The sequence below is a fragment of the Lygodium microphyllum genome, chromosome 13, assembly GCF_053477565.2.
Source record: "Lygodium microphyllum isolate KBCC chromosome 13, Lygodium_microphyllum_v1.1.10, whole genome shotgun sequence".
Taxonomy (NCBI): Eukaryota; Viridiplantae; Streptophyta; class Polypodiopsida; order Schizaeales; family Lygodiaceae; genus Lygodium; species Lygodium microphyllum.
The window spans coordinates 19,273,912-19,418,090 of NC_141147.1; the positions used below are offsets into that span (position 1 = coordinate 19,273,912).

Genomic DNA, 144,179 nt, shown 5'->3' on the forward strand with positions numbered 1-144,179 from the left:
TAGGTTCCGACATATAATGACTTCGTCTCATAAACACAATCTTGAGGGTCACAAAATGATGGTACCTTATTTGAAAATAGAGTCAACTACATGGTTATATTGCTTTTGGATGGTTGCACTCTTCCTCATTGTGCTTATGGGATTTAGGACATCTCTTCCTAGAGCATGCATCATTTTTTATCTCTCATACAAAGGCACTTATGGGCAAGTCTCTCTCCAGCCTCTATGGGCATTTATTCATTTGATTTTTCAACACCCCCCTCAAATGATGAGTCTCTACCCTTGCTAGCTTTTGCCCCGCCTACATGTGAACATGGACCAGAAGACTAGCTCTTTGGCAGCCTAGTGAAGTTAAGGCTTGAAACTTTACATCTTGGTAAGAGTTTTTTCTAGATCCACTAAGGGAGATATAAAATCCACTAAGGGAAATAAAGATCCACTAATGGAAAGTTCTTTTTCATCAACAGCAACAACAAATTCTTCATCTTCTTTTTTATGGTGCTCTTCTTCTTGATTTTTGGCTCCAATCTTTTATTTTTTTCTGACGTAAACCACATGGACAACAAAATTCAAATCATTGGGACTACCCTTTTTCTATGTCCAACTTAGATGAAGAGACCGTTTTCTTGAGTGATTCCACGTTTGCAACTTCTGAAAGAGATTCAATGCATATGTTGTTTGCATCCTCATTTGTGACTCCAAAAATCTGTTTCAACTATAGTGAGCCCTGTCTTACTTCTGAACAGAATTCATGCAACTCAGACAAGTAAAGGAACTTGCTCAAAAGTGCCTCAACTGCTGCTTTTTGTTTTACACCTTGAGAATAGAGTCCCATTGTATTCATCAGTACTACACCTTTGTCCTTGACAATGCATCTAGAAACTTCATTGAGTATGTCAGTAATTTGTATATCATCCAACTGTGAAAATTTTCTCAAATGAATAAAATTTGCCACCATATCTTAGTTAAAAGGCCTCTCATTCAATGCATAACGAATGTACTTTTGCAAAACTTCTTGGGTATCAAAGTTAGTGGTCTCGCACTCCAACCTCTTGAGCTTTGCTGAGTCAAATTCGAGACGCTGAGATGGAAAAAAAACTCATCCAATGATTTGCACAAATATGAATTCCTCCTTACCAGACATTTTCTTTTTGCCTTTGGTGAGTTACTTCAGTATGGTTCTGACAACACCAATCACAAATGTGATGCTTAAATACCCAATGGGGACTGCCAGCAGCCATGGCAAAGAGGTGCTCCTGACCATTGGACCTGGGAAGGCTTTAATAGCACCTCCAATCGTTTGGTAAAAATCCTCTACCTTCTCCTGGATCCAAGAAATTTCAACCTCCTCATATTCATCCTCAGGAGGAGAGGTAGTGGCCTTCTCATCTTTTGCTATAGCGGATGCCTCCTATGAAGAAGAAGAAGTTGTCTCACTGTTCCCTCTCTTAGACTTTGGCGCACTAGCACCATGAAAAGGGGAACTGAGTATGGTCCTTGATGGGATCAAAAAATGGGCCCGCACTGGCTATGGCACTAGCCGAACCTCATGCACATAACAGACACCTCCACCACCACACGCCCTCGTAGTCTAGGAGCATCTGTAATGTAATAATTAAATTCACATTAGATACATCTAATATTTCATTTATAGTTGGAAAAAATTCCAACAGTACCTTTCCCAAAACCCCTCAAAGGGGGTATCCCACACGTATTGGCAATAAGTGCCAAGGATCACAGACATAGGAGGCACCCCATCGGCTGATTGCCGTGCCCCCACTACAACTCTCCTACATCTTGGGGATTGGCCCCTCGATGCATTGCTTTTACATATAAACACATTCACACAAGTCTCCTTTTTTTGTCAGTGAGATCTAAGACATACCATGTTTCTTACCAATAATCTTCCCCAAGGAACGAAAGGCTAACCTACGGCAAGGGGAACCTCACCCTCTCAAGCATGGGTCAACTATAATTCAAAAAGTTGCTATGCATTTCCAAGAGTTGATACCATATGTATGATTAATGCAATAGTGGATGTCTCATCGTGCACAAACAATTATGTTTCGAAATCAGTCTATGTGCTAGTACGCAAACAATCTTTCCACGAATTCCAACTAATACATGTATATGCTTCGTTGCAAGAATCTAGCACCAAGACAAACCTTGTGCTACTAGATCCCTAACTTCCAAATAAATCGTTTCCTAAATGCTATGCATAGAAAAAAAAACAGAATTTGTATTATTTCAGCCCTCAAACTGTTGCACAACATCCTACTCACCCTCACCGTTTAAGTTTTGCTTCATTGCATAGGTGTATAGAGGTTGTTTTATCACGATTTAGTGTATAAATAGCAATAAATCACACACTACAACAAAAAGATAAGACAAACTAAGGCCAAACCTCATGCTTTGCCCCACCATACATCCACAACCACTTATTATATTTTTTCGTATTTTTCTAAGGCATATTCCTATTTTTCATCTTATTTTCCTCCATTTTTCTCTATTTTGCTCTATTTTTTCAATTAAAAATTGATATATTTTCAATTTTTTGGCTCTTCATTCTTAGAACAATAGAAATATAGATTCTATCAGCATTTTATCCCATGTGTATTGGTTTATCCCACCCGAAAACACCAAAAATCCCATTTTTCTCATAATAACCGTGTTTTACGGGTTTCTAAAAATTATTTGCAACATTTTGACTATATATTTTCTGCTTTTTTCATCATGGAAGCATAGATCAAATAGTGCACAACATTCTTACCAATTTTCACTCCATAAGAACAACATTGACTCAATCAATTGTCAAAAATAAGCAAATTTTCTTTGTAAAATAGAATTACCGATTCTTTTCCTTCTTTGTGGGTTTCAAAATCTGATGCGGGACTATGGATTAGTCCACCATTAATGCTCAGTCCATCTTCAATCATCCATCTTTAGCCCCACTCGAATTGGAAGCAATCGGGTACACCGTCGAACAAGCATTCTTCAATCGGTCTTCTTTCTTCTTCATGGGCATGAACTACCCCTTGTAGGAGAGAGAGGGAGGAGAGAGAAATACTGGTTTTTTATCTCTTTGCTCAGTGCATCAATTCTTAATCTGTTTCTGGCAATGGAGGGCGAAGAATAGAGGCATCTCAGGCCCAAGAGGATTCCTATCCACTTTATCTTATCAGAAATGATAAAAAAATGGGGATTTGGGAGGCATCGAAAAATTGATCTCCCCCAATGGCATTTCATTTCTTGAGGTTTTTTGCTTAACTAATCAAGCTTTAGGCTTAAAGCTCCAAAATAACTAGTTCATGACTTCCCGTTCACACTATTGGCAAGTGGGTTTTTCAGTTTTGAGGGGGCAAACAACGTCGGAATCAAAATCTGTCTAGACAGGCGTCTTTGGGGCATCGAAATTCATAAATTTGGCCTCCATCACACTCTTCTCGACTTCCAAATCTAGTAGCCGCTTCAGAACCCCGAACCTTGTGGGGATTAAATGGGGGATCAAACGACCTCGAAATGGAGATCCGAGACTTGCATTGGATTCCTGACGTTGTTTTGCATCTAGGAAAACTCCAGCTTGGCCATCCACCACTGTTTGATTTTTCATGAAAATAAGCATATTGGTTTAGGGACTTGCCGCTTAAAATCGTACTAACTGCAAGTGCCGCCTTCAACTAAGCCTATTTTTCCCTTGAAATTCGAAATTTTAGGCTATTTTTAAGCACTTCTTGGCATTAAAAATCATCTGTCATTAGCGACCACGAGATAGGGCAACTCAGTCCGTCAAATCCCACGAACAGATCTACACATAAACACAACCACAAAGAGCATCAAGATGATACAAAATAGATACACAACAAAATACATTACAGCTCTCACCCTACCCCTTGACAAAATCAAGGCATGAAATCCACAAGGAATAGGCCTAGCAGAATCTGATAAAAAGCCCAAATCTAGGCATTAACCAACTATTCCAACATAGCCAAGCAAAAAAAAGAAAACTGAGTTCATCCTAAGTGGTGGCCTGAACTACTTGCCTAACTAAGGACAACTCAACTAAGAGCTCCCTCTAGGCGAGGACTCCTATAGCCTGATCAACAAATCTTATCTTGTAGCACATTGGTCCTTTAGCCTCTTATTTTCCATACTCGGACGTATAAAAAGGAGGGAGTTGAGCATAGTGACCCAAGGAGACCAAGGCATCGGCCTTAGGTCTTGTCTCAGTACCCAAGAACCTACCAAGCCCTCGCGAGGCAACACTCAATCCTTTTCTAATGCTAGCTTTTATTTTCGCTCCAACCTTCTTTTATTCTTTGCTTTTTAGCTAGTTGTCACCCCTAGGAAGACAAGGCATCGGCCCTAGGTCTTATCTCATTCCCAAGAACCTACCAGGCCTTCGCGAGGCGATAAACAACTGCTCAAAGATTTTTCTTTCTTCTCTTTTTTATTGTTTAAATGGTTAGAACCCCTTTTTACACACCTTTGTATATTCATATATTTCCTTTCAGATATTTAGAGTTTTTTCCTTATGTGTATTTTTAGCATGCTTCTCTAACTGCCTCACACTAATAGGACCTAGAACAGCCACCTAGCAGGTCAGTAGAACAAGGTCACTAGAACTCCCATCTAAAACATTCATTTTAGTGCCTAAAAATGCCGTTGCAAGAGGCAATGACTACTCAGACCTCCCACAGACATACCAAACCTAAACCTAGGACTTCATGCCTCAATCATCGTTCCCCAACAAACAAAAGAAAGTAACCCTCACAGGTATATATATTATTAATTGCTTAAGGGGGGGGGAAACCTAAGAAAGGGTACGAAACCATCTGGAATGGCCACAAGAAGCTCCTTCATAGCAAAGGGTCCCTCCAGTGACTTCATCAACCTGTATGATGTAATCACTAAAACAAAAAACCATTAAACATACCTGCACCAAACAAACATAGGGCCCTCTTGGCCTAAAGAAATAGCACATTTATACTGCAAACTAAGTGGCCCTCTTGGCCTAAAGAAATCAAACATTAAACCCTTAAAACAACTTATCCTCTTGGCCTAAAGAAATTAATCAAACCATCTCATATAAATCCCTCCTTGGAAGAAGGCAGATATACAAAAATATGCTCTATTCCAAGGGGAAAAACATGGCTTGATTCCCCACAAGCGACCAGGTCCAGTCTCATTATCAATACCAACATCCGAACTAGGACCACAGTTGAAGAAGAGGTCCTCTTCATAAGCAAAATTGGCTAGTGAATCTGCAAACTGATTCCAAGAATGTGGAATCAGCTAAAGAGAGACGCTCTCAAATTCATCAAGTAGGGTTATAACAGTTTAATGATACATACGAAGAATAGGATTCCGGACTGTATAGGTCCTATTGAGTTGATTTAAGATTAGCTGGGAATCCCCTTTTACTAACAACTTCCGAATACCACCTTTCTTGGAAACATGCAATCCCATAATCAAGGCTTTATACTCTGCCATGTTGTTAGTGAATCCTACCCCGAGATAAGCAGCTAATTTCATTGTAACTCTACATCGAGGATCTCGGATAACTGCTCCAACACTCCCTTTTTTATTATGGCCCTTGGATGCCCCATCAAAATATAATGTGTATGTCCACAATGGGTTTACACAGCCAGCCATCCCCCCTATTCGTAATGATGATAGTCAAAATTTAACATTTTGAGAGGATGAATTGACGGCTCCATCCCACCTTCATCATTAAAAACTACAGGACGCTCATCAAAATCTGCAAACAGCGATGACAGAAGACCTTAATCTCCCAAACGAATGTCATGTCGTCTTGTTCAATCACTTTATAGCCTTTACTCCATCATATGAGTTTACTCTGATGATATCGCTGCTCTAAGTATGGGTGCTCCAAATAAGGGATCAGTCGACCCATCAAACTCTATCATTGTTTCCTTGCAAATGTTTGATCAATCGTGCATAGACCTGCAAGGCACTTATGTCATTAGCACAATCAAAAATAATAAGGTTTAATCTTATTAAGATTAACCTTATTCTTAAACTCCACACCCTCAAGATCTGCCAATAATGCTGTGGATTTGTTTTTCCCAATCCTGACAATCCTATAAGCACCGTTCCATTTGGGCTCTAACTTTCCTAGAAATAATTCTCTACATGCATCATAATACAACACTAGCTGTCCTTTCTTAAAAGTATATTTCTTTGATTTTAGGTCATGGAGCTACTTCATCTAACACTTGGTCACCTCCTGATGTAGCAAGCTCTGCAATTTAATCACATCGAGGTGTGCCAGAGTCGTAAAGTGCTCTAAGAGGGCATCCCCATCACCCAAAGAATGATTGATTGCGAATCTTATCGTCGACAACTCGATCTCTAGAGGTAGGATGCACTCCTCTCCATATACTAGCTTGAATGGGATGTGACCAATAGCTTGTTTGAACGTTGTATTATATGCCCATACTGCCACATATAATTTGGTATCCCAGTCCCGTTTCTTTTCAAAGACTATCTTGGATAGGATACCCACAAGCTGCTTATTGGTACTTTCAACTTGTCCATTTGCTTGCAAATTATAAGGGGTCATCTTATTATGCTTGATTTTCCACGCTTCAGTCAGTCTTTTAATCACGTTGTTCAAAAAATGGGTTCCACGATTTGATACTATTTCTTTTGGCAGACCAAATCGACATACAACTTACTCCAATAGGAAACTAGCGGTTTCCTTTGCATCTTCTTTCCATGCTGCACATGCTTCTGACCACTTAGTATACATTTTCTGTGCAGTGGACGATGGAGTAATAGGGCCCACAAAGTCGATCCCCCACTTCTCGAACGGAAGGATTGCCATAATAGGAGTGAGTGATCACTTCCTATTCTCTCGGCTATCATGTCATTGACAAATGTCGCATCTTTTAACGTACTCGAATGTATCCTGGAAAATGGCTAACCACCAATATCCCGCCCTCAAGGCTTTTTGTGCCATTATCCACCCAACAAAATGACCCCCGCAAGCAAAGTCATGGCATTCTTCTAAGATGAAAGGGACCTCGTCAGGCATTACACATCGACGGTAGATATCATCTACCCCTTTCCGATACAACATGCCTACAATTATTGTGAATTTTAAAGCCTGCTCCTTAATCTTTCATTTTTTTGACTTCAATAGACTAGCTCCAGTCTCTCTCATTGACAAATAATGAGTTATTGCCGTATACCAAGAATAGATGTCGTGTCAATCTTGAACAACGAGTCCCAGTCACTACCTTCAGCCAGAGCTTCTTTGGCTCCCTAAAGTCCACAAGGAAGTCTACGTTACCCTGCAACCTGGGTGGCTTGCTCTTAACCTCATAGTCAAACTCCTGCAAAGTGATTAACCACTATGCCAAATGGTTGGGTGGCTGTAGTTTATTCATCAGTAGTCGTAGCCCTTCCACCTTCATATAAAGGATAACCTTCTCATAAAGGATGTAGTGCTTGAACTTTTTAGTCGTAAAGACCATCGCAAGGCACAAATTTTCCATATAAGTATAATTAACTTCGGATACACCCAGCTTCTGACTAGCAAAAGCAATCGGGTCATACCACTTCTCTTCCAACATCTATGCTAAACAAAAACTAATGCTATGCATGGTAGTTGCTGAAAAGATATAAAAAAATTCACCCCTCTTTGATGCTTCCAGCACAGGTGCTCTTATGAGTTCTTGCTTGACATCCTCAAAAGCCACCTTACAAGGGTCACTCCACATAAATAAACAATTGAATGATAATAGATTTGTCAATGGCAACATTCTTTCTACCAAAGTGTTTATGAACCGTTGATAGTATCCAACTGATAACAGAAAGCTATGGACTTCTTTGGGAGTGCGTGGCAGACTCATGGTGACTATAGCTTTGATCTTTTCAGGATCCGTCGCAATCCATGTCGAGCTAACTACATGACCTAGCAGGAGCCCATAAGGTATGCCAAAAACACACTTCCTCCGATTGAGAGCTATGCAAAATTGTCTGCATCACTCAAAACATTTTTGTAAAATAATCAACTGACTTTCTCTCACGATGGTTGGCCCTAAATTGTCAATAAATACCTTCAGCTCCTTAGTGGAAATGTCACCAAATGTCTTATCGATCATTTATTGCCAAGAACCAAGCACATTGCATAGACCAAATGCCATCACATGATACGCAAAGGTCATGAAGACTGTTATGAACCTCGTTTTGAGCTTATCCTCTTCTGCAATTGCCATCTGATTATAGCTTGCAAAACAATCCATGAAGGAATATATCTCTCTATCCGCTAATTGATCAAGAACCTGGTCGATAAAGGGTAGTGGGTAATAATCCTTAAATGTTTGCTTATTCAACTCTCGAAAGTCCACACACACCCGGATTTGATTATTTTTCTTCTTCCTGATCACAACTGGTGAACACCATTCAGTGTGCTGCATAGGGAAGATCAAACCTGCTTTTCGTAATTTCTATAACTCCTCGAACAGCCCATCCTGCAACTCAAACAGCATACGCCTGACTTTTTGTCACATGGGATGGCTTCTTTCCTTCAACAAAATTGTATGGACAGTGAGGCTGGGAGGAATGCCCCTGAGTTCATCGTAACTCCAAGAAAAAATATCACGGAACTCTTGGATTATAGTGACATAATCCTCATGTTCCTCTGCACTAAGCATAGACCCTAGCTTTATTGGCTGCTCATCCTCTAGCGTACCAAGCTCTAGTTTGATAATATCTGCGTCCCTTATTCTATCTTGAGCTTCTCATGGCTCGTTTAGCATTACTTAATAGACATCTTCTGTGGTCGATCCCTCTTTGGATTCGTCTGTCGACGACGTCTCACTTGTAGACACATCTTCCATTGTCTCTAACTCTGTAGAAGACAGGGGAGCTCACTCACTTTGAGATGATTTAGGATATGCATCGACTACCACACATCTAGCACCTTTGCCAAATATCAATCTACTAGCGGGTATATCCATATGACAATCTTCTTGTAAAATCCAAGGTCGACCAAGCAATACTTGGTAACTCGCACGCCCTACAAACCCTAAAGTCCAACATGCATTCTATGTTCCCTCACATGGACTTTAGTAATGCAGCCCTCCGGCTATCTTAGACTATCATCAGCCATTCAAAGGATTGTGGAGGCATCTTTCTAGATCACAAGACCCAACCTCTCCATCAAATCGGAACTCATAATATTAATCGAGGATCCTGTGTTGACAATAGCACTATCCACTAGAATCCCATCAACATAGGTTGCAACCCTTGGGTAGTGCTTTTTGGCATGTTGAAACCAACCATCCCCTACCCATGCTATTCCTAAGGGTTCTATGATATAACTCGTATGCAAGATCTTTTTAAATTCTTTGCGTACTCCTGGCGACAGCTTGATTAGCTACAAGAGATTCAAATCTGGTTTAACATTGCAAAGGGAGCTAGCTAAATCAAATTCGTGATAATTCGCTAAAGCTCGCTTCTCATGCCAAACCATCCACTCTTTAGGATGCTACACCGGACTTATGGCCTCTTTTTTATCTCTCACCTTCTTTCTCAATACCTCTTTATCTCTCTGGGCATCAGCCTTGTTGAGATGGCAAGCTCAACATGTGCGGACATTGATGATGGACCGCCTGGCTAGATGGGTCCACACGTCTACACTTAGCACATTGGTGGCCATTATGATACTCACATGGCCACTGACTTATCACTTATTATATTTAGTTTGTTACACCTACCTACAGCTGGCAAAGACATAGCGCCAATCGATTAGTGTAGTCGATTATGCACTGTTTGACTTAGTAGGCCATTTTCCTTTATGATGTAACTTATCTATACTTTGTGTACATTATATAGTGTGTGGAAGAAGAAGAAGAAACCAGCAAGAAAATGTTTTGGCCTCCATCTCTCTTCTTGTGTTCTTGAGTGAGCTTCCTCTTGTGTATACAGTGTGTGTTTGGCGCAGCAAGTCAAGAAAATTTCCCCGTCACGTGATTCTTGACATGGTATCAGAGCAGCACCACTGAGAGAGGTTAATTTTAAAGATTGAATTAAAGGAGAAAAAGCAAGGGTCGAGCAAGCAAGCAACGGGTAAGAAGCTCTCCCATTCTTCCACTCTCTCTCTTGGATAGTGCCTGTGGAGGCACTAGAAGCAGGTCGAGCAAAAATCTCAGATTGATGTGAGATTTGGTGTGCGAGCAGATCACTATATATTCTACAGGTAAGCCTTTAAGGCTTAACCACAGTTATTTTGGGTGTCTGAGGCCTTTTCAGGCCCTGTTTTAGAGCCGCAAGGTTGCAGACAACAATTTCAGGGTACATTGTGATTTCCACTATATTGACCAAAAGTGGGTGGGCATGTTGTAAATTGCGAATACGTAATTTTTGAGGTGTTTGCAGGAAGCAAACATAAGGTTTACTTGCAAACAGGTTGTAGATTACATGTACTGTTGAGCAATCAGTGAAAAAGGTTGCTTGGTGTATTGCTATGCACCTGTTGTGAAAGATTGCAAAAGACTAGCTTGCTGTGTTGTATTCTTGTTTGTGATAATGGCAGAGAATAGTGGAAATCCCATTATTGAGAAGCTCGACAAGAACAACTACCCTTCATGGAAGTTTCGTGTGACGAACTTCCTCATTGGAAAGGGCCTTTATGAGTTTGTTTCAGGTGAAGAAAAGGAGCTAGAGCTGGGTATCCATCTGACTGCAGATGAGTTAAAAGCATGGAAAGAGTGGAATGCAAAAGACAAAAAGGTGATGTACTGGCTATCTGCAGTCATTGATAATACTATGCTGGGACATATAAGGAATGCAGAAACTTCACATGCAACTTGGACAATTTTTGAGAGCATGTTTTCAGTAAATACAAAGGCACGAAAAATTCAACTCAAGCAAGAGTTGAATGCCTTGAAGAAAGGAAAAATGTCTATCAATGAGTATGTGTCGAAGGTGAGGAGCATTGCAGATGCTTTAGTAGCGATTGATGCAATGCCGGATGATGATGATTTGGTTTCATCCACTCTGAGTGGCCTTAACAATGAGAAGGCATGGAAATCATTTGTTACTTCAATGTATGTATGAAAGCTATTTCCACATTTTGATGAGCTGATCTCTCTCATGATTACTGAAGAGATCAATATTCAGGGTGATTTGTCTGAAAGAAATGGTGAACAAGTCCAAGAATTTTACTCGAGTTCAAGAAGGGGACGTGGTAGATCCTCTTCGAGAGGCCGTGGTATGGGACGTGCTGGCGATAACTAATAAAACAGGTTCAATCAACAGTTTGGTGAAATGCAGGTTTCTAGAGGCAAAGGAAACTTCAGAGGCAGGGGGAGCTCTAGAGGAAGAGGTGGATGGTAGAACAATAGAGGATCTAGAAATTTTGCTATTGTTTGCCATTATTGTGGCAAAATATGACATATTGCAGCCAATTGTTATGCTAAGAAGGATGATATTCGCAATGGTAAACTACAGCAAGGAAACTATGCATCATCTTCACAATAAAATAAAGACAAAAATGAGCGTCTATTTGTTATGCAACATATGATGAATCCAATTACAGGAAAGGGGACACATGATGATGTATGGTATGTCGATTCAGGTGCATCTAATTATATGACTAGTCATGTTAAATGGTTTGAAGAGATGCAGGACTTACAAAACCCAGGTTATAGGTAGATGGGTGATGATTCATGCCACCCAATTTCACACATTGGAAAGATTCCCTTGTCCTTATATGATGGCCAGACAAAGAGTCTGACAGATGTATTACATGTGCCATCAATTACAAAGAATCTAGTGTCTGTTGGCCAAATGGTAAAGCAAGGATTGCACGTCCGATTCAATGCAAAAGTTTGTTTTGTAGAAGTTTTTAATTATAAGTGCAAGTTGGTCGCAAAAGGAAGTAGAGTTGGCCGAACGTTCACTTTAGATGATGGACCTCTTGTAATGGATGTTGTTATGTATGCAAAAGGAAAAGGAGTAGTTGCAGATATTGAAATATGGCATAAACGTATTGGACATGCAAATGTGCAAAGGCTAAAATTAATGCAATCCAAAGGATTGGTTACAATGTTGCCATCTTTTAAAATTGCAGAATTTCATAAAGTCTATGAAGCATGCCAGTTTGGTAAGCAGGCAAGACAACCCTTCTCGCATGATAGAGAAGTGAGTAGAAAGATACTTGATGTAGTGCATACAGATGTTAAAGGACCTACACAGAATGTATCTCTTGGTGGCAGCAAATACTTTGTCACATTTATTGATGACTGTTCAAGAAAGTTATGGGTATACTTCATGAAGGTAAAAAGTGATGTGTTTGAGCACTTCAAATCTTTTAAGACAGCTGTTGAAATAGATACAACCTTAAAAGTAAAGTGCTTGAGATCAGATGGAGGGGGAGAGTACCTCTCTAATGAGTTCAATGGCTTCTTGAGGACTCCTGGAATAAAGAGGCAATTTACTTGCAGGTATACCCCATAGCAAAAGGGTGTTGTAGATCGAAAAAATAAACATATTGCAGAAGTTACACGGGCATTAATGGCTGAAAAGAGTATGCCCAAACATTTTTGTTCTGAGGCTGTCCACATTGCTGTTTTACATTATGAACAAAACTCCCACAGCTGTAGTTCATGGGATGACTCCTGAAGAATGCTTTATTGGCAAGAAGCCTGATGTATCGCACTTGAAGGTAGTTGGCTGTGTTGCATACGTTCATATGCGAGATGAGCTACGAAAGAAGCTTGATCCAAAGGCAAAAAAATGTGTTTTTATTGGATACTCTTTAGAGCAGAAAGGGTATCGCTATTATAACCTTGTCACATGTGAGTTCAGAGTGAGCAGAGATGTTATCTTTGATGACATGGGAAGTTGGTATACACCTACTAGTGATGTTTTGGATGATGATAATAATCAGGATAGCTATGTGCAGAAAGATAAACAAGAATCACGGAGTCTTACTAGACCAGAAACATCATTTGGTACTACACCTATGTGAGCCCTTGGTCTGGGAGACTAAGGAGTAGCCCCACATCTTCAGGTGGATCTATAAGTGTTGCAGGGAAGGACAAAGGAAAGAAGAAAGTGTTGGATGGTAATGATGCATCTACCAGTCATTTGGGATTTGATGGAGATTCTAGTGGTTCGGAGAGTTTGGATTATGAGCTTGCCATTCCTTCAGTTAGAACGCCAAGTATACAGAGAGCTCATAGTAAAGTAAAGGCTCCATTGAGTGATCCAATGGTACGGAGATCTAGCAAGGTCAGATACCCTATTAAAAGATTTGGCTTTGAAGGTTATGCAGCTCACCATTATGCTTATATGGTGAAACTAGTTGAGGATGTTGAGCCCACTTGTTTTGAGGATGTTGTTGGTCTTGCTCATTGGGATGCAGCAATGGATGAGGAGATGGTTGCATTAGAAGCCAATAAGACTTGGGATTTGGTACTCTTACCTAAGGGTAAGAAAGCTGGCTGTAAGTGGGTTTACAAAGTCAAGCATAATGCAGACGGTTCAGTTAGCAGGTATAAGGCTAGGCTAGTTGCAAAAGGCTATGCTCAAACATATGGCATAGATTATGAAGAGACATTCAGTCCAGTTGCTAGGATGGCAACTGTTAGGTGTGTGATTGCCTTGGCAGCAGTCAAAGGTTGGAGTTTGCAGCAAATGGATGACCAAGAAGAAGTGTATATGGAGCAACCAGCAGGTTATGAGGATTTAGAGCATCCCACATATGTGTGCAAGTCAAAGAAGGTGCTCTATGGACTGAAGCAAGCACCTAGAGCATGTGATAACCAGGAAATTTGTGCAAATAAAGGCACCAAAATGTGCTCAACGTGGAAACATCCTTTGCAAATTGACACTTTGCTTTTGTACTCTCTTGTAAAATTTCAAATATGAAGCAATGTAAAATGTGTAGTCCAAAAGGCTCACATTAAATATGTTGAAAGGAAAGGGAAGGTCAAATACCTTTTGTCTCATTCCAAAAATTGAAGGGTCTTTAGACCTTAGCCAATGTATGCAACTTGATTTTATAATATCAAGAAAGGAAAAGGAGGAGGCTTGTCGGGTGATTTGAGGAGGTGGGAGGTTGAGGTGGTTACAACCTCTCTCTTCCTTTATCTTCTCCTCTCACACTTCATTTCTCCCTCTCACTCATTTGGCACAATACTTGCCTTCTTGTTCTTGTCTCTTTCTCTTATGCTTCATGCTCATTTTTATGGAGAGTGAGGAAGAAGAAGAGGGTGAGGATGGTTCAGGTTTCTCAATTTTTTGTGTGCCTTCCTCTTGTGTGTTTTGAGGGCATGGTTTCTTGGTGAGAATGAGAGTTTGTTTGTAGGTTTTCATGGCGAGCAATGTATTTGCAGTCTCTACCCAGCCGGTTCGTGGTGTTCATGGTGCCGTGGCAGGGTGCTCTTCATTTGGTGCACTGGCCGGGAAGGAGGTGGCTATGGAGCTTGCAAGGAAGAGGGGTTTTGAAGCCATTGCCATGACAAGGGAATGCTTGTGCTCAACATGAGGAAAGGAGTGAAGCTATGCTTGCAGAGATGGAAAGAAGATCAAGAACTAATGCTCCACATTGTTACACTTGATGAGTTATAGAAGAAGATGCAGTTTTGCTACAAAATCTCTAGGCGTGCTACCATTCGCTCAATGACGCCCAAACACATAGCATTGTGCACAACATCTGGCCAGCCTTGAAAGACCGCAACATCCGGACGAGGAGCTACACAATTAACAAGGATGCATCTACCAATCATGGAGCAGACAAAGTTTGGCAGCATGGGAAGCATAACGGGAGCCTAGACTCCACCATAATGTCCACTCCAACGTCGTTGTCCTGCATCGTTGATAGCATTACTGCATCGGAGTGTAATAATGAGGTGTGGTTCCACTATCAAAAGGCAAACAGCAGTATCCATGATGATAATGATGAAGACAATGATTGCCCAGCTAAGACCTTTGTCTCAGACAACGACGATGACAGGTCTGGCTCAGATGAAGACCTGGTGATGGGGTAGAATCTAGAAGCTTCACAACGGTTTTTGGTCGCTCAATAGTGTTCCATCCTCTGCGCAATGTCAGATTTACAGTCCTGGAATTCTTCTTGCAGCAGCAAAAACAACGGCCGTTATCTTTTTCTCCATGTTATGAAAATTCATTGGCTTCTATTTCTTTCCTTATCTTCCACGTGGGCCTAAAGCTTCAAAAGAAGAAACTAATGATAATAAGATTAATAATTTAAAGAAGAGACCCTTTGCAACATGTTCATGTGCCTCTTATCTCTATCTTCAAATTTCCTTTCCTCTTTGCCAAGACCATCCTCCATACACACAAAAGTTCCTATAGATCTCTCTTTTATCACTTTGCGTTCTTTCCTTCATAATAAAACCATTTTCCCTTTTCTTTCCAAATGAATCGGGTGGGAGAACTCCAATGCTTTATCTTTTGTAAGGGTGTGCTTCAATTTCCTATCTTTTTCAGGGTTTCTTTTATTGTGCTTTATGGATTGGTTGCATTTCGACTTATGCTAAGTGTGAAGTTGTTCTTGTATTCAAAATTGATGAAGAGCCCTATCTTTTGGGTATTTTCTTGTAGTTTTATTTGGCATGTGTTTAAACCTAGGCTTCAATGACCTAGTTGTGTGTGTATTTTTGTGATTATTTCCTCTCCCTATCCAATAATAATTCAAAGAAGATTGAAGAAAAGAAATGAAGATTGAAGACTAATGATGAAGATGAAGATTTTTGCAATATCTGATCATGGTTCTTCTTCAAGTTTGTTCGCGGGGACGCTTCACACTTAAGCATGGGAGGAATGATAACCAGGAAATTTGTGCAAATAAAGGCACCAAAATGTGCTGAACATGGAAACATCCTTTGCAAATTGACACTTTGCTTTTGTACTCTCTTGTAAAATTTCAAATATGAAGCAATGTAAAATGTGTAGTCCAAAAGGCTCACATTAAAAAATGTTGAAAGGAACGGGAAGGTCAAACACATTTTGTCTCGTTCCAAAAATTGAAGGGTCTTTAGACCTTGGCCAATGTATGCAACTTGATTTTATAATATCAAGAAAGGAAAAGGAGGAGGCTTGTCGGGTGATTTGAGGAGGTGGGAGGTTGAGGTGGTTACAACCTCTCTCTTCCTTTATCTTCTCCTCTCACGCTTCATTTCTCCCTCTCCCTCATTTAGCACAACACTTGCCTTCTTGTTCTTGTCTCTTTCTCTTATGCTTCATGCTCATTTTTATGGAGAGTGAGGAAGAAGAAGAGGGTGAGGATGGTTCAGGTTTCTCAATTTTTTGTGTGCCTTCCTCTTGTGTGTTTTGAGGGCATGGTTTCTTGGTGAGAAGGAGAGTTTGTTTGCAGGTTTTCATGGCCAGCAATGTATTTGCAGCCTCTACCTAGCCAGTTCGTGGTGTTCATGGTGCCGTGGCAGGGTGCTCTTCAGCATGGTCTGACAAGATTGGAGAGTATCTTGTCAATATTGGATTTTGTATTTCTGATGCAAAAATCTCACTTTATGTGAGAAAGGGAGATGCAGGTTTGGTCATCATAGTCATCTATGTGGATGACTTGATTATTACAGGTGACAGTGACAATGGGATTGCTGAAGTTGACTTCTTGAAAAAGAAGTTTGAGATGAAAGATTTGGGTGAGGTGAGATACTTTCTTGGTATTGAGGTGATCAGATGTGATGATGGTATATGGCTGTCCCAAAGGCAATATGGCTTGGATATGTTATCCGAGTATGGTATGACAGCATGTAAGCCTCTTTCAGTACCATTGGAGCAAAATGTGAAGTTGAGTGCTGATGTTGGCGATGAAATAGAAGACCCTACTATGTTCATGAGGATAGTAGGGAGTTTGATTTACATGACTATCACAAGGCCAAACTTGAGCTATGTTGTTGGCCTTGTAAGTCTGTTTATGCAGATGCCTAGAAAGTCTCATTTGGATGCAGTTAGACGTATATTGAGGTATGTGAAGTCCACTTTACATTATGGACTTTTTTATGAGGCAGATAAGGACGTACAGGTCTTTGGATACACAGATGCAAATTGGGATGGTAGCATGTTAGACAGAAGATCTACAAGTGGATTCATGTTTTCCCTTTGTAGTGCAGTAGTTACATGGAGCAACAAAAAGCAACCTACAATTGCTTTATCAAGTACAAAGGCTAAGTATATAGGTGCTGCTATGGCAGCATGTGAGGTGGTATGGCTACAAAATTTATTAGGTGATTTGGACGTGCAAGGAGATGGTCCAGTTGTCATTCAATGTGACAACATGAGCAACATACAGCTAGCTAGGAATCTAGTGTTCCAAACACATTGAGGTGCACTACCACTTTGTGAGAGAGAAGTTACTTGCAGGAGAGATTGACTTGGTATATGTCAGTAAACAGTATCAGATAGCTAACATTTTCACAAAGGCATTGGGTGCACAGAAGCTTCGAAAGTTCCGAAGCTTACTTGGAGTTGCAAAGATAGAGTTGAACTTGAGGGGAAGTGTTGATATGGCAAGTTCAACACGTACGGACATTGATGATGGACCGCCTGGCTAGAGGGGTTGGCATGTCTAGACTTAGCACGTTGGTGGTCATTATGATACTCACATGGCCACTGACTTATCACTTATTATATATAGTTTATTACACATACCTACAGCTGGCAAAGAGATAGCGCCAGTCGATTAGTGTAGTCGGTTATGCACTGTTTGACTTAGTAGCCTCCATCTCTCTTCTTGTGTTCTTGAGTGAGCTTCCTCTTGTGTATACAATGCGTGTTTGGCACAGTAGCTCAAGCAAATTCCTCCATCATGCGATTCTTAACAAGCCTTACTCTCTATGGGTTTAAGAGGTCCCCCTTCCTTGTCAAGATTTAGAACTTGTGTTCCTTTATCATCCTACCTAGGGTTTTCATTGACACGTTTTACATTATCTTTGTTGCCTTCTCTATGTTTTTGGCCTCTTGTTACGGCATGTAGGCTAGAAGCTTCAGTGCCATTAACCTACATAGCCTCAATGAGGCTCACCACACTGCCACCTAGTAGTTCCTCGATAGTAGCCTTACCCCTTTGGAGTATTTGTTTCGGCCCATCATCCTACTGAAAATTATTTCCTTACGCACGATGATTAACAGGTCCTGGTTGTCGACTACCTTGCTAGAGGGAACTAATCTTGTTCCAACAAGTGGCTGCTAAATGGCCAGACTTCCCACAAATGTCGCACTTTACATTTGGGCAATTACATGGATAATGTTGCCCACCACACCATTTGCAACTGAATCGAGAGGGTGCACCCTCTTCAGGGCATAGAATCCCTATCAAATTATGTTGTTTCTTTAAGAAATTAATGTCAACGGCTATTTGCCGATATTGTTCAAAGATCATATTCATGTAGTGCTTCATTATGTCCTTGACTTTGCTAAGGACATTTGACAAACTCATTGCCCTAATCATCTACCCATTGGTCACTTGGCTGCACAATTTGATTAGGCATTGGTTGCATTGGTTGCTAACCCATAGGAACGACATTAGGGTTCGTTGCTTGGCTTCCCACACTTGGCATCTGACTAGCCAAAGGCATAGTCACACTAGGCAGAGCTGGCAATAAAGGCACATTCGACACCACGTTCCCTCTCCCAGTAGGTTTGGCCATCCCCATCCCTTGGCTTCCACTGCCATTAATCAATTGCAAATTTTTTCTAACGCTAAACCCATATTTGGATTGATTCGCGAAGCATAGGCCCCTTACAAATGGGACTCTATTTCTTGTGCTCGTCTAATGGCTATATCCGCCAAGGTAACACTACTCAACAGCACCTGGATATTAAAATCAAGACCATGCAAGAATTATTGTAACTGGGAAGCGGGTGGAATAGGGATAGAGGCATCCAATTTGCGAAAAACCTCTTTGATCTTCTTGGCATACGCTCATATATCTTCATGCGGTTCTTGGCGTATCAAATTCAACACGTGCAGCCAATATTGGCCACCTCTCTTAGGGCGAACTCCCTTCAGAAGGCTTCATAAAATAAGTCCACAATTGTAATGGTTCTGACCTCAAGGCCGTGATACCATATAGCTTTTCTTCCCTTCAAGGTCATGTTGAAGAACATCATTAGATGCCCTTCCTCTTGGATACAGCAATTAAACATCAGCTTTTGGAACTCCCTTATATGAAGCTCCGCATTCTCTTCCACTAACCCATTAAAAATGGGTAGGGGAAAACCTAAGGCTAGCAAATCCATCGTTTGCGTAGGGATTGCGATAGGTTGCGCCATGGCAATGATCAGATTTGCTAATGGAATCAGAACAGGCAAAGCTGTCACACCACTCGAAGTGGGCAGATTAATTGGGAGGGGCAAAGTACTAGAACTTCCACCTCCTGACGGACTTTGATTCAGGCTAAGGTTACTAAGACCCCACCCTTGAATAGGTTTAGGACTACTCCTTTTAGGAGAATAATGCCTATTGATTTTGGCCCTCCGTCTAGCCCTCTCGGCTCTCTCCTGTTTTTGGAGTTCGGCTTGACGGATCTCTTCAAAGGACATCAACTAACAAAGAGGTCCCAAGAGACCCTAGATTTGGAAAACACCACTTTGAGGCAGCTCTCGGCAGATGCACCACTGATGGGACCAAAAAATGGGTCGGCACTAGCTATGGCATTAGCCAGACCTCATGCACATAACAGACACCTCCACCACCACACGGCCTCGCATGCACACTAGATATATCTAATATTGTGTTTGTAGTTGGATAAAAGTCCAACGATACCTTTCCCAAAACCCCTCAAAGGGGATATCCCATACATATTGGCAATAAGTGCCACATATCACAGACATAGGAGGCACCCCATCGGCTGATTGTCGTGGCCCCACTGCAGCTCTCCTACATCTTGGGGATTGGCCCCTCAATGCACTACTTTTATATATAAACACATTCACATAAAACTCCTCTCTTTGTCAGCGAGATCCAAGAGATACCGTATTTCTTACCAATAATCTTCCCCAAGGAACAAAAGGCTAACCTACGGCAAGGGGAACCTCACCCTCTCAAGCATGGGTCAACTATGATTCAAACAATTGCTATGCATTTCCAGGACTTGATACCACATGTATGATTAATGCAATAGTGGATGTCTCATCATGCACAAACAGTTATATTTCAAAATCAGCCTATGTGCTAGTACGCAAACAATCTTTTCATGAATTCCAACTAATACGTGTATATGCTTCCTTGCAAGAATCTAGCACCAAGACAAACCTTGTGCTACTAGATCCCTAATTTCCAAATAAACTGCTTTCTAAATGCTATGCATAGAAAAACAATCAAATTTTGTATTATTTTAGCCCTCAAACTATTGCACAACATCCTACTCCCCCTCGTTGTTTAAGTTTTGCTTCGTTGCATAGGTGCATAGAGGTTGTTTTGTCATGTTTTAGTGTATAAATAACAATAAAACATGCACTACAACAAAAAGATAGGGAAACCTGAGGCCAAACCTCATGGTTTGCCCCACCATACATGCACAACCACTTATTATATTTTTTCATATTTTTCTAAGGCATATTCTTATTTTTTCTCTTATTTTTCTCATTTTTCTCTATTTTTCTCTATTTTTCCAATTAAAAATTGATATATTTTCATAGCAATGGCTCTTGATTCTTAGAATAATAGAAATATAAATTTATCAGCATTTTATCCCATGTGTATTGGTTTATCCCACCCGAAAACACCAAGAATCCCATTTTTCTCATAAAAACAGTGTTTTATGGGTTTTTAAAAATTATTTCCAGCATTTTGACTTTATGTTTTTTGATTTTTCATCATGGACGCATCGAACAAACAGTGAACAGCATTCCTACCAATTTTCACTCCATAAGAACAACATTGACTCAATCAATTGTAAAAAATAAGCAATTTTCCTTTGTAAAATAGAATTATCAATTATTTTTCTTCTTTGCGGGTTTCAAAATCTCATGTGGGACTGCAGATTAGTCCACCATTAATGCTCAGTCCATCTTCAATCATCCATCTTCACCCCCACTCGAATTGGAAGCAATCTGGTATACCGCCGAACAAGCATTCTTAAATCAGTCTTCTTTCTTCTTCATGGGCATGAACTGCCCATGAACTGCCCATGCAGGAGAGAGAGGGAGGAGAGAGAAAGACCGGTTTTTTATCTCTTTGCTCAGTGCATCAATTCTTGATCTGTTTCTAGCAATGGAGAGCAAAGAATAGAGCCATCTCAGGCCCAAGAGGATTCCTCTCCACTCTATCTGATCAGAAATGATTTAAAAATGGGGATTTGGGAGGCGCTGAAAAACTAACGTCCCCTCCTCCCCACATGGCATTTCATTTCTTGAGGTTTTTTGCTTAACTAATCAAGCTTTAGGCTTAAAGCCGCAAAATAACTAGTTCATGACTTCCGATTCACACTACCAACAAGTGGGTTTTTCAATTTTGAGGGGGCAAACGACATCGGAATCAAAATCTGTCTAGACAAGCATCTTTGGGGCATCGAAATTCATAAACTTGGCCTTCATCATGCTCTTCCCGGTTTCTAGATCCAATAGCCACTTCACAACCCCGAACCTTGCGGGTATTAAATGGGAGATCAAATGACCTGGGAATGGACATGCGAGACTTGCGTTGGATTCCTGATGTCGTTTTGCATCTAGGAAAACTCCAGCTTGGCCATCCACCACTGTTTGATTTTTCATGAAAATAAGCACTAGTGCTTTAGGGACTTTCCGCTTAAAATCGTACTAATTGCAACTGCCGCCTTCAACAAAGCCTATTTTCCCCCTGAAATTCAGAATTTTTGGCTATTTTTAAGCACTTCTCGACATCAAAAATCATCTATCAATCCTTAAATAAGGGATTGGAGGCAAGAGGATTGGGTAGACAAGGGGCAAGAGAGTGGCAGAGATGTGAGTCCACCAGCAAGTGATGGGAACCCATTTGAGTGAAGTCCTTTACTGTCCTGCAAATTTCACCTAATGGAGACCTAACAACATACGATCATTGGATTTCTGTATTGGCCCTCCTTGTATTTAGCCCTCTTGGACTGTTATGAGCATCCCAGTACAGCCGATTCTCCTTCTCCTTCAAAGATAAACCACTATCATTACTCTGAGGACAAAAAATGAGGTAGTAGAAGTAGAAGAGAGAATGGGTGTGGCTAGACATAGCTCATCATGGCTCTGATAGCATGTTGAGAAACACAAATCTAGAACTATGCTAGCTATGGTGAACGGAGGTTATACACATAAAACATGACTCAAATAAAGGATTGTAACTCCAGTGAATTAGGCTCCAAGGTAGATTAACTTGGAGTCATAAACACAATCTTGAGGGTCACAAAATGATGGTACCTAATTTGAAAATAGAGTCAAGTACATGCTTATATAGCTTTTGGATGGTTCCACTTTTCCTCACGATGCTTATCAGATTTAGGACATCTCTTCCTAGAGCATACATCATTGTCTCTCTCTCTCATACAAAGCCACTTATGGGCAAGTCTCTCTCCAACCTCTATGGGCATACATTCATTTGATTTCTCAACACCCCCCTTAAATGATGAGTCTCAAATGATGAGTCTCTACCCTTCCTAGCTTTTGCCCCCCTGTGCCTGTGAACATGGACCAAGAGACTAGCTCCTTGGTAGCCTAGTCAAGTTAAGGCTTGAAAATGTACATCTTGGTAAGATTTTTTTCTAGATCCACTAAGGGAGATATTCAGTTCTTGGATTTCTCATTGATGCTTTGCTGCCTAGCGGGTTGCTTTCAACTCGAGTGCAGTTGAGGCTTCTCTTTCAATCTCTAGCTTGTTGTTGTTTCTCTCCTATCCTCCTTGGCCTTCTCTAGCTACATTAAGAGCTCTTTGACATAGTCATCATACATTGTGGCAGCATATATTGTAGGGGATGTTGTAGTCATGGAGGCCTCTAGCTTCTGCCTCTTGGGATCTTGGCTTGATTTATCATCAACCACCACGGCTAGTCTTTTGGCTCCTGCAAGAGGGGCCCCTACTTCCAAATTTAGAGCTATCTCCTGCATCTTTGTCACCAAAAATTGCATCATGGACATCAACTTGCTCGTGACCATGACGGCTGCACTTTCTTGGGTGGTCAAGGTGGTCAGAGCATGGGACTTGAAGATTGGGGGGAGGGGGTGCATTGGGGCCTTACCCTTCCCCGTTACTATTGGGACTGCTTCTATATTTTAGGCATTTGCACTACTGCTTGGCTCTCCTCCTTTCTTCTCAGCTTTTGTGCCTCTTGCTCTACTTTTCTCTTTCTCTCATCTTCGGTCCTCTTGGACTCTTTTTGGGCCCTCCTTAGCTCATTTCGTTCCTCCCTTGTCATTGTTTCTTTCGTCTCCTTCTGTAGCTTTGATGGGGTTCCCTTCTTTGGTGCCTTCAGCTCTCCTTGGCTAGGACTGTGTCTCCTGCTCTTCCCTATCACTTATAGTCCTTTCACTAGACTACTCCTATTTGTGGTGAGGCAATCGGCCAGGGGTTTCCCCTTCTCCCTCTTCACCTCCCTCTCCGTCCTTCAAGGCCCCCTTAGATGATGGCCGTTAGGATTCCATCGAACCTGATGGTGGATGCCTTGGAGGAAGACTTCTTTTGAGCTAATCTTTCTGTGGAGGCCAAGGATTCCCTTCCTACCATTGCTATGCTGGTGATCAAAGATTTCACTGAGCTTTCAATAGTTTTTTGCACAAAGGAGTTCCAATCTATTTCATCTAGGCATTGAGCTGTGATGTTCTCCAACAATGGCATCCCGATTCTATTCATAAGGGCATTGTACCTTTGACTGGAAAAGAGAGCATGGACCATCTTTGCCTATAGCTTGATCTCAGGATTTGGGATGTCTGCTAAGCTTATCCCATCTTGTGTGTGTGTACAATGGCCTTGTTCATCCCTAGCATGCTATACACATCCCTCTTTGGGCATTGCTCTATCCTGCTAGTCAAACCTAGGGCCTTTTCCACCATTGCAAGGCTCAATTTCACCTCTAGTTGGTGGGCTTCTTCCCCTTTCTTGATTGTCCCATACCATAGTTCCTTTTGGCATTGAAGCTCCTCAAAAATTATGCACACTTGTCGTAGTCGACCTTCTCTATGTACTTCTATAGGTTACACTGGTCCATGAGTTGTTTTATGGGCTGCTCTTCCATGATGTCATCTTCTAGGTTCATGGTGGGCTTCTCTATGTACTTCTATAGGTTGCACTGGCCCAGGAGTTGTTTTTATGGGTGGCTCTTCCATGATGGCGTCTTCTAGATTCATGGTGTGCTTGAATGTGAACTGGCTATAGCCCCTCATTTCTACCGTCAATCCATCCATTGCTTGCTCTTCCTCCATGAACAAAAGCTTGCTACCTATAACTTGCCCTGCCATTTTAGATTCATGCCATATATCATGGTTCACCATTAGTGTTCTTAAGACATTTTCTTGCTGGAAGATAAAGAGGAGTTGATCATGCTTTTATGGAAAGAAGAACATGCTTTAAGCATAAAAAGAGAATTTTCCTTCGAGAAGTTCTATTCATTTCCAAAATTTTATGACACTTTTCCTTGATTTCACCTTACCCCCCCTTGGGAATGAGAAGAATTCTTCCTAGGATTAGAGGTTGAGGGCATTTAGCACGTGTTCTTGGGGCTTTACTTTCGCATGAGCCAAGTATAGAAATTCAGATTGTATTCTAAATTGGTATAGTGGTCCATGTTGAAAGGGCGGATGCTTGCTTGAGTGATGTAGGTGAGACATCCATGAGGAAGTCACCGAAATTTACTCGATTGGCAATGTGTAACTCCTCCTCGATCAAAATTTGATCTAGATACGGGTGGGTTAGGAGGTGCTCTTCTAGGGGTTGGTCATAAACGGTGGTCAACACCCTATAGGAGGTTGGAGCTACATAAGTGGGGTCATACTTTGAGGTTTTAATGGCCTGTCATTGCTAAAAATTAGTCATGATTTGGTATCTCTCTAGCTCCCATTGAAGTCAAAAAGCATACCATTTCCTCAAGAAAGAGGAGTCAGTGTGATCGAGCTGTTTTAACTCCTCGATGTCTCCATTTGTGGCAAGTACAATGCTCTTGTGATATGATGTAATGAGGTGTCAGTTTCATGTTGCGTGTTCTTTGGAGACCTCAGTGGCAATTAGCTCCTTAGCTACATCGAAAGCCTTAATGAATACAAATTCCAGCTCTTCCCAAGAATAGGGGAGTGTACACACTTTTGTCACTACAAGCTCATCCAAAAGACCTAAATCTAGCTTGTCATAAGTTTTAGCAAGTGTCATAAAGGTAGCATCCAAGCATCTAAGGCAAGCAACCAAGTCATCCCCCATGTTCTCGGTGAAGTCCGTGGCCAAGGTTAGAATTCTCCTCTCATAAGAGGGTCTAAGGTCTACAGGTGGTTGGGGTTTGACTAAACTAGAGAGTTCAGTACTGATTGTTGCAGCTTGAGTTGCTTCTGAGGTTGTAGCTTGGTCTCTTGTTCAATAGGCTGGTCTACGACTGCTAATGGTGCTTTTGAGGCCTGAGGGGCACTACTAGGCGTAGGTTGAGACAGTTTGTTAGTATTGGGTTGCAATTTTGGCCTATAGATTGGTTTAGATTCTATGGGCCTAAAATTTTGAGATTCTAGGGATTTAGCAGCTTGAGTCTCTTGTGGTTTGAGTGTTTCAGCTGTCGTGATGTTTCATGTGGTCAAGCTTGAGGGCGGCATTTGAGTAGGGCCTTTGGCTATTTTTTCCTTAGGTACCCAGATCCAAGTGTTACCCTCATAGGAGCCTTGCGCTTGTAATAAGGTCTTGGGAACCCATCACAGCTTGTTGACCGTACATCGATGTCTATGGTCTCCTCTTGGCTTCCTAGGTTTTGAGTGTGGGTCCTTAGCCTTACTAGGTTGTGGATGTCTGCTCCTAGGTGGTAGGTTTTGATGTTTAGGCATCCATTGAAGTCTTGGTTTGCAAGCCTCAGCTTTGGCTCTAGTGGTTTGCTCGTCTTGGGGTTTTGGCAAGTGGTGACAAGTCACGACCTCCTCCCTAGACTTGACGATGGGGTTCTCTACTAGTGGCTTTGTAGACTTTGAAGGAGTCGCGCAACCCTTGCTGAAAGCGGTGATTATATGCACATTGCTATGGTGAGGTGAATGCATTGGGACTCATAGTTGATATTGCAATGAACTTTCTTTTTAAATGGGCATCCTAACAATGAGTCCATACCTGCATCCTTAGTGTTTGGCAGCACATAAAAGATCATTGGTATGCTCTCAGACTCGATAGAGATTGCAATTTTGCACTTTTCCAAGAGGGCATATGATCGGCCCCCAAATACACGTGAGATAGGACATAAAAGTCAGATCTCTCATCGAACAGTGCATTGAGGGTGGTCATGTGCTTGGCAGTGACTGTCATGCTTAGGTAAGCTGGTTCTATCGTTTCCTCATCCTCATCTTCCATCTCCATAATTGTGGCCACTCATACATTGATAGGGGGCTTTAGCATTGGAGGTTCATGTAATGGGTGCGTGGCAGGGTAATAATTCTTGATGCGACTACCATTAAACAAGGATATGCCCTCTCCTTCCAGGGTTTCGAGTTCCACATTATCCGTTCTCCCGATGGCGCAGACCCTGAAAGGCCCTAGCCCTCTAAACTTCATCTTCTATTTATGACCCTTGACATAATACAAGAGTACTAAGTCTCCCTATTAAAAATCTCACTGTTTGACGTGCTTGTCAAACCAGCCTTTGTGTCTTGACTTCTTGCATATTAGTGTGTGGGTGGCTAGAAGCTGAGTTTTTGATAGGCGTTCTAGCTCAACTAGGCACTCTGTCCATGCCTCCTTTCCATCCCATCTCTGTTGATGAGAATTTCTTAGGCTGGGAACAAAGAATTCTACAAGTAGAATTACTTCAGTTCTGTAGGTCAACATAAAGGAAGTCTTTCCCACAGCCGTTTTATAAGCTGTGTGGTAGGCCAATAAAGCTGCCATGAGCTTGATATCCCAGTTGCTATGCAAAGCAGAGACTATCTTGGTCAAGACATTTACTAGAATTTTATTCATAGACTCAGCCTCGCCATTAGCTTGAGGATAGTACGGTGAGGATTTTTTATGGATGATTAGAAAGCTGGATATGAGATGAGCAATCACTTCATTGATGAAGTGTGTGCCTTGGTCACTAACAAGTTCGATGGGGTAGCCAAATCATGAGATCACCTACTGCCAAAGGAACTTGGTAGTGGTCCTAGCGTCATTCTTTCTTATAGCTCGTGCTTACACCCACTTCGTCAGATAGTCTATGGCAACAATTATGTATTTTGCTTACGAGTATTGTGATGTGGGATTGATTGGGCCAATGAATTCAATTCCCCATTTCTCGAATGGTTGCCTTGCAATGATCGATGGACTTAACTCTATTTCGTCCTTGCAAACTGGTACCTTGGTCCTTTGGCACTCATCATAGTGCTTTACAAATCATGTTGTGTCTTGGAAAAGAGTAGGCCACCATAGCTCATATTGTAGCATCTTGCAAGCTATTGTGTCTCTGCTGAAATGCCCTCTTGCTATTGTGTCATGTGCTTCTACAAGTGCATCATACTTCCACACACATCTACGTAGCAATCCGTCTTGATCTAGCCATGATAGAGTTGGACTACTATCAATTTATAAGGTTGGACTTTGAGAATGAGTTGCCTAAGTCGGATACTTTCTCTATCAGTCGTTCTAGGGAGTCCATGCTCAAGCACTTGACTATGTTATCTGCCTAGTAAGGCATCAAATTAGCTCTAAACAAATCTCTTTCATTGGATAGACTAAATAGATGTGCATCAGGTAGTTCGTCTGCAATGCATTGCCCAATGGCTTCTTCTGTGGGGATACAAGACATGTGGTCGGCCATATAATGCTGCTTTCCTTTACGCACAACCATGAAGAAGTCAAATTCTAAAAGCAGAAGTAACCATCGAGCTATGCATCCTATGGTGTATGGTTTATTAACAAGGTAGAGCATGGCTTGATGGTCAACAAAGAAGGTAAAGGGCATAGCCAAAAGATAATGTCAAAACTTCCTATAGAAAATACCATGGCTAAACCCTCTCTCTTAGTTGTTGAATAATTCATTTCCATATCTATGAATTGTCTCCTAGCAAAGCTCACAGGATAGTCTAGGTTGTGTTCATTAGGCTAGCACAACACTGCTCCTATAGCAAATTTAGAAACGTCAATGTGAACATGAAAAGTTATTGTCCAGTCTGGGGCTCATAGAATTGGTGCAGTGGTTAGAGCCTTTTTCAGTTGCTTATACGTGTATTGGCATTCCTTGGTCCATTCGAATATGGTCAGCAGCTTGTATAGAGGTCTAGCAATCAATGCATAGTTCAACACAAATTGTCAATAATATCATCTATGGCCTAGGAAGCACTACAATCCCTTGTAATCAATCGGTGGTGGGAGATCAATGATAATCCTGACTTTCAAGAAGTCAGTGGCAATGCTATTCTTCGACACCACGTGCCCTAGGATGCATCCGTGCTTCACCCAAAAGTGGCACTTTATGGGATTCAATGAGAGACGATATAATCGACACTGTTCAAAGATAGCTTGATGGAGTTTATCTACGTGAACCTTCCAAGTGGAGTGAACACACAGATTGTTGATCAAAACCTCTAACTCGCTCCTAAGTATATCCTTGAATATACCACACATGAGTCTCTGGAAGGTAGTTGGCATGTCAGTCAATCCAAAGGGCATGACTATGTAGGCAAAGACTCCCCACTTAGTGGCAAACGTGCTATCGTTAGGGTGCACTTGCACCTGATTGTACCCCGAGAAGCCATCTAGGAAGTTGTAGGCCTCTTTACCAACTACTCTTTTGAGCATGTGCTCAGTATATGGAAATAGATAATTATCTCTCTTTGTAGCAGCATTTACCTTCTTGTAGTTGATGCACACTCTTATCTTCCCATTCTTCCTTGCTACGATGACTATGGGTGAGACCTAGTTTGTGTGCTCAATCTCGTAGATGAATCCTACTCTCATTAGCTTATCAATTTTTTCCTTGACAGTTTGGTCATGCTTTGGATTCATGGGATATGGTCGCTGCTTGATCAGTGTTGTGTCGGGTGTCATGGGTATATTGTGAGTCACTACACTCAGATCTACCCCTTTGAGTTCCTCCAGAGACCAAGCAAAGACGTCTATATGCTCATGCAAGAGAGCAATGAGACTTGCTTCCTTGAGGTCATCAGCTATAAAGACAGGTCGAGGTGTCTTCCCCTCCCTGGCTAATTTGACCTCCTTGACCTTGGTGGGTCCTACTATGGGTTTACTTGCTTGCCCCTGGTGCTTAGCCCCTAGCAAGATCACAACCCTATTGCCTTTCTTGAACTTGGTGAATCTCCTTGGCTAGCCTTGTGGTGTTCTTTGCTCCTTTTCTTGTGCATCCTTAGGCTTCTTCCTTCTTCCCTCCTTTAATCTACGGTGCCTGAGGTGGATGGGTAAGTCCCCCTTAGTGTGTCTTGTCTCATAAGGTCGTGGTATCTCGGGATCACTATCTAAGCTTACTTCCGACTCGAAATCAAACTCCCCATCTTTGCTAGAAGAGGATGTCTCTTCTAGTGGTCGTAGCTCCGATGGTGAATCCATCTTAAAAAATGCCATGGCACTTGGTTGGGCTAGGCTTGCTTGCTCAAAATCTATTTGTTAAGAGTGGAAAAAGACTAAATTTTTGACTGATTTTTGTTGTTTTTGAGGTCTGAATGATTGATTTTTGTTGTTTTTGAGGTCTGAATGATTGATTTTTGATGGATTTAGAGTGATGTATGGTTGTTAATGGAAGTGTTTGAGAGTGCTTTGGATGATATTGATTATGTTTTGGAATATCATGATGATTCTCGGTGGAGATATGAAGCCCTATGATGTTCTGTTGAGGTTCTGATTGGTTCTGTATAGCTTATGTTTTGTTCTAATTGTCTTCTGTATGAAGCATGGATTGATGATTGATGAAGATTGAGATCTTTTGGAAGCTTATTGAATAGTTTTTTATAGTTTGGAATGGTTTGAGTATGAGTTATGAGGTTCTGATGACCTTTTGTAACCCTCTGTAGACCTTCTGTAGAGCCTCTGTCTCTACTTTGTCTCTGTAATGTAACCGTACTGTAGCTGCTCTGATACTGTACTGTACTGTACTGTTCTGTAGACCTTCTGTAAGTATTCTACAGAATGTATGTGTGACTTTGGAAAATTTTTCTAACTTTTGGAAAGGATGAATCTAAGTTCAAAAGAGCTAAAACAAAAGGAAGAAGCAGCTGTTGAAGACTGAAGAGAAGACTGAGTGACAGTGATAGTAGTGAGCTGTGAAAAGACACTGTAGTGGCTCTGGTGACTCTTCATATCAGACATACCTCTTGGGAGGTGCATCCACGACCTAAGAAGGATTATTGAGAGCTATTATGAGAGTATTGTAGTGAGGAGATGATGTACTATTGATAGAGAGAGAGAGAGAGAGAAAGAGAGAGCCAAAGATAGTCAATTCTATCAAAACAGTGTAACTGTATATGAGATTGAGAGAGAAAACTATGAAGACATTGAAGATGAATACTATGTGATTGATTTCCATTCAAAGATGGTGTATTCTTTTTTTTTCTTTGTTATATTGATGGATTCTATGAAGATGTTGAAGATTATGGTTGATTCTATCAAATCCGTGGGAGATATCTACTATGATGCTGTGTGAAGAATTGTTGTTTCTTTGTTTTAATGAAAAAAAGAATGAAATGAAAGCTTATTGATGTTACAAGATAGATTTTCTTGCAAGAGAATCCCCTTTTCCTTGTTGTTCCTCTTGGGGCACCATGTTTTTGGTGCGCAGCCAAGGAAACTTGCCATCAACAAGCATCAGAAAAGGTTGAAAATGAAGGAAATGGCATTGTCAAGAAGAGAGAATTCAATGGAAGTTTGCAAAGTTCCTTATTGCACTAAAGAGTTGGAAATTCTCATTATCAAAGCCACTTTCCACAAGAAGTTCATCCCACAATGGCGGAAACATGTCACCATCATGATGCATGCTCCATGTGGTGGACCGTTTCCTCTTCCTGTTGAAGCAGCAGAAACTTGCATCCTGGTGGCAAACTGTTTGGGAACAAATTGAAGAGCAGAAACAGAGAGAATGACCATCCATTGAAGATTTGGCATTCATTGAGAAGTTTCCACACATCATCAAGTGGGAGATTGTGAAGAAGCTTCAGGAGTCATGATCTGTGGAGGTTCACAAAAACAAGAAGGAAAAGAGTTGGAATTTGTTTGTGGATGCTCAATAGCAAGATACGTGGGATGCTTGGTGCATTGATAATCTTCTGTTTGTCCAATTAGCAACCCATTGGAAGTTGGTAAACAGAGTGTTTTTCAGAACATACACTATTGAAACCCTCAGAAGCTGGCATTATTATAATGACACAACAATGATCCTAAGAAGAATGAGTTTTGATACTTTCAGAATGAACTATCTCCCCCTCTGTAATGGTTTGAAAGCTGAAATCAGGGATTTGAGAAGAAGGAAGTAGAGGGGATGTTGGCCAGAGAATCCTCCAGAGATTGAAGCCCCCTCTGATATTATCCTGTTGAGTACAGACCAATTGGTTGGAGCCAACCCCCTAATGAATGATGCAATAAAGAGGCAAGCGTTAGAACGAGTCCAAAGGTACGTGAGAAGAGTGAAGGCAAAAATTAAAGCTAAGAACAAGCTTGCAGTAGAAGCCTCCTTTGACGCCCTAAAAGTACTCCTTACAGAAGTCCCCATGGCGACTCAAGGTCCCCTTCCTAGTCAGATTCGTCCTGGAAATATTAATGACATCTTAACAGGAGCTCTGAATCAAAGCCAGAATAGAGGACCTTCTAGATCGACCCAACCAGTTTATGCATTACATATGCTTCCCAAAATCCCACTACAATCACTTCAAGAGGTGAAAATCTGAAGGACTACTTATCCAACTCAGTTGCAAGTATCAAGAAAGAGCTTCTGGATGTGATTACAGAGCAGCTACAGATGCTGAAGGTGAATACTGTCAATATATCCACTCTTGTAGGAGCTAGAAGAGATGTGATGTGCTCTAATACATGGTGCAAAAAGTGTCATCAAGCGGGACATTTAGCCACTGAATGTACCTGAAAACCAACCATTCTTGGAGCCTTCTATTCCTACTGTCTACGGAAGAACCATACAGAGGATATTTGCTCTCTAAAAGAGATGCACGAACGAAGATAGAAGGATGAAAATGCAAGATTCAACTTGTTGGAATCCAAAATGACAACCCAGGATATTGGACCAAATCCTAGAGAATTTGGTCCTAATTTTGGTCCAAGGAGGTTTCCCTCTCAAAGTTACAGAGACAGTCTGGCGGTGGTCAAAGATTAGAGGTGGAATGTTATAGGTGTGGAGAAAATGGACATATCTCCCCGAATTGTCCAAACCCTAGACGATCTGTAGATTACAAGCCCTTATGCATCCGATGCAAAGGAGAAGGCCACACTACAAAGGACTGTCCAAGCCCAGCCCCTGTAAAGGCCAATGGCACTGATAGCCAACAGAAGGTACAAGAGCCTGCCTCCAATTTGGTAGAGTTGGAAGTTGTTGCTGTCACACGCACCGAGAAGAAGGAACCAATAGTTCAGGAAGAAAATAACTCTCCTATCAAGACTGTGAAGTTCAACCTGCCAACAAAGGGACAAAGTAGCACAGAACAGAACAGTGCAATACAGAGCACTGTAGCACTACAGAGAGTTACAGAGACAGTCCCAGAGACAAGATCAGAGGCCTAGGAGATAGATGACACGAAAGCACTTCTAGAAACAGAAGAAGTGTTGATGCTGCAATTATTAGAAGAAAAAGGAAAGATGAAAATGGGTATAGCCCCATTCCCCAGCCGGTTGGAGAAGCCTGTGGATCATATCAAAGATTATGACTTGGTTAAAGACCTAGACACTTTTAAACCAAACTTAACATTCTGACAGTTATTGATGTTGTCTCCCAACTGTTGAAAGAAATTCAAAAGCATCTTGACAGGAAGACATGGACTAAGGATCGCTCCTTCAACAGTGACCAAGACCAATAAGGCCTCGGAGCCTGTAAAGGAACTCGATGTGGCTAATGCCTTCCTAGATCCTGGAACCCTAGAGATTAGTGTGTGGATAGAAGGATGCTTTATTTCAGATGCATTGATTGATGGAGGCTCACCAGTAAACATAATGATAGATGTGACAATGAAGGACTTAGGGTTGCAAGGAATTCAACCTACACAGTGGCTTATCAGATTGGCAGACTAGCTGTTGGGCATCCTCCCCTATGTAAAAACAACCCTTGCATGAAGAGACTATTGGCTGACATACTTGGTGGTCAAACCAAATTCTTATGGGACCTCATACCCTCTGCTATTGGGAAGACATTGGCTTTTTTGAAGCAAGAGCCAGGATGGACTGGTTCAAAGGAACCCTAACCCTACGCAGAGGACCCAACAAAGTGGTGTTAAAGGTGTATGGATCGCAAAAAGGCAATGGATCCACATCCATCAAAGTTATAACTGACTCCTCCAACAAGGTAACACATGGTACATCAAGAGATGAAGAGGCTGTTAAGCAGATCTTTCCTAAGAAAACAGAGGCACAGTCCCTAATACTGGACACTGTAATCCAACTGCCAAGGGAAGCAAAATCCTTGTCCATGGGAGAATACTTCCTGCCTCAACTAGAATTAACTTCTGAAATCACCTCTGACAGTGAAATAGAAGCATGAATGTATTGTTCTCCCTATTACATGACAATCGCAGAGACAGAGTAGAGGCAGTACAGTTACAGAGCAGATACACAGACAGAGCAGAGACAGTACAGATACAAGGCAGAGGCACGACAGTTACAGAGCGGATACAGAGACAGTAACAGACACAGAGCCAGAGCCAGAGCCAGAGCCAGAGGCAAAACTAGAGTTAGAAGCTATGACAGAAGCAGAAGCAGATGCAGAGGCAGGAGATCTGTTCTTCTCCTACAGAGCCTCTACAAAAGCAGAGACAGAGCCTCTAGAGGAAGAGAATGAAAATAATGAGGAAGAAAATAAAGCAGGTTATGAAAGTGCAGATGAAGAATTTCCTCTGATAGCGGATGATCTTATTGATGTCCCTAGAGAGACCTCAGAGGCCGAAGATCTTAGGGTGCTGAATGGAATGACCATGGTTCCATTTGGGTTGACCAATGGACCACAAAGTATACAGAATCTGTATAAGCAATGGATTAAAAGCATAAAAATTAAGTTCACCAGTGGCTCCTGTTGCCCTAAGTGTTCAGTCCAAAGAAAAGATGATGATGATGCCCCTTGCCAACAGAAGCCAAAACCCTTAGAGCCACGGCCTCTAGAAGGTCCGTGCTATGTGACATTCTTGGACACATCTTCGGAAGATGAATACCTAAGTCCAGAGGAAATCACCACTCAAACAGAAGCAAACAAAGCTCTGATACCCTTCCAGCAACCTAAACAGACAAATGAGTCATCTGTTCAGAAGGAGGACACTAGTTCTATTGGAACATCAGATGAGGATACGACTCTCTTGAAAGAGTCAGACCTCTATCCAGAAGCAATCCGTGGGACATTTATCCGTGAAGTGGAAGGTGAAAGACAAGTGACATTCCTGGATATTGATGGTACCAAATGTCACATGAAAGTGGGCCTCAATCTTCTAGAAGGAGAACTAGTAGTCGTGTGAGACTTACTAAAGGAGAACTTAGATGCATTTGCTTGGTCGTACAAAGATCTAAAGAGGATTGATCCCACATTATGTCAACATCACATTGACCTAGAGCCTGATGCCAAACCTGTAAGGCAAATACAAAGGTGTATGAATCCTAATTATTCTGCTCTGTTGAAGGCTGAATTACTGAAAGTTCTTGAAGCAGAGTTCATTTATCCCGTGGCTAACAGTGAATGGGTTTTGCCCATTGTGGTAGTACCCAAGAAAAAGGGGAAACTTCGAATATGTGTCAAATTTTGGAAGCTGAATTCGAAGACAAATAAGGATCATTTTCCTATCCCTTTTACCGACCAACTGTTGGACACAGTGGTAGGCCATGAGCTCTATTCCCTCTTTTGGATGGATTCAGCAGATATAACCAAGTCCAAATCGCAGAAGAGGACCAATCCAAAACAATCTTCACCATGGAATGGGGTACCTATGCCTATAGAGTGATGCCATTTGGGCTCTGTAATGCTCCTTCCACCTTTCAATGAGTAATGATGGCTGCCTTTTAGAATCGTCTTCATGATTTCATTGAGGTGTATCTTGATGACTTCTGTGTCTATAGCTTAATCCGCGAGCACTGGGGACACCTAGAGCAATGTTTTGACAGATGCCGAGAGTATGGGATTTCTCTCAACCCTGACAAATGTGTCTTTGGCGTCTCATCAGGAATTCTTTTGGGCCATATTGTCTCAGCACAAGGGATTGCAATAGACCCTGCAAAGATTGAGAAGATTTCCGCCTTAACAGAACCAACAAACCTCAAGTAATTGAGAGGATTCCTTGGTCATGTGGGCTACTACAGAAGATTTATTGCACATTTTGCAACCAAGGTAGCCCCTCTCCATTAGCTCCTAAGGAAAGAAGCTGATTTCTTTTGGACTGATGACTGTGAAGAAGCCTTTAATGCCCTCAAACAGTGTCTTATCCAAGCACCTTCTTACAGCCTCATGACTGGACGAAGGATTTCCATGTGCACACAGATGCATCAGCTGAAGGGCTAGGTGTTGTCTTATGTCAAAAAGGCCCCTCTAAATTAGATCAACCGATATATTGTGCAAGCCGAAAGGTCACTGATAGGGAACGGAACTATACAGTGACAAAGCTTGAGTGCTTGGCAATGGTGTTTGCATTGGAGAAGTTTCGACACTATCTACTGTCAACGCATTTCAAGTTCTATGTGGATCATGAAGCCTTGTCCTTCCTGATGAACAAAGAAGATGTTAAAGGACGACTGATGAGATGGTTACTCCTATTCCAAGAGTTTGATTTTGAAGTAGTCACTAAGCCTGGCTGTTCCCATGTCCTAGCTGATCATCTATCATGGATCCCTCAACCAGAAGAAGAGGAACAGGATGATCTAGACCTTCTTGATGATTGGGTTAATAAGATGGGTAGTTTAGTTAGTATGTTTATTAATATTTTATATAGTAAAAATAGTAAATAACATTTAGAATATATACATATACATTAGTAATAGGGAGAGAAATGGATAATAGAAGATGGGTAGTTTAGTTAGTATGTTCATTAAGGTTAGTTAACTGATGATTGGGTTAGTAAGATGGGTAGTTTATTTAGTATGTTCATTAATATTTTATTGTAAAAATAGTAAATAACATTTAGAATATATACATCTACATTAATAATAAGGAGAGAAATGGATAATAGAAGGTTGATAGTTTGATTTTGTCACTCCCTCCTTGCCCCCCTCGAGACATTATTATTCTCCTCCTCATCATTGACATGGACCCATAGGCTCTTCTTCTCCCCATGTTACATAGGGAAACTTCTTTCTTGTTTCTAATTCTCTTGTTGCATGGTGGTATGATAGCCAGCAGTGCACATTCTCACCTTTTGTAGTGAAGCCGTCATGATGGCCAACAAGTCAACACAAGCTTGCCAACTCAATACCTACACCCTCTCCCTATCCTCATACAAGCTATTACCCCACACTTTAGATGATCCTTTTTCCACTCTCATACAATCTATTAACCCCTCTCCCCAAACCCTCAAAACAAGTAAAGGGAATTTGTGAGAAGTTGTTTTTTCTTTTTGGGTGTAATCACTCAATTACACACTCGGCACGGCATGGCAAGGTAACACAATATGTGAGAGCAAGATATACTCTTGTATTATTCAATGAAAGAAATGGTACAACATAGGCACATCCAAGGACTACACCCTCGTGACATTGCACATGTGAGAGTTCACCTCTAGGTATAGGGAATCAAATGTAGAGTAGAAACCAAGCAAGGCTCAAAGTCACTACTACTCTTTATATAGGTGTTTCTTGTAGCAACACCATGTTATAGCTACAAAGCCCTTAAACTTACCCCCACATAATGAATTGCTATCCTCAACAATCTAAGGATAAGGGTTATTGACTCATTCTGGGGTCTTAACACTTCTTCTTCTAACAAGCTGGTCAGTGTTTGCTAGTCTAGGACTTGACGCATTAGTGGAATCTTAATGCAACCTTTCCTATCAAGTTGGTCAGTGAGTGACGTACTACAACTTGGGGGTCTTAACATAGCTTTTCCTATCAAGCTGGTTGGTGTTTGCCCATCTAGACTCCTTTTGCTTTTTATTCTTATTGTTAAACTACTCCACCCTCGACTCAATTACATTTGAGGAGTGGAGACATTGCTAGTCCTATGGTAAGTTAAGTGGTGACTCACGGTACATTGGAAGAATTGTTGGGATTTTCCTTGAGCTACATGGCGAAGGCCTCATTGCCACACTGTGGGAGCTTTCACTCAACCGCTAAGACCCATGGACCGCTTATTGTTCAAGCGTTCCAAGCCAGCTCTAATGGCTATCTCTCACCTAGCCGACGCGCCTTCAATCCTACGAGTATAGTGAGCTTACCTTGATGACCGATCGAGTACCCTCCTCTCTCTTGCACTCCAGTAGCTCCACGATTCTTGATGCTAGCTCAAGCATCCTCAAGCCTCCTCCATCTCCAAGCTCCATCCTCCATAGCCGTGCGCGCAAGAGAAGAGAAGAGAAGAGAAGAGAAGAAGAGAAGAGGAGATGGTGAAGAGCTTCACCCTCTTGATCCCTCACTCTCACACACACTCACTCCCTCACACTCTCACACTCCCTCTCTCAAGAGTACACACAAGCAAGAAGGAGAGAAGAAGAGAGGAAGAAGAAGACTCTTTTTGCCACCCACCAAAGAATGAGCTTCTCATTCACTTTCAACTTTATATACAAAGCCCTAAATCCTTTTTGGGCGGTCATCCCCTTTTCCCTCTTTTACATGGCCGGCCGTAGCCTAGGCCCTTTTTCCCATTTTCCACCATTCTAATTTATCCTATTCCCAACTAATACGTACACTTTGCACAGGAGCGAGCATGGCACTCTTTTACAAAGATTCGGGGGGGGCTTCCGCATTTTAATTCTTTTGTTGCCTCGGGCCGACAGCGAAGCTTCCTGACGGTCGTGCCCGAACATTTGAATTTTTCAGGGACTGGCTCCCAGTCAAGGTGCCTTTTTCTGCTTTTATCCTGCGCCTTTTTTGCTAATTCCATTTTTTCCATTTTCCGCTCCTCTGTGCTGCAGAAACACGGTAACATTACCCCCCTCCTAGCCAAGTGCCAGTCCTATGGCACTGCAGTGGGACGTAGTGGCTGGTTAGGACAGCTACTGGGCGGAACAAGTAGGTGGGTGGTTGGGGGAATGATAGGTGATGGAGGTTGGGGACAATGACCAGGAAAGATTCCAGCGTGCTTTAGGCTCCATGAAGATACTCGATATCTTTCACACTGTTGTGGCACCCCTTATGTAGTTGGTCGTCTTTTGAGTATCAGAAACGCTTGAAGTAATAAGCAATCCCTTAGAAGGATGGTATTGGAGGGATTTATTCTGAAGAAACCCCCCGAACGTTGTTTGTCTTAACACCCCGTGTTTTTGATTGAAGATCCTTGTCTTTGAGTTGAAAGTCTTCAGTTTTGAGTTGAAGGTCTTCAGGCTTGTGGAATCAATAAGCGATCCGTGGATCTTGAGGCGTTGGGCATGGATCTTTGGACGATGAGGTTCCAAGATCTATGCCAATGGCAGTTCTACCTTGACTTGGTTCGATCATGGTGTCCATCAGCAGAGCAAGCAGATGGTTGGAGGCCGGTGCATGAAAAGAAGTTTGGGTCATTAAAGGGTGTCGTGGGTGATCTTCTTCTGCGGGTAGCCATTTCTTGAGAGTCGAACATAACCTACAAGAAAAGTTGTGCACTCCCTAAGGGGTGTGTCTACTCACCATGTAGTGCATGGTGCTCGTGGCAGTGGAACTCGGAGGTGAATCTAACATTGGGTAAGCCCTTGGTAACATCCCACACTTGAGGACCCAGTTCATGCTTCGTTGGAGGTGCGCTATGAGTCTTAGGGTGAAAGGTCTGAAAGTCTTGCCCTTGATGTGCCCTAAGCGCGAATTGGGGGAGGGGGCTAGGGAGAACCTTAGGTGCAGTGACTGTGGTGCTTCTTCTTCTTCTTCTTCTTCTTCTTCTTTTTGAAATGATGCATAGGCCTAATTGTCTTGGTCGGAGTGAGGAGGAGAAGGGGGTTGGATAGACTTGCTCAAAAACTGGCGACTTTGCATGTAATCTTTCAGATTCATGCGTACATGAAGGGAGGTGGTGGAGAGGAAGGGGTGGTTGCATCTAGTGAATTGGCTGTCGTTCATGTCTTCTAGGAGGGCTAGGCAAAAAGAGGGAAGGAGACTAGCCCTCATCATGAGACGAGCCATGGCGCAATTATCTATAGTATTAGGGTCAAAGAATAGGGGAGGCAGGCCGCGCTCTTGTGGAGTCGGGTCGTGCTTAATAAGTAGCCTAAGTAACCTAAGATAATTACAAGTGGTTATAAAAGCGGGGTCAGGACATGAGGAGAAGTCCGCAAGGAAGTGCATCATAGACTTGTCTAGGCTTTCTGCGGCGGTAAAAAGAAGAGAGTGCTCAAAGGATACTACAGTGGAGTTATAAATAATGGGAAAGTCATACTGCCCGTGGAGGGTGGCATCAAAATATACCCCTACCCTTCGAGGGTACGCCATGTAGGTAGGGTCGTTTCGCTCAAATGGCAGGGTATTACAAAATGCCATCCAGGCGAGCATGCTTATGTCGCATACTCACCTCCTCCACAGGGGTTGGCTCTTGTAGTTTTGTACAGTGTGGGGGATTTCAAAAACCTTATCTTGCTAGTAGTCGGCCGCTTCTATGCCCCAAGAGGTTGGGGTCTTTTCCTGCTCTTCCAACAATTTTTTTTCCAACCAGCCACTGACCGCAATTACCTCGTCCATCACTTTGAGCGGTAGGACCCTTCATAGACTGTTGGGTATAGGAGGAAACTAAAGAGGAATGGATCCTTTCCTAGTTCCTGTATCTCCCACACCACCAGTGCTGCGTGGAATCCTGCGGGGAGATCATCTAGGCACGGAGGGAGAGGTGCGGACGGTAGCATGGCTAGCTTCACTCTCAATTTTTGTCTAGCCTCCTCCACCAGCTTTTTGCGTCTTTCTTTAGAGATGGCCTTTCTTTCTGTAGATGGGTCCCCTTGTGGCGAGTCTTGGAACTGCGGCGAGGGGGGTTGTGGGACTACCTCTTCCCTGAATCGATTCACATCGATTTCCAGCTCTGCTTCTTCCCCCTGCCGTTCTGCGTGTGCTGCTTCTTCCTCAAATCCGAGGGCATCTATCTCCTGGGAGGTTAGGCCGGCCAGCATTAGGTATTTTTTATGTTCATCCAAACTCAGTCTAACCTCTGCAGGCAATGGTGGCATCTGCAGTCCAGCGTGTAGGGCTCTTCTTGCCATGCCGAGCTTTCTTTGCATTGCCTCCAGTGGCTCTCCTTGCATTGCGTGCATGGCGTCTAGGATGGTGTCGAGGAAGGATTTCTGTTGAGTGCTGAAGGCCACTTGGGCTGCCTCCGCCTTGCTCTCCGCGATGATTTTCTTCTTTTCTGTCAGAGCAAGGCGTCACGCCAGTGTCTTCACCCTCTTTTCATTGTACGCAGCCCACTCCTCTACCCTTTTGTTCATTACTTCCAAGCCCTCTCCCTGTCTTAAGGTCAGCATCATGATTTTCTGCTCATAATCCTCTAGTTCCCTGACTAGCCTCTCTTGTTCTCCTCTTTCAGAGGTCAGCTGATCTATCAAGCACTTGAGTTTCTCCTACTGCTCCTCCATGCCTCGTTTTATTTCTTCATCCCTGGCATTCAGCTCTGTGAAACCCGAAACACGCAAATAAGCGATAATTCAAAATTTTCAAAGGAAATTTGAGATTTTATGGCTTTTGATTGATGAAATGTTGTTCATGTGGGCTAAAAATTGTTTATGTTGCTGTTTTCCATGATTTCTTGCTGGTCATAATCAGAAAATCAGAAAAATATGCATCTTATGGTTCAAAATAACATGCTAAAACACGTAAAATATGAAAAATCAAGGGGAAATGATGGTTTTTTGGCATAAAAATGGGAAAGTAAATAGGAACACCAACTAAACCTTCATTTTTCTGCAAGAAGGAACTAAGGGCCACAGCCCATAACATGTTTTGAATTTTCAGTAATTAAATAATGCAAAAAATAAGGGAAAATACAAGAAAAGGGTGAAAAAACCCTAAAAAATATGGGAAAAATATATTTTGGGTTTCGAAAAATAAGGATAAATAAGAGCAATGTTTGTGAATGTTTGTGGGGACTGAAGCATGAGGATTTGCCTCAGTTCAACCCCACCTTCTTGTTCTAGTGTGTCTTTTTCCGTTTTGTTCACATAAAATGATGGTAAAATACCCTATAAATCTATCCAACGATGCAATATTTAAACGGGGAAGGGTAGAGGACTTGAAATATGTCTAAATGCCGTGTGAAATGATGGGAAAGTTGCTGATTTCCATGCATAGCATTTAGGACGGATGATAATTAAAATTAAGAGCTTAGTAGCATGAGGATCACCTCGGTGCTAGGCCCATGCAACGAAGCACGAACGGTAGTTGGAAACCATTAAAAGAATGTTTTTGCACTTGTGCACGATACTGTTTTACTAAATGTTTGAGCACTAGGCATCCACCAAATGCATAGAGCATGAAAAGAATTTAGAAAATATCAGGGACCGGCTCCTAGACATGCATTGCAATTGGTTTATTGGAACCTGACCTACGATGAGAGGCAGTGAGGTACCCATGCTGTAGGCTAGTCATGGGGGCCAAGGGAAAGAGAAGTAAGGACAATGGTACATTCCTGGACACGCTTATTTGGTACCTTGAGCGACTTTTATGCGAAATGTTTAGATGTTGAGCGACGCATCGAGGGGCCAATCCCCAAGGTGTAGGAGAGTCGCAGAGGGTTGACGGCATTCAGCCGTAGGAGGAACCCCATGTGTATGTGATTCGAGCCTTTTGGCTATGTAAAAGGGACTCCCTCTGAGGAGTAATATTGGGTTAGGATCAGTTGGACTACAACGTATTACAAACGCAATGTTTAGGAAGGCAGAGAGATAGACGCTCCTGGCCGCGAGGCCGAGGGGTTGTCTTGTGCGTAGTGACGAGGCCCAGCTAGTGCATGAGCCAGTGCCGGCCCGTTTTTAGGTCCATCAGTGGTGCGTCTGCCGGGAGCTGCTTAAAAGTGGCGGTTCTCGAATCATGGTTGTTTAGGGACCAACTAGCAGTTTATGCCAAAGGATATTGAGATTGATCCATTATTTATTGATAAGCATCGTCTAGCAGAAATCCAAAAGCAAGAAAGAGGCGAAAGAGCTAGGCGACGTGCTGAAATTTTTAGGAGATATTCCCCTAAGTGTAGCGGTGCTGAACCCTTACGAGGGAGTGGATCTAGTGGTCTTGGGGCCACAAGCAGTAAGTTAGGAGAAGGTGGAAGCTCTAGTGCTTCCCTTCCTTCTATAAGCCAGTCCACGTCAAGTACGGGAGGTGTAACCCCACCGTCCCCTACTCCTAGTGCAAATCCAATCCTTGTCATGGCGTAGCCTATTGCAATTCCAGCAGGAACGACGGATTTGCCGGCTCTAGGTTACCCGCTACCCATTTTTAATGGGTTAGTTGAGGAAGATGCGGAACTCCACATTAGGGAGTTTCAAAAGCTGATGTTTAACTGTCACATTCAAGAGGAAGGACATTTAATTATGTTCTTCAATATGACTCTCAAAGGAAGAGCTGCTATATGGTATCATGGTTTAGAAGCCGGAACCATATTGAACATTGATGCATTTTATGGAGCTTTTCGAAGGGAGTTTGCCCCTGAAAGGGGTGGGCAATATTGGTTGCATGTACTTAACATGACCCGCCAAGAACCACACGAGGATATTCGTGCTTATGCGAAGAAGATAAAAGAGGTTTTCCGTAAGTTGGACACCTCTATTCCTATCCCCGCAGCTGCCCAGTTACAATATTTCCTACATGGTTTGGACTTTAATATCCGATTGCAGTTGAGTAGTGTCTCCTTGGGGGATATAGGTACTGCCATTACACGAGCCCAAGAGGTGGAATCCCGACTACAAGCGGCCTATGCTTCTCGAGGCAATTCGAACATGGGTTCAGTATTGGGAAATAACGTGGCAATGGCCAATGGCAGTAGTGGTCAAGGGATAGCGATGGCTAACCCTAATGGGAGAGGGAACATGATGCAGAATGTTCCTTTATTACCAGCTCCCCCTAGCATATCGATACCTATGGGCAGTCAAATGGCTCCAAGTGGTGGAGGCCAAGCGGTCAATTCTAATGCTATGCCTGTGGCTCAACAACCTGTGCCTAATCGAATTGTTAGGCCGATGGAACGACATGGTAATGACCAAGGCTACGAGTCGAGTGCTTCCAATGTTCTTGGCGAGGTTAAGGACATGATGAAGCATTATACCGACATGATTACAGAGCAGTATCGACAAATAGCCGTTGATGTCAACTTCCTTAAAAAACAACAAAATTTGATAGGAAGTAGATACCCAGAGGAGGGTGCACCTTCGAGGTTTAGTTGCAAATGGTGTGATGGGCAGCACTATCCAAGAAATTGCCCAAATGTTAAGTGTGACATCTGTGGAAAATCCGGCCATTTAACAGCTACTTGCTCGAGTAAGATCAGTTCCCTCCAGCGAGGAAGTCGGCATCCAGGGCCTGTTAATCATCGCGTCCAAGGAAATGATTCCCAGCGAGAGGACGGGCCTAAACAAATACTTCAACGACCAAAGACTACAGTGGAGGAGCTACCAAGTGGTAGTGGGGTTAGTTTGATTGAGGCTGTACGCATTAATGATGCTGAAACCTCTAATCTGCGAGCTGTCCTTACAAGAGGTCAAAAAGGTAGAGAGGCCGACAAGGATAAGCCTGTCGACGGAAACCCTAAACAAGGCGACAAAGGAACGCAAGTTTTGGATCCTTCCATGGAAGGGGGACCTTTGAAGCCCGTAGAAAGTAAAGCCGATAAGGAACCACCAAAGAAGAAGGTGAAAGTTAAGAAAGAGGCAATAAAGCCGGTTCAGCGACCTAAAGAGCGGATGGTTTGGCGTGAAAAGCGAGCTCTATCGAACTATTATGAATTCGATTTGACGAGCTCTCTTTGCGAAGTCAAGCCGGATGTGAATCTTTTACAACTTATTAAGCTTTCCCCAGGAGTACGCAAGGAATTTAGAAAGATCCTACGTACCGGGTATATCGTAGAACCTTTGGGTATTACGCGAGTTGGTAATAACTGGTTCGAGCATGCTGAGAAGCATTGCCCAAGGGTTGCAGCCTATGTCGATGGGATATTAGTAGATTATGCCATTGTCGACACGGGATCATCGGTTAACATTATGAGTTCTGAACTGATGGAAAGGTTGGGTCTTGCGATTCAGAAAGATACCTCCACAATTCTCAGAATGGCAGATGATAGTTTGAGACAGCCGGAAGGCTGCATTACTAAGGTCCATGTCACTGTTGCAAATGTAGAATGCCTGTTGGACTTTAGGGTGATTCGTTTTGCAGGCCGTCCAAGTTACCAAGTATTACTCGGACAACCTTGGATCTTGCAAGCGGACTGCCAAGTAGATATACCCGTCGATCGACTAATATTCGGCAGAGGTGCCCAGCGTGTGGTAGTTGATGCTTATCCTGAGTCCCCGCAGAGTGAGAGAGCTCCTCTATCTTCTACAGAATTGGAGACATTAGAAGATTTATCTGCCAGTGAGACATCATCGAGTGATGAGTCCAAAGAGGGATCCACCACGGAAGACATCTATCAGATTACTTTGAACGAGCCGATAGAGGGCCAAGATCGTATAAGAGATGCAGATGTTATCGAGCTAGACCTTGGTATGCCTGATGATTCACGGCCAATCAAATTAGGTTCTATACTCAGCACAACAGAAAGGGAGGACTATGTGGCCCTGATCCAGGAATTCCGTGATATCTTTGCCTGGAGTTATGATGAACTGAGAGGCATCCCTCCTAGTCTTGCTATTTATACAATTCCGTTGAAGGAGGGCAGTCGTCCTGTACGGCAGAAAGTAAGGCGTATACCTTTCGAATTGAGGGACGGCCTATTTGAAGAGTTACAGAAGCTTCGAAAAGCGGGTTTGATTTTTCCTGTGCAACACACGGAATGGTGTTCGCCAGTTGTGATTAGAAAGAAGAATAATAATCAAATCCGTTTATGTGTAGACTTTAGGGAGTTGAATAAGCAGACAGTTAAGGACTACTACCCGTTGCCATTTATTGACCAAATTTTGGATCAATTAGCGGGTAGGGAGATATATTCGTTTATGGATTGCTTTGCAGGATACAACCAAATGGCAATTGCAGAAGAGGATAAGTTGAAAACAACTTTTATCACTGTATTTGGTACTTTTTCGTACCATGTGATGGCCTTTGGTTTATGCAATGCGCCTGGCTCGTGGCAACGAACAGCAGATAAGACATTCGGTGACATATCCCCTGAAGAGTTGAAGGTGTTTATTGATGACTTAGGGGCCGCCACCGTGAGAGAAAGGCAGTTGAGCATTTTAAGAAAATGCTTTGAGCGCTGTAGACAATTTTGCATCGCCCTAAACCCACGGAAGTGTGTTTTTGGAGTACCTTATGGGCTGTTGCTGGGTCATGTGGTCAGTTCGGTGGGAATTGCGACAGACCCCGAGAAGGTTAAAGTTATAGTTGCCATGGGTCCACCACGCACTTCGAAAGAGGTTCATAGCTTTCTGTCTTCGGTTGGTTATTATCGTAGATTCATCAACGCCTTAGCAGAAAGAACGTTGCCGCTTACAAATTTATTGTCCTTTAGCTGTTCGTTTGGATGGGGTGACCCTTGTAAGGTAGCATTCGAGGATGTGAAACAAGAGCTAGCAAGAGCGCCCGTTTTAAAAGCACCTAAAAGAGGTGAGGTGTTCTATATATTTTCGGCAGCCACCATGTATAGTATCAGCTGCTGTTTAGCCCAAATTTGAGAAGAGAAGTGGTACCACCCGATTGCTTTTGCTAGCCGGAAGCTGGGGGTATCCGAAATCAACTATACTTACATGGAGAAATTGTGTCTAGCAATGGTCTTTGGGACCAAGAAATTCAGGCATTATATTCTCTATGAGAAAGTCGTGCTTTATACGAAGGCGGAGGGACTTCGATTATTGATGAATAAGCTACAGCCGTCTGATCATTTAGCGAAGTGGTTAATCACTTTGCAGGAATTTGATTATGAAATCATGAGTAAGCCACCAAGGTTGCAAGGGATCGTGGAATGTCTTGTGGACTTTGGGGAGCCGAAAGAATCTGTGGCTGAAGGTAGTGACATGGAGTTGTTATTTAAAATAGATATGGCATCTATTCCCTCCTGGTATGCTGCAATAACGCATTATTTATCGACGGGCGAGGTGGGATCCGAATTATCTAAGGCTGAGAAAAGAAAAATTAAGCAGCAAGCGTTAAAGTTTGCCTTGATCGCAGGTACATTATATCGGCAAGGGGTTGATGACATCTATCGTCGATGTGTGATGCCTGACGAGGTGCCATTCATTTTGGAAGAGTGCCATGATTCTGCTTGCGGTGGCCATTTTGCTAGACGGCTTACAGCACAAAAGGCTTTAAGAGCAGGTTATTGGTGGCCTGCCATCTTCCAGGATGCGTTTGCGTATGTTAAGCGATGCGATATTTGCCAACGACATGATAGTCGAGAGAATAGGAAACGACCACTCACCCCTATTATGGCGATACTTCCATTTGAGAAGTGGGGAATAGACTTTGTGGGTCCTATTACTCCGTCGTCGACTACGCAAAAGAGGTACATCATTGTCGCAACTGACTACTTCACAAAGTGGTCAGAAGCACGTGCAACAAGGAAAGATGATGCTAAAGAAACTGCTAGTTTCCTTTTAGAGCAGATAATATGCCGGTTTGGTCCACCGAAAGAATTAGTGTCGGACCGCGGAACCCATTTCCTAAATAAGGTGATCAAAGGTTTGACAGAGATGTGGCACATCAAGCATAACAAGACAACCCCCTATAACCCGCAAGCCAATGGGCAAGTTGAAAGCACCAACAAGCAGCTTGTGGGCATCCTATCCAAAATTGTGTCGGAAAAGAAACGGGATTGGGATAAAAAGTTATACGTGGCAGTGTGGGCTTATAATACGACCTTCAAACAAGCCACTGGCCATACCCCGTTCAAGTTAGTATATGGGGAGGAGTGTGTCTTGCCTTTAGAGATTGAGCTGCCGACCATTCGGTTTGCCATCAATCATTCTTTGAGCGGTGAAGATGCACTTTTTGAGTGCTTGACGACACTGGCACATTTAGATGAGCTTAAGTTGCAGAGCTTATTGCATCGAGAAGTGGCGAAGCGCCGAATGAAGCAGTTACACGACATCAAAGCCAAGAAATACATCTTCAAGAAAGGACAGCTTGTTCTGTATTATGACGCACGACGAGAATTATTTCCAGGCAAGTTAGAGCCCAAATGGGATGGGCCCTATAGGATCGTTAGAATAGGAAAGAATAAATCCACAGTTTTGTTAGCTGACCTTGAGGGGATAGAATTTAAAAATAAGGTTAATCTTAATAAGATTAAACCTTATTATTTCTGATTGCACTAATGCTATGACTGCCTTGCAGGTCTAGGAGAGATTGATCAAATACCTGCAAGGAAATCGTGATAAAGGTTGATGGGTTGTCTGATCCCTTATTTAGAACACCCATATTTAGAACAGAGGTATCATCAGGGAAAGCTCATTTGGTGGAGCAAAGGATACAAGGTGATTGAGCAAGAAGGTAGGGCATTTATTTGGGAGATCAAGGTCTTCTGCCATCACTGCCTACAAATTTTGACGAGCATCCCTGTTGAATTCAATGATGATGGAGAGATGGAGCCTACAGTCCACCCGTTGAATATGCTGAATTTCGATTACCATAATTACGAGTAGAGTTCCGGATGGTGGGATATGTAAACCCTTTATGGACATACACCTTGTACTTTGATGGGGCGTCTAGGGGTCCATGTAAAAAAGGAAGTGTAGGAGTTGTCATCCGAGACCCCCGACGATGCATTGTCATGAAGTTAGCTGCTTATCTCGGGGCAAATTTTACCAATAATATGGCAGAATACAAAGCCCTGATTATGGGTTTGAATATTGCAAAGAAGGGTGGTATCCGTCAGTATTGGTGAAAGGGGACTCTCAGTTGGTTTTAAATCAACTCAATGGGACATACATGGTACGAAACCCCATCCTTTGTATGTACCATCATACTGCCATAGCCCTACTAGACGAATTCGATAGAGTGTCTTTTCAGCTGATTCCACGGAATTGGAATCAGTTTGCCGATTCTTTGGCTAATTCTGCATATGAAGAAGACCTCTTCTTTAATTATGGCCCTTGTCCCGATATATCTGCTGAGGCAGGACCTGGTCGTTTGTGGGGTATGCTTTCTGAACATGCCCTCTTTGGCAGACGATGGTTGATTTGGGTGATGCAGAGGGTAAGCGAGACTCATCTGCCTTTATTATCTTGGACCCATAGACTGATTAGACGACATGTGATGCGAACACCTCTTGCAATATACGCAGGAGGGATAGGTCATAATCTAATGCACCTAGTCTAGGGGCTACGAGCCTTTGTTCCCCTGGGAATGGTATGCTTTGATGTCTATCATAGTTGTTTCCAGGAGGATATTATGTAGTATTGTTTTATTTCATTAGGCCAAGAGGGCCGATTCAGTTTTGTAGTGAAGTGTTTGATTTCATTAGGCCAAGAGGGCCATTTCCCTATCTAGTGCGGGTGCATTTAATGGGGGTTTTTTATTTAAGCGTTGTGCTGGACAGGTTTCACGGTTCATGGACTTTGGTGGAGCCTGGAGGAGCCTTTGCTGCGATGGGAGCTTCTTGTGGCCAATCCAGGTGATACCTCTCCTTTACAAGTACCTTTCTTTCCTGTTATATGTGTATTTGTACTTGTCGAGGGGACACATTTTTGTTGGGGACCGGCAACCAAGGCATGAAGTCCCAGGTTTAGGCTAAGTATGTTTGAGGGAGGTCGGAGTAGTCATTGCCTCCTGTAAAGACATTGTCAGGCATCGAAAGACCTGTTTTAGAAGGAAGTCTTAGTGGCCCTGCTCTGCTAGCCTGCTAGGCAACCATTCTAGGAGTTCTTGTTAGTAGTGAGGCAGTTAGAGAAGCCTGCCAGAAGATAATCATAATGATGCCAAGAAATCCTGAATATCCTAAAAGATGACTATAAATACGAAGGTGTGTAAAAAGGGGTTCTAACCCCTATCAAAGAAAAGAAAAGAAATGGAAATGAATAGGCAGTTGCTCATTACCTTGCGAAGGCCTGGGTCAGACCCGGGGCCGATACCTTGTCTTCCTAGGGTGGCTTCTTGCTGGAAAAAAAAAATGACAAAACAAGGAAGGTTGGAGCGAAAATAAAAGTGAGCGTTAGAAAAGGATTAAGTGTCGCCTTGCGAGGGCTTGGCAGGTTCTTGGGTGCCGAGACAGGTCCTGAAACCGATGCCCTGTTCTCCTTGGGTCACTACGCTCAGCTCCCTCCTTTTTACATGCCCAAGTATGTTCATCCAATACAAACCCTAAAAGAAGACATGTACTGAAAGAAGATACTCTTTGATCAGGCTATAGGAGTCCTCGCCTTGTAGGAGCTCCTAGTAGTGTTGTTTTTAGTTGGTAAGTAGCGCAGACTACCACTTAGGGCAACCTCTTTGATAGGTTTTTTTTTTTTTAAGTTTGGCTATGTTGGAACAGCTGGTTAGTGACTCACTTTGGATCTTCTATTAGATGATGCTAGGCCTACTCCTTGTGGATATCATGCTTTGGTTCTGTCCAGGGGTAGGGGGAGCATTGTGCTGAGTTTTATTATATAATTGTTTTGTATCAGCTTGATGCTTCTTTGGTTGTTTATGTGCAGATATGTTCGTGGATTCGATGGGCTGAGTCGCCCTATCCCGTGGTCGCCAATGAGAGTGGAATTTTGGTGTCGGAAAGTGCTTAAAAATAGCTAAAAATTATGAATATCAAGGGAAAAATATTCAATGTCAAAGGTGGCGGCTCGATCTAGGACGATTTTAAGCGTCAAAGTGCTTTAAAGGTGCCCGAGCGACATTTGTTGATTTTTCATAATTTTTCAGACAGTCGTGCAGTTGACACGAGCTACTGGCCAATGCGGGATGCTAAGCCGGACGCCCAGGATTTTTCAGAGCTCGATTCCGAGTCCGGACGGGGAAATGGCCAAGAAACCGGTCAAGATGCAAAGGGGTGGACAAAATTTGGCCCAGAAGAGTAAGTGACTGTTGGGAGCCTAAGATTAAAAGTCACATGAAATGAAACATGCAAAATCGTGGTGAGAGAAAGAAGAGGATGAAGGCGCCATCACGTCCGAAAAATGCGCCATCATGCTTCATGATCAAGCATGCAGCCTGCAAACAACCCCTGCCAATCATCATTGCCCCTCATTTCCTCCTGGATGCCCATAATTTCACCGCCCTTCGCCCGTCAAATGATGCTCTCTTTGAAGATCTCTGATTTCAATCTTTCTCTCTCCTCCCTCTCTCTCTTCTAAAGGCAAGTTCATGTGGGAAGAAGAAGGAAGAAGAAAGAATGATGGAGGCTTGTCCGGCATGGATCGGATTGCTCCACGGGCTGGAAATGGTGATTGGTGATTGTGCTGGACATGAAGTGCTGCTGATTTTCAGATTTGCAGCCATGGACATGAAACCCGAAACACGCAAATAAGCGATAATTCAAAATTTTCAAAGGAAATTTGAGATTTTATGGCTTTTGATTGATGAAATGTTGTTCATGTGGGCTAAAAATTGTTTATGTTGCTGTTTTCCATGAGTTCTTGCTGGTCATAATCAGAAAATCAGAAAAATATGCATCTTGTGGTTCAAAATAACATGCTAAAACACGTAAAATATGAAAAATCAAGGGGAAATGATGGTTTTTTGGCATAAAAATGGGAAAGTAAATAGGAACACCAACTAAACTTTCATTTTTCTGTAAGAAGGAACTAAGGGCCATAGCCCATAACCTGTTTTGAATTTTCAATGATTAAATAATGCAGAAAATAAGGGAAAATACAAGAAAAGGGTGAAAAAATCCTTAAAAATAGGGGAAAAATATATTTTGGGTTTCGAAAAATAAGGATAAATAAGAGCAATGTTTGTGAATGTTTGTGGGGACTGAAGCATGAGGATTTGCCTCAGTTCAACCCCACCTTCTTGTTCTAGTGTGTCTTTTTCCGTTTTGTTCACATAAAATGATGGTAAAATACCCTATAAATCTATCCAACGATGCAATATTTAAACGGGGAAGGGTAGAGGACTTGAAATATGTCTAAATGCCGTGTGAAATGATGGGAAAGTTGTTGTTTTCTATGCATAGCATTTAGGACGGATGATAATTAAAATTGAGAGCTTAGTAGCACGAGGATCACCTCGGTGCTAGGCCCATGCAACGAAGCACGAACGGTAGTTGGAAACCATTAAAAGAATGTTTTTACACTTGTGCACGATACTGTTTTGCTAAATGTTTGAGCACTAGGCATCCACCAAATGGATAGAGCATGAAAAGAATTTAGAAAATATCAGGGACCAGCTCCTAGACATGCATTGCAATTGGTTTATTGGAACCTGACCTACGATGAGAGGCAGTGAGGTACCCATGCTGTAGGCTAGTCATGGGGGCCAAGGGAAAGAGAAGTAAGGACAATGGTACATTCCTAGACACGCTTATTTGGTACCTTAAGCGACTTTTGTGCGAAATGTTTAGATGTTGAGCGACGCATCGAGTGGCCAATCCCCAAGTTGTAGGAGAGTCGCAGAGGGTTGACGGCATTCAGCCGTAGGAGGAACCCCATGTGTATGTGATTCGAGCCTTTTGGCTATGTAAAAGGGACTCCCTCTGAGGAGTAATATTGGGTTAGGATCAGTTGGACTACAACGTATTACAAACGCAATGTTTAGGAAGGCAGAGATTTTGATAGACGCTCCTGGCCGCGAGGCCGAGGGGTTGTCTTGTGCGTAGTGACGAGGCCTAGCTAGTGCATGAGCCAGTGCCGGCCCGTTTTTAGGTCCATCATGCATCAATCTGAGCAGATTGCGCAGCAAGCTCCTGGTACTGCACTATTAGGAGCTTGTGCTCTCTTGGCATGTTTACTAACTCTTGAGTCTCATTTTCGAGCAACTGCCTCCAGTGTTCCTCCCTCTCATCCCTAGCCTTCAGTTCTTGTCTCAAATCTGCAATCTCCCACTGCTGCAAGGCTATCATTCTTGTCTTATCCAGCTGGAAGGTGGCCACTGTTTCCTTCTCGACTGCCAATTCAGCCACGGCTATCTTTCATTCCTCCATCGCTCTCTCCAATTGGGAGAGCAGCTCGGTGATGTATTCTTCGTAATTAGCCGGTGACGTATTCTTCGTAATTAGCTGATGGCGTCATCATTGTGTGAATGGGCGAGGTTGAGGCTTCGACTTTTTGCTTTTTGGGCTCTTGCCTGGACTCCGCATCCATGGTTGGCCTCTTCTGTCCTGTGGCCGTAGTCTCCATTTTCTGCCCCTGGCCCATCTCCTTGTTGATGAAATACTGCATCCACGCCACAAAGTTTGACACATCTGCACTAGTCTGGATGCTGGGGGTGATGGTGGTGAGTTCCGCGGAAGGCACCAGGAGGGTAGGGATCGGATGGAGCGAGGCCTTGCCCTTGCCTTCAGGGACTGGAGGTGGCACAAACTTTAGCACCTATGTGCTAGACCCTGGCTCCTCTTCTCTGCGCGGGCTCAGGTTCCTTAGTTCATCTGCTCGGCACTGTTGTTCAATGGACCGACGGGTGGCCTCCGCCAGGTCCTCTTCCTCCTTTCTTCGTAGCTCCTCCTCTTCCTCATCCGCTTTTCTCTTCCTTTCCTCCTCCCTTTTTTTCTGCTCCTCCTTTTTTCCTTTCTATTCTTTTTCCCTCCTTTTCTCCTCTTCTGCTTCTTGTTTTGACACCTCCTTTGCTTTCTGTAACTTCTCTTTTTCCCTCTCCTCCTCCTATCTCTTTGTTCTCTCTCTCTCCTTTGCTTCTTTCAGGGATTCCTTCTTTGCCCTTTCCAAGTCTTCCCTTTCCTTCTTCCTGCCTTCGTCATTCTTCTTCTTCCTCTGCGTCGCCTTCTTCTTTGTTATCCTGATTGTCTTTTTGCTAGTCTGTCCCTCCCCTTCTTCTTCTGTTTCCGTTTTGTCGGTGGACCTTGTCTTTGTCCTGGTGAGGAGGCGACCTCTCCGGCGCTTCTCCTTCTCCCTCCTCCGCCTCCTGTGCTTCCTTTACTGCCTCATGGATGAGTGCAGTCAAGACTCCTCCGTACCCAATGAAGGAGTCCTTGGAGAAGGCTTTATTCCTTTCCGTAACTTTAGAAGCCAAAGATTCTCCTCCTGTTGGTGCACTTCCTAGGGCTAGCGTTTTGGCTGCTTGATCAATCATTTTCCACACGTAACCATTCCAATCTACCTCGTCTAGGGTGTGGGTTGCTTCATTCTCCAGCATTGGCATGCTAATTCGATGCATTAAGAAATTGTAACGTTGGCTGGAGAAGAGTACGTGCACCAACTTGGCCTGCAACCTGGCTTCTTTGTTAGGGATGTCCTAGATGCTTATGCCATTGTTCGTGAGCACCTCTTCCTTCTTCATTTTCAGCAAGGCATAAACATCCCTTTTTTGTCTCCTTTCTGTCCTTGGTACCAATCCCAAAGCCTTTTCCACCAAGGCTAGATCCAACCGGACTTGCACCTGCTTTGCACCCTCTCCTTGGCCCACTATTACAATGCCACCTTCTTGGTCCGGGTTGTATGTTCTGAGGAATTCTACACATTTTAGGTGATCTGGCTCTTGCGAGAATTTTTCAATATACTTTGTAAGATTGCATTGTTCCAGTACCCTCCTAGCTGCTTCCTCCTTGGCCACCACGACTTCGATGTTGTGGATGGTTCGGAACTTGAGCTGGTCGAAGGCGCGGTTCTCTAGATGGATGCGATACTGCTCCCTTTCCTCGTCTGTGAACGGGAGTCAATGGGCACGATCTTGCTGCGACATTTTCTGCTCCTGACATAATTCGTAACTTTCATTAGCATTTTCCACATATCACTTTGCTGTTTATGTGAGAATAAAAACTCTTGAATGAATTTTTTAGAAAGCCATTTTTTCATACTATATGCTTACGCTTTTCACTACCTTTACTTTACTGTACCCCCTTTTTATTCATTTCCTATCTGATTCCTTTCACCTTCACCATATACCCACATACCCCCTCCCCTTCCGGCTTAGAAAAGAAACCTTCCTAGGATTGGGGGTTAAAAGGTGAGGGACTTTGGGCCTGTTGGGGTAGGAGTTATGTGTGAAGAAGCCACGTGTAGAATTTTGGATTGTATTCCAGTTGAGCATGACAATCAAGAGCAGATGGTTGGATGGAGACTTGGGAGATGTAGGTCAGGACATCATGAAAGAGATCTCCAGTATTAAGGTGGCTGGCAACATGTAATTCCTCTTCCGTGAGGAATTGGTCAATGTAGGGGTGAGCGAGCACATGGTCGTCTAAATGCTGGTTGTGGGTGATGGCCAAAACCCTAAACGAGATAGTTGCCACATAAGTAGGGTCATATTCAATGGTTTTAACTGCCCTGCATTGCTCAGCATTGGTCATTATCTGGCAACCTTTTTCCTCCCATTGGATTCTCAGAGCAAACCACTGCTGCAAGAACGTGGAAGGTGAGCTTGCCATCTGCGTGAACTCTTGCAACACGTGTTCAGGAACAAAACTAGGAGGCTTACGATATGAAGTGATTGGTCTTCTAAGGGCAGCTTGCTCCTTTGAGATTTCGTCATTTGCTATTAGTTCGGCAGCAATTTTGGGGAATTTAGTGGTCATAAGTTCGTATTCTTCCCAAGTGCATGGTAATGCACGAACATCCGAAGCAAGTGTTTTGTCAAGAAGACCTAGGTCTAGCCTCTCATAACTTCTAGCGAATGTAGTGCAAGTTTTGTCCAACATCTTGATGCAGGTTATTAAGTCATCCCCAGAAGTCACGGCGAGGTCTTTAGCCAAGGAGAGGAAAGGTCATATCGCGTAGGAAGGTTCAAGACCTGCTGGTGGGTATGGTGCAACTTGACTGGATAGTGGTGACTCCATCACATTGGTGTCACAGGTTGGGCTTTGCACTGCGAAGCACTTTGAGGTGCTGTAGGAAGCTCTGGGGGCATGGGAGTTGTGCTGGGTTCTAAGTGAGTAGTCATAGGGGTTTTTAAGTTCTCTAGATTAGGTAAGTTTAAGGCTTGTGGCATTTGCTTTGGTCGATAGATGAGCTGGGACTTACTAGCCACAGCTAGCGATGGTTTGCTGAATATGCCCTGGGCACCACGTGTGCAAGTCTCCCTCACTAGGGTGAGATTGCTTGTAGATGAGCTTTTTAACTAGCCATTTTTAAGCACCCAAATCCAGGGGTTGCCCTCGTAGTATCCTTGTGCTCGCAAGAGATCTTTGGGGATCCATCGTAGGGTGGTTGTGTGTCTACGTCGATAGCGTCTAGACTGCCTCTTAGGCCGTGATGGCTGATTATTTTGGCATTTAGGATCACGTTTGGGTGGTCTACCCGGATGTGATCTTTGCCATTTTGGCACCCATATAAGCTTGGACTCCTTGGCCTTGTGAGCACACTTGGTGGGTTTGGGCCTAGGGTTGAGAGCCTGGCATGAGGCAGTAGTTTTCTTCTGTTTAGATTCAGGCTGGAGCATGGTCGTAGGGGTTTCTACTGGTGGCTTCGTAATGGTGGAGGAATCAGGACAGCCCTTGCTGAAAGTCGTCACTATACGCACATTGCCTATAGCAAGATGAATGCGGTTTAGGTTGTAATCCACATTACAGTTCATTTGCTTCTTGAAAGTACGACCCAATAGTGACACATTACCGGCTCCTTTAGTGTCAGGCAACACATGGAAGAAAGCTGGTAAACTTTCAGACTCGATGGAAACGACTACCTTGCACTTCCCTAGGAGTGAATAAGTAGTATCCCCAAACGAGGTGAGTTTGGCATTAGTGGGCTGTAGTTTCGGTTGACCAATGCATGTCCAATGGTCATGCGCCAAGATGTTGTAGTCGGCACCTTCATCAATCAAGGCATCGAAAGAATACGTCGCTCCTGCTGCGACTGTGATTCGTAGGTACGCCGATGCCACTGCTTCTTCGTCCTGATCTGTAAGGTCGGTTATAGTAGCCATGCAGACGTTCATTGGGGATTCTAGCATGGGTGGCTCATGTAATGGATGGGAAGGAGGATAGTACTTCTTTATGCGGCTGCCATTAAAAAAGCCTATTCCTTCACCTTCAAGTGTCTCTAACTCAACATTCCATGTTCTACCAATCATGCATACTCTGAAAGGCCCTAGTCCCCGAAACTTCATCTTCTGTTTATGTCCTTTTACAGAGTATAGCAGAACAAGGTCCCCTTGTTCAAAGTCTCGTTGTTTGACATGCTTGTCAAACCACATCTTTCTTCGAGCCTTCTCACAAATCAGAGAGTGAGTGGCGAGGAGTCGGGTCTCCGTTAGGCGCTCTAGCTCCACTAAGCGATTGGTCCAAGCCTCTCTTCCCTCCCAATGTTCCTAGACTGCTAGCCTTAAGCTAGGGATGAAGAATTCTAAGGGTAAAATGGCTTCAGTTCTGTACATCAGCCTAAAAGGCGTCTGTCCTACAGTCGTTTTATAAGCTGTGCGATAGGCCCACAAGGCCGCCATTAGCTTGTTGTCCCAGTCACTTCTTGAAGTAGACACGACCTTTGTAAGCACGTTGACTAAGATTTTATTCATGGATTCGGCTTGGCCATTAGCCTGAAGGTAATAGGGAGAGGACTTCCGATGAATTATTAGGAAGGTAGAGAGCAAGTGGAAAATCACTTTATTAATGAAGTGCCTGCCTTGGTCGCTTACAAGTTCGATTGGACAGCCAAACCATGAAATAGCCTGCTCCCACAAGAACTTTGCAATGGTTCTAGCATCATTCTTCCTCGTGGCTCGTGCCTCTGCCCACTTCGTTAGATAATCGATTGCCACTATGATGTAGCGAGCTTGGGAATATTGTGCCGCAGGACTGATAGGTCCAATAAAATCGATGCCCCATTTTTCAAAGGGTTGTCGGGCTATGACAGGGGTCAACTCCATCTTGTCTTTCCGCACCGGCACTTTGGTCCTTTGGCACTCATCACAGTGCTTTACGAATTTAGCTACATCGTGGAAAAGGGTGGGCCACCATAGTTGGGATTATAGCACCTTTCGGGCTGTTGTGTCCCCGCTAAAGTGTCCTCCAGCAATTCCGCCATGTGCTTCTTTCAATGCATCGTGCATCTCGTGCTCACATATGCATCTACGCAATAAACCGTCTTGTCCCAACCTGTAGAGTTGGCCGGCTATCAGTTGGTATGGTTGAATTTTCAGGATAAGTCTTCTCAGCCTGGCCTTCTCAATGGGTCGCTCAAGTAGTCCATTTCTAGCACTTGCACTATGTCATCGGCCCAATACGGCGTCAGATCAGCTTTAAATAATTCTCTCTTGCTAGACAGGTTAAAGAGATGAGCATCCGGTAAATCGTCAGGTATGCCTTGTCCAACAGCTTCTCCTATGGGTATGCGGGACATGTGGTCAGCCATGTAATGCTGCTTTCCTTTGCGTACAACCATAGAGAAGTCAAACTCCAGTAGAAGGAGTAACCATCTAGCTATGCATCCCGTAGCGCAAGGCTTATTCACAAGATATAGCAAGGCTTGATGGTCAGCAAAGAAGACAAAGGGAGTGGCCAACAGGTAATGCCTAAATTTCTTTACCGCAAATACCATGGCCAACCCCTCCCTTTCTGTCATGGAATAGTTCATCTCGATCTCTGTGAGCTGCCTGCTGGAAAAACTGATCGGGTAATCTAAGTTATGTTCGCTAGGCTGGCATAGCACGGCTCCAATAGCAAACTTATAGGCGTCTATGTGTACATGAAACGTTATGTTCTAGTCTGGGGCTCGTAAGATTGGTGCAGTCGTAAGAGCCTTTTTCAGTGCCTCATATGCGCGCTGGCATTTCTCAGTCCACTTGAACACTATCAACAGCTTGTACAATGGTCTAGCAATTAGTGTGTAATTTAGTACAACGTGTCGATAATATCCAGTGTGTCCTAAGAAGCATTGAACTCCCTTGTAGTTATCAGGTGGCGATGAGTCGACAATGACTCTAACTTTAGAAAAGTCAGTGGCAATGCCGTTCCTTGACACTACGTGCCCTAAGATGCATCCGTGTTTCACCCAAAACTGGCATTTTAAGGGGTTCAACGAGAGGTGGTACAACCTACACCTTTCAAAGACAGCTCTCAATTTCTCTAAGTGTTCGGCCCAACTAAAGTATAAGCATAAGTCATCTACAAACACTTCCAGTTCGCACCTAAGCATATCCTTAAAGATAGTGCAGATTAGGCATTGAAAAGTTGCAGGTGCGTTCATTAGCCCAAAAGGCATGACAATGTAGACGAATACACCCAATTCCGTGGCAAAGGCAGTCTTGTGCTTGTCGTCGGGGTGCACTTGCACTTGATTATAGCCCGAGAAACCATCCAGAAAACTGTAGGCTTCTTTACCTGCTACCCTCTCAAGCATGTGCTTGGTGTAAGGTAAAGGATAGTTATCCCTCTTCGTAGCAGCATTCACTTTCTTGTAGTTCACGCACACTCGGATTTTTCCATTTTTCTTCATAACAATCACGATAGGTGATACCTAGTCCATGTGCTCGATCTCATATATGAATCCTGCCCTCATGAGTTTATCAATCTCCTCTTTTACTGCATGGGCGTGTTTGGGATTCATGGGGTAAGGTCGTTGTTTCATTGGCACTGCATCAGGGACCGTTGGGATATTATGAGTCACAACCCTAGGGTTGACTCCCTTAAGTTCATCCAATGTCCAGGAAAATACGTCAATGTACTCTTGCAAGAGTGCAACAGTTTGGTCTCCTCATCCTCAGTCAAGTCATCTGCAATGAACACAGGTCTTGGCTTTTCACCTTCCCCAGCCAAGTTAACTTCCTTGACTTTGGCATGTCCCTCGATTGGTTCACTAGTTTGGCCTTGTCTTTTCGCACCTAGCAAAATCGCCACTCTGTCACCCTTTTTAAATTTTGTAAACCGTTTGGGTAGATCCTGCGGTTTCTTTTGCCTTTTTGCTTCTGAGTCTCTTGCTTGCTTCCTGGTCTCCTCTTTTAGCCTCCTGCGCCTCAGGTGGACTGGCAAGTCTCCCTTGGTGCATTTGACCTTAGAAGGTTGTGGTATCTCGGGATCACTCTCAGTGTTGACTTCTGACTCTGAGTTAAACTCGCATCCCTCACTTGAGGAAGGTGTTTCCCCAGGGGGTCGTAGTTCAGTAGGTGCATCTGTCTTGAGCACTGGGATTACCCATGGTCGTGCTACTCCGGCCTGCTCGTAATCCATGGCTCCTATGCGTTCTAGCCAGGATCTGTCACACTCCATTTGCATGACTCCGTTTTCGTTCTGACTGGTCCTTCCTCTCCTAGGCCTCGAGTCTGCCTTGATCTGTTCTATCGCTCTTCCTTCTATGTCGTACTCTATTGTATCTATCTCTTCTTCACTCTCCTCTCTCGTAGAGCAACAGTCCTCATACTCCTCATCATCAGAGTCCTGTCCTTCTGACTGCTCATCATCACCTAAGCTTTCCTCTCCAGTCTCCGTGTCATCAGTAACTAAAGCCCAGTTATATAACAAATTCAGGTCGTGGACCTTGGTCCATTTCCATTCTGGCTTAGCTAATAGATCACGTAGAGGTTTTAAGTTAGCAGCCAGGTTGCCTTTTAGTTTATTGGTCAGATACTTTACGATTTCCTGAAGCTCTAGTTTGTTGCTGGGGATATGGAACGAGGCTGGTTTGCCTGGGTTGAGTGAGCCTCCTGCCATCATGCAGAGTGGCACAAGTGGCTCCTCAATTGGCATGGTTGCGGCTTTAGTAGCCTGCCGATATAATTCTTCCTCGTCCGAGAATGGTAGGTCAATGGTTGCCAAAACGTGCATCCACTCCCTCTCATCCTCAGGGCAAGGAATATATTTAGTGAGTGATCCATAGGGTTTGGTCGGTTGAGTATTGCCTTTCAGCATAGCTGAGATGGCATCTAGGTCAACATGGGTCGTCTTCCAAGTGTCCATCTCTACCCTTATTGCACTAGTTTTGTTCCCTAGGAAAATCAAACCATTGCCCTAGTCCTCAATGACACGCGCATTCCTCATCCAAGGTCGGCCTAATAGTATGTCGTAATCCACTCCCTTCATGACAATGAAGTTTACTGAAAATTGCACACCGGCAATCTTTACTGGCCAATTCTTTAAGACCCCGAATGGTCTTACCTTCATTCCATTTGCTAACGTGATGTTAAACCTGGCAGTCTCTACAGGAGGGTTTCCCCATGCCTCTAAGATTGCATGGTTTAGTACGCTAACACCTGCGCCTGTGTCTACAATTCCTTTTCGCATCATATCTCCTAAGGCTAGGATGGGCAAAACTGCGTGCATTTCAGTGCCTTCCCAAAAAGCATTGATGTGCAAAGACTTAGGATTTGAGTGTAGAGTTAGACTTGGGATCTGTGTAACTGCATCATGACCTTGCGGATCAGCACCTGCAAGTCCTGTGTGTCCCTCCATCAAGTCTTTTAACTCCTGCCACAAGGAATGATTTTGCCTAAGCAGATCTTCCAAGCTTAGAGTTACTGGAGTAGGCAACAAGGTTGTGAGGAGGCTACTAGACTCTCGTCTTCCCCTGAGGCTAGCATTTCTAGGCCATGCGTTCTGTCTGCCCTAGCAAGTTTCCCCTTGGCCTTGCTGCTGAGTTGCTCCCAGTGGTGCAGGTATGCTCGCAGCTTGTGGTTTTGAAGGGGAGACTGGTGTGCTCACGATGGAGAAATCATCAATAGGATCTTCTAATATGGGTTCAGCATCCTTGAGGTGCTTTTGGGCGTCCTTGACCCACTCCTTGACCTTAGCTATAGCCTCGAGCTACCGTTTGTGGTGGGGATATTTCCCTACCTTGGCACTCCCTAGCTCGGCTGTCTTAGGAGCTAAGGTCTCTGCCTCTGCGTCTGTGACCTTCTTTCTCGTTACTAACGTAGTCACTTCCTCGGTTTTAAGAGTTATCTTTGCATCGGTCCTCTTTTTCCATTTCCTCTAGCTTTTCTTTCCTATTGAGGTTGCATCAAGGTTACTTGGCCCTGGCAAGGAGATGCCTGCCTATTTTGTTTGAGCTCGCGTCATAGCCTGTAGTGGGATGGGCGTATCCTCGCTACTAAAGGTTTCCACTCCAAAGAGCCCCAAAGGCACCGATGGCATGTTGGCAGAGCTGGTTGATGGATTCCACCTAGGACTGTCCGGAAACAGATGTGTGATTCCACACTCTGTGCATCGGAGATCCGCTTTGTCCTTGTTAGCTTGTTCTCATTCTAGGCAGCGTGATGAAATGTGGCCTAGGTGGCCGCAAGTCCAGCATGTGACTGGATCCTGGTTGGGCCCTCCAAAGCCTCTGCCTCTTCCTCTTCCTAAAGCCATCACCGGCACTGGGGCCGATAGTCCATCAGGACTGGGTTGCCCTCCTCGTCATAGGATATGTACGGGTTGACATATGTTTCTTCCTCATTAGGCTCCTCCACAAAGTGAACAGGAGCATCGCTAGATGGGTGGGTTACAAAAGGCCTTGGTGGACTGGGTATACCAGTTGGGTTCATCTCCAGCCTAGGCACGGCAGGTCTTGAGTCAGTGGGTGCTGGAAGAGCTAATTGGGCTCCCCTCCCAAAGAAATTAGGTGGCCTATTACCTAAGTATGGAGGGTTGTACTGCTGCACATATGGGAATCTCCTCAGCATTCTGCAATGCACTCCATCATGCCCGAATCTACCGCAATTTGAGCACGGCCGAGATCTAGGATCTTGGCACTCAACTGGGAGGTGATTTCCGCCGCTGTATATACATTGTACATGCGATCTCACTGGCTTCCTCACGAGCTCTTGCAACCATGCAATCTCCATTCTCATCTCTGCCATCCCCTAGTCGTGGTCTACACTCTTTTCCTTATCCTGCACACTAGCAGTTGCTTTTTCCCCCGAAGTAGTTGATCTCTCAGGGTCCCTCTGGCTTGCACTTTCTCGGTTGGTAGTCCTCATGCTGCGCTCCCTGAGTTGATCATCTATGCGTATTGCCTCCTCGAAAACTCTAGCTAGCACGTCTTGTTGCAAGGTGGAGTTACTGGCCAAAGCCTTGTAGAGCTCCTCACTCTGAATCCCATTCATGAACACTGTAGACACTGCCCTCTCGATAGGTCGCTCATTGGCAGGGATTCTCTTGCATAGGCTACGCACCTGAGTGACGTAATCCCTAACGTCCTACTTCTCCCTTTGACTGATATTCCTCAACCTAATGATGAGGGTATCCGAATACCCTGCCTCTGAAAACCTCTTGATGAAGAGGCCCTTAAAGCGAACAAAGTTCGTACGTTCTGCATCATCTAGACTAGAATACCAGGTCCTCCCCTTATCGCCTAAGCACAGGCCGAAAGCTTGAGCTCGCTGCGCAGGGTCAGTAAGACCGTTTGCCTCACATACTTGCTCGAACTACTCCATGAAGTTGTACGGGTCACTGCCAGGTTCATATCTAGCTAGTTGTTTTGCTACGATGGGGATTCTAGCCTGCCCTTTAGCCCCTTGTGTGACTCCCAATCCCAATAGTAGCACGGTGGCTAGGGCAGTAGCACTCTGTTCAATGGACGTGTGGTTCAAAATTCGCTTTGCTACCAGTTCACTCAATGTCATGTCAGCCTCTGCTGCCTGTTCCCTCTCTATATTCGATCCAGATTTGGCCATTCCAGCTAGGTCTAGCACTCGTCTAGCCTCGTACATATCCACATCTTGCTGTAGCCTTCTAGCCCTTTGCTCATTGTTGTAGGCAATTATGCCTTCTAGCGCTCTCTTGATTGCTCTTCTCTCTTCCTCCAGGTTTGCTACCACTTCCTCTATAGGTCTGCCCTGGATCACGGTCCTAGTGAGTAGATCGTAGTCGTGGATCAGTTCCTGGACTGAGGTTGGAAATTCTCCTAAGTCTAATTGGTCCTCTCCTCGTTTGCCTCTTGATCCCGACATTGTTTCTGCTTCCAGCTCCACGAGGTTGTCAATCAATCCAAGCAACTCCCGACATCGTCCAATCCTCTATATTGCTGCTTTCCGTGTCTTCGTGTCTTCTCCAAGTCCTACTAGTAGGGCACTCAGGCACCTGTCTAAGTCTTGGGGTCTTCTCCTACTAGTGGGTTCCTTCAGCGATTTATCTGAGTGAGTTCCTTTGATTATTGAATACAAACCTCAATTTATGGTCACTCGATGAGTGTGTTGTTTCTCGTGCACTTGTGCCCAATCAGGCTTTCAGCTTTCTTAAGTGTACTTCAAGTGCAAAAATTCAATGTGAATGCCGCAAGCAATTCCCCAGTGTCTTACTCACTTTCGCTCATTTCGAGCCTGATAGGCTTGTAGGTCCATTTTCTGGACGTTTAGTCGAGGTTTAGGGTTTCCTTGTATGTTGCCTTGTTCGCTTTCGGTCAATCAGGTTTTACGGTTCAGCGGCTCGCGTCCAAGTCCTTGGGTCCCTCAATTGTCTACTACTAGCCACTAAGCGGCTGTGTACTACAATTTCTCTTATCACGTGTGCCAGAATCAAGTTCTGAGCGCCCAAATGGTTTCGACAAGTTGCGCTAATGCGTATTTTTCGGGTCGGGTCAAATTTCTAACAAATTTGACAAAAAGTTGCACTCGGATCAACTGGTCCGAATTGCAAGGTCCGAGTCGGTCACTCGGACGGGCTGAGGCACGGGGTCGAGCGCCGAATTTTCAGATTTGACTCGGACGGGCCGAATGGCAGATTCGGACATGGTAATTCGAATGGACCGAACGGCGCTTGGTCGAGGGCTGAATCCCGGGTGTGGCCGAGTGCCGAATTTGAGACTCGAACGGGTCGCTCAGATGGGCCGAGGGCTAGATTTGCCACGTGGCAAAGAGCTTTGACTCGGACAACTGAGTGGGTTGACTCGGATAGTTGCCTCGGACGTTAGGTGGGTCGAGTGACAAGGGCCAAGGGCCGATTCTGGGACTCGGCCCAGGAGAGGCCACTCAGATGGGCCGAACACGGCGCACATAACCCGCGCGAATGCGAATTCGATCGTTTCACCCAATGTAGGCCGGTGCCATGGTCATGCACTTCCAGATCCTATCTAGGGGAGTAGAGGGAGAGGTTTGTATACCTGAATGGGTCGGTAAGTGCATCGGTGATGCGATCGGATCACACGGGCTGGGGCTCTCTCTCTCTCTCTCTCTCTCTCTCTCTCTCTCTCTCTCTCTCTCTCTCTCTCTCTCTCTCTCTCTCTCTCTCTCTCTCTCTCTCTCTCTCTCTCTCTCTCTCTCTCTCTCTTTGAAATGGCACAAATGAGCTCTCTTTTGGCCTCCTGGCCTTTCCAAATGCGACGTTGATGCCCCCAATCGCTCTCTTGTCGATCTTAGGCCTCATTAGAGAGCATTTTGTGCATTTTGCATGATTTTTTCCCTGTTTTGCCCTGTTTTGAAACAGTAAACCCAACGAAGATCGAAGGCAAAAAACTGAAATGGATCCTCCATGCTTTCCAATCATCAAACAACCAAAATATCCCAAAATATTTACTTGTCTTGAAGATTAAAAACACCCAACTTCCTACCTATCTCAAGCTCCATTTCGGGGATGAGTACCCTACTTCGATGCTTGATATGAGGCGCGCAAGTGCTCAAGCTCGAATCCGTTGGTCCCGGCAACGGAACCAAAATGTGGAAGCTTTCACTCAACCACCAAGACCCACGGACCACTTTTTGTTCAAGCGTTCTAAGCCAACTCTAATGGCTATCTCTCACCTAGCCAATGTGCCTTCGATCCGACAAGTGTAGTGAGCTTACCTTGATGCCCGATCGAGTACCCTCCTCTCTCTTGCACTCCGGTAGCTCCACGATTCTTGATGCTAGCTCAAGCATCCTCAAGCCTCCTCCATCTCCAAGCTCCATCCTCCGTAGCCATGCGCACAAGAGAATAGAAGAGAAGAGAAGAAGAGAAGAGGAGATGGTGAAGAGCTTCACCCTCTTGATCCCTCACTCTCACACAAACTCACTCCCTCACACTCTCACACTCCCTCTCTCAAGAGCACACACAAGCAAGAAGGAGATAAGAAGAGAGGAAGAAGAAGACTCTTTTTGCCACCCACCAAAGAATGAGCTTCTCATTCACTTTTCAACTTTATGTACAAAGCCCTAAATCATTTTTGGGCAGTCATCCCCTTTTCCCTCTTTTACATGGTCAGCCGTAGCCTAGGCCCTTTTTCCCATTTCCCACCATTTTAATTTATCCTATTTCCAACTAATGCGTACACTTTGCACATGAGTGAGCCTGGCACTCGTTTACAAAGATTCGGGGGGCGCTTTCGCATTTTAATTCTTTTGTTGCCTCTGGCCAACACCGAAGCTTCCTGAAGGTCGTGCCCGAACATTTGAATTTTTTAGGGACTGGCTCCCGGTCAAGGCGCCTTTTTCTTCTTTTATCCTGTGCCTTTTTTGCTATTTCCATTTTTTCCATTTTCCGCTCCTCTTTGCTGCGGAAACACGGTAACACACACTTGCGGACCTCTGCTTTCAAAATCCAAGTGGCCTCTTTGAGAGGGCACCCTTTCCACTTGGTGAGGTAGTCGGGATAACCTTCTTTGTGTTCTCAATGCTGAAGGATCGCTTTTAGTTTGAAGGGATTGTTGGAATGAAGCGATGGAACGGGCTGTTTCCATTGGGTGTTGGGGTAAAACTTGCACAGAAGGTGTGTATGGAATGCATTGTGGACACAGATGCTTTTTTAGCAAGTTGAGCTTTTATGTCACTTCATTCAAGACTTGAGTGATGCGGTATGGTCCATAGTATCAATGGTTGAACTTGGGGACTCACATTCTTTGAAAGGGACATATTCTTGGAGTTGACTATGCCTTATGTTTTCTGTTGACTTGTTTGGTCATGGTGATTTTGCTCTTTTTCGAACTCTACTTAGCTACTACATTTCTTTCTCTTCATTTTTTTAAGAAGTCTTCTACATCCTAATCTTTAGCTTTGGCAATTCTTGAGGGTAGGGCTAAGGGTGTGATGATTTCTTTCCCCATGTCAAACTCAAAGGGTGTGTACCTATTGTGGAGTGAATTGAGTTGTTATAGTGGAGCTTGAGGACATCAAGATACAAGGTTCAGTCTTCTTGGTCCACCTTGGCATAGCTTGTGAGATAGTCTTCAATGCCTTGGTTCACGCTTTTTGTTTGCCCATCTGTCTCGGGGTGGAAGGATGATGAGAATCTCAATTGTGTTTCTAGAGTCTTAAAGAGTTCCTTCCACATGTCACTCATGAATCGACCATCTCTATCTAATACAATGGCTAAGGGTAGTCCATGTAACTTGAAGATATGTACAAAGAAAATGCGGGCTACCTCCTTTGCATTCAATGGTGGATTGGCAAGTATAAAATGGGCTTGTTTGGAAAAACAGTCCACCACTACAAAGATGATGGTATAAATATGGGATTTTGAGAGTACCACAATAAAATCCATGCTAATGACGTCCCATGGCCGGCTAGGTATTGGCATTAGTTGAAGTAAGCCTACTGGCTTGGAACGTGGTGCCTTCACTAGTTGGCAAGCGAGACAAGTCTTGACATAGTCCCATGCTAATGATGTCCCATGGCCGGCTATGTATTGGCATTAGTTGAAGTAAGCCTACTGGCTTGGAACGTGGTGCCTTCACTGTCAAGATTATGGGAGAGAAGGAAGGAGTCTTACTTGTAGCTTTCTTGCTTGCACAATGGGGGAATACACACAAAGCTCGAGGTTGAAAACAGTTTTCCTCTTCTTAGTTGTGTAAACCAAAAGAACTCTAGTACATAGAAATAGAAGAACCCTATATATAGGTCTCAAACCAAATTCAACTAACTAAGGTGGCATACTAACTGAGCCACAAACTAGAGTAGATAAGGATAGCTGTCATGTAGCTATTATTCATGGGCGGTGTACCAACCGCATCAACTGACAAGTCGATGACATAAATGCACAACGGCCACCCTAGCATATTACGAGTGGAGCTCGATATCTCAACACTCCCCCTCGAGCTCAATCCCAATTCATGCACACCAAGCAGGTCTCTGAACTTGCGCAGCTTCTCTGCGCCCAATGCCTTCGTAAATATGTCAGCTACCTGATCCTCTATGCTGACATAAACTAGATCAATAAGACCTAGTAAAACCCTCTCTCGCACATAGTGATAATGCACCTCAATGTGCTTTGTTCTAGCATGATAGACTGGGTTATTTGCCAAGTGTATACTGCTCATGTTGTCACAATAAATAACAACTGGCCCATCTGTAGGTTGATGCATATCATAAAGTAGCTTATGCAACCAAGCTACCTCACATGCAGCCATTGCTGCACCCCTGTACTCAGCCTCTATGCTCGACAAGGCAACTGTAGGCTGTTTCTTGCTGCTCCAAGTGACTGCAGCACTCCTAAAAGAGAACACATATCCACTGGTAGATCGCCTATCAGAAATACTACCAGCCCAATCAGCATCATTATATCCATGCAACTGTATCTGAACCCCAGTCTCATAAAATAGTCCATACTACAATGTGGACTTCACATACCTGAGTATACGTCTAGCCGCATCCAAATGCGGTTTCCTTGGAGCCTACATAAACTAACTTACCAATCCAACAGCATAGCTCAAATTTGGCCTGGTAATGGTCATATAAATCAAACTTTCTACTATGCATCTGTACATAGTAGGGTCTTCCAAAAGTTCACATGCATCTGCGCTCAGCTTCACATTCTGCTCCAAAGGAACTCAAATAGGCTTACAGCTTGTCATCCCATATTTGGACAGCATGTCCAATCCATACTGCCTCTGCAAGAGCTGTATCCCACTTGGTGATCTAATCACCTCAATGCCCAAGAAATAACGTAGCTCTCCCAAATCCTTCATCTCAAACTTCTGCTTCAATACCATTTTTACATTAAGGATATCTTCATCACTGTCACCTGTCATAATCAAATCATCAACATAAATGACAAGTAGCATAATACCTTTCTCTGTTTTTCTCACATAAAGTGAGAAATCTGCCTTGGAAATCTGAAAGCCAATAGTGACAAGATACTGTCCTATCTTGTCAGACCATGCTCTAGGTGCTTGCTTCAAGCCATACAATGCTTTCTTCAACCTGTAAACAAACTCAGGATGAACAGCATGTACATAACCTGGTGGCTGCTCCATATATACCTCTTCTTGCAAATCACCATGCAAGAAGGCATTCTTTACATCCATCTAATGTAAAGACCATTCCTTTGATGCAGCCATAGCAATGACTGCTCTTACGGTTGCCATCCTTGCAACCGGACTGAATGTTTCTTCATAATCAATGCCATATGTTTGTGCATACCCCTTGACTACTAATCTTGCCTTATATCTGTTCACAAAACCATCTGCATTGTGCTTCACCTTATAAACCCACTTACAGCCAATTGCATTCTTACCTTTAGGCAGAGGTACCAATTCCCATGTAGCATTTGCTTCCAAGGCATCCATTTCTTCATCCATGGCTTTCTCCCATTTTTCTTTTCCCATGGCTTGCTCAAAAGAAGTGGGTTCTGGTTCCTGTATCACTTTGACCATATATGCATAGTGAATGGCTGTAAATCCATCATATTTCAACCTATCCACATGATACCTAGCTCTGGTAGACCTGCGCAAAGTAGGTTCACTCCCAGGTGCTCTCAAAACATCCTTGGTCTTCCTTACTCCAGGTGTAACAATAGAAGGAATACCCAACTCATCATCAATGCTCTGTTCTGAGCCACTGGATTCACCATCCATATAAGAGTGACCTGCATTCATATCAAACATGGGCTGATCTACCTTCTCTTTTCCTTTTCGTGATACCTGAATACCACTATCTGCATTGCTTTGAGAAGATTCTCCTAATCTCAATCTGCCTGTCCATGGTGAAAAATGTGAACCACTGCTAGAGGACGCTCCAGGTCCACTAATATCTTGTGACTGCTGCTCAGAATTCTGTGCAGCATTACTATTTTGTGCATCTACATCATCAATCACATTTACTGGTTTATACTAGCTACTCATCTCATCAAAAACAACATATCTGCTATGTAAACTTACGAGTAAAAGGGTTATAGCATCTATATCATTTTTGCTGCAGAGAGTAACCAATAAAGATGCACTTCTCAGCTTTTGGATCCAACTTGGATCTCAACTCATCTGGCACATGTACATAGGCAATGCAACCAAAAATTTTCAAATGAGAAATATCTGGTTTCCTACCAGTATACCTCTCCTCTAGAGTCATCCCATGTATTGCTGCAGTGGGAGTCATGTTCATTATATAGACTGCTGTAGCAACTGCTTCAGCCCAGTAAAAATTTGGAAAGTCTTTTTCGTTGAGCATAGCACAAGATACCTCTCCAATATGCCTGTTTTTCCTTTCTGCAATTCCATTTTGTTGTGGGGTTTGACTGCATGAATATTGCTACTTTATGCCATGCTCATGCAGGAACCTTGCAAACTCATTTGAGAGGTACTCTCCCCCTCCATCTGACCTTAGGCATTTTATTTGCAGGCCTGTTTCTTTTTCAACCATATCTTTAAGAGTTTTGAAATGCCCAAAAACTTCACTTTTCTTTCTTATAAAATACACCCAAAATTTTCTGCTATAGTCATCAATAAAAGTGACAAAATAATGACAGCCTCCAAGAGATGCAGCTTTAGTAGTCCACACATCAGAGTGGATTAATTCCAATGGCTTCTTACTCTCTTGAACATGTCTAGGAAATGGTTTCCTTGCCTGTTTTCCAAATTGGCAGGCTTCAATACCTTATGCATTTCTGCAACCTTGAATTTAGGCAATCCTACAACAATATTTTGGGCCTGCATTGATTTAAGTCATTGTACATTAACATGACCAATGTGTTTATGCAAAATATCAATATCTGCAACTACACCGGTCCCATGTGCAAACATTGTTGCACTCAATTCAGACATGTCTGCATCCAATGTAAACATTCTACCCTTCTTCTTTCCTTTTGCTATCAAGCGACCTTTATTTTTCATATCCTCAACAAAGCATCCATGAGGATTAAATCTGACGTGCAAGCCCTGTTCAACCATTTGACCAACAGAAACTAGATTCTTGGTGATATTCGGGACATGAAATACATCGGACAGATATTTCTTTTTCCCATCCTGCATAGACAAAGGAATTTTTCCAATTTGCACAATAGGATGTGCAGTATCATCACCAGTCTCCACAAATCCTGGGTTTTCCATTTTTCTTGCATCCTCCATCCATTCTGCATGACCTGTCATGTGGTTTGATGCACCTGAGTCAACATACCATACATCGTTGCTTTCTTCTGCACTTATCACAGAATTGTTCATGTGCTGCACCATAAACAAATGCTCATTTCTGTCATCACTCTGTCTACTAGAAGATGCATAATTCCCTTGTTGCAATTTACCATTCATGATGTCATTCTACTTTTTATAGCAGTCCTTAGCCATATGACCCATTTTACCACAGTAGTAGCATTCAACATTGTTGTTTGCATTTTGGCCTCTTTGCAATCCACCACGACCTCTTTGGCTCCCCCTGCCTCTAGAGTTACCATGTCCTCCTCCATAGGACTGGTTTTCTTGAGTTTGTTGCATATTCTGATTTTTACCATGGCCTCCTCTACCTCTGCCTCTACATCTTCCAGCATTTGAGTAGAAGACAGCTTCTTTTGAAGTTCCTCCTAAAGAAGATGCACCACCATTTCTCTGCTCCTCAGAAATTAGAAGAGCAATCAACTCCTCAAAATCAGGAAATCTTTCACGGACGGAAATGGATGTTCGGAACTATGCATAATCCTTTCCTAGACCATTCAAGGTCACAGAAACTAAATCATCATCTTCCACTGGCGACCCAATGGAAGCAAGTGCATCTGCAATCTTCTTCACCTTCATGTGGTAGTCATTGATGCTCATACTTTCTCTTTGCACATTATGCAACTCTTGCTTGAGCTGCATTTTCCTGGCTTGCGTATTTGTGGTATACATTTTTGACAAAGTATCCCATGCCTCCTTTGGCGTACTTGCATCCAAAATATGCACAATCATAGAGCCTGAAATACTGATAGACAACCAGTACATAACTTTCCTGGCTCTCTCATGCCATGCTTTAAATGCCTGCATTTGCTGTTGATTGGGAACATCAGGAAGAACTGGTTCTTCTTCATTTCCTGCAACAAATTCCCAATATCCTTTTCCCATAAGGAAATTCGTCATTCTAAACTTCCATGCTTGGAAGTTGTTCTTGTCAAGTTTTTCAGTGACAATCTGTGAAAGAGAATCAGACGCCATTACAGAACACTGCAAAAAATTCTGTCACTGTAAAGAACACAGCTTCAGCCTCACAAGGGCAAATCTGCAAAACTGACGAAAGTGGTATTTGACCACACAGTCACTTCCAAGTGACGATTTTGCATCAACAGGCAACAAGGATGATTCTATAACTCCCAATGTCTCTGCACACAAGCATACGATGCAATTTCTACAGTAACTTTTCACCGACCTGTAGAACAGTGGTCGCACACCATAAAATAGGGTCTTTTCCTGAGTGCGTGCAGAAAACTTCCGCCTCCAAAACAGGCCCCGAAATGGCCTCAAATCAAAAAAACAGGGTTACCAAGGGCTAAAGCCCTTACCCGCAGCATATACTTCCCTCTTGCTTCACCGCAAAGGGCGTCTCAACCTGAGACAATTCACTCTTGCAATTTCCGGCTGTGCTACCTGCAGAGATCTGCTCCCAAAACAGAGAATGAAAGCAACACTGGTCCTCTTACCAGAACACCGCAAACTTGGTTTGCTTTCTTGAGCTCCTTACCATGAACAAGGCTCTAATACCATGTCAAGATTATGGGAGAGAAGGAAGGAGTCTCACTTGTAGCTTTCTTGCTTGCACAATGGGGGAATACACACAAAGGTGGAGGCTGAAAACAATTTTCCTCTTCTTAGTTGTGTAAGCCAAAAGAAGTCTAGTACATAGAAATAAAAGAACCCTATATATGGGTCTCAAACCAAACTCAACTAACTAAGGTGGCATACTAACTGAGCCACGAACTAGAGTAGATAAGGATAGCTGTCATGTAGCTATTATTCATGGGCGGTGTACCAACCGCATCTGCAACTGATAAGTCGGTGACATAAATGCACAACGGTCACCCTGGCATATCACGAGTGGAGCTCGATATCTCAACATTCACTAGTTGGCAAGCAATACAAGTCTTGACATAGTCTATGACTTATTTCTTCATGTTCGGCCAGAAGAACCGTTTCTAGAGGCACTTACATGTCTTGTTTGGTCCCTTATGTCCCCCTAGCTTCTCATCATGCACCTCATGTGGAATGACTTTCTTCAACTCCAAATTGTTGGAAATGTTCAATCTCTTTCCTACAAATAATATTCCTCCTCCGGGGTATAGATGCCATGAGGCGTTCTTTCAAATCTCACTTCTTATATGATCTTGTGCATTTCTTGGTCATGTTCTAAAGCTGCTTTCACTACCGCAAGGAAGTTGCTATTGACCACACTCATTGCCTTCAGATTGGCCTTGAGACTTAGCACATCTGCTATTTTGTTTGTGGAGCTTGGCTTCTGTTTGATCTCCAAGTCGAACTTGGCTAGGAAGTCAAGCCATTTAGCTTGTTTGGTTGAAAACTCGAGTTGGGATTGGAGGCATTTGAATGATATGTTGTTTGTGAATACAACCGTGCATTTGTCTTGTACATAGTGCTTCCATTTTCTGTAATAAAGCTAAATTCCACATCAAGATTTTAAACTGAAAATATAAGAAATAGACATAAAATGTCAGGAAGCCATAGCCAAGGTGGCTTGGCAAGAAATGGCATTATCAATATTGGTTGAGAGTCAAATGATGAAAGGCTGCAGCAAGGTATGCACCCCAAGCTATAGTGGCCAAGAGTATTCAACTCCTTAGATGATGGGAGGTTGAGACCTCAAACAAGTAATGTTTGTAAAATGACAAAAAGATGCTACACATGTTACACCTCCATCTTTTATACTTACCCTAGACTAAGGCATTTATGCTAGGCATTTATACTTTATTACAAGCCATCCCAGCCTAGAAGAGCTTTGTCCTCAAAGCTTGAATTGGGACAATTGATGAAGAAAGATTACAAGAATAGCTTGTAAGTGATGAATCCATGTTGTAATGAAACTCCAAGCTAAAGAAGATCTCATATATCAATGAAGTATAGGTATGAAATTTGAATATACTATTGGAAACTGTCCAAAACAGGCTGCTGCACAAGAATGGCCATAACTTGAAGAAGGAATGTCCAATCATCATGTATAAGCTATAGAGCAATTATTTTTATGATAGAAATTTAATACAACAACTTGTCCTGTTCAGATATTACTTTGCTACCTACAAAAGCCATGGAAAATGTATAATGACGGTTTCCAAGTAGACTCCTCCATGGGCAAACCTTGCCATTTAATAAGATACTCGAGCAACGAATGGCTCCTTAAAACCTTTTCTCTTTTTCCAATAACCTTTTCAAGCTCATAAATGATAAGACCATCTTCTTCCATAGGAGGTAACTCTTCTAAAACCTTTATGGATGGACCCACATATTGTTAGAGTGCAGTGATGCAAAAGCGTAGGACAAAGACTGAGAGAGAGTGAACACAGAGAGAAGAGAGAGAGAGAAAAGGAGATAGTGTAAACACAAAAAATCTGCGGTGTAGTATGATGTATAAGAGTGCAAAAATACACAAGGGGACAAAGGAAATATATGTGTATGTCTCCGACTTGATGATCTTGATCTCTGTCAACCCGAGCATAGTTTGTCTCAAACAACCAACAGATCTCAAGATCAAAATCTGAATAATGAATGCTGGAGTGTGCCACGAACTGGCTATAAATAGCCAAAAATAGGAAATCCCCAACACCAGGTCGGCTACATTAAATGCAGCTGACTGCAATAAATATGGCCGACTGTACCAGTGCCACGTGGCATCCTACCGTACTACTGATGTGTCATGTCGTACTACTGGCGTGGAACCTGCTGTACTCTTCTGTCCACGAAGTGACTGTCTAGCACCCCCTCTCAGATCCTGGACGGGTCAAAAGACTGAGGGATCTAGAATGCTACTGAAGAAGAGCCGGGGGATAAGCGCCTTCGTAAACCGATTGTACTAGTGCCATGTGACATCCTATCGTACTGCTGACGTGTCTTGCCGTACTGCTGACATGGAACCTGTCGTACTCTGCTACCCACCAACTGTCTAGGAAATGACTATCTAACACATATTTCTTAAGTTGGGAAACATGGAAGGTAGAATGAATCTTTGTTGAAGAAGGCAAATCAAGCTTGTATGCAAGCTGACCAACTCTTTTGAGGATTTGATAAGGCCCATAGTAACGATGAGCCAACTTATTATGACTGCCTTTGAGAGAAGCATATCTAGATTTAGGCACTTTGAGGAATACCCAATCTCCTTCTTCAAACTCCAAAGGTCTCCCTATTTGATACATTTAGGAGACAACCCTGAGTGCAGTGTATGAAACAAGTGCAATGTAAAGTGCTCGTGAGCCCATAATCTCTATGATGTGTAAGTCTCGGCAAGAAAACAAACCTGTTCCAAAATGTTAGGGAGCTATTAACAAACTCCAACTCCAACCTGCCCAATAGAATACCAAACTCGACTAAGGCTATCAAATTTCCACACTCAAAAAATCCAAATGAAATGACACAAACAAATCCTAAACTAGACCAACACTACAATACTATCAGGTTGTAGCCTAATGATGTAGGCCCATCAAGACTTAGTTGCAAGTGGTGTGGCAACCAACATCTTCCATGCAATTGTCCACATGTGAAATGTGATATATATGAAAATTCAAGGCATATCTCACTCCCTCACACTCTCACACTCCCTCTCTCAAGCACAAACTCAAGCAAGCAAGAACAAGAAGAAGAAGAAGAAGAAAAAGAAAAAGAAGAGAGCTACTTTTGGCCATACACAAGAATGAGCTTCTCATTCACTTTTCAACTTTATATACAAAACCCTAAATCCCTTTTGGGTGGTTATCCCCTTATTCCCTTTTTTTACATGGCCGGCCATAGCCTAGACCCTTTTTCCCATTGTCCTCCTATCTTCCTAACTTCCTTTCTACTACCCATCTACCTTTACAACTTGCACGGTTGAGAGCCCGGCACTCTTAAAATAAATCGTGGTGTGCCTTGCACTCTTTTACACTTTTTCTTGGCACGCCTTCGTCTTCCGTTTCACTTTTTCCTTGGCCTTGTCTTCTACTTTAGATTTTCTAGATTTTCCACCTTGTTCGTTTGAGGGTTAATAGCAGGGTATTGTTGAGTGTCTAGTAGATTTTGGTGAGCCTAAGGAAGAATGAGCTGATATTAGTGATTGTGAGGATTTTTGCAAAATTGATATGGTCTCTATTCCGTCATGGTATGCACCATCACACATTATCTATCAACAGGAAACCTAACGAAAACTCTTTCTAATTCTAAGAAGAGAAAGATTAAGCATCAAGCACTTCGCTTTTCAATAATAGTGGGTGTTTTATATAGGAAAGGTGTGGATGAGATGTATTGTCGTTGTATGTTGCATGATGAGGTACTCTTTATTTTAGAAGAATGTCATGATTAAGCATGTGGAGGTCATTTTGGTAGACTTACCACTTAGAATGCTTTACGTGCTAGCTATTGGTGGTTGATAATTTTTCAAGATGCATTTGCATATGTTAAGTGTTGTGATGTCTGCCAGAGATATTATGCTAGGAAAAATTATAAGTAGCCACTTAATCCTATTATTGTGAAGTTTCCCTTTGAGAAGTGAAACATTAATTTTGTTGAACCTATGTATCCTTCGTCTACTACGTGAAAGTGTTATATCATTGTGGTGATAGTCTACCTTATAAAATGGTCTAAAGTTTGAGCTTTGATGAAGGACAAAGCCAAGGAAATAGTTAGTTTCATTATGGAGCAAATAGTTTGCTTTTTTGGTCCACCTAAAGAATGGATGTCTAATCATAGGACACATTTTTTGAACAAGGTTATAGAAGCCTTGACTCAAGCTTTGAAAATTAAACATAATAAAACCATCCCATATAATGCACAAGAGAATGGACAAGTAGAGAGTACCAACAAGTAGCTTGTAGGGATTTTATTCAAACCTATATTTGAGGGAAAATGAGATTGGGACAAGAAACTTCATGTGGTTGTTTGGGCTCATAATATGACGTTCAAGAGTGTAACATGCCACATCCCATTTAAATTGGTATATGGGGATGAGAGTGTCTTGCCCTTGGAAATTAAGTTACCTACTGTGAGATTTGCGTTGAACCATTCTTTGGGTAAAGGTGAAGCATCATAGGAAAGGTTTATTGTATTACTGAGTATCAATTTTTTTGCATCCCCTCAAATCCATCGATTCCTTGATTTTTTGGCTGTTAGAGATGAGAGGAATGGTTTGGAGATGAGATACATAATTTCTTCCCTCCGCATCACCACAAACCATACACAAAATAGTGGAATGACTCAAAATCTCTAATTTCAGTCTTTCTCTCTCTTCTCTACACCTTGCTTCTATGGCTCAATTTATGTGAGAGGAGGGGTGGGCTAAAGCGATGAATTTTGGATGTGTGATGATGCTAAAGTGTTATAAAGCATAAAAGGTTGGGGATGTGTCAGTGGCCATGGAAGAGTATCGAAAAATTCTTGACTTTGAAATATGTGCCGATTTATATTAAATTGAATGTGTAAGTGCTCGATTTTGTCATTTTATGAAAATCTTTTGCGCATATTATGAAAAATGATCTAAAATGTTTGAATATGATTTTTAGTGCTTAAAAAATCAAAATTCTCAATTGATTCTTTTTCTTCACATAATTAAAATGAAAATTGAGAAAACTCGCAATACAAGAATTATGATACTTTAAAAAATTTGAGGATTTTATGAGTTTTCATGGTTCTTTTGGTGTTTATATATGGAGTCATATGAAGTATAATTATGTATCTTAGTTCATGCAAGCTCTACATATCTAAAAATCAAAAAATAATTTATATAAATAAATAAATAAAAAGAAAAATAAATTTTACGTATAAAAAGTTATAAAATTTATGAATGTCCGTGAATATATAGTGGGATTAGGGCATGAATTTTAGGCTTAGTTTATCTCCATTTTTTATGATATAATGCGTATTTATCATTTTTTATATACAAAAAACACATGAAAAATACTCTTTATACATATCAACAAATACAAAACCATAAATGGTAGGGAAGAAAGGATTGTGGGAAGTTGAATATCATTGAAATGGTGATTTTATGCATATTGTGATATATAAGATTTGTTTGTTTTAAGTTTTTAAAGAAGGACACTAGCACGAATTACTTTGGTACTGCCTTAGCAACGACGTGTTACGTTAGGTTGAAGTCATGAAAAGACATGTTTGTGCACCATCCACATTGTTTGATCTATAAGTTTACTTGTTTATACACTTCATGGAATTCACTTTACATCCGCATTCTATATATATGGTATCATGAAAATTACTTCCTGGATGCATAGCACTTGTTTGCGAATATTTGACCCACATTGAGTGCGAGGTTCCTTAAGCCGTAGGTTTAGATAATAGTTACCTTTGGGGCTTGATTTGGTAAGGATTGAACTATCTCCTAGAATGAATATTGTAAAGAGATGACTATGCTTTGCATGGGCTTTATGTTGGAATGACACATCCTTGGGCTAATCCATGGGGTGTAGGAGAGCCGTAGTGGGGCCACAACAATCAACTGGCGGGTGTTCCCTGTGTATGTGATACGAGGTGCTAGACACCGTTATGTTTGGGTACTCCAATTTCTTGGAGTCGAGAAGGGCAACATGTTGGACCATGTTTTAGAAAGAGTATCTACAAATGCATTCTTTGGATAAATCCATCCATAGTGTCTATAGGCTCCTAGCCGCGAGGCCGTTGTTTGGGTGAGTTTAAGAGGCCCGCAGCTAGAGCCCTAGAGCCAGTGTCGGGCCCATTATTTATCCCGAAAAAAAATAAGCGTTGTTGCTCAACCTTGGTGAAGAATACTATCTTCTCGTATATAATATAATATCCGAACTTATTGGTGGTGAGCACCATGGCCAAGCATACATTTTCTAGATAGCTATAACAAAGCTTTGAAACACTTAATTTTTCGCTAGCAAATGTAATCAGATGATAAAGCTGTGCTTCCAAAATTTGGGATAGAGTAGTAACTCATACTATACATGGTCACGATCGTAAATATATAAAAAACTTCACCCCTTTAAGGAGTATTATGTACTAGTGTTTTGGAAAGTTCCTGAAAGGTGAGAAGGATCGAAGCTTGCATGCAAGAGCTAGGACGGGAGAGCAAGAGCAAGAAAGAGAGAGACAAGAAATGGAAACTCCAACAGTCACAATGTGTAACCGGGCCTTCCTTTATTCAAATTGTCACTAAAAGAATAAAGAATAAAGTGACGGTGACGAGCGCCCGCCACCTGCAGTGTGTAGTGGCGGTGACTGTCAGTGTAGTAATACATGGGCGGCTAGGCGGAGGCACCTTTACCCCCAACAACCTCCCTCTTAAAGGCGAATCTGCCCTAGTGAGGAGTGAAAACAAAAAGAAAAAGACAGTACAACATGTACACATGTACAACAGGATGAGGAAAGACGTCATCTCATCCCACACCCATCAATCTCCTGAGGAAGGCAAAGCGCTCTGTAGAGAGACTTTTCGTAAGCAGATCTGCAGGATTCTGGTCAGTCAAGATCCTGACAAGATCCACAAACTTGTCCTCAACGGCTCCACATATGAAGTGATACCTCACCTCAATGTGTTTCGTCTTCGCATGGAAGACTGGATTCTTGGCTAACTAAATAGTACTCATAGAATCCGAATGCAATGTAGGGATAGCATCAATACCAAGGTCAGCAACCAAACGACCCAACCAAATGGCATCCTTGCAAGCCTCAGAAGTGGCTACAACATACTCGACCTCTGTAGTAGAAAGGGCCATGCATTTCTGCACCCTGGACATCCAAGAAACAGCACCTCCAGCATATGTGAATACATAGCCGGAAGTGGACTTCCTACTATCTGCATGTCCTGCATAATCAGAGTCAGTGTACCCCACTACTCCTGTATCATGGCTGCCATAGCATATGCACATGTCTGCAGTGCCCTTCAGGTACCTCATGATACCCTTCACGCATCCAAATGCTTCTTGCCAGGTGTAGCCATATAGTGTGCCACAACACCAACTGCAAAGGTAATATCTGGACGAGTGGCTATCATGGCATACATAAGGCTGCCCAGTGCGAATGCATAGGGAATCTTGGCTATCTCGGCCCTTTGCTCATCTGTCTGCGGAGAATCAACCTATGATACCTTCACATAAGAAGGCAATGGACAGCCAATAGGCTTTACATCCAGCATGCGAATGCGCTCAAGGACTTTATGAATGTACTCCCTCTATGACAAGTAGAGGAGTCCTTGATGCATGTCACGTCTAATGCGCATACCAAATATGTGAGTAGCCTGTCCCAGATCTTTCATCTCAAAGCTCTTCTTGAGTTGAGCCTTAAGAGCATCTAGCTCATCATGAGCTTTCCGTGCTATCAACATATCATCCACATAGAGTACCAAAATCAATAAAGTACCATCACGGGCTTTCTTTGTGTAAAGACACGAATCCATAGCACTCCCGTTGTAGCCCTGTGACTGCGTAAAGGCATCAAACTTATGATACTACTCCCTAGATGCATGTTTCAAGCCATAAAGATTTTTCTTCAATTTGCATACTAGGTGCTCCCTGCCAGGTTCTGCAAAGCACTTAGGCTGCTCTATATAAATCTCATCATACAAGTCCCCATGTAATAAAGCCGTCTTGACATCCATCTCGTATAAATCCAAGTCAAGCTGAGCAACCAAACCCAAGACTAAGCGCATGGTAGTCATCTTAACCATAGGAGAAAAGACCTCATCAAAGTCCACACCATGCTCCTGCTTAAAACACTTTGTATGGCCGACTTGGGGTATCCAGGGGTACTTTTCAGCTTGTACACCCACTTGCATGGCAAAGCCTTCTTGCCCGTAGGCAAGGAAACTAAATCCCAAGTGTCATTCTTATGCAAGGAGTCTATCTTAGACTGCATAGCCCTCTCCCAGGAGTGACTATCACCCCTGCACATAGCCTCATCATAAGTGAAAGGCTCTCCTGTATCTGTAACCAAGACATAATGCATCAAGGGCTGAAATCTATTAGGTGGACGTCTGTCTCTAGTAGATCGTCTCACGGCAGGCTCTCCTGCTTGCCTAGCTGCCTGTCCAACACCCTAACCATGAGCATCTGCTGCAGTTGTAGGCTGTCCAACTGACTATGTGGGAGCTCTAGGCTCCTCCTAAAATATGACCCTGCGGATCTCAACAACTCTCTCAAACTGTCTATGCATCTTGTCTTCATGAAAGACTACATCATGACTGCGGATGACTTTCCGCGCCTGCGAATCCCAAAGACGATAACCCATCTCGCCTACATCCCCATAACCAAAGAAAATCCATCTGACACTCTTAGAATCCATCTTACTTCTCTTATCCCTGGGCACATGGCAAAATGCCTCACATCCAAAGACACAGAGATGTGCATAAGAGGGAGGTTTTACAGTCCATACCTCCTCTGTAACCTAGAAATCCAAACCACTAGAAGGTGATCTGTTTATGATATGCACAGCTATACTAACTACCTTAGCCCAAAAGCTCTGTGGTAGGCCTGCATGGCTAAGCATACTACGTACACACTCCTGGATGGTTCTATTCATCTGCTCAGCCAAACCATTCTAGGGGGGGTGTAGGGGACGGTCAACTGACGCTTAATACCCCTCTCATCACATAATTGCTCAAAAGCACGTGAGACATACTCACCCCCATTATCTATCCTTAAGCATTTTAGCCTATACCCAGACGGGTTCTCAACCAATGCAAGCATCTATGAAACACAACCAAGACATCGGATTTCAGCTTAATGGGAGAAGCCCAAACTTTCCGTGAAAAATCATCTATGAATGTAACAAAATACTTGGCACCACCCATAGATTGACAAGGCATGGGCCCACAGACATCTGAATGTACCAATGCGAAGGGCTCACTCATACATGGCCTACCAGACTTTTTATGCATAGACCTAGTCTGCTTGCCATAAAGACAATGCTCACATGAATCAAAACATGCATAATCAAGGGGTGGTAAGTACTACAAACCAGAAAGCATTTTTATTCCCTTCAAAGACATATGGCCCAAACAGGCATGCCAAAGAGATACATTTGGAATAGAACCCACAGACAAAACATGATCAAGGGAAGAAGCGGATACAATCAAGGGATAGAGGCTGCCAGCCTTGGCACCTCTCGCAATCACAAGTCTACCACAAGTGATCTTCCATGCAGAGCCTCCAAAAGATACATGATAACCTGCATCATCAAGTTGTCTAGCTGACATGAGATTACGTGTCAAAGCAAGTACATGACGTACATCCTGCATAACAAAACTGCTGCTAGAAGGAAACTGCAGCCTAACATCACCAATGCCCACAATATCAAGAGAGCTGTCATCACCCAAGCGCACAGAACCCGAAACATTACGGTATGAATGAAACCACTCTCGGCAAGGTGTCACATGAAAGGACGCACCTAAGTCCAAGAGCCAACACTGTGCATTCATTGAGTGTATCTCTGTTATCTGCAAAGCACTAGAAGAAGCTGTAAGGATATAATCATCATCAACATCCTCAAGCTGCATAACATTGATCTCTTCAATTTTAACACTGGAATTTGCAAGCACAATGCTGCGATCAGAAAACTTATCATGCACTTTGTCTTTCCCCTTATCTTTGCATCTTTCATTGCGTAGTTCATGGCATTGTGGCCTAATATGGCCCTTTTTCGCACAATGGTGACAAGTAAAATCTGCATTCCTGCCACGGGATTTGCTACGTGACTTCCCACGAGACTTGGACCGAGATTTTTGAGAATCCCATCCACGGCCACTACCACTGGTATGCTTTCCATATCCATCATTCCTGCCTCTAACTGTCATAGCATGTGACACACGAGAGGCATCCAAATTCTTACGATTAACCTCTTCCTGCAGAAGAGCACTCTCAACATTAGATAATTTCAAGGTAGCAGTAGAGGCACATAATGCAGTGCGGAATACATCCCATGACTCATTAAGAGTACCAAGCAAGAAAAGAGGAGTAACATCCTCTGCAAAAGTGATGGCCTGCGAAGTCAAGTTCTTGAGTATAGCATGAAATTGGCTCAAGTGAGCAGACATAGTCACATTCTCCTTCATGTGAAAATCCATAAGCTACTTTGACCAATACATCTGACTCGCTGGACTTTTCTTGTCATAGAGATTCTTGATTTTATCCCACAACTGCCATGTACTCTATTCTTCCTCAAATACATTGTAATGAACATGTTCTGTGAGAGATAATACAATAGTGGACTTATATAACTCATCAAGCTCAAGCCATTTCTCATCTGGCATAGTTGCAGGCAGATGCCCGCTCAACCTCAAAGATTTGATCTGCGATTTCTGCACCAACACTTGCTAAATCTGGCTCTTTCAATAAGAGTAATTCGTACCATCAATCTTAGTGATATTGAAAATAGTATGTTCAACGGACGAACTCGCCATAATGTAGGCTGGAAGACTGTAGACAGCTCAAAATTGCTTGCTGTTTACTATAGAAAATGATCAAAAAATCACCAAAATCGAGAGAAAAGTGTAACCAAAGCTGCTACCCACCAAGTACTAGTGAAAGTACATCATTTCAGAATATTTCAGTACAAATTTTAATAAATGAGAGCTAACAGTGCAAAAATCGAATCCCAGATCAATCAGATACTACCAAGACCAAAGTTGGCATCATGCGGACATAACATAGACATATGACAGTCAATAAGCATGAATCCAACACCCAGACATGTCATACAAGCATCTGTCAGTGAGTAGACACACCCCCGAGTCAACGGGACAAAGTATTCATGCCACTACCAAGACTTGACACAAGTAGGTGTCAGGTCACAAAGAGAGGGACCCAAAGCAAAGAGTTAGCTCATAAGCATCAGAGGAACCAAGACATATGAATCATGCATCATCCTAAAGGGTAAAAGATCCCAAATAGTCTCAAAAGCTCAAAGAACATATACCGCCTACTCAATGGGGCTGTCAAGCATCCAAAGAGGCTCCTACTGGCACAAAAGTCGTAAATATCAAGCAACAAAGCTCAAACAAAGTATGTACAAGCACCAGTAACAAGTGTCCAAGATCAAGCATCAATGGTACATCCTGGACATGTAGACGGTAGAGCATCCGTATGTAGCATCCATAAGCATGTAAGACATCAAGTACATCCCAAGATACAACGCTGACAAGCCAATAAATAGCTCAAGTAAGCTCCAGGAATCCAAGGTCAAGCCAAGACTGAGCTCCAGTAGCAATAGGCTCCAAACAATGTAACTAGCATATAGTAATGGCACAAGCTAAGCATGTCAAGACCGGTCAAACATAAACAACATACATGCCATAAGTACATCCAAATTTATTAGTTGAATGCTTAGCCATTTATATATCATTCTTTTGGAATTGCTATTCTAACATTTACAACATATATTAGTATTATCGACAAATGTCTTTTTTTTTGTTTAATTTCTAAAAAATATACTATCATGTCACTAACCTATTATTCTTACATTTTCAAAGTGACCACGTATATGGTACATTTATTAAGTATGCCCATCAAGTAGTGTGTGCAGAGGAGAAACAAAGAGAGAGAGAGAGAGAGAGAGAGAGAGTGTGTGTGTGTGTGTGTAAGGGAGATTGAGCTAAGAGTGAGAGGAAGTGAGAGAGTGAGTAAGTGAGAATAAGTGTTATAAATCAAATGAAAGTGAGAGGAATCAAAAGGAAGTGAGGAAGAGTGAATGAGTGAGAGTAAGTGAGAAATCAACGAAAGTGAGAATGAATAAGTGAGAGAAATCAAAAGAAAGTGAGGAAAAGTGGAAGTAAGAGACAAAGAAAGAGTGAACATGAGAGAGAGAGAGGGGGGCATAAAACATTTAAACAAGAATAGGCTAGCATCGCTTAAGCGATGTTTAAACAATAGATGTTGCTTGTTCAACACCTATCATTGCGTAAGTGGAACCGTCTTGATTGTATTGCATAAGTAATGCACGAGAGTGATGCCTATAGCGACACGTTTGGATGTCATTTATAAAAATAATTGTCACTTATAGCCCACATTTTGTACTGGTGATTGGAAATTTTAATTTTATGACAAATGGAGATAAATATTTCTTTAACAACTTTGCAATAGTAACAAGAAGAATCACAAAAGTAGTGTTCTCATTATGTATTAGTGTATGTAAGTAATGACATAAAACACATTATTTTTACCGCAACTTCTACATAGATTGGTTCCTCAATGTTGGAACATTAATTAGAAGGGTAAATCTACTTAACATTATATGGTAAGAATCCAAGGATATTAGGGATGCTACATTTGAGTATTAAAGAAATATAACTTTAGCATGCTAAGTGAATCACACTAACAATGACATTATATATAGAGATTTGAATATAAAAACTTTGTCAAGCCATCAAGAATGAAAAGGTCAAGGGATGAATTCACATAATTAGGAAGGTGGAAGGTGGTTATGGGTTGACTTTGGGGTTGTGAATGTTGGGGTAAAGGCTAATGGTACCCCTTGTACTAGTCTACACTATACATCCAATATAAGTGAAGATAATGAAGAATAAGGATAACCAAGTATCCATAAATTTTTATTTTATACTCTCTCTCTCTCTCTCTCTCTCTCTCTCTCTCTCTCTCTCTCTCTCTCTCTCTCTCACACACATTCATTGCATTGACTCCACATCCTAAACATTGCTTACTCTCAACAACTAGGATCAAAGAAGCATCTGTTGTGCAGCTTGTGGTTGGAGTGAGGAGTGCAAGGAGTAGAGCTCTATCGCAAGTTTAAGGAGTCAAGATTCATTTTGATGTTCATGCTTGCTATCTATGTTTGAGAAATATGTGTATCTTATCACTCAACTCTCCATTTAAGTCACATAGATACTTCAATTAAGGGATCCATTAACTCTTAATTTGGGGCTTTCCATAGCTTGATTTTACAATGTTTGGACAACCAATTGTGCCTAGAAATAAGGCAAAACTATTGGTTTTTTAATTGCTTAAGAAGACATCGATCCATGTATTTGTTGTGTGCAAGCATGGGGGCTCATTAAGCATAGGGGCAACTTATTTTTTGGAAGCAAGGGGTCAAGTTGTTGATAAACAAGGGGTTTAGATTAAGTTTGGGGCCTACTTGAGGATCAAGGTCTACATGAGTATATAACAAAGGCATGAAAGAGTAAATTGGAAATTCTGATTGTTGTGGCCTATAAGAGAGAGAGTCTTCAACATGCTCCCAATCTACTCATCTCTACTACCGAAGTATGTTATTGGACTGATCAACAGCATCAACAATACATTTTTGGTCTGTTCATTTGATTCACACCATCAAAAAATTTGGTGCTTATTTGACTTGGATAGGCTTAAAAAAGGTTCATTACCTTTTAAGATTAAATTCTCATTTTACTTTTGATGATGCATCCTTGTTGCTATACTAAGGGCTCTAGTGCAATTATATTTAGAGGAAGGTCAAAGGGGAAAATTGTGTGATATAGGAAGCAAAAGAGTAATGAAGATAGCCAAAAAGAGGAAAATCGAAGGCTAAAAAAGAAGTAAATATCATATATAGTAACAATGAGGGTGGTGGTGTATTATATATCTCTAATTCTAGTGATGCATTCCATATTGCTACAAATGGTGTTAAGTTATACGACATGATCCTTAATTCAAGGTTGTAGCATGGTTGAAGTGACAAATGTAACTTTATTACTTGCCAAGGGTTCCTCTTTTGTGCTTGACAATGTCCATCATGGCCTAAAGAAAGCTTGATTATCATTGGACAGCTAGAGTTATGGAGTTGTTTTTGGAAATCATGCTTAAGAAGCTATGCAAAGAGTAAACTTTTTAATAGAGGATCAAAGTCTCACATGTTTTAATCTTTGTATGAAGGATCACATTATCAATGTGACTAAATCATCATCGTATCATTGTTTGGGACATATGTCAACACAACTAGAATGAACGTTCTTTTTGGTTTGGATCATGTCAATGAATGAAAGTTCCTTTTTGTTTGCAATGTATTCTATCTTTCAAATATTTTAAACTTTGGGATATATGAGCACCACCTGCATGGAAAGCAAACAATGTAAAGTAATTTTTTCCCTAAGCTTTTGTAACACCTTTTTAATTACTTAGAACTAGGGATGACTATAAAAAGCAAGAACATGTCATTGTACCTATCTTTTTGTCACTATAAAAGGCAAGAATGTGCCATTGTAACTATCTTTGCCAATCAATTGTAAATCTCCTTGTGGATCCCAAAGATCTCCTTTGAGCTTTCATGAAGGTGTGTTTCCATGTATACCATCATGAGGTGTGTTTTGTGCAATCCATTGTAAGTCTCTCCTTGTTCTTGTCTATAGCTAGCTTATTGCCATCAGCATCTCAATAAGAAACGACTGTGAGTCTTTTAACTTTCTTGGATCTATCAATAGATTTTGTATATTTTCTTTGAGTTGTTTTATTTCTAGTAGTGGATTGAAGTTTTGGTTAATGTGTTGGACTAAGACAATGTTCTCTTTTGATTCTCTCGTCTAGCCTCACAACATCCACCAAAAAAAAATTGTGATGACCAAATGTTAAGCCAAAGGCTATGCTAAGAAAGAATATTCGATCTAGAAATAAAATCCAATCCAATGTTGAAGCGCCTACCACCATAAGCAAGAAGACAAGAACCAAGAGGTGAGTAACAATACGAAGATTAAAGAACTTGCAACTAATCAAATATCCTCTTGAATTTCCTAAGTCAATTACTTCAAAAATTTAAGAGTCCAATCCTTCCAACAAGGAAGCCACTCTTTTTCTAGTATCATTTGGACCCTACAAAATCTATTGAGTCATGAGTTTAGATATGTGGTTGTCAATGTAGAAATTACAAGGCATTGTTCAATCATGCCATGCGAAAAACTCACCTTAGCCTATCCATGAGGGTGTCCTTGATTATGCAAGGATATATTAGGGTTGCTATGTTTGATTATTAGATCAATAAAACCTTATTTTTTAGAGCATTGTAGCATGCTACTCCAATAATACCAAAATGAACTTCAATCTAAATAGGACTGTATCAAGATACCAATAGATGGAGAAACAGAGGACTGAATTTGCCTAATAAAGAGCTTGAAAAGTGATTGTGGGAAATGACCTTTGGGACCTTGATCCAATCCATAACATATATAGGAAATCATGTTTAAAGAAAGCCTCACTAATGGATAGAACAAGCAAGCACACATTGATCCATTCTCTATTTCTAAGGGCTTAATTTTCTCATGGTGTCCTCTTAAGTTAAGATTCTAATTGCATACTTATAAAATACACCCATGTCTGATTACAACAACGTAATTGTTAATGTAATTATTATGTACATAATAAATACTAACATTTTTCTGGTTTTGATGTACGAGTGTGTATAAGCGTTCAATAGCTAAATGGTAGCATAAGTGTAGTATTAGGAGCCCAAATGAAAAAGTAAAATTAAATGGAGTACCATGGGTGCTTGCAATGCATTTTTAAATCAATATCTATAGCTCTATAGGTCATAGAAACTATTCTTTTAAATTTAAGTTTCAAGCTCACTATTATGCAAATTGTAAAATCTTGTAGGCATACTACAAAGGTGTATGGCTAAGAGCCAAGCATTGTTTCACAAAAATAGAAAAAATGGAGCAATTGAAAGGGTGGAAATCCTAACCCTATCCATACTTGTAAGAAAAGTTTTTTAGATCTATGTGTGGCAAATTATAGAGCTCATTGTTACTATCCTCTTTTGTTCTCTAATCTCCATTGCATGAGGTTGAGTCAAGTTGCTTATTCATGAATGAGATCTTGGGAGTTGCTTATTCATGAGCAAGATTTCTTGAGAATAATAGAGAGAGAGTTTTAAACTCAACAAGAGCTCAACAATGGAACATGGATGGAGTCTCTTATTCTTTCATGAGGTCAGTTCACCTATAACTCAACTCTCTCTCACCTACTTAAATCATTTTCTAGCTTCAAACCATTGAAGCTTTCTCCCTGAATCCTCATGAACTTAAGAAAGAAAAGAGTTCAAGCTTTTGGTAAATAATCACTTACATTCATTATGTTGTAGTGCAAAATGTGAGTGGCTTGTTGGTACTCATATGATCCTAGTGTAGCTCCTTAAGCCTCAAGCTACCACTTGACCTTCTTAAAATCCACAACACTACCACTCCAATGTCAGATAAAAAGATAGAGAAAAGGAAGAAAAATAGGATGGAGAAATGCTTCTCCCAATCAATCCCTCGTTTTGTCTCATGCTCTCTCTCATTTGCCCTCACCCAACCTCTTACCCTTCAGGTTATATAAGGAAAAGGGGAAGAAAAGGTACAAGCAAAAAGTGATACTTGAGCTTCACCCTCACTAGTCAGTCACTAAACCTTGAAAAGAAACAACAGAAGAGAGAGATAAAGCAAGCACGAGCACATATACCACATAATGGAGACTTAAGTATACAAAGAAATAGGACTAAAATCTTCTTAAAACACAAGATTCTTTGCCAACATGATAGCACTTTCACTATCATTGTGCAACAATGGCATGTCTTCACCAAGAATCAAGTCTCCCACTAGACGAGTAAGCCACATGGCTTCTCTGTATACCTCTCTGGATGCAACATACTCAAATTCAATATTAGATAGAGCCACATATTTATGCAAACAAGACATCCTTGAGATTGTACCACCATACAAGGTAAAGATATATCATGCGCTTAACTTTCTATTGTCAACATTCTCGACATAGTCTACATCTACACATCCAAGTACATCACTACTACTTCTTCCAGGCATATGTACATATCCCTTGTACTACTCAAGTGCATTAAGGTGCCTTTCACTAATTTTAAATGCTTCTTGTCAAGATTTGACATGTGTCTACTCACAACTCCCACTGCAAAAGCAATATACAAGCAAGTGGCAACTATAGTATACATGAGACTGGCCACACATGATGGATACGAAACCTTCGTAGTTTCAACCCTCTCCTTATTAGATTTGGGACAATCATCAACACTAATTATGTGTGTGGATGAAATGGAGTACTAATTACCTTCCCCCCTCCACATTGAAACTCTGCAATACTTTATTAACATAACTCTTTTGGGACAATCAACACCATCAAGTTACCATCTTTAGCCTTCTTAGTGTACCAACAATGGTCTATCTCACTTCTCTTATAGGCATGAGCCTATCAAAGGCATTGAACTTATCTTGCCAGTCCTATGGATCCTACTTTAATCCATAAAGACTCTTTCTGCAAAGAATATTTTCTTTGCCATGTTCTACAAAACAATTTGGTTGTTGCATTTAGATCTCAAAAGTATCGTGAATATACCTCAACACACGCCTATGACTATTCCAATGAGATTGCAAATATTGACCAAAAATGGGAGACAGAACAAGAGAGATCAAGAGGTGTATGAATTAGCCAAGTAGTTTCTCAACTACTTGATGGTAGTTATGCTCATCAAAAGGTAAAGCATTCAAGTCTCCTAAATTGTGCCTTACAAGATGAGTCAGTGGAAGTGCCTGAGTCAATGATCAAGGAATCATCTATATACCAAAGCACATAACAAGTCTCCTCTGAAGAGAGATAGATGTAAAGATAAGAATGATAAGGGAGGAATGGAAACCATACTCCTTAAGGAACTTGTCCATCCTATGAAACCAAGAACAAGGCACTTGTTTAAGCCTATGATGAGCAATGTAAGCAAAAAATGACCCATTTTCCATCACCAACACATGATGTCTTCTATACAAGTCTTCTCACCTCTCCACAAGATTCTATCGCCTGGGAGAAGTTAGTCCCTAGGGTGCTTCAGCAAGATCCCGTCACAAGAAGATAAGACTCTCATGGAGCTAATTCATAGAGCATGCTTTTGTAACATCTTCATTGAAAATCCAAGCATAAGAAAGCAAAGAAAAAGCCAATGAAATAGGAGTCATCTTCCAATTCTGATACAAACACAAAGGGAAAGCATAAAGGATATTACAAGTGTCCACATTGTGGGAAGACCTCACATCTAGAGAACTATTGAAAGAAGTATCCTCATCTTCATCCCAGCACGAAGAAAGCCTGACTGAACCTACTACATCTACCTCTACTCCCACAATTATGACAGAGCCGACTTTTCTTCATATGCAGCATCAAATGGAGTCATCTCCTTTGGCTATCTCATCTCTCGAAAGGACCTTGCTCATCAATAGTGACACTACAGGTCACATGACTCATTGGGATGATTGGCTCTATGATCTCCATTCTCAAAAGGGTACAATCATCTCAAGTGACATTTCATTGATGCCTATTTGTGGTGTTGGGCACCCAACCATCGTTCTCTGATTGTCCATCTCTGTGCTCCACATCAAGAGTCCTCCATTATCGGACTTAAGACTTTCATCTTCTTTCTGTTCATGGCCCTACCCAACTTGGTACCCGAGTTGCCTTTACACACACAAACACATAATCCTTAGAAAATCAAAAGTGCCCAAAAATAAGTCTTGTCAAGACTAAAAATTAACATATCCAAGGAGTAGCTTCCAACACTTGAAGCTTTGTTTTCCCGATTTTGTGAATTCCTGTGAGAAAGTTAACAATTGTGATGACAATGCTAGAGGTCAAAAAGCACTCAAGGGGTCGACCAACACAATGGAGGTGGACAGGATTAAGCAGGGCACCCAATTGTGGTGAACAAAGTACAAGTTCATGCAGCTGTGATCAAGATGCGGATGCACAAATGACTCATGGAGATCCAATCATGCATAATCATGCTGATGGACACCCTAGATACCATCCAATCAAGTAGTCATGGGCATTTTTGGACCATCCATGGTGAAGCAAACTCAAGTTGCGCATTCATAGTGAATATGAAGAATCAATGAAAGCACAAGCAATGTATGCAACTCCAATTCTTCGCATGCATGCAATGCCCTGAAGTACAGTTTGTTCAATCCCTTCATCAAATACATCATGTAGAATAAAAATGCAAGATCAAGAGAGACACTTGTGAAGAGAGCAATCAAACTCAGCTCTGTTGTGCAGCAGCATGAATAGTAAATAAGCAGGTCTGTAACATCAGATTTACAGCAGCCAGCAATTGTTTGCTCTTGAGAGGATCACTAACAGGTTGAGATTGCAGCAGTAGTTATCTGTTACAGCAGGTGGTTGTAGTAGTAGTACTCCCATAATTCTCAGTTTGGCACAATTCCAGCCAGAGGCCTGAAATTGTTACAATAGAAAAAGAAGTCTGAAGCAATTGGAATAACAGTAGTGATGATTAAAGAAAGAGAATATTCTATCAGCAACTTGTCTGAAGCAGGTCCAGAAGTCACTGCAGCACCAGTTACAGCAGCTGCTCTAAGATAATATTTTATTTTGTATTGTGAGACCAGCAGGGCAGAGCTGAATCACTGTAGCAGCAGATCTGTAGAAGTGATAGGCAGGTCTAACATTTCTCTATTAACAGCCAATGACAACAGATTTGCAGTAGCAGTGCTCAATACTTAAACTACTTTTTAAGACCAGCAGATAACTGCCTGAAATTACTCAAGCATCAGGTCTGTAGTAGCAGAATTGCAACAATGGAAGAAAGAATATTTTATTCCAGGGGAGTCAGTTGATAGGATTGATCAACAGTGAATACCAGCAGGCAGTCTACAACTCTCTCTCTCTGAAAATCACATTGTTATGAACAGACTGTTTTTTTCCGTTGCCTTTAAAGTGAGGAATCTGATCTTTTGTTCACTGTTGCAAGCCCCATCTGCTATATGATTTGTAAAGACTTAAGATACAAAGTAAAAGATAAGAGTTACATGCCTCTTTGTTGCATATGAAGATCCCCATATTGATAATGGTCATTCCAGATTTGGCAAAAAGTTATATCTCCTTGATGCTATATACAAAATGGAACTGATTTTATTTGCAAAGCATTAAGTCTTGTGTGTCAAATTTATCTAGTGGATTAGGTCATCTGGCATCTGTTGCCTTGGTCTTCTGCTAGCTTTATCAGTGAAAGAACGTTGGTTGCACCTTGTCAACAGTGGAGCTCTCTTAGCAGCACTGTAGAACATTGCAAGGGCAGGGTTGGAGGTGGGTGTAAAAGCAGTACATTTGCAGTTTTATCAGGGACAGTCAAGAGGGTTCTACACAATCCCATTCCCTTTTACATTCTGTGTTGTGGTTGCTACATAGTGCTTTTCCTTTTCCCCGCACACTATGTCATATTGATCGCAGTTTGTTTCCTATGCTGAAGGGGAGTTGGTCAAGGTGAGATGGCATTGAATGACGTGCTCACATAAGAACTCAGAAAACTCTTGGGAGACTAACTCACCACCATTGTCACTTCTTGTTCTCCCTCTATGAACACCCATCCAATTGGTCACTAACCTCACCCAAGCAGCAAACTATGCAAAAGCTTCAAATGTTTCTTTAAGAAAGTAAATCCACATGTACCGAGAAATCATCCACTATAAGAAAGTAACATGAGAACCATTTTAAGGATGGAGTGGAAAATTTTCACCACAAAAGACAAGGTGAATCAATATCAATATCCCCTCAGCCCTAGGAGTAGTATGCAAAGAGTCACTCTCATAGATATGGACCAAGCTCCCATAATCATGAGTCTCCAAGCAGATAAGGTGGGCTTCTGAACTGAACTCCACTTAAGGCACAGCAGAACAATCAGACATCCCCCCGAAGTGGAGAATGGCACAAACTGTGATGTGACTGCATGACATTGGGGCTTCCATTGGTGTTGTTGGCCATCCAACTAGGGAGGGGGCATAGTGTTGCAACTACTTTGTGTCCACTAAGAGGGGTTATCTTCACCAGATGGGGCCAAGGACTGAGTGGGAGGGTTTTGGGCTCAGTGGCCTTTATGGATAAACAATAGGGTCTCCGAGGAGGAACATAGAGTATTTGCAACAAACACACAAACAAAGAGTAAACTTGAAAACTCAAAGAATGAAATTCATGAATGATGTACAATGATGTGGCATTAAAGAAATGCCCTAAATGCAGAAAATACAAAACCAATTGTGCGACAAAGCACAGACTAATAAACAAGGAACACAGTTAGGGTTAGGGTTAGGGTAACTCAAAGACAATGGACACAATGAATAATGAAGTGAATGAATATTGATTACGCAATACTCATGCAGCAAACACACTATGCAATGAATATTGAACCTCAAACTCTCGTATCTCTGGGACCAAGGAAGAGGTTATGAGTTGGAGTGTGTCATACTCCAAACGGATCCCAAAACGTAGCAAGGCAGCCTCTGTGTGTCAAACACCAGCAAATGTAGCCAAGGAAGGTTGGATCAGATGCTGATGGCAATGCAAGAGAGAGAAGGACTAAAAGTGCAAGTATTAGAAGTGAGAAAACTGGGCGATAGCTGGGGATAGCAAACGCAATAGTTTGCAAGTGGGCGACAATGTCGATAACACTGTGGAGGAGAGAGAAAATCAACGTAGACAGTCAATGCAAGGCGGTAGTACTTGGATAACGGCGACAACTCCAGAGACCCCTGATGACTGTAAACATGGCCTGGATGATGACGTTAGTAGCTGGGGATAAACGCCTAGCAACAAACACAAATTTAACAGTGATGAAGCAAGAAGCGACGGTTGGATGTGGATAATGAAGGCTAGAATTAGACGTGAGATGGTAGCACATGGCTGGGGGAAGCTCTGAGCACGATGTCCTCTGCAAACACGGTGTGGGCAATAGAGATACAGCACCTGAAACCTGCAAAAACGAGATTGAGAGAGTGATGGGCTGCATACCTATTTATAGAAAGTTTGGGACACCCAAATTAGGATTTTGCATACGGAACACAATAACTCTCTAGGATCGCGTTTCTTTTTAAAATAAGAAGGTATTTTTATTAATTAAGCGTGTTTTGGGACTATTTAAGTCAGGCTAATGCATTTTTAGTTTAACACCCTCTTTCAAGCCCAAAACTAAGCCATAAGAAATAAGCCCTTAATGTTGATTTTCCTTTACCCCAAGATGTCCCATCCCAAAGCAACCAGAGCATCGAACAAAGGGTACATGTTGGTTGCCCAATAATCTACCAAGACTATAGAGGCGATGATTATCTTACCAAGTGAGCTTGAGTGATCACCCTAGAGAGGCCAAGGCATCACATCAAGAATGCCCACTGGCTACCTAGGGGCCTACCAAGTCCTACAAAGGCAAATGGAATCAACAATCAAATTTTTTGGAGTTTTTTTTTTAAGGGCTTTGGGTTAATTTATTCAAAAGATTTAGCATTAAGTGATGGTTGCAAACAATTGTTCATCCCATTGAATCATTGTGCCCCGAGGAACAAAAAAATAAGGATGAATAGCCCTACTACCTTCATAAAATAAGCAAAACAATCCTACACACTACCAGGATAAGTGCTTAGGGAATCCTAAGAGAATGTATGTGTGCCGATCATATGGAGAATATGTGGAGAGACGAGCAATACATAGGGAGAGCAAGCAAGACAAGCAAAGCCAACATACAAACATAGAAAAAAATATATACCTTTGGAAACTGCCAGGAGTATAGTGAATCCAGAGTTGACTACTCCAAGGGTGACCGAAAAATGATAAATGCACACAGATGTATGTTTATATGAACAGAATGTCAATGCATGGGATAATGCAAGTTTTCATACTCATGCAGAATGTAATGTAACGGTGCCACTTAGACGTTGCCCTTGCAAGAGAATTGTTCACTTGCCCAAGCATCCGTTTACAATCATATCATCCTGACAGTGCGGATGAATATACAAAATGTCTATAATATACAATAAATGAATGTCTGAATGTGAAAAAACTATAAGCATCATCATTGTCACTATTAAGATAAGGAAACCGCCCCCTCTCAAATTAGAAAAAGAAGTAAGAGGGGGGCACCCTCTCCCCATCAATCTAAAGAAGTAGAAGAAGGGTGTACCCAAGCCGATCCATAGTAAAAGCTACTGTAGAACCAAGCAGTTGATTGCCTTGGAAAAAAAATCTATAAAATTGTCACTGGATGGCACAAATTCTAGGCAAATGGCGGTGACTAGCTCAACCTGTTCTTAGGTAAAGTGAAAGTAAAATGCCACGTACCATGTCTGAGGGGTAATGATAGGATTGCCTGCAAGGGCAATGGCACTCTAGTTGTCACAGTAGACAACTGTAGGCGTCTCACAAGAAAACTGTAGTGCAACCAACAAGCTCCTCAAATAGATAGCCTCCATAGTACTATCGAAGAGAGCCTGATACTTTACCTCAACCGTAGAAGCTACCACCGTCTCCTGCTTACGGCTAGCTTGAGAGATGGGTGCCATACACAAGGTATAGAGATAGCCTCCATGGAATTGCTGGGTATTAAGATCTCTTGCCTAGTTAGAATCAGTGTACCCTTGCAAGCATAAACCATGATCATAAGTTAGTCCATAATTATAGATACACTATAAGTAATTTCCTTGCAACAAAATGATAGGCGTGAGCATTAAAAGGTTGACTCAAGGTATCCTTGTATACATGGACACTGGGATCTAAAGGCATAGCCATGGGTTGTGTCTAATCAATACAATATTGTTTCACCAACTATATGGCGTACTTGTGTTGTGACAGAGACAGACTTTTTTCGGATGTAACAATCTCCATCTCCAAAGAAATAAAACAACAATCCTAAATCTATCATCTTAAATGTATTGTGCCTTAATTTCTACAATAGCCGTAGAATCTAAGCCAGTGAATAATATATCATCAATATATAGCAGGATATAACTGACCTCCGTGCTAGTGGTATGTACATATAGATTTAGATCATAGGGGGTAGAATGGTATCCATCTCCATCTCCAAAGAAATAAGACAGCAATCCTAAGTCTGTTATCTTAAATGTATCGTGCCTTAATTTCTACAATAGCCATAGAATCTGAGCCAGTGAATAATATATCATCAATATATAGCAGGATATAACTGACCTCCGCACTAGTGGTGCGTACATATAGATTTGGATCATAGGCAGTAGAATGGTATCCATGAGTCCATAAAAACTAATCCATCTTATGGTACCAAGACCTCTGCACTTGCTTCAGCCCATAAAGAGCTTTTCATAAGCGAAATACCTTATCAATCCGATCAACAAAAAAAAAGTCGGGAGGCTACTCCACATGGACTTCCTTCCTTCTCCAAATAACCGTTCAAAAAGACACTTTTAACACGTCCATCTAATAGATTGGCCAACTGTGGTGAGCGACGAGCGCAACCAACAAAAAACGAAATGAGGTCAACTAAGCGGTAGGTACAAAGGTTTCTTCATAGTCAATGCCGTGCTTTTACCTAAACCTTGCACTACAAGGCAAGGCTTGTATTTATCTAAACTACCATTAGCCTTTAGCTTAGTCCTAAAAATCCACTTCATCTCGAGGACCTGCTTGTGAAAAGGACGATCCACCAATGTCCAAGTCCCATTTCGATCAATACTATCCAGTTCCTTCTCCATAGTCTCACGCCACAAAGGATCCTACAGAGCCTCATGCTAACTATCTGACTCAAAATATGCAATGTAATCAGTTGTAAATAGCAATGTACACGAAGCCTAGAGGGCAAGCCCAACAGACCTTCTATAGCCCTTCAGAGAGGAATCCAATGGAAGGACCCCCAAATCCCACATGGTTTATACCACTGAGGGAACGGGTCTCGAGAAAAAAACCTAGGAGCTAAAGTATCCGCAGGAAGGTCAAGAGTGAGTAGTAGACCCGAATCAGTAGGTACAATCTCAAATGCTATGAGCAAAGGAAAGGACGAAGAATCTAGTGTATAGGATTGCACTATGTCCCTCTCATCAAAGATGACAATCCTGCTAACAATCACCTTGTTCGTTCCAAGATGAAACAAATGAAAGGCTTTCGCTTTGGAAGAATGGCCCACCAAGATTAAGAGATCCGCTAGAGGAGTGGGCTTTTCTATCTTATTAACAGAAGTGTGCGTATAAGCACAACTTCCAAAAAATCTGATGTGAGAAATAACAGGCGAAGAGCCAAAAAATGCCTTGTACGGAGTCCTTTTAGGAATTGCCACAGTCAAATATTTACAAATGTACAACGTAGTATTAATAGCTCAACCCAAAGGTGCTCAAGAAGCTCTATTGCAAGCAGCATAGAGCATGTATATTCACGACTATCCAATTTCTATACTCTACGACTCCATTGTGTACAAGGGAGTTAGTAGAGATGAGTTGGCATACAAGGCCCTGCTGCTTAGAAACTCAAAAAACTCGTAGTAGGTAAATTCACCACCAGAATTACTCCTCATAGTACCCACACAACGACCAGTCTAGTTATGAATCGATAATAGCCAAGCATTGAAATAAGTAAAAGTGTCTGACTTATGCTTTAGGAAGTACACCTACATGTATTTAGGGAAATCATCTACTATAAAAAGGAAGTATACCGCACCATTCAAGGTAGTAGTGAATATTGGACCACAAAGATCTACATAAATGAGTCTAAGGGGTTCAGGTAGCACAAGTGATAGACTGCTGAGGAAAGCGTATATGATGCTACTTACCTAGCTAATATGCTTTATAGACCTCTCAAGATAGTTTTAGGTGTGGAAGACCCTCAACCATCCCTTGACACGACAGCTCATAGAGAGAGTCATACCCAAGATGGCCTAAGCAAAAATGCCAAAGATGCTCATAGTCCATGGGCTCCCATGCGGTGACTAATGCTTGGAAGTGATGAAACTCCGAATCATCAACAGTCAGCTCAATAAGAAAGTGTATCATGTAGTAAAGGCCATTAGGCTATGCCTTTCCTCGAGGCTCGAGCAATCACTAAACCAATCTGAGAGTCTAAGACCTTGACTATGGTCGTGGTGAAGAAATTTGCATGCCCCAACTAGCAAAGCTATTGAACGGACAACAAGTTCACCCCAAGCTGGGTGATATGATAGATATCATCTAGCAAAGTGAGATCTGGACCTATGTCAGTGGGAAAACTGATGCAACCCTAGGCTTGAATCTTGACCAAGGAGTTGTTTCTTACGCAAACGCTCCCAGCTGCTGCAAGGGCTTGGGAAATAAAAATGTTCACTATAAGGAGTTATATGATAGGTAGCTCCACTATCCACAAGCCAAACAAATACTAAGATGCTCGTTTGTGACAAGCGGGCTTCTGCAAGCACATCATTAGGAGACAACTCACAGATGTGAACGAGACTTGCATCCGATGTCCCTAAGGAGACGATGTGGGCCTTTATAGACAAATCAGATAAACCCTTTGGAGTTGAGGAGTTCGCCAACTGTGATGTCTAACCGATGGCAGTGTCAATCTAGCCTCGTCACTACCCCTACTGAGGGTTGCCACCACCCTGTTTCCCTTGCTGAGAGCTACTCCGATTGCGATGCAAGGGTTTGATTCTTGGATTTTGGCTATGTGCCTCTTGCCTTGGATTGACATTTATCATCATAATGGCCAACCTTTTAACAATGTTGACAATATCTATTATTCTCAAGTACATTCTATCATCCAAGTTTAAGAGTAGATTGAGCGGTTCCTTGGGATTCACTAGCATTTTTTAAATTTTGATTTTGATTTTGAGTGGAGTTTTGTTCGCCCTTGCCCTATTGCCCTCTCTGAGAAGATGCAACTAGAAACCCCTATATCAAAAATGTATTATGAAATTGATTGAACAACCATGCATAACGCAATAGCTAACACTCAAACTCATAAAATGTAGACATCTGAGACTGTGAAATCACTTGCTACACAAAATGGAAATATTTTCTTGACAACTTGTTAAGGAATAGGAAAACCTGATCATCAAAAGACTTAGAAGCATAGTTGTTTTCAGACGCATCTAAAATGAATTTCAGACGTCTGTAAACGTCTGAAAAACAGACGTCTGAAAACCCCATATCAGACTTAACGTTTTTTTTAATTTAAAAATGTTGACGACTTTACACAAAAGCATACAGAATGTGGTCGCCTTTATCTACCGACTCTTTCCCTGAATCCAGGCAATCTGAAACACACACTCCTGAGGAATCGCGACTGAAAACGACTGAATCATGAATCATGATATATGATGTGACTCTATTATGCAGTTTTCAGTTTTGCTTTTGGTTGTTCCCTTTCAGTTTTTAGTCTGCTATGCAGTTGGCATTGGGCAACTTGACTTGAATCTTGATGACAGATGTATCATGTATCATGTCAATTCCTTGAAAGTTGAATGATGAATCATGAATCCTTCTATATTGACTCAAACTCTCGAGTCTCAGTATTCAAAGTTCAAGAGTTGTGCGTTGTTCTTTTATTTTGAAATTAGCACATGTTTATCATGTTTATCATATCTTAAAGTTGTGTATTTTTCTCATATTTTGTTAAGAATATGTTAAAAATTTAGGGTCACGTATGATTCAGGTCTAGGGTCTGAATCATACTCGTTTCATACTTTCATACGCGTTTGCGTTTGACATTTGATTCACGTATGGAAAAACTATGCTTAGAAGCCCCAGTGGTTGAGAACTCAACAAGGAGACGCTGATATTCAACAACCTTGACTTTCAAGTCAACCTCCTTATCAAATTTGACCAAGTGGTATAGTTTGACCCGTTGAAACGAGTCTTGTCATTGAACCATGCTTGGCAAACGAGGAGGTATAACCATGAGGTGTTTGAGAAAATGGATAGGTGGGATAAGATGGAGCATAAGTTGGTGGTAGTAGTGGGGGATAAGGAGAAGGGAATAAAGGTGGATAGGCAGAAATAGGTTGCTAATGTTCAATGAGTGCCGATTGCTGCAAAGGTATTGAAAAGGACATAGGTCCATATTATACCATAGATGGAGATGGAGGTACTAAGATGCAACAGCCTTGTCCAAATGTCGGTTGGGGGCACAACAGAATGACCAAATGGTCCACTGGGTAATGCCATAAAGACAAACTGCTATACCAAACAATCCACACTCGAGTATGTCTCGGATGCACTCCCAGAGGAATAACTCGAAAGTATGTGAAACCAGCCTTCCTTCTTGAATAGGGTGATAAATAACCTGATTAAGCACTAATTACAGCAATTAAAAATTTTCACAAAACTGAAATGCACACTTTACCATACAATATTGGACATTGGACAGCTTGTTAGCCCCAAAATTGGCAAATGGACGGAGTACAACTGAATCCTCTAATCTTCTCTGCTATTCCAAGTACCTCTTGCTATCAAAATTGACCAACAAGCCTCCAAACCAATTTGCCACTTGGTTTGCTTGAAGATTCACCTTCACATTACTCCTTGAAAGACAAACTCAACCCCAAACCTGATATTGGTTGACTTGCCTCTTGAATCTCCTTGAAATTTCTCAATTTCAGCTACTGAATTTAAGTCCTAGGCCCTCAATTTTGAACATGTATCCCGAGGTAGTTGTCAAAATACTAATTTCTACTGTAAATTAGGATTCACAGCAAAGATTGCCTGAGCTCTCTTACTTTGATGGCTCAAACTGCTGGAAAATGCTGAGATAACTTGAGAGATGGCTAGGGAATGAGAGAGAATACTGTAGAGATAAATTTTCAAGTTTTATCACGATAAACGCTAAAAACTATTGATGCCTTGCTCAAACAACCATAGACGCTATCACCTACAACTTAGGACCATCAAAAAGATTGTTGCCCCCTTCTATATGCTATCATCTACACCATAAGGACTACTGTCATCTATTCTAGGAGGGCTCCAAACTACTATCACATGCTGATTGATCCTTGGTGGCTGCAAATCACATCAGCAATCTCTCCTTGCTCTCTAACAACCTCCTCCTCTCTCACAATGGCTGCAATAGACTTCCACCAATCTCTAAAAACGTTTTTTTCACTTGCATAGGTAAGTTTTGCCAAGTGGCAACCTTATAATCCCATTATCCAACATTATCCTTCTAGTACTCAGAAAATAAATTTCACCAGTCAATTAAATTAGCTAGGCCAATTTATCTTCCAAGTATCCCTAAGCAGTTATTAGCCCTTAGATCGATATTAATTAATTAATTAATGGCTAGTCTCTAATGTCACCATCGACATTAGTAGCCAATAAATTGATCTAGACCAAAATTTAACATCAAGTACCACCTAGTATATGTTAGACATAACTTAGTATAACTTTGCCTTTGATATCCACTGCATCCTGAGGATCCTTGGCCTATCACCATGAAATAGTTGCCATGTGCATCACATGTGCTAAAAAACCCTGCACATTTGATAAATATCTTAATCAAATGTTATCAACAAGATTAGAGCATCTCAAAATTTCACATCCTTGTGATAAATCTCCCCCTTGAAATCCCTGCAATTGTCCTTGATTGCACTGTATCATGCCAAAGAAAAAGTATATTGCACTGGATTTTCCATAAGGTATCACAGTCACAACATTGGCCACTATTGTCCAACCATGCCATATGCCCGTGCAATTGTCCTCAATTGCACTACATTATGCCAAAGAAAAAGTATACTACACTGAAATTTCCATAAGGTATCACAATCACAATATTGACTATTGTTCTCCAACCATGCCATATGACTCATATGCCCGAAACCTACTGAAATGTTTCAGCCAGCATATGCATAACATAAAATTGAATATTAGTCCAAAGCCGTTGCTAAAAACCCATTGGATGCATCCATAACTTATGTTTCTCAACTGTTCCAACTTCAGAACTATAATAAAGCATATTCTCAACATAAACCATGGTTGAAACTATCACTAGCATTTACTAACATGCTGTTGTCCATGGAACTATCTATAAACCATTGAAAACTAAGCCTAGTCTGATAACAAACTGATCACTTGTTGATTTGAGAACTGACTACAAAGCAATTGCAAATATGGCCTCAAACTGATTGCAAAGATTAATCAGTAACTAATGCAAAAACTGATACAAAATTAATCTCAAAAGTGACCATAAACGGTTCTCAAACTGATCAACAGTGAGCTCAAACTAATCAGAATTTTTGTCTCAAAATGAAGGCAAAAACGACGGGATCAGATGGATCAAAAATAGCTAATGAGCTAAAACATAAAAGGCATTACTACCCTTATTAGCTTGTGCATTAAGTTTGGGATGCCAAACTAATTATAAACTGATACAAAAGTATAGTTTCAAAGCTGCGGTAACAACCATACTCATCTGCATGCATTTCACAGTGACAAGTATACTAAGTAGTAACCTCATGGCAGACATATTGTCGGCACAGTACCTTGGATACACGTTGAATATATCCAAGGTCCACTACATACAAGAGCTATTCACAACTAAACGAGTGGAACTACTACCTCCCCCTTGAGCATTAGACAATGCTCCGGACCCCTGGTCTGCTGAGCCTGAACAAAAGTCGGCTCCAACTGAAAGGCATCTCGATAGAGTTACAACAACAGAGGATGGTCTATCAAGTCATCCTCTTCCATCCACTTTGCATCTATTGGTGAAATAATGGTAAAGCTTCACCAAGAAGTATATGGAAACTTTATCTCTAACTTTACTTGTGTGAAACCTCCACTAGATTGTAGGCCTTTCTTCTTCTTAAGCATTGCAATGCTTTATACTTTCACATTGCTGCAATTCCAACTTAACTAATATATAATATTGTATCCAGTTAACTAGCCCCTCATGTATACCTAACATGCTAGGAGCACCAGATGCATTAGGAAACATCCTTGTTTGCATACTTTGGACCATTGCAATGTGACTATGCATAAAAAAACCATACCAAGATACATTTTCCCATACATTGCATGCATTACTAGCTGCATTTTTCCTCATGACCAACACTATATGGAGCATTTGCATGACCAACATTAATACCATGAGTTCCAAACACAGTGGGCTGCATATATGCATCGCCAAACTTGTCACTTTGTGCCCCGGCATCATGCAAACATTGCTACACATAGGATTATGCATATTATCAATCATAATCAGATACATTAAGCCTTGCACACAATGCATTGATTGTTGCATACCGTAAGGAGTTGTACCATACATCCCCGTATGCAATCCCAAACCCACCATAGCATGGAAACTAGTGCTACCACCAAAGTAACCTAGCTGCCCCATCATTGCATGCATGCCTTGTTGTCCAAAAAGCATTGGATTGGCACTTCCAAGTTGGCCTTGCACATGAATCAACAATTGTCCCACTAGCACCATTTACTTAGGCTCACTATCCACATTTGAAACATCATGCTATTGTATTGGCTCTTCCTTTAGTGTATCTTGTTGTCCCAAAGTTCTTGAAGACGATCTCCTCTTCTTGCCTTTGCTGCACTCTTTTAAGGGGTTCAAAAAGTGCAAGAACTAAGGATCATTTGCCAATTGCATAAACATTTCGGTTGTTACCCTCAGCTGATCTTAAATTGGCCATCAAATTCCTCTTCCTCTTGCTGGTCATCAACTTCAAGAGACCTAGAAGGACCCACACTTTATTCTAAACCAACATTATCAGCTTGCTCTCCATGCTGCGTACCTTGTTCAAAATCAAACATAGTATTCTCCCCAACACTTTGTGAATTTTCAGATTAAGAGACATCATCTCTACTTGATCCCACCTCACTATCTGAAGACATTCTTACTATGATGCTCAGTTGAATACAATTTCAGCATTAGAGCAAAGCTTCTCACCTTCAATCAAGTACCTTGGGCCTACCAATTTGAGAAAATTAATGGTATCCAAGTGATGGAACCTTGAAACCAATCTTCCTCCTCGGATAGGTTGGTAAATAACCTAATTAAACACTAACTACAACGATTAACAAATTCACAAAACTAAAATGCACACTTTACCATACAATCTTGGACATTGGACAACCTATTGGCCCTAAAATTGACGCCCCTCACAGTATTTCTTTATCTTATATTGCAGATGAAAGGAGTACAACTGAGATCCTCTGATCTCCTCCGCTATTCCAAGTATCTCTTGCTGTCAAAACTGACCAGAAAACCTCCAAACCAATTTGCCCCTCGGTTTGCTTGGAGATTGGCCTTCATCTTACTCCTTGAAAGACAAATTCAACCTCAAATCTAATATTGGCTAGCTGGCCTCTTGAATCTCCCTGAAATTCCTCAATTTTAGCAATTAGAATTCAAGTCCTAAGCCCTCAATTTTGTGCAAGCATCCCACGGTGGCTGTCAAAACCATAATTGTTTTCAGACGCGTCTGAAATGAATTTCAGACGTCTGTAAACGTCTGAAAAACAGACGTCTGAAAACCCCATATCAGACTTGACGTTTTTTTTAATTAAAAAATGTTGATGACTTTACACAAAAGCATACAGAATGTGGTCGCCTTTATTTGCCGACTCTTTCCCTAGATCCAGGCAATCTGAAACACACACTCCTGAGGAATCGTGATTGAAAACGACTGAATCATGAATCATGATATATGATGTGACTCTATTATGCAGTTTTCAGTTTTGCTTTTGGTTGTTCCCTTTTAATTTTTAGTCTACTATGCAGTTGGCATTGGGCAACTTGGCTTGAATCTTGATGACAGATATATCATGTATCATGTCAATTCCTTGAAAGTTGAATGATGAATCATAAATCCTTCTATATTGACTCAAACTCTCGAGTCTCAGTCTTCAAAGTTCAAGAGTTGTGCGTTGTTTTTTCATTTTGAAATTAGCACATGTTTATCATATCTTAAAGTTGTGTATTTTTCTCATATTTTGTTAAGAATATGTTAAAAAATTAGGGTCACGTATGATTCAGGTCTAGGGTCTGAATCATACTCGTTTCATACTTTCATACGCGTTTGCGTTTGACGTTTGATTCACGTATGGAAAAACTATGGTCAAAACCCTAATTTCTGCTGTAAATTAGAATTTACAGCATAGATTATCTGAAATCTCTTCCTCTGATCGCTCAAACTGCTAGAAAATGCTAAGATGACTTAAGAGATGGTTGAGGGATGATAGACAATGCTATACAAAGAGAAATTTCAGAGTTTCATGGCGAGAAACACTGAAAGACTATTGTTGCCCTGCTCAAACAACCATGGAAGTTGTCACCTACAGCTTAAGACCACCAAAAAGATTGTTGCCCCCTCATGTATGCTGTCGTCTGCACCAGGACCTTGGGTTGCTATCACCTGCTCCTAGAGGACTCCAAACTACTATCACATGATGCTATAGGACTAATCCCTCGATGCTACAAATCACATCAACAACCTCTCCTTGCTCTCTAATAATCTCCTACTCCTTCACAATGGCTAGAATAGACTTCCATCAACCCCTAAAAACCTTTGTCCCACTTGCATAGGCAAGTTTTGTCAAGTAGCAACCTTCTAATCCCATTATCCAACTTATTAGATTCATTTTCAAAATATTAATTCTGAAAATTAATTTGATATTTATTTTGGTGCTCAAAAAATTGATTTCACCAATCAATAATTAAATTAGCTAGGCCAATTTGTCTTTCAAGTATTCCTAAGCACTTATTAGCCCTTAAATTGGTATTAATTAATTACTTAATGCCTAGTCTCTAATATCACCACCGACATTAGTTGCCAATAAATTGGTCTAGGCTGAAATTTGACACTGGGTACCACCTAGTACCTGTCATGCATAACTTATTATAACTTTTGCCTTTGACAAACACTGCATCCTCGGAGCCCTTGGCCTGTCACCAGGAAATAACTGCCATGTGCATCATATGTACTAGACAACCTTACACATTTGATTAATATCTTAATCAAATATTATCAACAAGATTAGAGCATCAAAAAGTTTCACATCCCCGTGACAATGTCCATAGAAAATCGAGTCTCTGTCACTAGTATACCACCCAAAAATGGGTATGTAGAGGTCCTAAAGGCTTTGCTAAATGTACAAAATCCCCTGGTGTGGTGTGGTGTGGTAAATAATGTGGTGTACTTAATGAAAGCAAAAAGATGGTGAGGGAGGGATGAGTGGGAGCCCAAATGGATTTGTGATGGACGTTGTGAGAAACATGGTTGGTTCCTTTTATCCATTAAATGCATTAGATGAAGATACACCTACGCGAAATTAACCATGAGAAATAAAATCATTTGAAAGAAAAGAAAGGGACGAAATACTTACAAGTTCTTCTTTTAGTTCATTATCTCGTTTTTAGTTTATAAAGTACATATCTTCCTCGTTACTCAAAAACCAAAGGTGGTTTTGAAGAGTCCCTTCTTGACAATGAGAATACCCTGATCCAATAAAAAATATAGAATCAGTTGGCATAGAATCTAAAATAATAGTATTCATAGATGTGTTATGGAAGTGATGTGTAATCTGAACCAAGTTCCACTTGTGGATGGCCAATCCATAGTGGAGATTCCGAAGGTCCTATGAGATCATTAGTTTTGTGCACCGAATCTAAAGAGAAAAACTTACGAGATGTCATACATCATCTAGGATTATGTTAATCAAAAAGATTAGCTTAATCTAGTCTCTCATGGACGCTATACAAGGTGCCCATGGAGATGTAAAGAATGATATAATCACAAGCACATTAGAGCACTCTAGATCACCAAGCCCAAAGGGGAATCACTAAGAGCATATTATGCAACACTCTCATGCTAGTCCATCTCTTTGAGGTAAGCTATGAGTGAGTCTTTTTTTTATATAGCCTTTCATGAATACATAATGGTAAAGCTTCCTCTACCCCTTCTCCTCTTATTTCCCTCTCTTCTCATCTCTCTCCCTCTCTTTCATATTCTAATATGACGTCTAGATTATATGGTGTCCAGATTATATGTACACTCTTCTAATACTACCTCTACATTTATACTTAAACTTATTAAGTAAGACTTGTCATATGCTCTATTGGTGAGGAATTCTTATTTTCTCATGTTATATATATGTTCATGGAAAAAATCAGGAGCCATCACCTCTCTTAACCTTCCATCATCTTCATTTCCCTTAAGATGGGCTACAAATTCTCTCTTGTGAAGTTGTGTTTTTGTTTTTTTCATTCACTTAAAAAAAGGGATGTCCTAGCCCATCCTCCCTTTGGCTAGGTGATGCCCTTCTTTAGCTCTCTTAGTAAGGATTGGAGACTAGATGGGTAAGAGGCAACCCACTCATCTTTTCAGCTCTTAAAATAAGAGCTGAAAAGATGAGTGGGTTGTATTTTAAGAGCTGAAAATATAAGTGGGTTGCCTTTTACCCACCCAGTCTCCAATCCTCTCTTAGAGAGCTAAAGAAGGGCACCACCCTTAAATGAGAGCTAAAAAGATGAGTGGTTTGCCTCTTATCCACCCAGCCTCCAATCCTCACTAAGAGAGCTAAAGAAGGGCACCATCTAGTCAAAGAAAGAATGGGCTAAGACATCTCTTTTCTAAGTGAATAGAAAGAACCAAAACGCAACTTCACAAGCGAGAATTTGTAGCCCATCTTAAGATGAAGATGATGGAAAGTTAAGAGAGGTAATGGCTTTTAATTTCTCCAATATATATATATATATATATATATATATATATAAAAATAAGGATTTCCTACTAATAGAGCATATGACAAATCTTACTTAATAAGTCTAAGTATGAATATAGATGCAAAATTAAAAGAGAATACATATTATCTGGACACCATATGATCTAGACATCATATTAGAATATGAGAGAGAGAGAGAGATGAGAAGAGAGGGAGACAATAGTAAAAGAGGTAGAGAAAACTTGCAATTATGTATTCATGAAATGCTATATTAAAAAAAAAAACTTACTCATAGCTTACCTCAAAGAGATGGACTAGCATGAGGATGTTGTATAATATGCTCTTAGTGGCTTCCCTTTGGTCTTGACTTTTAGAATGCTCTCATGTGCTTGTGATTGTGTCATTCTTTGCAACTCCATGGACACCTTATATAGCTTCCATGAGAGATTAGATTAAGCTAATCTTCTTGATTAACATAATCCTAGACGATATATGGCATCTTTGATAATATGGAGAATAGTGGATGGGATCAAGTCCCCACCTTGGTCATCATGCAAGAAGCCAAGGGTGGTGGTAGACAATCTAGAGAAAGGAAGCTAAATTACAAGAGATAGGTGCTCAAAGCACATTATTATAATATATTTACAAGAATGATAAAATGAAAAGTTGATGGAATAAGAGTGAAAGAGGCAAAAAATTTGCCTGGAGCTAACAATCTACGCTTTCGTAACTTTAAATCGGTCCTTTTTGGACCTAAGAAGGAGTGTTGTGAAACCAAGTCATTTAATATATTTTCTATACTACATTCCTATTTTTTGTTTCCATTTACAACCCAAAAAGGCTATCTAGGTGCCACTCAAGAGCATCAGTCAAGGCACCACCTGAGAGACTTCAATGGGTGAGGATGCCACTTGAGAGAGTTAGGGCTTCACTTAAGACGATCCGTGCCTATAAATACAACACTGACTTTCCTAATTCATCATCTCACACATTCATTTTTTTCTGACACTATGTCTCTCTCTTCCATATTCTTCTCTCCTTTCTCCATCCTCTCCACTACTACTCATACCTCCGTGAGGACATTATGGTTTGTAGCTTTCTGCAAGTGTCTCCATCTGGCGTTTTGCAGCAGCCTACATCATCTAGAATCAACCCTCCTCACTTGACATCATCATCAAGCTATATTTTGCAACAATTTGATGCCATTTACAACAAGTTACGTCTAGAAGATCACCTTGATAGCAACCATCATCTAGAGGTAATTTCAGTATATCCTTCATCTCTAACAACTCTTGAGGACTGCAATAATTTCGCCCTCTACAGTCAGGAATCCTTTCCTTCACCTTTCAACATTTTCTTTGATATCCTACTATCGGAGAATTGTATTTCACTCCCTTCATAATGCAAGTTTTCTTCTAGTGTTGCCACCTAATCAAACAAGATAGCGCAAATATCTTCAAAACTACGACTCCACTGTATTAGCTTTGATTCACTTAGCATGATTCAATGATTCATCATTATTCATCATCATATTGGAGATCATCTTGATAGCAACTATCATCTAGAGGAGATTTCAGCATATCCTTCATCTCTAGCAACTCTTGAGAACTGCAATTTTCTCCCTCTACAGTTAGCAATCCTTTCCTTCACCTTTCAACATTTCCTTTGATATCCTACTATTGAAGGATTGTGTTTCACTCCCTTCACAATGCAAGTTTTCTTCTAGTGTTGCCACCTAATCAAACAAAATAGTGCAAATATCTTCAAAGCTACAACTCTACTATATTAGCTTGATTCACTTAGCATGATTCAATGATTCATCATTATTCATCATCATATCCTTGTGTTTTCTCCAAGTTTCTTCTTCTCTCAATGTTTGCCATACACTGTGTTTCTCCCTACAAACCCTACTATCTCTCTAATATGGTTGAGAGCATACCATTCCGTCACACTATTTTGACACTCCATGCTAAGTCAAGAATCAAAGAAAAATAGGTGTCACAATAGAGGAGATCAAGGACTACCAAACCTTGCAAAGGCAACTCGCTACATAGTTTTTCCATACGGCAATCATATGTCATATGCAAACAGGTATGAAAGTATGATTGGTGTATGATTCATGTCCTAGGTTTGAATCATACGTTGCCCTAATTTTAATTCTAAAAATCAATAAAAATGTATCTAGAGTAACTAAGATAACAAGCTAAATAAAAAAGTAGAATTTCATTATTTCAATAGCTTTAGATTTTATAAAATAGTCACTACTAGTAAGGTTCTCAATGATCAAGACAACATTGATTTGCCAAAGAAAATTCAAACTTTGGTTTCTAGTCTTTAAGTCAAGACACAATTAAAGCACCAATGGTAGGCAACTCCCACACAATGCTATCTATAGGCACACCACTTTTTATTGATTAAATTATCAAGTTCTGGCACTTTTTTTTAGTCATTTCTACCCTCGAACATGGTTAAGTCTGAAATAGGATATCATACTCTGTATTTCATACATCTGCACTAGCAATCATATGAGTATGATACAAACTCTCACTCACTCGGCACTGGTCCAACCCCACAATACCAAGTCTGAAATAGAATATCATACTCCGGAATTCATACATCTGCATTAGCAATCATATGAGTATGATACAAACTCTCACTCACTCGGCATTGGTCCAATCCCACCATACCATAGAAGTAGTAGGCTTCCCTCCCTGACACAAAGCCACCATTCAAGTCCAAGGAGTCAAGAGTCAAGAGTCAATGGAGCAGCCATTTGTTTGGTAGCTGAACAAAATTGGCCAAGGCATCAAAGAATACAATGGCATTGGTCCAATCCCAACGTGGTTAAGTCTGAAATAGGATATCATACTCTGGATTTCATACATATGCATTAGCAATCGTATGAGTATGATACAAACTCTCACTCACTCAACATTGGTCCAACACCACCATACCATAGAAGTGATAGGCTTCCCTCCCTGACACAAAGCCACCATTCATGTCAATCCAAGGAGTCAAGAGTCAATGGAGCAGCCATTTGTTTGGTAGCTGAACAAAATTGGCCAAGGCACCAAGGAATACAATGACCCTCTTCAAATCGCCACATATCGATCGGTTAGCATAATCACCAAGGATGAAGCATAACATAATCTCATCAGGATAACATAGAGACAAGGCCATCAAGACCACCAAAAAGTAACTACCAACAGAACTCGATGAAGCATGCCAAAAATCACCATTCTCTAAGGAAGACTCATGCAGGTAAAGGACCTCCAACTACAAACTAAGGACCAAGCATCCTCCAAGCTTGAAAAGAAATCCTAAGAATTATCAAGGTAAGGCTAATAAAGAACTCTCAAGCCACCTGGATAAAAAAGTCAAAATGAAGATTAGTGATATGAAAGATGATGATGGAAAATAGAAAAAGAGAAGATACCTAAGGTACTTGTGGTCAACCAACCCAAACAATCAAATGAAAAGTTCACAAGTTCAAGCACACTTAAAGTGAGGACATAGAAAAGAAATCACAAACAAACAAAGTGGAGTGTATGAGACACAACTACTATGTGTGAACCCATTCTAAAGCATAAGTAAAGCACAAGGTATAACTAGCTAGAGAAACACACAACCAAAGTAGATGAAATTAGCATAAACATGAACATTATCCCAAAGAGTGAACACGAAGGCAAGAAACAACATCCAACATACACGTTAGCCAACAATCAACCCAAGGACAATGTGCAAACAAGGTGCAACATACCAAGGCAAATACACAAAGATACACAAATAATAAGTATAGGAATATACAATTAATAAGCGCAAGGAGCTGCCCAATGCCCAATCAAGAGTAGGCTGAGTGAAAATGTAGATTTCCTAACAAGAGAGGTGGCACAAATAGGTCATTCAGCCAAAGAACTAGTCGCCTAGCACTTGGATCAAGTCCCAGCAACAAAAAGCAGGGATTGGTACTACTAAAGCACAAAATCAAGATTGTACAACGACACGACACCAAGATCACCAACATAGACCTTTGATACCAAGTGAATGGCACATGTGGTGGCCAACAATACCTCTACACTCCCTCTCTCCAATTGAATGGGATCCAATACAACAAGAATAGAGTGGAGTATATATATGCTCTACAAAGAGACCCAGGACAACTGAGCTAGCACTAAATGGACTAATAAGTACAAGGAACCGCCCAACCCTATCAAGAGTAGGCTAAGTGAAAAAGTAGGTTTCCTAACAAGAGAGGTAGCACAAATAAGTCACTCAGCCAGAGAACTAGTAGCCTAGCACTTGGATCAAGTCCTAGAAACGAAATGCAAGGATTGGCACTACTAAAAGCACAAAATCAAGACTATATAACACGACACCAAGATCACCAACACAAACATTTGATACCGGGTGAATGGCAGTCCAATATAGCAAGAATGGAGTGGAGTATATACATGCTCTACAAAGAGACCCAAGACAAGTGAGCTAGCCCTAAATGGACCGATAAGCGCAAGGAGCTACCCAACCGAATCGAGAGTAGGCTGATTGAAAACGTAGGTTTCCTAACAAGAGAGATGGCACAAATAGGTCACTGAACCAAAGAACTAGTCGCCTAACACTTGGATCAAGTCCCAACAACGAAATGCAAGGATTGGCACTACTAAAAGCACAAAATCAAAACTATACAGCAACACAACACCAAGATTACCAACACAAACATTTGATACCAAGTGAATGGCACATGTGGTAGCCGACAGTACCTCTACACTCCCTCTCTCCAATTGGATGGGATCCAATACAACAAGACGGGAGTCGAGTGTATATACATTCTACAAAGAGACCCAAGACAAGTGAGCTGGCCCTAATGGACTAACCAATTGCCCATAAAGGAGCCCAATCCAAAGTCTAATGAAGAGCCTAGCACCACAAAATGCATATTGCCCATAAAGGAGCCCCTAAATGGACTAACCAATTGCCCATAAAGGAGCCAATCCAAAGTCTAATAAAGAGCCTAATACCCATGAAATGCATATTGCTAACATTATCTTCAATTGCACTATATTTTCTTTTATTTTCCCTTAGGTTAGCTTTGATACTCATAGATGTTAAACATTTGTTCTAAGTTTTCATACTTCTATTCAAGTGAATACCACATTGCACGTTATTGTTTCATTGTTGAGAATGTCATTTACACTATGCACCTCCCATTACATAAACTTAAAAATACTCCACCACATCTCCAAGTACTGGAGGCTAGTTTAACTTTGGGGCCCAAAGCATATAAATGGTGGCGAACTTTAAAGGAGGCAAATAAAATACCTGAAACTTGGGCTCAATTTGAATCCGTCTTTTTAAAAGAATTCCTTCCTGAAAATGAAATGGAAAGAAATTGGGAAGATTGGGATTATGTCAGACAAAAGGGAAGACCCCTACTGACATATTTGGAGGAATATCGTGAGATAATCCTCAAATTGGAAGGAATAGATGAATTTCAAAAGACAAGAGGATTCATTAGGGAACTAGATAAAGCCTGTAAAAAGGAAGTAAAAAGGAGTTCACCTAAGACGCTGGAAGAGGCAATTAAATTTGCATTAATCAATGAAAATAGTGTGCGTCCAGGTACACTCACTAGTCTCATTGATACGGAGCCCAAGTCTAAGGAATTGGAAACCTCAAAATTTGTGGGCAAATTTAAAAGGAAAATGCCATTTTTTAAGGGTAAAAAACAACCTTTTGAAAAGAAACCATATGTGAGGCCAAAGTTAAGTCCTGATGACTTTGATAAGGCCAAAAAAGAAAAGTTGTGTTTCAGCTGCCTATCCCCTAACCATGCTGCTTGGAATTGCCCTCAAAAGAAAAAGGGGGAAGACAAAGGAAGGGATAAGAACAAGGGCAAGGTAAAAGAAAAACAAATCCATGTAGTGCAGACCTTAGAATTAAAGGGGCATGAAAAGTACAAATCTTTAGAGGTCTTGCACATGGATGTACAACACAAGTGTTGTATGTCAACTTCTATGTGGCAGCCTACTTTTGGGCCACCTGATTTAGTTAGAGTACATGGATTGATAGCTGGAAAGAGGGTTAGAGTCATGATTGATGACTCTGCTACACATAATTTTATAAATTATGCACTTGTCAAAAAATTGAAACTTCCCCAACAAAAGAGTGGGCATCAATATGTTGTTTGTATAATGCAAGGCCAAGACAATAAAATATGGGATACAATGGTATCCAATTTGGAAATTGAGATTCAAGGATATAAAGATAAACTTGATTTCCAAATTATGAACATGGAAAGAGCTGATATTGCTCTAGGGAGGGAGTGGCTATGGGGATTGGAACCATCCTTAAAACGTAGTTACCATCATAATACACTGGAATTTGAAAGGGATAGTAAGACTTTTGTCATTCAAGGTGAACATGAAGTATTTGATAATCCTTTGCTGTGTTCTACTAAAGTTCAAAAGCTAATAAAGAAGGAAGTTTGTGAGGTATACATGTTATGGTCTCTTCCTATACAAAACACTTTTACTTTTTGTAATATAAAGCAACAATTTTCTTATGTTTGTGAGTTGAATGTAAATAATGAATTAAGTAGTTTGTTAGATGATTTTAAAGATGTGTTTCCTTCTGATTTACCAAGTGGCCTTCCACCAGATAGGGGTGATATAAATCACCCAATTGACACAAATAAGGATACACACCCTATTTCTAAACCACCGTATAGGTTAAGTGAAACACAGCATCAAGAAGTTGAAAGACAAATTAAGGATTACCTTGATAAAGGGTTTATACAACCCATTAATTCACCTTGGGCTTCACCAATTTTATTAGTAAAGAAAAAAGATGGTTCTATGCGACTTTGTGTTGACTATAGAGCACTTAATAAAATAATGATGAAGAATAAATTTCCTATGCCCAGAATGGAAAATCTTTTTGATCAATTACAAGGGGCAAAATCCTTCACAAAGATAGATTTAAGATCAGGCTATCATCAAGTAAGAATTAAGGCACAAGATGTTCCCAAGACAGCATTTTGTACTAGATACGGGCATTATGATTTTTTGGTGATGCCTTTTGGCCTCACTAATGCACCAGCTACCTTTATGAAGCTGATGAATAGTGTTTTACGGCCCTATCTAGGACATTTTGTAGTAGTCTTCTTGGATGATATCTTGATCTTTAGTAAATCAAGAGAAGAACATTTGGAACACTTAAAATTAGTATTCCAACTGTTAAGAACACATTCCCTTTATGCGAAGAAAACTAAATGCGAATTCTTTGCACAAGAGGTCAAATATTTAGGGCATATTATCTCGAAAGAGGAAATCAACATGGATCCAAAAAAAGTAAGAGCAATTATTGAATGGCCATCTCCAAGGAACCTGAAAGAGCTGCAGATCTTCCTAGGTTTATCTGGATTTTATCGTAGATTCATTCGAGATTATGCCAAAATAGCCGTTCCAATGACAGACCAACTTAAAGGGAAAGGAAAGAGCTTCAATTGGGGAACAGACCAAAATGAAAGTTTTCAAAAACTTAAGGTAGCTATTGCTACAGCTCCAGTATTATTAATAGTGGATCCCAATAAACCATTTGTGGTTGAAGCTGATGCCAATGATAAGGCGATAGGCGCGGTCTTATTACAAGAAGGTCGACCAGTTGCTTTTGAAAGCAAGAAATTAGACCGTGCAAAACAGAATTATTATGTTTATGAGAGGGAGCTATATGCAATAGTACATGCAATGAAGAAATGGAGGCACTATCTGTATGGTGCCAAACTTTTGATTTTATCAGATCATGAAAGCATTAAGTGGCTTAATGATCAACCGGATTTACACGGGCGTAAAGCCAGATGGGCCGAACTCCTCCAAGAGTTCGACTATGAGATAAAATATAGAAAAGGAAAGTATAATATAGTAGCTGATGCACTCAGCAGAATGCCCATAATTAACGAATTGAGTTTTATTCAATTCACTTCCAACTTGCTTGAATCTTTAAAAGGAAAATGTTAGGTTGATCCGGCATATTCCAACATATGGGAAGCAATAAAAAATGGGGATCCAAATGAAAGTGCTTCTACTGACGAAGGAATATCTGAGGATGTTCAACAAGGAAATGGAGCATCAGGGGTTGCTCAAACCAGATTCAAGTGAAAAAAATTTACCATTGATAATGGTTATTTACTCTACAAGGGTAGGGTATGTGTCCCGAAAGATACAGAAATAAGGTGCCAGATACTCTTTGAGTGTCATGATACCCCTAGCGCGGGACATCTAGGAGTTAATAAGACTTATAGTCTTATTAAAAGGCAGTTCTATTGGCCTGGAATGAATAAGGACGTCCTTGACTATGTGGTCAAATGTAATAAATGCCAGGTTAATAAAGCTGAAAGATTGAAAATGGGAGGACTTCTCCATCCACTAGAGATTCCTTCGAGAAAATGGGAGAGTATCTCCATGGATTTTATTGTTGCTTTACCCAGAACACAGAGGGGGCACGACTCTGTGTGGGTGATTGTGGATAGGTTAGCCAAAATGGCTAGGTTCATTCCAACTTCAACTGATGTTAAAACACCAGAATTGGCTAGATTGTTCGTAGAGAACATATACCAATTGTATGGCCTTCCGGCAAATATAGTTTTTGATCGGGATAGAAAATTTGATAGCCAATTTTGGCGTGCGGTATTTAGAAAATTGGATACTAAACTTAGCATGAGTACGGCGGATCACCCGCAAACTGATGGGCAAACTGAAAGGGTTAACCAAATCCTTGAAGATATGCTTAGGGCATATGTAAGTAAAAGGCAAACTAATTGGGAAGAGTATTTACCGATAGCAGAGTTTGCATATAATAGTGTCAAGCACTCTTCCACTGGATATAGTCCATTTATGTTAATGTATGGGTTTCAGCCCAGAGCTCCTTTTGCAGTAGGACTGCATAAGGAAAAGGTTCAAGCAGCCAAAGATTTTTTGGAGGATATGAATAGTATGTTAAAATTTGCTCAAGAAAATATTAAAAAAGCTCAAAATCGAGCTAGAGCATATGCAAATCCTCACCGAAGGGACATCTCCTTTAAAGAAGGAGAATTGGTCTATCTTAGGGTGCCTGAACAAACTAAAACTATGAAAAAGGGACAATGTCCAAAGCTTTCACCAAGGTATTGTGGTCCTTTCATAATACTTAAAAAGGTGAAAGAATTGGCTTACAAGCTCCAACTACCTGTTGGTAGTAAAATACATCCAGTTTTTCATATAAGTAAATTAAGGAAGAAGCTGAGTGATTTGGATAATCTAATCTTAAATGATGACATTGAGGAGCTATTAAATGACCAATCTAATCCACATGAACCAGAAAGAATATTAAATGTTCATAATAGACGAACAAGGAATACTATTTATCAAGAATACTTGGTTAAATGGAAAGATTGTTCAGAAGAAAGCTCAACATGGGAGCGAGTAAGTACTTTAAAGAAAAGATTTCCCAATTTACAGTTAGACCTTCCAAGTATCGTTTTCGAGGACGAAACCGATTCTTAAGGGGAAGGAAATGTGACATTAATGTGACATTAAGGTAAATCAAGGGAAACATGCACGAGGATGACCGTCCAGGGTCTAGGGCGCCCGAACGGGGTTTAGGGGAGCCTAGAATCAGAGAGAGTCCAAGAATAGTAGGACTCACCAAGGTTTGATGGCTGGCAATCGGATCACGATGGGTCTGGCCAGCAATAAACTAGGCAAGGCTGGGAGGTGAAAGGATTGCTCGTGCTCATTCATCCCGACTGCTTTTCCTCTGGCTTTATGGTCTTCTTCAGAGCCTTGTGACAGGAATGCCCTCTTCGAATCGAGCTATGGGGCCCGCACACGGTCACACAAGAAGGCTTTGCTGTAATAGACTTTTGTGGGCTGACTGTGTAGGACTGCTGCCTGTCCCACAGGATCACTGCATACAAAAGTGGCTGTAACTCTCCAATGGGAGCTCCGATCGGGGAGCTTTCGAGCTCTAGTCAAAGGTATCGATCCCCTCTACGCAAAGAGCATAGGTATGTAATAACAGGTCTTATACAGAAAATTCTGTAATAAGAAATGCGCGGCTGAACTGTGCAGTCCAGCACCCTGCTTTTAACTCTGAGAGGCCTGTTTTGAACAGTCAATACCCTGTAGGGTCTAACCAACTTATCAAACTGAATGAGGACCTTTGGGAGACCTATGAGTTGGAAGTTGTCCTGTAAATCATTGTAGGTTGAAAGTCGCTGCTAATATGATCCAAACCATTGCCACCATGGCCAAATGCATCCAAACCATTGCCACCATGGCCAAATGCATCTGCCAATAAGAGCATAACCTTGTCAAACATGATCATCTCAAGACCAATCATAAGCATCATTACCAAGATTGCCAATCAAAGGCATAGGCATATCCCGTGAGTACCATTGCCACTTGCATGAATCTTCATACCAACATAAGCATATAAGTGCCACTATCAAGGAAATCAAAGTGTCAAGCCTTAGCTTTACAACTAAATCACTACATTTTAGGCATACATCCCATGATTCCTCACACATCCAATGCATTCCATTGCTTCAAAACCCCTCGAGTTTAAAGCTGGTAGCGCTTTTCCAATTTCCTTTTCGTTGGGCAGATCAATAAGCTGATGTGAAGCTTTGGTTTTCAGAGAGACCCAAAGATTGTTGGAAATGCTTCTAAAGAATACAGATTGCTTCAGACAACAAAAGTTCTGTGATCCAGAGTTGCCCAGCTAAACACATTTGTGATGATACCCTCAATAAACCAATCCTGGTGCCATTGCTACGGACACAACCAGTGCAGCAGGAACCATCCACGAGGGCAAACTCAACCATAGCAGCTCCTTTACGAAACTGGGCTGTTTGTGTGGTACTATGTGCTGCCATCTCTGTGCACACTTCTGGGGTGAGAAATGCATTGGACCGTCTATTGCTATATGGGCAACATCTTCAAGTAGTAATTCAAAGCGCAGCAAAGTGCACGCCCATCAACAAAGGATGTAGAGCAGTTTTTCATTGAAATGCCATACTTATTGGATCTGACCTATACCCACTCCAGCAGCAACAGATCAACAAGTGATGAAACAACATATATGACTCCCAATCCATTTGATCATCCTTGGTTGTCCATTGCTAGTCTCAAGATTGCGCTGTTGAACAGCAGTGAGTATTGCATTCATAAAAATAGCATCCAACTCATGCTGTAATCTGGCTTCTTTGGTTTCAGCATGTGCCCCAAAATCTCTATAATGAGACCAACACGATCAAGGACATGTTTACCCGACCATGTGCCTCAGCAAGAAGCCATGGATCCTGACTCCAAGCTCATATATCAGCATGCACTGTTCTGAAATGTACATTGGTGGCAGCTTCCCCTGTTTTCTGGCAGTGCACCCCAGTGTGTACAGTAGCACGATTGATGGAGAGGATGCTAAAGATGCTAATGATGATGAAGATGATGACGAGCATCCTACAAACGCTCCCAAATTGACGTGCATAGCAATAAACAGAGACCAACGATGTTGATGCAGAGGGTGATGATGACTGGCCACATAATCAAGATCAATGCCAATTTTTGCAAGCAAATTGAAGGGTTGTAGCACTGCAAAACATGTCTACATCGGCATCATCCGGACGGAGCAAGTACCCATGCCAAATGAGATGGCATAAAACTGATGTCTGGCTGACAATGGTGTCTGCGAAGACCCGCGTGTCCTCTCTCGTATTCCCCTCTGGCACATCAACAACGTAAGACTCCACCACAATGGTGGCTGGCTTGCCATCGGCCTCGAATTCATGTAGCGTCGTCACCGACCGGTAGTTGTGCAGTCGATGCTGGCCGCCTACAATCTTGAAGCTCAGTATGTGTCTCTCCTCATCCAGGACCTCTAATCTCTCTGTGCTACTGGCAGCTGGCAGACCAGATACTAGCTCAACCTCCCTTGTGCTGCCTTCAGAATTCACTTTGTATTCAAGAAGAAACAAACACTTAAAGAAGAACTGCACAGAAGCCTTTTGATCACCACCACATTTTCTTGTGCTTGCTCAAGAGCTCATTGCAGAGGGGGTGAAGGTGGTTGTCACAACTCTATAGAAACAGAATTTGTATCCTTTTTCATTAATTTGTCCCTTATGAAGCGGGTTTCTTTGGAGGTGCAGATGCGGACCTTGTCCGTGAACAAGTCTTCTTCATTGCAGGAGCACATCAACAAGCTTAGACAGCTTCAGATGCAGGTTCAGAATGCGGGGAAGCCGATTTCCTCCAAAGACATGGCCATCACACTCTTGTCCCAGTTGCCGCCACGATTCGGTGCTTTCTACTCCGCCCTCATTGCTTTGGGGCGAGAGTCCACTCTTCGGTGGGAAGAGTTGGTTCCTATGGTCTTGGACCAAGAGGAACAACTGAAGGGACAGAATGCTTCCAAGTCGGAGGCACTGGCAGGTCAAGCCTCTCAGAAGAAGGGGAAGGACCAAAAGAAGAAGAAGGGGGATAACAAGTCAAAGAAGGACAAGGACAAGGACAAAGAATCCACATGCCATATTTGTGGAAAGACCGGCCATTGGAAGAAGGATTGCCCTGACAAAGACAAGAAGGACACAAAGGATTTTGGAGCGGTGCCTGCACCCTCATCAGCTGCATTTCTTCATCTAGCTGTCATTGAGGACTCTACACCGAATGCTTCTGATGCTGCGATGACAACTCCCCAAGCTCGAGAGTGGATCGTTGACAGTGGTGCCTCCCGGCACATGACTCCTTCATCAGATGGTGTTGCCCAGTTACGACCTTCGCGTGGGCAAATTCTCATTGGAGATAGCTCTTCGGTGTCTATTGCAGGACAGTGGTGATACCCATACCTCAGAGGTCTTGCATGTACCCGGTTTAGGGTATCATCTACTGTCAGTTCATAAGATTTGTTCCCTTGGACTTTTGGTGGAGTTTGACAGTGATTCAGTGCGAGTCCTTGATCATGGGTCAAGGAAGGTTCTCTCATCCGGATATGAGGAGAATGGCATCTACAAATTGAAGTCTTCCACCGCCCTCTCTACTCTTCTTCTTACCTCTCAGACATAGTCAGAGCTATGGCATGCTCGGTTTGGTCACCTCAACTATGATTATCTTCGGAGGGCGTCACGTGGACAGCTTGTTCGAGGGTTGCCGGACATAGTGGTGAACCAGCAGCCATGCGTCTCCTACATTCGTGGGAAATAGCATAGGGATGCGATTCCCAACAAAGCTTCGCGGCGGTCTACTTCACCGATGGAGCTTGTATCTACGGATCTTTGTGGCCCTATGAGGAACGAGTCCTTGCGAGGGAGCTCGTACTTCATGTTGATCGTAGATGACTACAGCAGGATGACATGGGCCTATTTCTTGGCATTGAAGTCAGAAGTTTTCCCCCACTTCAAGGATTGGCTTCTCTTTGAGGAGAACCGATCAGGCCGGAGATTGAAGACCTTGCGATCCGACAAGGGTGGTGAATTTGTTTCTAATGAGTTTGCTCGTTCTTGTGCAGATAAAGGTATTCACCAGGAGTTTGCTAATACCAACACTCCTCAAGAAAATGGCATTCTTGAACGGAAGAACCGCAGTGTGATCGAGATGGCGCGCACCATGATGGAGCATCGACAGACACCTCAGTTTCTGTGGACCAAGGCTATGCCTACTGCAGTCCACATCCTTAACCGATCCCCCACTTCGGCCGTTGATGGGATGACACCTTTTGAGGCCTACTTTGGGACTAAGCCCGATGTTTCTTACATTAGGGTCTTTGGGTGTGATGCCTATGTTCACATTCCCAAGACTCATCGTGATAAATTTGAAGCAGCTTCCCGAAGACAGGTGTTTGTTGGCTACAGCTCTCAGTCCCAAGGCTATCATTTGTATGATCCCGTCAAGCGGGATGTGTACACCAGTCGAGATGTGCGGTTCGTGGAGGTTCCGGCCATAGCAGCGGATGAGGAGCATCCCGTTCTTGGAGATCCAGGGGAGAGTTGGGCTCCCGCGACAGTTCCTTTGGAGCCCGTGCCTTTTGTTTCTGATACAAAGTCTACTGTTCCACCGGTCATCCCCAAGGAGTTACCACCGGTGGATATCCCAGAGTCTTAAACTGATGGAGAGAGGCGCGAGGCGAGGTCCAGCCTCCTCCTCGTTGGGCCCGTGACACACTCTGTGATTCAAGGATCGAGGGGGTCCCTAAGGAGTGGGAACCGCAGGATGGTCCGCGGCGGTCACGGCGGCACCAGGCACATTCTTCGGAGCTTGTTTGCTCTAACTATTGTTTGATGACCCGTGTTATGCAGGATCAAGAGCCCATCTCCGTGAAGGAGGCTTTATAGTCCGCACCATGGAAGAAAGCTATGGAAGCCGAGTGGGAGGCTATTGAGAGGAATGGCACTTGGTCACTCGTGCCTTACCCCCAGAATAAGAAGGTGATTGGCGTCAAGTGGGTCTTCAAGACCAAGTATCTTAGCGATGGTTCTTTGGACAAGCACAAGGCTCGCCTCGTTGCTAAAGGTTTTGCCCAGCGCCCAGGGATTGATTGTCATGACACTTTTGCCCCCACTGCTCATATGGCAACTATTCGAGCTGTTCTTGCCTTGGCTGGCCATAGGAGATAGCCTGTCTACCAGTTGGATGTGAAGTCGGCCTTCCTCAATGGTGATTTGAAGGAGGAGATCTATGTAGAGCAGCCTCCTGGCTTTGGATCTTCAGATGGGAAAGTCTACAGGTTGAAGAAGGCCTTGTATGGCCTCAAGCAAGCTCCGCGTGCATGGAACGAGAAGATTGATTCATTCCTTTAGTCACAGTTGGGATATCGGCGTTCCAAGGCCGATCCACAGCTTTATGTACACACTTCCGAGGCTGGTTGTGTGCTTTTTGTGTTGTATGTTGATGATTTGATTGTCACAGGTGATCATGCACAGAAGGTCCAAGAGACGAAGGCAGCTTTACATCGGACGTTCGAGATGACGGATTTGGGTCTACTCCATTTCTTCTTGGGCCATGAGATTTATCAGTCTCAGAGGGGGATCTTCATCTCTCAGCAGAGATATGTACAGGAGCTCTTGGTTTCTTTTGCGATGGAGGATTGTCGGACCATTTCTACTCCTATGGATCCGAACTGAAAGGCCACTTCCCATTCAGCTTCTCCCATGGCGGATGCTTCCCGCTATCGTTAGTTGATTGGATCATTGATTTGGCTCCTCAACACTCGTGTTGATCTTTGTTTTACTGTTGGGCTCTTGGCAGGGTTTATGAGTGAACCTCAGACGGTGCATTGGCAGGCCGCCCAGAGGATACTTCAGTATTTGAGAGCGACGTCTGATTTAGGGATTCATTATCCAGCAGGCACAAGTGGTTCAGATCTTGTTCTTGCAGGTTGGAGCGACTCGGATTGGGCCGGTGATGTGGACCACAGGCGGTCTACTACAGGTTACTGTTTTACCTTGGGTGCAGGTGTTATCTCATGGAGTAGCAAGAAGCACCCCACGGTAGCCCTTTCGTCTATTGAGACGGAGTATCGAGCCGCGTCTTCCACCACATGTGAGGTTGTGTGGCTTCGGAGATTGTTGGAGGAGCTTGGCTGCCCCCACACTCGTCCTACTTTGCTGCAATGTGACAATGAGAGTTGCATTGCCTTGGCACGGAATCCTGTTTTTCATGCCCGGACGAAGCACATAGAGATCCGGTACCACTTCATCAAAGAGAAGCTTCTGGATGAGACCATCACCGTGGAGTACTGCAAGACGGAGGACAATCTTGCAGATTTGTTTACGAAGGCGCTTCCCCAGGCTCTACTTTGGAGACATGCCAGATCCCTTAAGCTTCTGCACCGCCCAAGCTCTAAGAGGGGGTGTTAGAGATCAGTCGCCTGGTCGGACTGTAGCCAGGTTGTACAATCGGACTGTACAGTCGAACTGCCACGTGAAAGTCCGACCTGGTATAGTACAGTTGGCTGTAATGCAGCCGACAGGCAGTTATTTGGCGCCTAGTTCTTGACTATTTATAGCCGTGATTTCCAGCAATCTCCCACATTCTTCTGCTCGCTGATTACAGGCTGGAGGCTCACGCAGATTCCGTCTCTGTTCGCACATAACTTCATTGAGGCTTGTCTAGTATGCCAAAAATCCAAGTATGATAGGCAGAAGACTCCAGGATTGTTGCAACCTCTTCCAGTGCCCAAAGATCCATGGGAATCTATCACAATGGATTTCATCTCAGGTATTCCAAGAACACCTCAAGGTCATGATATGATTTGGGTCATAATTGATCGATTCAACAAGTAATCACATTTTATTCCATGTCATAAAACATTGAAATCTGCATAAGCTGCAAAACTTTTCATTCAACATATCTTCAGATTACATGGTATGCCTTCTGAGATCATTTCAGATAGAGACTCCAAATTCACAAGTAACTTTTGGCGTGCTTTATTTGAGAATTTAGAAACCACTTTAAAGTTCTCCTCAGCTTTTCATCCTCAAACTAACGGCCAAACAGAGGTAATGAATCTCACTCTTTTGGATATGCTGAAAGGTTATGTTAGTGAACATAAGTCACAATGGGAGAAATATCTTCCATTATTGGAGTTTGTTTACAACAATACAGTGCACTCATCCACACGGAAAGCTCCAAATGAAATAGTACAGGGTAAAGTGATTCCTCCTCCAATTATTCGCACTAAAGATAAGATTTTTGCTGCTGATGAGTTTGCTTCAAATTTAAAAACAGCAATAGATCAAGTTCGAGCCACTATCAAAGTTGCCCAAGAGTAACAAAAGAAGCAAGCAGATAAACGAAGAAGACCTTTGGCTTTTGAAAAAGGTCAATATGTCTTACTAAAGTTTGGTAAAAGCAGGCTCAAACAAGGTTCCGGTCAAAATTCATCTTTTCCAAAGCTCTCCAGTAGATACTTTGGACCCTTCAAAGTGATTGAGAAAATAAATGAAGTTTCTTATCGACTTGAGCTTCCTGCTCATTGAAAAATACACAATGCTTTTCATGTAAGTTTGCTAAAACTTTACATAGGACCAGAACCAAAGGAACCCATTACTGAAGATCCCCCAGAAGTTGAAGAAACAAAGCAACTCTTGGAACCTGAACGGATTTTGTTTCACAAGGATCGAACCACGAGAAGTGGCCTTGTGACACGAAAATTCTTACTAAAATTTAAGAATCTACCCACAACAGATGCACAGTGGGTAGTTGAAAAATTCATGAAGGATTACCCAGACATTCTTCAGCCATATCAAGAAGCTTTTCAGCTGAGGACAGCTGAATAAAAGCCAGAGAGCTGTCACAACTCTATGGAAATAGAATTTGTATTCTTTTTCATTAATTTATCTATATAATGATTTATCAAATTTGTTTCCTTTGCACTAATTAGATATAAAGAAAAGTGCATTAGAGCTGGCCACTGATGAGTGGTCACAGGTTATGGTAGACCCACACGGTGGGTTAGAGAAAAGATAGTTCACACTTCCACCTATATGGCCCGATTGGGCGCCTGTGACCAGAACTCACGCATATCAGGGTTAGACTCGCACACAGAAAGGATTGATGCCTTGAAGTGTGGGCTAGATCTGCCAGAACAGACAGTTACAATCAACAAGATGGCATGATCATGAAATGCTTGTACAATGTGCATGTGTGGACTGAAAGCTTGGAATGCACATTTCTTTGCATAGGAAAGTCACATGAAGATTCTGATACCATTGTAAAAGCCCTGAACAATGTAGTATGCTTAACAATTATGATATTCGCTTGTTTTCGAGATTTAATATAAAAGAGAATGAACACTTAAAGCTGAAAATGAAAATTACTCACAAAATTACAGCCATGAAAATGTAAAAGTAATGGAGACAAGATTGAGGGTTGAAGGTGGACAATCTCCTCCCCCCCCCCCCCCCCCCCGAAGGAATGTATTTCTGCTCAACCCAAGTCCCTTAGAGAAGAGCTCAATTACAATCAACCTGAGAGTGAGGAGAAGTAATTCTCACTCTCACAAGATCATGCAAAGATGCACAAACACACATGCATTATCTATTATGCAATGATAAGAACTAATTTCTTTACAGTATGAGAGAAGAAAGAGGGGAAATCAGCCTTTCTCCATCGTTGATCAGCAGTACATCGATAGGGCTTTGCTTCTTGTTGCTAAAATGGAAAAAAGAGCTCGAGAAGAAGGTGTTATAATGAATTCACAGGCTTATTGTCCTGTAAAACAGCAGTGATAGAAGAGAGAATATGGAGGAATTTGATAATGGAGAAATGGGGGCTGATGATGGGAATGGATGGGGCCAGTTTCTGGCTATCTGTGGGTATTGTACATGAGTTTACAGCAAAGAAAAATGATGCCGAATGAAGAAAAACGAGCTCTTATTTATAGGAGAGGGAAGAGCTAGTACAAAAGGGGAAAGTGGAGTAGCACAAGACAAGTGTTCAGCCACATGTCATGAGATGTGATAAGTGGTGGGACACTTGGAAACTTGTGTGACAAGTGTCTTGACACTTGTCTCTTCTCTATGGCCTTCCTTTTTGAACTAAATACTATCAAGACTAGAAACAACCAAATTTAGTAAGCACAGTCAGAGTACAAAATTTACTATTTTTAGAATGGCATCCCTATTTTTTAGGACTAGCATTTTTAGGCTAATTCAAGGTCCCTAAATTTTAGGAGCCAATCCAATCATGGACAGGAAGAACTACCAAGACTACCTCCTGTGCGTCTCCATTCAATGGATAACAATGTTGTCGATATCTCCAAGGATGGAAAACCTAATGCTGACAATTCTACGAAAAGCTTTGAGTCAGCTGTTTTCAAGAGTCTAAGAAGCACCCTAGAGGCAAGTTTTGGATGGGCCACATTTATGGACGGTCCGGTGGGTCAAGAGCTGCCATCTTCAGGATTGAAGCGACCAGTTTCTCGGCCCTCTTTAAATTTTGCTTGGGATTTGAAAACGAGCTACCATCTTTGTCTGTCTACCTCCATTTTTTTTTGTCCAAGCTCCATTTAAGACTCCAAGAAAGGCTGCCATCTCTGCCTACAATACTCCCTGTGTACCTGTGTGTCTGAGTAACTAGGGTTTCTAACTAAAAGGAGACTAGTTTTGAAAATGAGGAGAGAGAAAAGAAGGACCAAAGAACTAGGCTCTGATACCAACTGTAATGAAGGAGACCTAGGAGAGAGAAGGAGAGAAGGGAGAGACTGCAGAGAGGAGAGAGAAAGAGGAAGAAGATGAAAGAAGAAGAGAGAGAAAGACTAGCAAAAGAGAGAGAAAGACATGGTAATAGAGAGAAAGAGGAGGGAAGCCATGAAAGCTGGAAGGAAGGAGAAAAGAGACTTGATTATTGATAAAACTGATGCCCTAATTGGGTCTCTCAACACCTTATATACCCTGTCAATATAACTGGGTATTCCTATGCTAACCCGTGTCCTACCCGTCTATCCCCACTCTTTTACATTTATGATTCAAAAGAACAAGGCTTTTCATCTAAAATAGTATGAAATGCATTTAGCTTTAAAAGGAATTGCCATTCAAAATTGGCTTTAAATGCAACACACAAAGCATCAGTTGACAAGCCATCTTCCAATGATGAGAGAAAGTGGAAGTACTTTGAAGGTTGAAAGTACGATCATAACAAAAGTGAGAGTAGGTATAAACAAAATTTGACCTTTTGAAGTAGAGGAACTGTCATATCATATCTGAAATTTTTACATTTGTACATTTACAATTACTTGGTGACATAAATCTTAACATAGAACTATAAACTTTGTTGAATGATCTTCAATTTCACATGTGGTATTTGTCATATCTAGTTTGCATTGTCCAATGGAAAGTCATCAACTCAATGATTTTATGGGTTGAACATAGCAGCCAAGTGGGTAACCATTCAAGAAAACTCAATGATAATAGTATGTTGTAGTATTAACAGTGCAAATTTGTAGTTGGTATACAGACTAGGAGTACCAAACTAAGACTCTGCATAAGAATATAAACACTTCCTATTATCCACTAGTCATTAATAGCTTTGTTTTACACAATTATCCATTTAAAACGTTTCCTAAAGGCAAGCTCTTACCACCTTGCTTTTGGAAGTCAAGAAAGTAGACCTTGGCACAACCATCGAAAGACGTATGCAAAAAGCAATATTCTATAATGTGTGAATCCCCCACATGGGAAGCACCTAAGAACAGCATGAGGAATAGAAACGAACAAACTTACCAGGGGAGGAATCACAGTGTTCTTGTGGGACGTGGCAGGTGAGCTCGAGTAATACACCATCCATGCCATGTTTCCGAATTTCAGTAACCGCAAGGTCTCCTTCAAATCGTTTCTATTAGACCTCCTTGTCTTCATAGGATAAAAACTTGAGCCAATATCTCAGAACAGGCCCAAACACATGCCAATAGGAAGTTGATGTGACGAACTGGAGCTGAGATACCGGTTCCAACTCATCACATCAAAACGAAAAACTTGAATGATCTTCAAAAAGATTTAAACAAGATGTTGATGCTCGCATAGCTTCGCTCATGTCACTTTTAACCAATTGCGTTCTTGAGACTGCTATAAAACAAATATTTTGTAATCGGCAAATGATGTGTTGAGAGGCATTCAAATACGACCATATGCCCATTGGTAGCGAAGAAGGCATTTGAATCTCTATGCAAGCATGTGTTCCCCATTGAATCTGATAGGTCACATTTGAGGAGATGCTGATCAGAACTGCTAATGTGAGAAACCTGAGTATCTCGAGAGAGAAGTCAGCGAGTACCAATGGAACATTTGTTATGCAAGGGACTCCACGATAAACCACCCACAGAATGTTTTGCAGACAGCTTCAAGTATGCTGGAGTCTTATAGATCTACTGGAGGAGAAGGCAGCACTTGAGATGTGCAAGCCATATGCAGAAAACTAGTTTGCAGCAGAAAAGGACACACTGGAAGGAACAAAAACTCAAATCGAAGGAAAGGAGAGAGATTTTGAACCTGAAACAGAGATCTTGTAGAATTGCATAAGATGCTGAAAGAAATCCAGATGTATGTAAGGGACGTATACACAAAGGTGACTGAGATGCAAGGACAACTGCAAAGGATCTTTGTGGAACGAACGGTTCACAAAGAGATGGATGCATTGCAGTTGACTTCGCATCTCAGTCACCTTTGCGTATATGTCCTCTTCAATCTGGTGCTACGAGGCATGTCTGAGATGCTGATGTTCCACAAAGAGATGGGCGTAGGTAGGTAGGTATCCATGAACGTTTTCAGTGACTGTAGCAAGTGTACCGATGTTTGTAGAGTTATTACAGCCATGGTCCCACGTGTCTGTGATTGAAAGCTAGAGCTTCTTCGTGAACATCTTGTTGGAGAGCTCCATCTTCCTCGTGGGCGACTTCATCTCTCACTTGCCACCATGGAGGACGGTCTTCTCAAGGGTGCTTTGCCTAACCTCAGCATCCGCAGGAGTACTGTTGGGGATGCCCAACAACGGCTCTGAAAGGCGCTCTCCAAACATGGCTGCAACAGCAGTGTACAGAGATCTGGACGTTCAAGCCTTGCTAAGAAACTAAGAAGCCTTTGATGACATTCAAAATGTTCGGTGAGGGGACCTGCCGGCTGCCTGCACCCAGGCCCTTGCTCGGTAGAAGACCCCGGGCGTGCGAGGACAGATTTCGGTAGGTTAAATTACAGATCTGAAACGCTTAGAGCCTAGAGGGCTAAGGGGGGCATCACGAGAAATTCGAGGAGTCTAATATCGATTTTTTTATTTTTAAAATCTTTGACACAATTCTTTTAATTTATTTAATTTATGTAAAGAATACAATTTTGGGTGGTTTCTCCTCAGGACTATGTGCCACGGGGTGGGGGGAGTTGGGATCGATGGTTGAGGGGGGCCGTGGGCCGCGGGGAGGATATGGACCAATGCTTTTGGCAAGAAAGTAAACCCCACCACAAAAGTAAACCCTCACCAAAATTGGCGGTCGACCCTGCTAGAAAAGGGGGGTTTGTGAGTAATACGAAGTACCACTGGGCACGTTATCATCGATGCGAGGCCTTGCCGTGTGACTGGGCCTTCATGGGCAATCATCGCCCTTTTCACTGGGTGGGCAAATATTCGTGTCGCCCCCACCCCGTTGGGCCATTCGCTACATCTTTTTTTTTACTGCTTCTTTTTTCTAACTGCGCGTGCCATCGCCATCACCAAAACCTGTAGTCGTCTAACTGTTGTCTGTGCCATCACCACAACCTCGTCCGTCTAACTCAGCACTGCAGGTCGAAACAAGAAGGAGAAGAAGAATCACCTGTTTAGGATTGCCATCGTGTGGAGGAAGAAAGCAAAGGAGGAGAGAGAGAACGGGGAGACAGAGGGGGATCATCGAGCATTGACGGGTGATCGTGCAGCCTCAACAGCAATGTAGAGAGAAGAGGTGCAATGTGGAAGGCAATTCCTCAAAGGCATCCCCGAGCGCATCGAATGTATCTCAAAATCATGCATAAATTGTTGAGATGATTGTTTCTTGATGATCGCTTTGAAGGTGTCAATTGCACTGATGCCCATGCATGTCTTAATTTCAACCATCAATCCCAACTCACCTATACAATCAACTTGCCGTGACTAACGCTCCATACTTATTTAAAATTGGGTTGGTGTGAGTACAAAATGTAGAATTTTATTGTGGTTTTGTTCGTTGTTTAATAATGTGAGCTGCACATGTAGTGGAAACTGAATTTGATACCTTCGTACACATTGTTTGTTGTTTGAAAATTGAATATGATCCGCTTCTTTCACATTTCTTTACATTCAATACGTTCTTGATCTCTAATCCTTTCCTGAGCCTCTATTGGATTGTTCAAAGTTACTTGATAAGTATACTTGTAGTGGACTCTTCATTGGATACGTCACTTGATGATGTCTTACTACTAGTTGCATCCTCCAATGTATCTATCTCTATAGAGGATAAAGAAACTCTCTCACTTTGAGTTTGGAAGTCTTGGCATTTGATACTCGATTATGCCCGGTTGGTGCCTATACATACAAGAATGTATGCCTATGAGTTGGCACCTAATTTGAGCTTGGTTTGAGCATTATTTTACTGAGTTTTGGACTGTTATTTACTGCTGAAAACTTCAAGGCATCTGAAGCTATTTATGCTACAGTTGGGTTATGCCTATTGGTAACGGGGTGCTCTCGGCTACTCGGTATGATGTCATGATGTATTTTGACTATGCCACATGTCTTGTTTATGCTCCGGATTGGGGTAAAAGGCCCTTGGGCATGCCCGTGTACAGTGACCACCCATATTCTATATTCATATATATATATATATATATATATATATATATATATATATATATATATATATATATATATATATATATATATATATATATATATATAAGTGCAACAAGACTATCATAACATTGTTGACAACACCTACATTGTGTGTGCTCTTCTCTCCCGCGTCTCCTACATCCCTCTCACGAGACACATGATGATGTTGACCTCTCCAGTCCCTTGGTAAGAGCATGCTTATTGAGCAAATGCTATGAAAGCGCGATTCTCTTTTTTCATTGAATTTTCATGGTGTAAGATAGTGGTGGCACTCACTGCACATGTGTGCTTACGTATGTAGACATTACTCTACCCGACGACACTATAGCCCACAAGTGCCGTGTGGACATCTTGTGCCTGAAGCAGCATGTCAACATTATAAGGAGGGCACAGATGGTTGAGCAACTGAGAGTTGAGCATGGCATAGAGTGCAACATTCCCCATAGCAAGACATATGGCCCGATTGATACACAACATGCCCACACCACTGTCGGTGCGTGGCAACAGAAGACAAAGGCAGAATTTGACAGTCTGGAGAGGAAGCTAGAGCTAGCCAGGAGAAAGTATGAGAGAGCCCAGTATGCCCGAGCCCGGCAGTTATGGGACCTATTGGAGGAGATAGAGCATACCATGACACATGAGGAGTATGTCCAAGCATTTGTGAGAAAAGCATTGGTCAAATACGATTCGAAGAGAGAGTATCGCATCCAACACACGAAAAGGCGTATTGCCGAGGGGTATGGAGTGCATATAAGTATCTAATCTCTTTATCTCGCATGAGTGTTGTGATGTATTTTTAAAATCTTATATGGATTGTCTCACATGGATTGTGTCATATGGATTGTCTCTTTTTTGTCGCATGAATAGTGTCTAGTCTCCTTTTTCTTGCATGAATAGTGTAATGTATTGTTGAAACCCTAGACATAACCTCTTCTCACGTATATGTGTTTGTGAATAATTTCCCTGCCTCAAAGACAGCCTCGCACAGAGAAGAGGGCACAGGTTGAGACTGAGGAGGCGACTCACGGTCATGGTCATGCCATCGATCCTCATCATGAGTTGTAAGCGGTGGAACATCACCCTGAGACAGATTTGGATGGCTTACTCGAGGATGGGTCCCCTCATGCTATTGAGGATGTTGGATCGCAGGTTAGTGGTGAAATGTGTTGCTTATTCTTTCGAAATGGTCTGATGCTTTTTGGCATCATGTTGCATTTTATTGGTTGCATTGTAATATGAAAATATAACGCATGGCATTACAGTAGTAAGCTTGGAGGGTTAATTCTAGCTTCTTGAGCTTGAAGAGTTCATTCATCATCAAAGTCTGTTAGGTTGGCAGAAGGTATCATCCACGTACATCATCTTTCAGTGAGCCCATGTAACAGCGGTTTCAAAAACACCTTGATCTTTGCACCATTGCTTCCAGCATATTCGAGCTTGGCCAAGTAACTTAAGTTTGGCTATCATTGCTTGATTGGAGATAGCGGTTTCTGAAGCAGAGAAATAATCATCCATCAACACAATCCATATCTCTGCCTCTGCTGCGATGCCTATCCCTTCTTCCATCAATCTTGGGTGTCTTAATTTTCTTGAGAATGAATTTTCTCTCTTACATGTCAGCATTCGTGGGTGCAAAAGGTGCTTGACAATCAATTCATACACTTGTGGTACACATCATGCCTCTTGTCACCGCAACCCTCCCCTATCACTGTCTCTTCCCCTCTCGAGCCAACGAGGCCCCCCTCCCATCATGTGTTCACAATCGGGGGTAGTACCATTGACTTGATCAAGGATAGATCCCCCGCAAAGACAAGGGGGCAAAAGAGTGCCACTTCAAGGTGTGTACCAAGTAGGTGTGTTGCTTACAATGGGATAAGTTCCGTTTTATAATCAGTTTTGATTTTTTTGCATTTCACGTTGGATCACGGTGTGCGCACTGAGTTCGTAGCTTGTGTGTCGAAGCTTCATGTGGACATTGACAGTTGCTTGACAACTACATTGGTGAGTGTAGAAGAGGCGAGTACCAGGACCATGAATTTATTTGCCATGTAAGTAAGGGTTTAGGCATAGTGCAATGATTTTGGCTTTAGGCTTCAAAATTTTATCTTACTAAATGATGTTTCCTTTCATAGTTGGATGAAGTACATGCTTCCAAGAGAGCATGTTTTTTTATGTTTGCTTTGTTGATTCTCTTTGGTATCAATATCTGAACATGATTGAGGAAAAGGATGAGGATGTGGAATTACAAAACTACTTTGATGGCGCTGACCCTATGCGAGCAATATTTATCTTCCTGCCAGTGGTCTTGAGGTACACATGGCTCAATTGCATTCTACTTTTACATGGTCTAATTGCACCCTTGGCTCATGTGATTGAAATACTTTCACGTTTCTTAAGGGTTGCAATGTGCTTTTACATTCACATGACTCAATTGGCTACGTATGAGCTTAGGGCTTGCATCTTGCACTTACTTGCAGATGGCTAGATTGGTTTCATAAGTATTCAGGGTTTGCAATGTTAATATATGTCTCAATTGCAAAGGGCATTGGAGCCTATACGTGGTTCATAATCCATGTGTCAAAAGAGTGGACCGACTACCCAGCGATCGAGGTGTGATCATGTACCTTGACTCGTTGGAATGCAGGGATGCCATGGAGTGTCTGCGAACCGTGAAGAGGTACCTTCAACCCTATACACATCCACATAGCATGCGTTATTGTCATGGATGAATATTTTCTCTAATATGTTTGCGTGCTAGGGCCATCACCACCTTGTCAAAGCGTTGTCTAGACGCAGAGTGTTTCAAGACATTATCTGCTAATTGATGAGATGTAGCTGATCCATATAAATGTCTTGCAACTAGAGTGGCATAAAGCTCACTAACATTGTTTGTTGCTTTACTTTTTACTAACCCATCGTCTTATGGTTTCATTCGCAGGCCCCCCAGCAAACAAATGTAGTTGATTGTGGGTTTTATGCGATGGCATGCATGAAGGCCTTTATTGACGGTGGTGTGGTGGGGAAGCCAATGAGGAACTGGGTATGCATAACTCGTTTTTTTGTAGATGTTTTTGTTTGGATTTGTAGCTTGCCTTTCTTAGTTACATTAGCCTTTGCTCATTGCAGCTAAGGAGGACATGGTTCGATAGTACGTATGTGGCCAAGATAATAGAGGACCTTCACAAGTGGTCTCTTGATGTGCTAGCAAAGTGAGGATGTGGTGATGGAAAATTATTCTAGGTTTCTTTCACGTTGTGCTATTGCCTCCCCCTTGTGTCCTGGAATTGTAGTAGAAATGTGTATTTGTGGAACATCTAGATAAAAATGAATTATTTGGTTTTTGATAGTAAGAAAGTTGAGGAGCTCTCTAGATTGAAAGTACCTATCACTTGAATTACATCCAAAGCCCTAGGATTTGCTATACATTACCATCATAACTCAAACATGCCACATGAATGCTCACAATGAGAGGACTATTATGAGAAAATGCCATGTTTTGAAGGTATTTTTGTGATTATCGAAGAGCGTCAAATATATATGTAATTAATTTTAGTGTTAAGTAGTAACTAGTAATAATTAAATATTAGTTTTAGTGTGATCTAGTAGCAATCGCGTAGTTACATTAGGTTGTAATTTGTATTAATTTAATAATTACTAGTGTTTGGTAATAATTTAGTAATAGTGATTTAATATATGTTTAATATAAAGTATTGGAATAGGATTGGAACAAGATGATGGACCGGTGATTCAACTAGGTAACTGCTACGTACACATACAAACAATTCAATTTGCTAACTAAAGAGGATGTCTAATAGTAGCTAGCATTTTCTCTTTTCAACTCAAATATTTGCACTACAAATAAGGTTATGTGGCCCTAATACAAGGGTTCATACAATAGTTGAGAGAGTTGTCCCCCAAACTTACTCAACTTCCATTGAGGGATGCTTCTAAATCTTAGGAGTTGATGTTTGTTCTTAGGTGCACAACACTATTAAAAAATTTAGAAATTTGAAAACCTAATCTAGGATGAAGTTGTAGGCCTTCCTTTTGAGGCCAATTAAGGGGTACCAATCAAGAACTACGAACCCACCCGAAATCCTTAAGGGTTAACTATGCATCCTAAACTTGGCCACCCCCTTGCTTTGAAGCACTTTCAAGCTTGTAAACATTCAACACCCATGACATTGTTTTTACTCTTACTTGTTGTTTGCATGCTTGGTAACTACAAGTAGGCAACAAGATTAGCATGCATGTTGACTAGAGTGACTCACCCACCCTAGACGAAACACATGTGTCATGCCAAAAATTATGTGTTGTCCTATTCGTTATACACGAGTCATAAAAACAAAATATGCGATGAATTTCCAATGTAAGAGAATGATCCACATAGCAAGGTTTACTCAAACACCAAATGACATGTGTATCGAAGACTATCCAATTTCCAAAGAGAGTCTCGCACTACATCATGCTTTAGGGTGCACTGCTCATGAGTACAATACCAACATCCTGAGTCTAGAAGCCAACACATGTGTCACCACTGACTCGTTGGGAAATGAGAGAGTGAACTGGTGCTCCTCATTCTCACCAATGTATGCCCAATCATAAATACTGCAAATGCCCTGTGACTCTCGTCATAGAGTTGCACCATCTTGCCAATCAGGATAGATGTCACTATATGTGGTACATGCCGTAAGGTAAGGGGAAGCAATGCATGGCAAGTGTGACATGAAAAAATAGCCAAAGGGTCCACCAAGAATGTTTTGGTGCAGCAGTGAGGACAATATATGTGTGGTTTTGCATTGAACCTCACACAACCCCTTCCTTGCTGATGCTTGCGTCTCAATACACCTATGGTGTGGGGACGCTTTGGTTGCGAGGAGAATCCACATTCATCATTTGGATGAGTATGGTCACTCTTGCCATGTCCCACGCGTGTATGTGTGACATTTGCCTAGACTTGATAGATCCCACCCTTCGTAGGCATATCAATCTCATGTGGGGCAAACATGTGAACAAGAGACTCCCTCGCACTTTGCAATTGGCACATACAAACTTCCCTCTGTGTTGAGGTGTAGGATGGAACCTCAACCTCAATGCGTTTGAGGAGCCCTCTGAAGTCCTCAATAGAGGACACAATATCCTCTTTCTGCACACCTCCATCGGGGCATGGCCTCTCCAAGATTCGATTTTCATCACCACAAGGACTATGTGGCGTGTCATCAAAGGCCCATGCACTATCGATGATGGGCATAATCTCATGAAGGTGAGGAAAATACCTCCTCAAGATGAGCCGCAAGCCATAGAGATGTTTACAATTTGCGACCCAATCAGCGCAATCACAATAGTTTGCTTGTTGGGTTGCACTTGCCATTTTGAAGAGCATGGTTCCCTCATTAATGACTTGAAGAGACAAGGGATTGACCTCGTACCACTCGAGTATCCTCTCCCCTGCCGCCAATCTAGCTGTGTGGCTCTTGCTCAACCCATAGACTTTGAAGCGCTTAGAGTCAACTATACCAGAAAATAATTGCTTTCAAGAACATAATGTATCACAAGAAAATGATAAATGACATTCTAACTCAAAATCAAGCACATTACCTATCTCCTGCTTCTGTTTGAAGAACTCAAGTGTGGTTCCACCCATTCTCGATCCTAATGACGAGTTGCCAACAAGGGCGTGCAATAGATCCAATATAGACCTATTGATATTGGCATCATGTAGAGTGTACTTGATGTATTACCACAGTCTCAATTAGATTGGTGGTATCAACATTACCATGTGGAAACATGCGACCAAACTTGGGCCATCTCGTATGCTAGATACAATCTTTTCCACACCATCCATTGGTAATGTATCGTACCACGTTTGGATGAGAGGAAAAGCGATGCAGTAGTTGCTAAAACAACTCGTGAAATTACAATTCTATTGGACATTGCATGAGATTGGATAAGGATCTGTATACATGATCACGCTCATCCGATGGAACCTTGATCCACGAGCACATGGGACATTAATCACTACCAAGTTCATTGAAACACATGAAAAGTAGTTCTTAAAACCAAAACAATCATAGCAATGTGTACATGTGGGAGAAGGTTCTCAACCCAAGCCTTTTTTGTATGGAACCAGCAAAGAATAATATGGCATGCAACTTGGTGTCTAGTGCCATCGAGATAGTTGGTGGTCCAGCAATGAGGATAATCAAAGACAACCTTTGAGAGCGCCTCCAACTCTTGTTGAGACTTATCGATGACAAGTGCAAAAGGGCAAATGTCACCCATTCTAGAGAAAACTATTTTCATTGTGATATGCAAAGCGATGACCTCTTGGTTCGACCCATTGTCACATGTGCACAACATAAACCAAACATGAATGCCCATTCCATGTTGGTTTGGTAGAACTGCCGCATAGAGAGGAAGGCCAGACACATTGGTCTTAAACGTGCTATCAATTTTCTAGGCATTGTTCTTTGAGAACCTCTTGCTCATTTCTACCATCCATTCATCTTGGACAACTAGTATGGATGGTCTATCCTTGTCCTCTTTCGCATGTGGATTATACGGTTGGCAATATAGCACCTAAACGACCCAAGATTGCTTTATTAAATAGATGTACTAATCACTATAACATATAAACATCGAGAGAAATATGACAACTACCTTGTTTTGGTCTCGTAGACAAATTGCCTCCAAGTACATCGCGGTCCAATTATCCTTAGAAAGTTTGCCTACAAGATACCAATAGCATTGATGCTCAAGGCATCCCAAGTCCATCGAACAATAGCTTAAAAGATGAGAGCATACCTTCATTTCGCATTTGGTAAGATAGTGTTTGCACCTCTCTTGGAATCATGAAGAACCTATACACTACACGATCTAATGGAGAGGCATTTTTGAAATGAAATTGCTCTTTTGTCAAGCTCATCTTGGCAACGTGGCAGCATGTCCCCACGTCAAACAGATCGTCGTTGCAGCAATCAACCACACATGGATGCACTGGCAAGTGATACAAATCACTACGAGAACCAGGTGTATGGCCCTCGTGTAGAGCATGTACCCCTAGATGATGGGACCTCAAATGGGTCGACACTGGCTATGGCACTAGCCGGACCTCATGCTCATAACAGACAAACACACCCTCACGGCCTCGTCGCGGACCAGGAGCGTCTATCTGCTGCTAAAGGACGGACTATCCTAAAGCCTAATCTATGTGTTTATAGTTTTGTAGTTTTGTAGTCCAACGTTTCTCTTTCTATAAACTCCTCAGAGGGAGAACCCATACACATTGGCAATAAATACCATGATAATCACATACATGGGAGGCAACCTCTCGGTGGAAACACCGCGGCCCCACTATAGCTCTCCTACATCACATGAATTGGCCCCTTGATGTGCTGCTCAACGTATAAAACAAACGAACAAACTCCACTCTTCATTTCGAAAGTAATCCAAGAGATACTATGTTTCCTTACCAAATGATCCCCTAAGAAACGAACGTCTATCCTACTGCTTAGGATGCCTTTCCACACTCAAACGTGGGTCATTGTCATTAAAAACAGGTGCTATGCATCCATGTTTTTTATTCCGATACCATGGTTTTATGCACATGTAAAGTTGAATGATTCTAAAGTGCTCAAACATAATTTTAAATCAGAAACATGTGGTGTACAATCAGGCTTTCAATGCTTATTCCCTAACCCGTTGCGGCGATATAAGGATAGCACCGAGATAACACTCGTGCTACTATCGTCTTAATTAAAATATACGAACCTCTATGCCATGATGTGCATTAGAAAATCAACATTAATCAGCACGCAAATCACACCATTCAAACCTCCCAACCCCCTACGTTTAGGTATTGCTTTTGTTGCATAGGTGTAGAGGTTTATTTTGTCATGTTTTGGTGTATAAAAAGCAATAAATCACAAAATTTGACAAAGAGATAGGGCAAACTGAGGCCAAACCTCATGCTTTGCCACTACCACACATCCACAAACAATCATTATATTTTTCCTTATTTTTCCAAGACGTATTTCTATTTTTCCCCTTATTTTTTTCAATTTTTTTGATTTATTTGGCAATAAAATATACTATTTTCTGGTTTTTCTTATTCTACTCACTTCGACATACTAACATTCAATTTATTTTCCATATTCCCTCTATGGGAACACCTTTTACCTACCCGAAACGGAAAAACTACTATTTTGCCACTTAAAAACAGCATTTCGGGTTTACGGGAATTAAATAAAGCATGTAAATCATTGCAAAACCAAAATTTTCTGATATACAACAATTAAGCATGATGCAAACAACACTCAAACAAATTTTCATCCAATAAGAACATAATTATCATCATAAACTATAAATAATCCTTCATTTTCTTCATAAAAATATTCATACTGTGTTTTTACGTAACCCGAGACGCCTTGAATGACTGCATAACTAGCAAATGGAGCCTCCATTGCTCTCAATCCAATGTTGTGCTTCAGTCTTCAGCATCTCCATCGATTTCCATCACCATTTTCTTCATTTTCCTTTCTCGGTTCTTTCTTCAAGATGGTACACATGAACAGCCCATAGAGGGGAGAAAGAGGGAGAAGAGAGAAATACTAGAATCTGTTCTTTTCATCTGGACAGCCATTCCTCACGCGAAGACCGGTGATATCATCAGCCAAGAGGGAGAATTTGAGGCCCAATGTCAGTTAGATGGGTTGCTTTCAGCCTAACAATCATGCCTCATGAGGAGGAGGCGCATTTTTCGGCCACCCTGTTCCTTCACGCCATGCTCACGCTTCATCTCCACGTTTTTTTAATCAAAAAATTTGGGGGGGGGGGGGGGGGGGGAGTGGGGGGGAGGCTTAAAAGGTCCCAAAGGGCACCCCCCCTTTGGCCTTAAACTTGTCCACCCTTTCGTATCTTGACAATTTGTGGCCACTTCCTCGTCTGGACTCTGATTCGAGCTCTGAAAAATCCTGCGCGTCCGGCTTGTCATCCCGCACTGACTGGCAGCTCCTGACATCCCGCACGACAGTCAAAAAAATTATCAAAAATCCACAAGTGTCGCTCGAGCGCCTTTTAAAAGCCGTCTTTCACTTGGTGCTTAAAATCGTCCTAGTTGCAACCACCACCTTCGATGTTAAATATTTTTCCCCTAAATTCGGATTTTTTTGGTAAATTTTAGGCATATCCCAGGCTCAAGACTCCACTCTCACTAGAGTAACCTTGTGGAGACCATATTTATACTCAATTTGCAACTTGAATGGGCAACCACATTTCTTCGAGGTTCTCAATCTGTGAATTTGGGAGCCTTTGCGAGTTGCGCTACCACCACGATGACATGCATATTCCACTATTGTCTTCCCTAAACCATGCGTTTTGGTTGAGGGAACCTTGACTAGCCTAGCTTTGTGTTGAACCATGATCTCTTGAAGTTGGCACTCCACAAGAGATATGTCTAAGGTAAGCTCCAAGATAGGTACCTTTCCATCAAAGCCAAGGGGCTTTTGTGGATGCCTTGCAAGTACAAGCACCGATGAGCTATTTCACATAAGCGAGAGGGATGCCATGCTTTCTCATATCTATACACCAATTTGATTTGATGGAGTCAACTGTGGCATTAATGCCTGCGTGAGCACTTGTAACCCTATTTATGTGATTTGCAAGGAAAATACTCTCCCATTCCTCTATACATGCAATGCGCAATGATGGCTCTGATTTAAGGGCTAGCACAACTTGTCCATCATTGTTTCTTCCCATGCAAAGACTTTCTTTGATCCTTCTCCACTTCTTCAAGTATAATAGCTCCCTTTTGTCATATTGCTTCAGCACCCCCAATGTGATGGCTTTTTCTTTGTTCAAGCCACTTACCATCAATCCATAGCTCTTCCTGTCGAATGAGAAGTACTTTGATGAGGTGAAATTAAGCATGCTTGGTGCAATGCCATTGCTTTCTTGTATTATTGAATCATTGCCTTTAGCAAAGAAGTCAATCATCTCAACCTCATTGCTTGATGATTTATTTGATGTTTCTTCATTGATATCGAATTCCTCAATCTCAGGATCACTCTCCATAATCCATAGCCGTTGACTATACAAGCACATATCACCCATATATCACGAAAACATCATCACAACGTTGCAATGCATCCATTGCAAACATAAGAGAAAGAGATATAGCTATGTGCACCTTGATGGGGAAGCCATGACTAACAGATCGCGAAGATTTCAACTTGTGATGCCCATGTATGGTTGCCATGTGGACCTTAGAGCTCCCTCAATATGCATTGCATGCAGAGATATTCTGTGGGTAATACACTGAGAGTGTTTTTCACATTGACAATTTCTCGCTCTGCTCGTGAAAAGGTGGCCGGGTTTACTATTTGGGTTGGGTTTACTTTTGGTCTGCTTTGGAAGTCATACGAAGAAGGGACTCCCCACGTCGTTCTATTGAGCTTAGATTCGCAAATGTCTTGTATGACTTCCATCAATCACCCCTCAGTAACCATATAATAACTTGAGCCCCACCGTATCCATTAATTTGTCGTATCCCCTTCGTTGTCGTGATTACCCCATGCATCACGCCTTGACAAAAATTGCGGGCCCCATCAACGTGCTGCGTGACCCACCACATTTTCCAACAACCCACCTTTCCAGTGGGTTGGGTTTACATGTCGGACCGTGTTTACTTTTGTGGTGGGGTTTACTTTCGTGCCAAAAGCAATGTCCAAATCCTCCCCGCGGTCCACTGCCCCCTCAACTGTCGATCCCAACTCCCCCCACCCCGTGGCACATAGTCCTGAGGGTGGTTTCTGAAGGTAGTTGTAGTAGGTATGCTTGTGAGCCAACATGTTAGTGAACTATTAGGCATGCAATAATTTTTTATTTCTAGCAATGTGAAAGTATCTAGATTTTCTATATTGCAATACATGAATGCTTGTTTTTACGAATGCTAACACTCCATTTTAGTGCATGCATGGAAATAAATATATTTAATGCACGAATGATTTAATGTACATGCATTTGCTTCATGTGGTGCAATCATTGCCAATATGATTCTATGATTAAAGTATTTTTCTTTTCAATGTTTTTACGTAATTGGAAAAAGAATATTTTCTATTTTGGTGCAGCATTGCGTGGACTCTGCGTGCAACCATATGCACACAACTGTGATCGTGCAAGCATAGACCCCACCTTCTTGTACACTTGGCCATCTAATCTATTGGGAAGAAGGATTGGCAGGAGTGGCAAGATAAGATGAAGCTTTGATGCACCACTACCACACATAGGTGCATATAGGCATACATTTTTATGTAATTGGAAAAATGAATATTTGTTTTTAAATCGTGAACCTTTTGCTCTACGCATTGATATGAACCCAAGTGCATATATGTGAGCATAGATCCCACCTTTTCATACACAGAGCCATCCAACCTATTGGGAGGAAGGATTGGTAGGAGTGGCAAGATAGGATGAAGCTTTGATGCACCACTACCACATATAGGTGCATGCAGGCACATGTTTTTGCGTAATTAGGAGCGGAATATTTTCTTTTTATCGTGAAGCTTTGTTTGTGTGCATCCATATGCACCCAAGTGCAGTGTATGCAAGTAGCCATCCAGCCTATTGGAAGGAAGGATTGGTAGGAGTGGCAAGATAGGCCACCTTCTCACACACTTAGCCATCCAACCTATTTGGGGGAAGGATTGGCAAATATGTGGGCATGCATGCATCACAATTGGTGTGTTTTGATTTCTATGTTAATGCTTCCACACAACATGTTGAATATTTTATTCACGTTGGTTGCATGGACACACAAGTGATGGCATAGCTTGTACATGTTAAAGGATTCACCCCACTGTGATGCACACTGCAAAACAAACACCCACACACAATTGTTTTGCATACAATGTGCACACATAAAGCATATAGGCAATGAGGTGCATGTAAGGTGCATATGGAGACCTTTCTCCTTCTCCACAAACCAATATCCAACCTATTAAAAGGAAGGACTGTAGGGGGGTGAGGTGGGAAGAAGGTAACTAGTGAGGCATCTATGTGGCATACACCATTGGTTCAATGCATTGTGTATTCATCCATTGTGTGCATCCTCTCACACATAGTGTATTTGTAGGAGCCTTCTCCCTCTTCACAACCCAAATCCAACCTAATAAGAAGGGAGGATAACATGAAGTGAGGTAGGAGGATGAAACCTTAGGGACACAATGCATCCTTATAGGCACAAACATACACATTGTGCACTCATTTACTTACCTCGACAATGCATTGTGTATCCACTTGCACATAGTGCATCCATATGTACCTATAAGTGGATCCCACTCACACAAAGTGATTCACCCCACATAGCCACACATATACGCAGGACTCTACATTCTGTTGGAAGAGAGGGAGAGAGATAGCATGGAGCAGAAGATGAGCCTAAGCTCATTGTTGTTGTTCTTCCATTATCTTCCATCATGCACACTGAAAAGAGACTTACACACATAGGTATAACTAACCAAGACTAACTGTGGTTAAGTCACTAACTACACCAACTTATTGAATGTCACACACATGTACAGCTGTATCCAGGCAATTTCGGTCACACACATAAATATAGATTGACT

General features: G+C 41.9%; 1 pseudogene; it reads right to left on the reverse strand.

The window, feature by feature from the left end:
• Window positions 1-583: 583 nt before the first annotated feature.
• Window positions 584-119,108, reverse strand: LOC148026393 (uncharacterized; annotated as a pseudogene).
• Between the last annotated feature and the right edge of the window lie 25,071 nt (window positions 119,109-144,179).